This window comes from Arachis hypogaea, chromosome 12, assembly GCF_003086295.3.
Source record: "Arachis hypogaea cultivar Tifrunner chromosome 12, arahy.Tifrunner.gnm2.J5K5, whole genome shotgun sequence".
NCBI classification, from domain to species: domain Eukaryota; kingdom Viridiplantae; phylum Streptophyta; class Magnoliopsida; order Fabales; family Fabaceae; genus Arachis; species Arachis hypogaea.
Window position 1 is genome coordinate 5,019,182 of NC_092047.1, and position 123,524 is coordinate 5,142,705.

At 33.5% G+C, this 123,524-nt stretch overlaps 8 protein-coding genes and 3 long non-coding RNA genes across 12 annotated transcripts; 7 read left to right on the plus strand and 4 right to left on the minus strand.

The window, feature by feature from the left end:
- Nucleotides 1-4,054: 4,054 nt before the first annotated feature.
- Nucleotides 4,055-5,297, plus strand: LOC112729546 (uncharacterized). The gene is made up of 3 exons (XM_025779720.1): nt 4,055-4,487; nt 4,582-5,009; nt 5,277-5,297. The coding sequence occupies exons 1-3, from the start codon at nt 4,055-4,057 to the stop codon at nt 5,295-5,297; spliced, it is 882 nt and encodes a 293-aa protein (XP_025635505.1).
- Nucleotides 5,298-36,899: 31,602 nt separating this feature from the next.
- LOC112726523 (uncharacterized) lies at nt 36,900-38,450 on the minus strand. The gene is made up of 2 exons (XM_025775938.3): nt 38,173-38,450; nt 36,900-37,904 (listed from the first exon to the last, which is right to left on the minus strand). The coding sequence occupies exons 1-2, from the start codon at nt 38,303-38,305 to the stop codon at nt 37,072-37,074; spliced, it is 966 nt and encodes a 321-aa protein (XP_025631723.1). The 5' UTR covers nt 38,306-38,450; the 3' UTR covers nt 36,900-37,071.
- Nucleotides 38,451-60,158: 21,708 nt separating this feature from the next.
- LOC140176581 (uncharacterized mitochondrial protein AtMg00810-like) lies at nt 60,159-62,047 on the plus strand. Its single transcript, XM_072208106.1, has 2 exons — nt 60,159-61,224; nt 61,827-62,047. The coding sequence occupies exons 1-2, from the start codon at nt 60,159-60,161 to the stop codon at nt 62,045-62,047; spliced, it is 1,287 nt and encodes a 428-aa protein (XP_072064207.1).
- Nucleotides 62,048-67,314: 5,267 nt separating this feature from the next.
- On the plus strand, nt 67,315-78,157 carry LOC140176582 (uncharacterized mitochondrial protein AtMg00810-like). The gene is made up of 2 exons (XM_072208107.1): nt 67,315-68,412; nt 77,996-78,157. Exons 1-2 carry the CDS (start codon nt 67,315-67,317, stop codon nt 78,155-78,157), a joined length of 1,260 nt encoding a protein of 419 aa, XP_072064208.1.
- Nucleotides 78,063-80,663, plus strand: LOC112729548 (uncharacterized). 2 transcript variants are annotated; one of them, XM_025779722.3, is made up of 3 exons: nt 78,063-78,876; nt 78,973-80,001; nt 80,099-80,663. In XM_025779722.3, the coding sequence occupies exons 1-3, from the start codon at nt 78,157-78,159 to the stop codon at nt 80,456-80,458; spliced, it is 2,109 nt and encodes a 702-aa protein (XP_025635507.1). In that variant the 5' UTR covers nt 78,063-78,156; the 3' UTR covers nt 80,459-80,663. The 2 variants fall into 2 exon arrangements, with proteins under 2 accessions (XP_025635507.1, XP_029146346.1); XM_029290513.2 differs by having other exon boundaries at nt 78,973-79,938.
- Nucleotides 80,664-84,305: 3,642 nt separating this feature from the next.
- Nucleotides 84,306-86,937, plus strand: LOC112726524 (uncharacterized). The gene is made up of 3 exons (XM_025775939.3): nt 84,306-85,158; nt 85,238-86,278; nt 86,376-86,937. The coding sequence occupies exons 1-3, from the start codon at nt 84,457-84,459 to the stop codon at nt 86,751-86,753; spliced, it is 2,121 nt and encodes a 706-aa protein (XP_025631724.1). The 5' UTR covers nt 84,306-84,456; the 3' UTR covers nt 86,754-86,937.
- A 1,161-nt stretch (nt 86,938-88,098) lies between these two features.
- Nucleotides 88,099-89,793, minus strand: LOC140176944 (uncharacterized). Its single transcript, XR_011868203.1, has 4 exons — nt 89,560-89,793; nt 88,892-89,034; nt 88,507-88,692; nt 88,099-88,419 (listed from the first exon to the last, which is right to left on the minus strand). It is a non-coding gene; the product is annotated as an uncharacterized lncRNA (long non-coding RNA).
- Nucleotides 89,794-90,346: 553 nt separating this feature from the next.
- On the minus strand, nt 90,347-93,074 carry LOC112726525 (uncharacterized). The gene is made up of 3 exons (XM_025775941.3): nt 92,161-93,074; nt 90,911-91,883; nt 90,347-90,823 (listed from the first exon to the last, which is right to left on the minus strand). Exons 1-3 carry the CDS (start codon nt 92,848-92,850, stop codon nt 90,795-90,797), a joined length of 1,692 nt encoding a protein of 563 aa, XP_025631726.2. The 5' UTR covers nt 92,851-93,074; the 3' UTR covers nt 90,347-90,794.
- Nucleotides 93,075-97,784: 4,710 nt separating this feature from the next.
- LOC112726527 (uncharacterized) lies at nt 97,785-100,170 on the minus strand. The gene is made up of 3 exons (XM_025775942.3): nt 99,502-100,170; nt 98,409-99,410; nt 97,785-98,312 (listed from the first exon to the last, which is right to left on the minus strand). The coding sequence occupies exons 1-3, from the start codon at nt 100,168-100,170 to the stop codon at nt 97,968-97,970; spliced, it is 2,016 nt and encodes a 671-aa protein (XP_025631727.1). The 3' UTR covers nt 97,785-97,967.
- A 13,374-nt stretch (nt 100,171-113,544) lies between these two features.
- On the plus strand, nt 113,545-116,411 carry LOC112726528 (uncharacterized). Its single transcript, XR_003165284.3, has 3 exons — nt 113,545-114,686; nt 115,544-115,780; nt 115,870-116,411. It is a non-coding gene; the product is annotated as an uncharacterized lncRNA (long non-coding RNA).
- A 3,368-nt stretch (nt 116,412-119,779) lies between these two features.
- Nucleotides 119,780-121,509, plus strand: LOC112726529 (uncharacterized). The gene is made up of 2 exons (XR_003165293.3): nt 119,780-120,804; nt 120,875-121,509. It is a non-coding gene; the product is annotated as an uncharacterized lncRNA (long non-coding RNA).
- The last annotated feature ends 2,015 nt before the right edge of the window (nt 121,510-123,524 follow it).

A 123,524-nucleotide genomic window follows, 5' to 3' on the forward strand; every position in this document is an offset into this window, starting at 1 on the left:
TTCTCTATGCATCTGCGGGCTTTCTCTTCGCCATCGTGGGGCCTAGGCTCTGGTTCCTCTCCCGTCACGCTATGTTCTGCTGCGCCGCCATCGCTAGAGTTTCAACCGCTCCGTCATCGCTATACAAGGGTTTTATTGCTCCCCCATTATTGCTGTACATCTGCTCTGTTTCTACTATTGTTGGCAAGGGTTTCGTTCTTCTTTTTTTATGTTTTTTTTTTAATTTTTGAAACATCATTTTTTTTCTAATTTTTTTTAATTTTAAATCTGAAATTACGATTGATGATTGCTGAATTGTTGTTTAATTTGAAATTTCTGTTAAATTTATTTTGTAATGTTAAATTGTTGCACACAAAATAAGGTTTAGGTGAAAATAAAAGGATTGAGGGTAGTGGATGGGTGGTAGTGATTTAAGACGATGAACTGGTAATAGAGAGAGAGGTGTGATAGTTATGGTGTCAGTGGTGATGGTTATGGTGGTAGTGGTGGTGGCCATAAAGAAAGGGAGAAAGAGATGCATAGCAATGGTAATGATGATGCAGAGGTTAGTGGTGAGGGTAGAAAAGGTTTTTCAATTTTTGCTTAAGGACAAAATTGTCTAAAAATTATTGTTTATGGATAAAAGGATGATTTTGTAACGTTTTGTAACGATGAGAATTATTTTAATAAAAAAAGGTCAAAGACGATTTTGATTTTGACCTAAGACGTTAAGGACGAAAAAAGTACTTAACCCTTATTATTAGAGTAAACACCCAACCCGGTCCCTGTCCATTTTTCATAAGGACAAAGCGATCCCTGTCCAAAAAAAAGGTACGTCCCGGCCCCTGTCTTTGCATTCCGTGAGACATGGCGGCCCTTCTGTGTCTTCCAGCGTTGAAAACAAACGGAATAAGCATACGTGTCACTTAACGGTGATGAGCTGGCTGCCAGGTGTCCTTGAAGTGCCAAGTTGTCAATTTAAAAATGGATAGGGGTCGATCTGTCCCTGCCTCCCAAATAAAAACGCTGTCGTTTTAGGTGGGGGATTGAAATGGTGTGTATAGTACATGCCTTGGGTTTCCATTTAACCCTTCTTCCCTTTCTCATAATTACAGAATACCCAAAATCTTTTCATGTTCTCTCTGAAGACTCTCTGAAGACGACAAAACGACAACGCTCTACCTGGCTGTGGAGCTGAGTAAGACGCTGACAGTGTTGCTAACAACGCTCCAAGTGAAGCTTCAAACAGCACCACTAACGGACTCCCTGACGATGTTGACAGAACTTTCTTGTGCAAGTCTTCAAGGTAAGTAACAGATTATTCAAATAAAATATTAGTTACATGGTGTATTGTTTAATTAGTTTTGGGTTTGTGAGTGTTTGTATTTTTGTTTTCTGGCTTGGTGTCGCATAACAAAGATAGAGTTTGGTTAGGCTCAATGTTGCTAATTTTGGGAAATTTTGCCATCAAGAGAGAAAGATGTTTTTCCTTCCTGCAATGTAATTCATATATAGAAAATAAGGTTCAATGAAATTCATATACAATTTGCAAGTGGATTCAAAATACATCGATTTGCTTGTATTAAAATCACAAACTCTATATATAACAACAAATCTTACAATATATTATCTTTATTCAAATTTTAATATATATAAACATTGTTATGATTAGTGTTTATAAAAGAGTTCACAGCAATTTTCTATTAAAGTTTAAGGCAAATATATACCTTAGCAAATGTTTATGTACTCTATTAAAATTTGATTTTTCCGTGAAACAAGAAACTAGTAAATATATACCTACATATTTTGATTATATTACATCATGCATAGCAGTGATGTTGAAATTTTTTTTTTGTGTCTCCATATATGTAATACTTTATTAGAATATATACATACTTTAACTACATGTACTCTATTAAAATATATATGTACTCAATTAAAATCACAATTATTTATGTAGAGGTTGTAATATAAAATATCATTTACTTTGTTTGTCTCAGATTGATGATTTTATGGTTGTTCCTGTATTTTATCATGGAAAAAGTTTCAAGAGAAATTCACATGGGTATTATGTTATGTTAATAGAAAAGTACATAAGTATCCATCTATGGATTCAGACTCTGTTAACTTTTTTATCTAAAAATTTTATTTAAGGAGTTAGGGTATACAACATATAAGGAGATGTATTGGTTTGAGCTGATGACATGGAAGTTGGGCTACATGTTATTAAAGGTGATGCTGAGATAAACGAACTGAGAAATGCTCAGAAGAGAAATAAGGGCAACAATGAATTTTATCTTTACTTTGATCACCTGATAGATGTTCGATGATGGTGTGGAGCGTGATAATGTTGTGCTGAGTGAATCATCATCATCTTCAGATGATGGATACGAGACCACAGAAGATGAGCCTTATAAGCCTCCTCCTTCTGGTTTTGAGGATACAGACAGCAATGATGAGAGTTTGGAAAAGAAAAAATATATTCAGAAGAAGAAGAGACTTTCACCTAAAAAGAAAGCTAGTCATGGCCTAAAAGTTTAAGATAGGGCTAGCCCAAATGTGGAGGTTGGGGCTGGTTCAGGTGGAAAGGATAGTATGGACACAGCTAAGAAAAATTCTATCCAAAAAAGGCCTTCTAAGAAGTATAAGGGCACTAGAAGAAAACATATTCTGAGAGATGGAAGATATAATGGAAGTAAGACTGACACTATAGGTGGTGGTTTAAATGGCATTGGAACTAGTTTGGGTGGCACATCCGGGAGTGTTGGGCCAACTATTGAGGAATTGGATTCGGATTATGACAAGTCATATGATTATGAAAGTGAAGCATTCAACAGCCCAATGTCATATGAGGATGAAGGGAGGACTGCATATGATGCCTTTAATGAAAAAACTGAGTACGGGGAGGTTGAATTTAAAGTTGGACAAACCTTCACTACAATGGAAGCATTCAAGAGTGCGCTGAAGGATTATTTCGTATATGAGGGTAAATATGTTATGTATCTAAAGAATGAGAAGCAGAGGGTCAGAGCAGCCTGTGCAAGTGAAAATTGTTCATGGCTAATATTGACATCATGGAATAGTGCACATGGATGTTTTCAAGTAAAAACTTTGTTCGATGAGCATAATTGTGGGAGGGATTTCAGCAGCAACCTTGCTGATAGGCAGTGGGTAACTTCAAAGTTAGTTAAGAGGCTTCTTACTCAGCCAGACATGAAGCCAAAGCAAGCTATGGAATACATGATCGAAGACTACAACATCCAACTGAGTGGTAAAATGATAAGCAGGGCACTTAAGGCAGCTAGGGAGGAGGTAATTGGCAACGAAGGAGCACAATATGGTAAGATTAGGGATTACCTTATGGAACTGCATAGGACAAACCCTGGTTCAACTACAAGATTAGACGTGATACCTCAGCCAGAGTTTCTCCCTTTGTTTGATAGACTATATATAAGTTTGGATGCTTGCAAGAAGGGCTTTATAGAAGGATGCAGGCCTTTCATTGGATTAGACGGTTGTTTTCTTAAGGGCTATTATAGCAGTCAGCTACTATCTGCAGTCGGTCAAGATGGCAATAACCATTTCTTTGTTATTGCATATGCAGTTGTGCCAAATGAGTATAAGGACACTTGAAAATGGTTCTTAACACAACTTTAGCATGACTTAGGTGATAGCACGGAAAGGGGCTGAAACTTTATATCGGACCAGCAAAAGATATTAAAAAATAGTTGTTTCATTTCATTCATTGTTGTTTATTGATATGCATTGTTGGTCTGAATTGTGAGAATCTCATACCTTATTATTTATTGATATGATTTGTTGGACTAAACTTGTTTAATGGCCTTTTTTATTTATTGATATGCATTGTTGGTCCAAATTGGGTTATTGGCCTGCATTGTTGGTTTTCTGGTAGGGATTGGCATTAGCCTTAAAGGACATATTTTCAAGGGCTTTTCATAGGAACTGCGTACTACACATTTGGAAGAATTTTATCAAGCAATTTAAGGACCAACAGACCAAGCAACTTGTATGGGATTGTGCACGTTGCACCACACAAATTGAGTTCAAGGCAGCTATGAAAAAGCTGAAACAGATCAGTGTTCCAGCTTGGGAATATCTTGATAGGTTTGATCCAGCTGCTTGGTCAAAGGCGTTTTTCAGTCCCGGACCCAAGGTTGACAATATCACCAATAATATGTGCGAAGTTTGGAACGCTAAGATAGTGGCATACAGGGGTAAGCCAATACTGACAATGTGCGAGGACTTAAGATGTTATCTAATGCGGAAGATGGCAGCACACAAAAAAAAGCTAGAGAAACATGTTAGTGCTTTAGCTCCAGTGCAGCAAAAAAGATTGGACGACTTCATTAAGCCAAAAAGCCAAAAATGGAAAGCTATCTGGGCTGGAGATAGTAAGAGAGTTCTTTTTGAAGTGCACTGTCGAAATCACAAGGTTGGGGTTAATCTTGAAGAAAGAACATGCACATGCAACCTATGGCAGCTAACTGGTAAACTTGTTTTCAATACTATTTTGTACTTGTAAAATTGTATATTTGTTATATAGGATTGATTGCATGTGGTAAATTGAATTCATGTCTATAGGTATGCCTTGTAGACATGCAGTGGCAGCTAGGTCTAAGATGGACCTTAGGCCTGAAGATTTTGTGCATAAGTGGCTGACAATGAAAGCAGTAAGAGCTACATACTCACATTGCATCAAACCGGTTAATAGTGAAGAGTACTGGGTACAATCGGATGCTCCTAAGACTCTTCCTCCTCCAATCAAAAGAGCTGCTCATAGGCCAAAGATGAAGAGAAGATCAGACCCGATTGAGAAAGAGATGAATCCAAACAAATGTAGAAAAACCTTTCAGGTCACTTGCTCAAAGTGTGGTCAGTTAGGACACTACTACAAGACTTGTACCAATGCACCTCAAGACCCGAATTGGAAACCTATGACAAAGAAAGAGAGAAGGACAAAGAAAGCGTCTTTGCAATTTGTAGAGTCAAGCCAAGCTAACACTCAGCAGGTATAATCCAACAAGTGATGACTCACTTTCAAAATATATTTAATATGCTAACTATCTTATAAATATATAGTTAAGGAATTAAGTGTCCTAATTAGTTGAGCCTTCTTGTGTTCCAATCTTGTGATTTGACAATTAAACAGGTTTAGCAAACAGGACAGAACAACTCAACTGCCAATGCTGAGGAAACTACATTAGATGCTGCTATGAGTTTATGCCAATTTAGGGTCTTTATTTGGCATAACACTAATTTATTTGTTATCTTAACAGTTACCATTTATGATAGACTAAGACAAAGAAGAAAAAAAAAAGAAGTTTCTCAAAACATCTGCAACAAGACAATCAGTGAACCATAGTCAACTAGTCTGCACCCCAAGCAGATGAGGTAAAAAATGGTCCTAAGTTAAATTAGTAATCTCTATTTAATTTAATTATGACCTTTGCTATGATCTTCTCTGAGGATAGCCTGCAACAAAATTCAACACCAACTCTGCACCATGCTTTAGGGAGAAGTAACCAATTGTGAGACCCACTGCTCCAACGAACCAAGGTGTATCAACAGGAGTATCAGTTGAGATCATGGCTGCAGCAACTTCAGGAACTGCGTCAAGACTTTTTAAGTTTATCCCCACTCCAGGGATTAGGCCTCCTAACAAGAATTGAGTAGTTGATCTAGTTTTAAAAGTTTGGAACTAGGAAGAATAGATAATTTAGACAATAACTTGTGGACACTGTGTCTATTTTGGTTATCAAATTACTTGCTACGACAACTATGTTGATTAGGGACCTTATGTTGCCCTTGCTTTTGTTATTATATAATTAGATGCTAAGACATGTAACCAATGATATAGTTGGTTGAATACTCTTTTGGATAACTATATTATTAAGGGCTGTTATGATGATTCCCTTATTCTATTATTATGGTATCATGTCTTAAGTTTCAATTTTCAACAGATGGCTTCTTACTTTGTTCAACAAATTCATAATGCCTTATTTATTACAAAATCATCTATACTACTGCAGTCTTTAAAATTGAATAAACGAACATATAAAAACAAAAATAGCTTAATTATATTTATATTCATTCATCAAAAGTGATCAATAGCAACAAATGCCATAGCCTAAACAACTTAACAACCAAGATCACCATGTTTCATAGTACTTCAGAAGCAATATTTGATCTCTCTAAACTACACCACTAAACAGGTTTCCAACTACAATTCCAACAACAAATGCCAACATAACACATCCAACACTACTGCATCTAATTTGACTAAAATTCAATCTCGCTTTCTTCAAATGAATTTCTAAGCCAACCAATCTTTCCTCTAACTCCCTAACTTTGTTATCATCTGCAGAAGAATGACCTTCTTTATGATTCTGATTCAGCTTCAAACCTCCGAACAAAAGAGTCTTCATAGCATCCTCATTGAATGATGCAACATAATCATCAAGCCAATAAAAGTATTTGCAATGAAGTGTTGGAGTCTACAAAATAATATTCTTTATTATGAATCTATTGAAAAATAGAGTGAACATAATTTTAATTCTTGATAAACATACCTTGAAGTATGAGCATCAATGAGAAACAAAGTGAACAAAATTTTAATTGTTAATAAACCTACTTTAAAATTTGGGCATCGAAAGAATAGTCTGTTTGGGTTCATATCGGTTCCAGACATGAACAAAATTGCATAAATTTCACAATTACACTCTGGGGCAACCCACTTCTTCTTCCACCTTGATCCCACATTCCCAGTAACCTTCAAACTCCAACTTGATTCGTTTTCAACTCTCCCACTTCGCTGATTTGATGTCGACCCACGTTCTTCACTATCAACCATGCTGTCCTAGGGTTTACAGTCGAACACAGTGATACATTTTCAGAGTATATAGTGAAACAGCGTAGCATTTGAACCTCCCATCCCACTTAAAACAACAGTGTTTTTCTTTGGGAGGCAGGGACAGATCGACCCTTGTCCATTTTTAAATTGACAGCTTGGCACTTCAAGGACACCTGGCAGCCAACTCATCTCCGTTAAGTGACACATATGTTTATTCCGGTTGTTGTCAACGCCGGAAGGCACAAAAGGACCGCCATGTCTCATGACTCGTTGAATGCAAAGACAGAAGTCGGGACGCACCTTTTTTTTGGATAGAGATCGCTTTGTCCTTTTTTTTGGACGTACCTTCATCATCATCATCATCATCATCATCATCATCATCATCATCATCATTCATCATCATCATCATCATTATTATTATTATTATTGTTCCAAGGGTTACCTGAAACTGTAGGTCGATCTCGGACGAGATCTTCTGTGCTGGTCGGAAATGACGTATCCGACTGTTGGGGGTGACCGGAGCTATCATGTCCGACTTGTGAGACTGGCTGCACTGCTGATCCTCCGTCACCGGAGGGTGGGGGTACCTGCAAGAGACTCCGATGCCTAAGTTAGCATGGGTATTAAGCAGGTTTTTAGTAGAATCAGAGTATGAGTTATACCTGGGTGCTCCAGTATATTTATAATGGTTGTGGGCTAACCTTCTTAGATAAGATAAGTTAGTTATCTTATCTTATCTTATCTTTGGGTGAGGTCAGCTTATCTTCAACGGAACCGCCTTTATCTCTATAGGCTTGGACTGCCTTTGGATTTAGGTCGTGTTCCTCTACTTGGGCCCTTTACTGGGCTTTCCTGTCGATTTGGCCGAGCTCTTTGAGAAGAGGTCGGATAGCCTGACCTGAAGAGGTCGGTCGCTTTGTTACTGAACATCCCGGGTCGGGTAGCTCGACCCAGGATATGAATAGTGCCCCTGCTCGAGCTCGGTCTTTCTTTTTGAGGTCGAGTCTCAGTCTTTAGGACTTCGATCCTTTCTCTGGTGAAGCCGAACTCGAGCATTTGTCGACTTTTTTCTTTGTAGAGTCTTCCTTTTTTGAATGTAGAACGTTTTCTTCTGAAAGCGCGCGCTTTCGTATTAGCGCTATGTTCTTGGGAACGTGCGAGGGTTTAATACATTCATTAATTGTTTTTTAATGCTCTGTTTCCCTTGGCCCATTTATTTTGAATTTTATACACACAAACGGTTTCCCTTCTTCGTTTTTCTTTGTAACTTCCCCCTTTACTCTCTCGCTTTCTTGGCGATTTCGTCTTTCCATCTTCAATCTCCTTCGAAGCTTCTTCCTTCGTTCAGGTTGGTTTTTCTTTCTTCGTGCTTCTTTCGTCGTTTTGCTTTTCGGCTTTTGATAGGGTTTCGATTTTTCTCTTGAAGTCTGAGTCTTTTCGTATCACTGTGCGCCTGCTTGTTTACTGTTTGGGGGTTTTCTCTTGCTTTTGAAATTGTCCCTTTGCTCACATTGCTTGTTTTCTCGAAAGATTGTTCCTTTTTGTCATGCTGATAGCTTTTGTTGATGAATTCTGTGAGAGATAACGACAATTTCTTCGTGTTATTTTTCTTATTTTGGGGGATTTTTATTTCTTTGAAAAAGGTGGCGACTTTGATGACTTCTTCTTGATATGTTTTGCTATTTTTCTTGCTGATAAGCTAAGACTGCGAATTTGGAAGGTAGCTATTTCGGTTTTGTCTGATTTGTAGCTTTCTAGGATGCTGCTTTCTTTTCACTTTAGAAAGGGTTTCGCTCTGCGTTAGTTTTGTAGGTTTTCCTAAATCCTTGTTTCCTGACTGCCTCCAAAAGATGCTCCTGGACCTTCTGTGTGGGTCCTGGGGTTTTCCTTTTGTTGTTTGTGCCATTTGAAGCATACTAGCCGAGTTGTTTTGTCCTTCGTCCGAGATGTTCTTTAGTAATCCAATCTTCTTTTCTTGTTGTAGGATTAGTTGACCTCATGTCTTCTCGCAAAAATATTGTTGAGACGTCTTTCCAAGTCCCTGAGGGCATGGCTGATTGGGTGGATTCTATGGTTCTTCTGTGTGTTTCATTGGTTGATTCTGAGTTCTGTCAGCAACTTAGGCAATTTCATAAGATCTGTGGTAATGTTGGTTATGAGGCGAACTATGAGCTTGTATCTCCGAGTTCTAAGGAGAGGGTCTGTTTCTCTACCCGAATTGCTGGGGAGCGCCCTTTTTTCTATGCCTACGACTTTTTTTTTAGTCAAATGAATATCACTCTTCCTTTTACCGATTTTGAGACCAACCTGTTATGGTCCTGTAATGTTGCTCCGTCCCAACTTCACCCCAATTCCTGGGGTTTCATAAAAATCTTTCAATTGTTGTGTCATGGATTCGGTATTCCTGCTTCACAATCCCTTTTCTTTTATCTCTTTGTTTTGACAAAGCCTGGAGTAGTTAAGAAGAAAGCCGCTTGGGTTTATTTCCGAGCTTCCCAAGGAAAAAAGGTTTTCTCCATGTTTGATGAATCTTTTTGTGACTTTAAAAATTACTTTTTTAAAGTCCAAGCTGTTGAAGGAGCTCAGCCCTTTTTTCTAGATGAAAATGACGAGCCCGCCTTTTCCTTGGAATGGCAAAAGGATGTGAGGATTTCTAGATATACATGGGAAATGTTGGATGAGGCTGAGCAAGCTTTCGTGACTGTTCTGGAAGAAAACTGGGGGCAGCCTCCCCATCTCGACACAAAGAAATTTTTAACCAACCTCTCTCTCCTCCAAACTGAGCTGGGTAGTGGTCAATTTTTTTATTTTCCTCTTTTGTCTACTCCCATACTTTTTGCAAGCTCTTTTCTGATTTGTGACTTGGTTCCTTACTGTTGTGTTTTGCTTGCAGAGATGATTGAAAATAATGAATCTATGAAGGCCTTCAAAAGGGCAAGGAAGGCTTCTGCAGCCCAAAATGTCTCGGCCAAGGCGGCCGGGGAGGGGTCGTCCCAGGTTCAGTCGAAGTCGGCCGTAACGAGCTCACCGAGGACGAGAAAGGTAATCCCTACTCCCCGGGTTCGTTTGGTCGATCCTCCACAAGCTTCTGTGGCTACTTCTGGTGCTCCTCCAAACAAAAAATAGAAGACAACTGAGCCTTTTAACCTCGACGCCCCTGATTTTGATGCAGTTGAGTTTGTTGATCGGCAGATTGGTCCTTATGGTACCATCCCTACTGACGACGTCTCTCTTCTTCGCCATTTAGACTTCATAACTCGGAGCAGCATAAAAATGGCACATATGGGAGCTGCTATGTACCGTACTGTCCAAGATCTTTCCCTTCATGCTACCAAGGCCTTTATGGAAGAGGCTAAGCGGGAGTTTGATAGAATGAAAGGTTTGAAGGAGGAGCTTCAAGTGAAGGTGGCCAAGCTGGAGAAGGAATTGTAGGGCGAGAAGGCAAGTTCTGTTGCTTTGGCGGCTTCTGTGAGGTTGGCTGAAGACACGGCATTGAGGCACAAGGACAGCTATGTCACATCCTACCGTGAGGTAATGCGTCTCAGGGAAGAGTTGGAGTCTGCCCGGGTTGACTATGCCGAGCTCCAGGGTCACCTTGTGGGCAGCGTAAATGCTGCTTATGAGAACCTGAAGGAGCAAGTTCAAGTTCTTGCTCCCGAGGTCGACCTTACTCTCTTTAGTCTGGACAGCGTAAATGCTACTTATTTTTTGTAAATGGTATTTTGCTGACTGTTGACACTCTCTTGGTTGCTTGTTTAGCAACTTTATTTTGAAAAACAAAGCAGTTTCTCGGCTTTTGGGGCTGATTTTGGTGGCCTCTGAAGCTTGCCGTTATTATGGCTAGCAGTTTTTATATCATGTCTGTCTGCACTCGTCTTGGCATCTTTCTAGTTTTTTGGGAGTGTTGGGACTTTGTCTGACCTCTTTGGGTTGGCTTGGTTTTTTTGCCTGATGTCATTTCCATCAATTCGTTTTGTTTGGACTTTGTTCAGGTCTTTTTTCTTTGTATAACGCCGAGGTCACCGGTTTCTTTATGTCGGTTTTGTCCGAGCTGTTTGTTGATAATCCTCTTTTTTGGACCCCTTTTTAGGTCTCTTTCAGGGATTATTTTTGTAGCTTTATGTTTTGGACCGACTTCTTCGCGTTGGGTCCTTCTAAGTTATTTTGTAATCCTCTTTCTTGGACCTTGTTCAGGTCTCTTTCAGGGATTACTTTTATAACTTTTATGTTTTGGGCCGACTTCGTCATGTCGGGCCCTTCTAAGTTATTTTTGTAATCCTCTTTCTTGGACCTTGTTCAGGTCTCTTTCAGGATTACTTTTATAACTTTTATGTTTTGGGCCGACTTCGTCATGTCGAGCCCTTCTAAGTTAAAGTAATCCTCTTTTATAGGGTTGGCCAGACCTCTTTCCAGGGTTTACTTATAACTTGGTTTGACTTGGTCCGACTTCTTAACGTCGGCCAGTCTTTAAGTTATTATTTAGCAATCCATTAAGACTTCGTCAGGTCTTTTCTCTGGATCACTTTCGATAACTTCTTGCATTATTCTGTTTTCATCTTTGCCGATTTGTAGAAGGTGAGTTCAATCCTTGTCTAATCGACCTTGAGATGAATTTGATTTTCATCTCTGCTGGTCTTTATCGTGATCGTGCAGTGAATTCGATTTTCACTTTCTGCCGATCTGTTGCTTTATAATCGGACGATGAATGTTTCAGATTAATGCGGCTTGAGAATTTGTAGAATATCTAAACATATTTTATTCAAAAGAAAATGCAAATATGTATATGTGGAGTTTTTATCCTTTTAAGTCGAATAATTTGTGGATCTCAACTTGGTGCCTCATTAAAAAACCTTTTCAGGAAAAAGAGTACACCCTATGCTGAGATCCCTTACCATTCCTAGCTATAGTACCTTCTTAGGTTGCAGGCGTGCCATGACCTGGGAAGCTCTCGCCCCTCGAGTTTGGACAGTCTGTAGTAGCCCTTCCCAAATACTTCTATGACTCGGTAGGGTCCTTTCCAGTTTGCTGCCAGCTTTCCTTCTCCAGGTCGAGTTGTTTCGATATCATTTCGGATTAGGATGAGATCATTCTCAGCGAAACCTCTTGGCACTACCTTTTGATTATATCTGGAAGCCATTCGACGTTTTAGTGCTTCTTCCCTGATCCGAGCTCTTTCTTGGATTTCAGGAAGTAGGTCGAGCTCTTCCCTTTGAAGTTGGGAGTTGGCTTCTTCATTGTAATGAACCACTCTAGGCGACCCTTCCTCGATCTCTACTGGGATCATTGCCTCCGTTCCGTATGCTAATCGGAAGGGTGATTCCTTTGTGGTGGAATGTAGCGTTGTTCGATATGCCCATAGGACTTGTGGGAGTTCTTCGGCCCAAGCTCCCTTTGCGTCTTATAATTTCCGTTTTAGCCCAGCCAATATGGCTTTGTTGGCAGCTTCGGCTTGTCCATTGGCTTGGGGATGTTCGACGGAAGTGAATTGGTGCTTTATGTTCAAATCGGCTACTAATTTTCTGAAGCCTGCATCTGTGAATTGGGTGCCATTGTCTGTGGTGATGGAGTATGGGACCCCAAACCTTGTGACAATGTTCCTATATAGGAATTTTCGACTTCTTTGAGCAGTGGCGTTAGCTAGGGGTTCTGTCTCGATCCACTTTGTGAAATAGTCTACCCCTACTATGAGAAATTTAACTTGTCCCGATCCCTGAGGAAAGGATCTGAGAAAGTCAAGTCCCCATTTTGCAAATGGCCAAGGTGAGGTTACGCTGATGAGCTCCTCTGGTGGGGTGATGTGAAGTTGGCATGTTTTTGACATGGTGGACATCTCTTTACAAACTCTGTGGCCTCCTTTTGTAGAGTTGGCCAATAAAATCCTGCCCGAAGTACTTTTTTGGTGAGTGCTTGTGCTCCGAGATGATTGCCACAGATGCCACTGTGTATTTCTTCTAGAACTTCTTTCGTATTGGAAGTCAATACACATTTTAACAATGGTATTGAGATTCCTCTTTTGTATAGAATATTATTTATGATAGTGTAGTATTGTGCCTTCCGTTTTAACCTTTTTTCCTCCTTCTCATCTATAGGAAGTGTTTCTGTTTTGAGGTAGTTAATTATAGGAGTCATCCATTCTTGATCTAGATATGTTATGGCTAGGACTTTTTCCTCTTCCGAGATTGACGGGTTTTGTAGTATTTCCTGGATGAGGCTTCTATTGTTGCCTCCTGGTTTGGTGTTGGCTAGTTTTGAGAGTGTGTCAGCTCGGGCATTCTGTTCGCGGGGTATGTGGTGGATCTCATATTCCCAGAGTGTTGATAATGAGTCTTTGAGCTCCGACCTCTTTAGCCAGCTTTAAACCAGCTAGTAGTGCCTCATATTCCGCCTGGTTGTTTGAGGCAGGGAACCCAAATTTGAGAGAGAGTTCGATTTGGGTTCCTTGATTACTTTCAATTATCATACCTGCGCCACTTCCAGTCTTATTCGAGGAACCATCCACGTAGAGATTCCATTCCATGGGGGTTTCTGGGGTATCTGTAAATTCTGCAATGAAGTCGGCTAAGTATTGTGATTTGATGGTTGTCCGAGCTTCGTATTGAAATTCGAATTCGGACAACTTGACTGCCCATTGTAAGATTCTGCCCGCTAGATCTGTTTTCTGCAATATCCCTTTTATGGGCTGGTTGGTCCGAACCTTAATGGTGTGAGCTTGGAAGTACAGGCGAAGTCGTCGAGATGTTAGTATGAGAGCATAGGCAAATTTTTCTATTTTTTGGTAGTTCAGCTCAGATCTTTACTGATGAAGTATACAGGTTGTTGCCCTCTGTCGTCTTCTCGAACTAGTGCTGAGGCTACTGCTCGACTTCCTACCGCGAGGTATAATATGAGTGGTTCTCCTTCTCGTGGCCGAGATAGGATAGGTGGCTATCCTAGGAATTCTTTTGAAATCTTGGAAGGCTTGTTCGCACTCCGTTATCCATTCAAACCTCCTTCCTTTCTTTAGAGTAGCATAGAAGGGAAGAGATCTTATCGCTGATCCCGCTAGGAATCTGGACAAGGCTGTCAATCTCTCATTGAGTTGTTGTACCTCTTTGACACAAGTTGGGCTCTTCATGTTGAGTATGGCCTGGCATTTATCCGGATTTGCCTCAATTCCTCTTTGTGTGAGCATAAAACCTAAGAACTTGCCAGCTTCTACTGCAAAGGTGCATTTTGCAGGATTGAGTCGCATGCCATGCTTCCTTATAGTGTCGAACACTTGGACCAGGTCGGACAATAATGTCTCTTCCCTTTGTGTCTTTATCAACATGTCGTCCACAGAGACTTCTATGACTTTCCCGATATGATCCGAAAAGACTTTATTCATTAGCCTTTGATAAGTAGCTCCCGCATTTTTGAGACCAAAAGGCATCACAATGTAGTAGTAGTTTGCTTTTGGTGTTAAGAACGAGGTTTTTTCTTGATCGGGTGGATACATTGGGATTTGATTGTATCCGGAATATGCATCCATAAACGAGAGGTATTTATATCCGGAGGAGGCATCTACCAGGGCGTCGATACTTGGAAGTGGATAAGGGTCTTTTGGGCAGGCTTTGTTGAGATCAGTATAGTCGGTACACATTCGCCACTTCCCGTTTGATTTTTTCACCAAGACGACGTTAGCTAACCATAGTGGGTACTTGACTTCTCTTATGAATCCTGCCTCCAGTAGAGCTTGTACCTGCTCTTTCACAGCTTGGGATCGTTCGGGTCCGAGCTTTCTATGCCTCTGTTGTACTGGCCGAGATCCAGGGTAGACTGCTAGCTTATGACACATTAACTCGGGGTCTATGCTTGGCATGTCTGTAGCCTTCCACGCAAAGAGGTCGGCGTTTTCTCGTAAGAATTGTACGAGTGATTCTTTTATGTCTCCTTTTAGAATCGTGCCAATGTTGGTTGTTTTGTCCGGGATGTCTCTGATCTGGACTTTCTCTACTTCATCTTCAGGTTGTGGACGGAGTTCTTCTCGCCTTTAAACTCCACCAAGTTCGATTGTGTGGAATTCTTCTCCTCTGCCTATGAGGTTTAGACTTTCATTATAACAGCGGCGCGCCATCTTCTGATCTGCTTTTATCGTAGCTATCCCTTCTACAGTTGGGAATTTCATGCATAGATGTGGAGTTGAGACTATTGCACCGAGTTGATTTAGTGTTGTCCGACTTATTAGGGCATTGTAGGCGGAACTCACGTCGACCACGATGTAGTCTATCTTGAGTGTTCTGGATTGGTTTCCTTTTCCAAAGGTTGTGTGTAATAGGACGTATCCCAGTGGTTGTACTGGAGTATCTCCCAGTCCGAACAGGCTGTTTGGATATGCTCTAAGTTCTTTATCTTCCAAGCCGAGCTTGTCGAAGGCAGTTTTAAATAAGATATCGGCGGAGCTCCCTTGATCTATCAATGTGCGGTGGAGATTTTCATTTGCTAGTATAATGGTGATGACCATGGGATCGTCATGTCCTAAGATGATACCGGATGCATCTTCTTTGGTAAATGTAATTGCAGGGATGTCGGGTGCTTCATCCTTTCCTTCGACATGATATACTTCTTTGAGATATCTTTTGCGAGATGATTTGGAGATTCCTCCTCCTACAAACCCTCCGTGAATCATGTGAACATGTCTTTCTGGTGTACGAGGTGATCGCTCGGTTCGTCCAACTTCCTCGTCCCTTCTCCTTTTTCTTTGCTCATCGTCCCGGGTGGCCATATACTGATCTAGTTTTCCTTCCTTCACTAATTTTTCTATGACATTTTTTAAGTCAAAGCATTCGTTGGTGGAGTGCCCACGGACTCGATGGTATTCACAATATTCGTTCCGGTTTCCTCCTCCCCTTTTGCCTTTGAGTGGTCGAGCTGGGGGTATTTTTTCTGTGTGGCAGACTTCTTTATAAACATCCACAAGGGACACCCGAAGAGGGGTGTAATTATGATATTTTTTAATTTTTTTCCCTTGTTGATCTTCCTTCTTTTTGGACTCTTTATCTTTGTCTCGGTAGGTGAATCCAGATTTTGAGATTTCTCCTAGTCGAGAATTTTCTTCCATATTGATGTATTTCTCCGCTCGTTCTTGCACTTCGTCCAGAGATGTGGGATACTTCTTTGATATAGATTGGCTAAAAGGTCCCTCTCGTAGGCCATTGATGAGGCCCATGATGGTGGCCTCTGTCGATAGGCTTTGTATGTCTAGGCATGTTTTGTTGAATCTTTCCATGTAGTTGCGAAGACTTTCCCGATCTCCTTGCTTGATTCCTAATAGACTGGGGGCGTGCTTAGCCTTATCTTTTTGGATGGAGAATCTGGCCAGGAACTTTTTGGCTAAGTCATCAAAGCTTGAGATGGACTTTGGAGGTAGGTTGTCGAACCATCTAATTGCTGTCTTTGTGAGAGTCGTTGGGAAAGCCTTGCAGCGAACTGTATCTGAGGCGTCAGTGAGGTACATTCTATTTCTGAAATTGCTAAGGTGATGGTTGGGATCTGTAGTGCCATCGTACAAAGCCATATCCGGAAGTTTGAAGTCTTTAGGGATTTTGGTTCTCATGATCTCCCTAGTGAATGGATCTTGATCCTTGCGAGAATTGTCCTCAGGAGTGGATCGAGTAGCTTTGGCTTTGAGATCGGTTTCGAGTTTTAGAAGTTTGTCTTCTAATTCTCGGCGTCGCCTTACCTCCTTTTGCAGATCTTTCCCAACTTCTCGTTGATGCTTATTTTCTTTTTCAAGTTGCTTTAAACGATCTTGAAGCACTTCTATCACTCCCGGATTTGATGAGTTTTTGTTCCCGTTAGATTCCGGGGTATCTTTCAGTGTATTGCCCTGCGTTTTTGTGCGGTGTTCTATCCTCTAGATCTGAATCGTGGTCGTTGTCATGGTCGTCCGCCATGGTGATGGGATGACTTCCAAGTTCCCCGGCAACGGCGCCAATGTTCTGGGGGTTACCTGAAACTGTAGGTCGATCTCGGACGAGATCTTCTGTACTGGTCGGAGATGACGTATCCGGCTGTTGGGGGCGACCGGAGCTGTCGTGTCCGACTTGTGAGACTGGCTGCACTGCTGATCCTTCGTCACCGGAGGGTGGGGGGTACTTGCAAGAGACTCCGATGCTTAAGTTAGCATGGGTATTAAGCAGATTTTTAGTAGAATCAGAGTATGAGTTATACCTGGGTGCTCCAGTGTATTTATAATGGTTGTGGACTGACCTTCTTAGATAAGATAAGTTAGTTATCTTATCTTATCTTATCTTATCTTTGGGTGAGGTCAGCTCATCTTCAAGGAAACCGCCTTTATCTCTATAGGCTTGGACTGCCTTTGGATTTGGGTCGTGTTCCTCTACTTGGGCCCTTTACTAGGCTTTCCTGTCGATTTGGCCGAACTCTTTGAGAAGAGGTCGAATAGCCTGACCTGAAGAGGTCGGTCGCTTTGTTACCGAACATCCCGGGTCGAGTAGCTCGACCCAGGATATGAACAATTATTATTATTATTATTATTATTATTATTATTATTATTATTATTATTATTATTATTATTATTATTAAATTGTATTGCTAAGAATTAATATGGTAAAATCTTAGTAATTTAAAACTTTAAAGGAATTTAAGGTTACCTTGAGAAAATTATAGAAAATATATAAAGTTTTTGTTTTTTAATATATTTTTTATTATCTCATTAAAATAAATTATTTAAAATCTTTTATTAAAAATAGTTTTAAGAGGAGATTAGCTAAATCTTTGTTGTTTAATTTTCATATACACTCAATTACTCGAACACACAAATTCTCTCTAATTAGATATTTGAGGATTTGTTAATTAGTAGTATAACACGAGATATATACTGGAGCCAATATATATGACTTAGGTAAATATGATTTTTTTATCTATTTTAATAAAAAAAATATGAATTTACTATTTTATATACATATAATTTCAACATATTTTTTATATATTTTTTAGAATTAAAATTAACATAGATACTAGTATAAATATAATTAATAAATTATATTGGTTGCTTGAGATTCAAATATCTGTAACTGATCAATGAAATAAAAATTGGATTTGTTAATGAATTTAAAGGGTAAAATAATAAAAAAATCTCTTTTCAAGTCTTGCTTGCATTTTTTAGGAATTTTAAAAGCACATTTTAATAGTATTATAAAAATAAATATTTGATTAAATTTTGTTTAAAAAATATTTTTATATTTTTAATATATTAAATACATAAAAAATTTAATAATTTATATAATTATATTCTTAATACATATTTTTAAGACAAATTTTAACTAAACACTATATTAATAGTTAGATTCAATTTTAGAATTATTACTATTTAGTTTTATTCGACGAATGTTCTATTGCAATTTAAGCATTATTTTTGTGTGTAGTCAACAATATTTATCTTTAAACATTCTTTATTATATTAGACAACTGTTAAGTTTTAACGAAAAATGAAACATGTAAGTGATGAAACAACTTTTTTTTTTTTAAATGAAATTAACAAAAAACTATTTATTTTAGTGGAACAAAATATTTTGAGAATACTTGTATTTATTTGTAGGAGAAAGGAAAACTTCTGGTTTTTGGTATTAGAAAACTTATTGTTTATTACTTTTAAAACATTTTATGGACATAGGTGTTTTTTCTTGGATAGCCACAAAAGGCCTAATAAAAGAAGTAATTACAGTACACCAAAAAAAAGTAATTACAAGTCCAAAAGAAATATATCGGGATCTTGCACCCTACTATAATAATTAATAAGATGATGTATGACCAAAAAGAAATTCAATAGTGTTTAGCAAGATCCAAGCCGAAAAAGTCAAGAGGAGAGGTCCAATTCTATGGACCACTTTCAAAAAAAAAAAAAAAAAAAAACTGGAAAAAAGACTTAGAGAGCACAAGGTAATGCTTCTGTTTAGGAAATTGTTCTTCGTCTCCGCTCCATCCGTTCCCGTTTAATTTCTCCCTGCGCACAGCGCACTACACCACATCCGACAGATAGCAGCGGTTATGTATAGGATTAGCAGCGGTTTTTAACCGCTGCCAAATGGATAGCAACGGTTGATAAATCCGCTGAAAGATAGTATTTTGCAGCGAAATTATTTTGCAGCGGTTTCATCCGCTACTAAATCGTGAAAATATGATTTAAGGGAGATTGCAGCGGTTGTCAACCGCTGCAAAATGCCATACGTTTACTAATCCTGTTATGAATATAGCAACGGATTTAAAACCGCTGCCAAATGTCGAGTAACACTTTTTTTTAAGAAAAAAACCAGAATTTATAATAGAATATGACAACTCTTTTATTCTTTATATGTTCATCCACTTAATTGCATTAACTTATTAAAATAACCAACAGCCAATCCAAAAATAATACACGAAACAAAACATAATTAATTTTGCAAAAGTGAATCATTATAACGATAATTTGCATCCAGTGCATCCATTACTGTAAACTACAAATAAAGTCAACAAAATAAAAAACTACAAATAAATATCTCAAAAGTCATTACGAAAGTAAATAATAAAAGAGTATTCCGATTCCAACACTGATAAGTCAAATCATTAGTGCCCACACATCATCTTGCATGGGATGAGATTGGTGCACTTCTCAAAGAATCCAAACCCGCAGCTATTTCAGGTGGCAAATTACCTCCTTATTGCTGGATTACGTATGTCAACAAATCTCCCATTGCCTGTATTTTTGCCTTCCCTTCAGCTGCCTCTGTCTCCATTCTCTGTCTCTTTGCCTTTTCCTCTGCTGCTACTGCCTTGAGTTATGCTGCCTCCGCCTTAACTTCTGCTGCCTCCGCCTTGAGTTTCACAATCTCCATCTGATACTCCTCAATCTGTACACCGTAGTCCGACTACTCTGGAATGTTACGAAAACACCGACTCGGACATGTACCAATACCGAGTCCACGAACTCTTCTTGGGCGCTCTTTTCCAAGCACTTGTGCAAGGGAATCATTCTGTGAAAATTCCTTGCTAGAGGGGTCTTGGCTCTCAATAAGTTCAATTGCTTCCTGCAAACATGTGAGGTCCGGATTTACACTAATCTAAATTCAATAATAGTAATTGCAAAGGAAAATTTGAAAAAGTAATGAACATGATTTACCCCAACCAAACGCGCTTCTTCATTCCTATATTTTCCATTCTTTTTTTTATGACTCATGTTCCATCCCTATCCTCTCCCAATAGGCCTTCCCTGTCATTGCTCCTATAACAATTATCAACACACATTTGAATTAAACACAATACTGTATTACCAGAAACACGTCAATATTCTTGAACTGAAGTTAAATTAATTACTTTTTCGTGTCTCTTTCTTGCCATCGTTTTAGAACCTCCGGTATGTGTGTATTGTTGCTTTGAACGATTAACAGCATTTTTTCTACACTTCTCCTACACATAAAACGAAGAAAAATAAATGTTATCGGGATAAATTACTACACTGTTAATAATTTTATAAATCAGCCTTGAGCGTACAACTTCAGGAAACAAAAAAAGTGATAAGGTGATGAACTTTTGGGTAGTAGTTTTTCCACTATCACAATAAATTCAGCATATTTAGTAGTAGTTCATTACCATTTAAAATCGCATACAATAAAATTTCAACTACATATTTGTTACCTTCGTGTCATCGTCCAACCAATATTGAAGAAACTTTTTCCAGTGATTTGCCTCTATTCCTACTGGCTTACGCTTGATATTTTCCTCAAAAGTTAGTTCTTCGTCATAAACCTTATGGAACAAATGATTTCTTGAATTCCTCCAGTAGCTTCTTATTCTTTGTAAAATTCCCCGCTTTATCCACCCTCTTTTATCGTCCTCATAGTGGAAGACTCGCTACAAGTAGTTCAGATCAAAAGACAACATATAATAATTAACCACCTCAAACAGACTTATGTATTATCAAAAGACATACTTTATGACATCAACAATTCTCGACAACAAAATTCACAGAAGTCAACTACAAGAAACCCAACATGCACTATCCTTCTCTAATTTACCAGACTAAAACAAATAAAATAGAAAACCAATTGTGTATCCACCTACTAACAGAGAGTTGCTGCACAAAAAAAACAGCATCCCCGTAGAAAGGAAACAATGAAATAATCTCTCAAGGAAAAATTAAAACCACATAAACATTCAAAATTTCAAAGTTAGGACGGTAACATAATCAACTTGTGCAGATGTGTTCCAATTTTATTTTCCTCAGGCATTTTCATCTAACCGAAAATCATAAATAATAGCTAGTCACTCTCTAATTAATAGCAATAGGAGCAGCTTTAACATTCTCATGAGGTTTATAAGTTTTATCATTATTGTTGTTATTACTATTACTACAATTATTAGTTACATTGCTATACACGAAGGATCAGATTAATTGGGGATTAAGCTGTATAATTATATAGTGCAATTTAAATTATACAAAAAATTCCTTAGAAATTTATTGAATATTCTATAAAAATCTGTATGGTCGATATCATGTGTGTGCGTCTTAATCTTTCCTTCTATTGTTCATTTAATATGTAAAAAAATAGCAATTTACACCGAGCATTGGTAGCGCCTTACTTTATCAAACAAAAGAGTAAACATTACCTTAACCTGGTCATACGCATGCTCCTTGGAAGCCTTGCTCATTGTCTTCCAACTCTTTGCACAAATTGGTAATTGTTGAAAATCAGACCCCAATGTCTCCAAGAACCCGCTCAATAAGCCCGCTGCCTGACCAACTTGTTGCAACTCTCTGTTATGGTGTAGAACTATCTTCTTTCCAGGAGGAAGTGCTAATGCCTCCTTAACAGTCAGCTACATAGAAGAGATCACACCATTTTCTAACAGCAATGAACAAACTTCATATGTTAGTTTACTAAGAGAATATAATGCACGGAGAAGAATCATTACATTTACTAAGAAGCAAGCATCAGAAGAATACCTATGACATCAACAACCCAATAATCAGTGTCCTTTTTTTTTGCTATTGGCATTGCCTTGACGTTCAACTTCATATGCGGCAAACATGTTATCTAGATGGTCATCGAATGACTCGATCTCATCCGCCTCCGGGTCATAGTCTTCATCTTCTGAATGGTCATCTACACCTTCATGTGAATCCGGTGGATGCTTTCTATTTGTCGCAGGAGCTCGAGCGTCCCCAATGTCACTTGACGAAGCCATCTGTGTTTCATTGCGAGGTGGTCGAAAGGGTACAGCATTAACACGGGATTGTCGAGCACCGTTGCCGGAACGTGGAGGTGGAGGGGCTCTTGCACGTCGCTGTGCACTTGAAGTTTCTGCTCCCGTATCATGCATTCCATCCGTTTCTAAAAACAAAGTAGTTAGAACATCAATTTATTTTATTCGATTTTTCCACAAATTATATTGAAGAAGTGTATACACTAAAAGGCAAATGAACATTCTAAAAAACTGGTGCATTAAATAACTCACCGGAGTAGCGTGGGTTTGACTATTAGGGCCAGCTACAAGTCCGGTTGCATTACTAACGGTGTACCGAGGTTTCCTTGGCATTTGATTATTCCTTAACACAACACAAGGTCATTAGAGAACCAGCAATAGAATGACAATGGAAAACCAAATAGTGCACAATGACTATACCAATTATATCAATCAAGTTTCAAACAACATCTAAGACATTATATAGCAATTTTGTTGCTGAATAATAATAAATAAATGAAATTAAATAATCATGACAAGTCTGTTATCAACTTTCAAAGGTGCTAATAAAGGAGACAAACTCTGTGGTGTTAAAGATGACATGGCAACAACTTTTCATCCCCAACAAATATTTGTCTAAGTAAGATGAGAAATTAATGTAACCTGAGCAAATCGAGCATTAGAGAAGTTGTTAAATAGAAACATTTGAGATGTAAATATCTATCGTATTAAATTTTCCCTAAATCAGTCATCCCGGTGTTGAGGCCGTAAACCAAAGATTGGGGGTAAGACTCATTAAAAATTGATACTTATTCAACCTATCTATAGCAACAACTTTTTCAGGTATCTTTAATTAATTTTGTAAATGTTGCAAAAGTCTGAATGGTACGTAACAGGTCTATTTTGCATGTAAAGAAGCAGATCATTCATAATCAAAGGGAGAAAAATTCAGTATCATAACATTTGGGTAGGGGTCGCCATGGTTTGGATTTTCAAAAATCCAAACAAGATCCACTTTAGAACCAATTTTATGGTTCATGATACCAAACTGGAACCGGATTAAAAAGAGACACTGGTTTAAAACGGGTTTGAAGAAACAAAAAACTATTTCATAGCGGGTTTAATATTTAAATCTGGTGTCATTTATTAACCTGATGTTAAATCCAGTTTTTTAATATCCAAATTAAAAATCTGGTTTTATTTTTAACATCCAATTTTAAAATCAGATTTTTTAACCAAAAATTCAGTTTTAATCAAAGTCTGATTTTTTTATCCCTCCTGTCCAAACCAAAGGAACAACCAAATCTAACAAAAGCACAACAAAGCTTCTACTTAGCTAATAATTTTCATATGGACAAAATTTAAAAAAAAAACAGATCAACATAAACAAAAAAGGACAGCAACATTTCAGATCTCGAGGTAAACAAAAAGCATCAAAGGACGTAAACAAAAAAATGAGCAGAAAAGAAACACAAAGAACAACAGAATCTTTGAGGCAATGGATGAATGAATAACAATAACAAAATCATATCTTGTTCCTACAGGTAAAAACACAATCACAATCAACGCAGATTAATGGTTGGAGAAAGAACTAAGTTTCAAAAACAGTTAATCAAAATGCAACTCAACCTCAGGAATCCCAGCAGCAATATGTGAACAATATATCAGATAAGCAAACAAACTGCAATTCAAACTCAAGAATAGCATGATAGTATGATGAACATAATTCTAAACAGCAATGTTTACGCACAATTCAATTGAATCGGTAAGCATATGGCAGCAAAATCAGATACATTATAGTGGATAAAAAGGATCACACAATCTCAATAATTACAGCAACAACCATAAGTCCATTTTCAATATATAGGTCCAAAATATGAACTTCTCATGTAACCTATTCAGTAGAGATAGAAAAGTACTGATCCATTTATAATAAGATTTTTTTTTTGGGTCTCATTTATTGAGTTCAAACAATACAATATAAAATTGAAAAGGGTTCGAATTTTGGGTTAGACTGAGGGAGAGTGTGTATGTTCTGTAAGACCAAAAAAAAAATAGAGAGAGACAAATAGACAAAAGACATTAATAGATAAAAATAAATAAATAAATAAATGGGGAATGAGAAATTGGGCCACAAAAGTGTTTGCCTCAAGTTAATTCGAAGATGAATGAAGCACTTTGAGAAGTTGGGCCCAAGTGTGTTCGCTCCAAAATCAAATAATTAACCAAATTAATCAAACTTAGTAAAATTAAACAGGAAAATGGACCAGAATCTGGAAGAATAGAACTATAACAGGGCAAAAAGAAAGGGGACGGGGGTGCTGCGGTGGATGGAGGACGCTGATACAGGCGGCAGGCGCCGGTGTGCTAGAACTGTGTCGGAACTCCAAAGAAGATAAAATAATTTTTGAAGGCACAATTTGGAGAATAAAAAATGATAACAACGTGACCCAGTGCTTATCTTTGTTGTTTGGAACTATGTTGCAGTAACAATAGAAAAATATTACGAAAAAGAGCTAATGCAAAAGACGAAAATCTGTTACATAGGAGAAATCATCATCAAACTATTCATGAATTGCAGAAAGATATAAACAATATAAATTAATTACATAAGAGTGAAAAAGGAACAATGATGGACAAATTTATTCACCTTAAGTGACTAGGCAGAAATTATACAACCAAAAATCACGGTTTCAGAATCACTTCAACCCTTTGGTTAAATTTAAGAGCCTTCTTCTCAATGATTAAAAGGACATGATTATTGTGCAGAGTAATAAGCTCAGTATTCATCTATCTGAAATAAGAAGTATAAAGTGGTTCGGGGTAAAGGAGGCGCAGAGTAGGTTATGAAGAGGGGAGAACAAATCTTGATCGAGGATCATAACTTGGTGAAAGTACTCTCTTTCTATAATAATACAAATTTGAATAATTAGTTGGTGCAAATTTAAATATTATACACATCATTAATTTATTTAAAAAAAAATTAAACAGATAGAGATTTAGAATTTTCCGTTAACTTGTGTGTTTATATATATATAAAGGATATTTTAGTAATTTTATACTAACGAAAATTTAGTGAGTTATCATGAGCGTATTTCAATTTTCATCTCTGTCCCCATTTATTCCAGAATTCCCATTTTATTCTCTGTGGCGGGTTTTTTTAGGGTTTCCACGGATTTGATTTTTTTTGTCATTTTTCCTTCTGAACGATCTTATTCTAATTTGTATTTAGTTTTTTTTTTTTCTACCTCAATCTTATTTCAAGATGAAAAACAAGGTGGTTCTTTTGAAGATATTTGAAAGAGGACAAGGTTACTCTCTTCACTTCAAGACTTGGTCTAGTGATACTTGTGTATGCCTTACTAGAGAGTTTATCAGGATTTAAATCTTAGTTATAAGTTATAACTAGAAAGTGGTTATATGAAAACCATAAAGAAAAAAAGCTTTGTGTATTAAGATGTATGACAAAAAAAAAAAGGATTAGCCTCTAGAAGTATAGAGCACTAAAACCTAGTCCAAACTCCAAACACACTTGTGAGTTGTGATGTGTCGGAATTTGGCCTGAGAACACACGGTTCGTCTCTTCCACTTAAAGTTTTTTTTAATTAAAAACAAAATGGAGAACAAATAAAGCCATAACATTAACAAGCTCAAAAAATCTCAAAAGGGGTGAGAAGGGTGTGTAAGAAAATGTTTAAATTTATTTGGCAAGGTACATTTTGTTTGAGTATTGAGTAACTCTGCTACATATGATAATTATGTAGTAGCAGTTAAGTAAAAACAACGGTAGTTTTGTGTTAAGTTCCAGTCTCATGCTTTTTTTATGACAATGTCAAAAATATGCTTAAAAGATATAAATAAATATAAAAATAACCTATTTTTCTAAACAATAAAAAAAATGTTCACACATGAATCACACGTTGATGTAAACTTTCATTATTTATTTATATATTTATTGACGAAAATAGATTTTTTTTAATCTTTTTAATTATTTTGTCAAATAACATTTGTTATTATATATATTTTAAGTGAGATCAAGAAAAAATGATAAAAATTATATTTAATAAAACAATTAAGGACTGATTTTAGCTTTTAATTTCGATTCATCGTGAAAATTATATATTTAACTAAGAAACTTTTCACTTTTTTTAATTTTTTGTATTTATAAAATTTTAGACTGCAATTTAGAACCACAAACTAGTATGTTATTTTTTTTGTTGCTCATGATATTTCCAACCTGATAAGTCAAGAATAATTAGTTCTAGCATGCACTTTATTAATTACAAACTTTTCTGATCGTACCATGATTCTGAAAATTAAATCAGACCAGCTAGTTTGACCGATTAGTTTGACCGGTTAATCGAGAATTAGTTTTCGATTGACAGGAATAACTACTTGGTAAAAAGTTGGAGGAATAACATTTGTTTAATTTGTTAATGTTATTTTTTTTAGTAGTAGAATATTATGTGTTTGTGTGTGTTTTGATTTTTTTTTTTAAGGGTAATATTAGGTAACCAATGACTTTTTTAAACAATATGAACAACGGATGTTCAATTTATTAGGAGTGCATATGATTATCTATATAATAAGATTTAGGTGAATAATTTAAGAATGTAATATATTTTTATTTTATTAAGTCTATTATTCACATTGTTCACAAAAATTATTATTTATCTATACTTTTTCTTTTTTTAATTATAAATTTTGATGTTTAAAATTGTTTGTAAATTTTTAATAATAAATTATAAAAATTTATTATGTAAAATTATAAAATTTTAAATTTTATTAAATTAAAAATTATTAAATTTAAATTTTTATAATTATATATTAAATTCCGATTAAACTTCAGTTAAACCACTGAATTATTAAATCAATTACCTTACCGGTTCATTACGGATTTGGTTCTTACAACCTTGCATCATAATCATTAAGGTGGAAACTCAGGTGAAGTCGACTTCACGTGAAGTTGATACTTAAGAGCCGTTAGATGATTTGACTGATTTGACTAAATTTTCATCCAACGACTCTCAGTATCAACTTCACATAAAGTCGACTTCACCTGAGTTTTCGCCGATCATTCCATTCTGACACCTATTTTAATTTCTATTTGGTTCAATAATTTTCACAAACAATAATAATGGATTCGATTTTATGCACATAAGAGGAGGAGCAACTTTAGCCATATGGTGCACGCATGCCCTTTTTTATTTTTATTTTAAGTTAATTAATATATTTATTCATTTGGTCAAAATAGGAAACTCAAACCAAAAGTAAAAGGTCTTGGTCTTGTGCTGTTTTTTATTTATTTATTTTTCTCATATTTCAACACCCCACTACTACTTCCATCTATCTTAAGCTTCAATCGTTTAATTTTTATTATTTTTAATTATCTTCCTTTTGAATAATTACCAGTGCTGAGTTTAGTCCAAATTATTTTGAATAAAAGAGGTTGACCTCGTTTCCGTCGTCTCTTATTTATTTATTTTTCGGTTGAATGGTTGCGAATATAATATATTTTTACAATTTTATCTGTGATAAATTTTGTTGAGCAAAAAATAGAAATACAATTTGTAAATAAATTTCATATGTAAATTTACATATTAGATTTATCTGTTAAATATTTTGCTGTAATGTTATCTCAAACAAAATAATATACCCTAATATAAATCTTAAAATTAAAGACAAATATAAATGATCTCAAGTCTCAAACCTACCTTGACCTTGTCCTGCATGCAATATGTTCTACTCTTTTATAAATTATTAGCTTATGAGGTTATCTTCATGGTTATATTTTTAATTTCAATCACATGTTACATACGTATATATAAAAATTCAGTTAGTAATTAATTATTGTATATAAAAATATGTTAATGTTGCAAGTGTGCGGAGTGCATGAAGTTAGTCCCACATCAAAGAAAGTAAGGAAGAGTGAGGAGTTTATAAGATAAGAAATCCATTAACTTGACATCTTAAGGTTTTGAGTTGGATATGGTGTCTCCTCATCTTATGTTCTCTCGCTTGATTCTTTTCCGAAATCTCTCCGATGGTCGAGAACTCTTCATGGTCCAACAAAATAAGTATTTAGTATTTTATAATTATTATTTATTTATTGTAATAAAATTTAATTATTTTATTATGTCAAATTTAATAATATTCGTAACTGATTATTTAATAAAAAAATATATAAATCAATACGTGTAAATAATTGGATGTTTTGCAATATTGTATTGAAATTTTTACATACATGGAAATTCCAAAAAACTCTTTAACTAGGATAATATAATTTTATTTATTTTTAGAATTTAAATATATCAGCACAACAAAAAGGCAAAACCCCAAGTGTATCACCTCTTCTGAAAACGTATTAAATTGTTAGCAAAAAAAGTAATTAATGAAAATTTTGTCCACCACTGATGACGTTAGAGAGATAAGCTTGTATAATTTTATTTATTGTGTCAATTTATCATTTACTATATATTATTATTTATTTTCTAGAGTCAACCGAATTTAAGAAGATCTAATCTTCTTGTGTCAAGTTATAATGATGTGAATTAAACATGAATAATATATACTTTCTAGCACTATAATGAAACAGTATTCTCTAAGTCAATAAGTACATTGTTAAATGCTAGTAGTTTAGACTTTAAAGCATATTCTAGTTACATGTTCCCATTATGAATTTTAGTTTTTTATTTATCTATCTAATTACTTTTTTTAAATTAATTAAAAATTTTGACTTAATTATTTAATATAAAGAATGAAATAATGATATGGTAAAAATAATAGTGTTAAATGTGTATGTAGCATTATTTCATATACATATATATGCTCATCATGCTAACGAGTAATAGCTCAAATGACATAATCTCTCCATACTCAATTAAAAGGTTGCAGGTTCGAGTCTCCTATCTTTATATATATGCTCATCTCCTTTATTTTCCTTTTTTCTAAGAAAATATTTTTACAATAGTTTTGTAGTAGCCAAATAATAATTGGTTCAAATGTTATTATACACTTGACATACTAATAAGTTAATTAAAATGTTGATGTATCACATCTTATTATATTAGTAATTAACATATCACATTAATCTTTAGTAAATTAAATTTGTATAATATACAAATAACAACAAAATTTTGTCTTACTAGATGGGGTTGACCACATGAATCAAATAACGTCATTGAACTCTGTCATGTATCATGTCTACAGCAAGACCGTTTATATATAAATTTCGTAAGACCACCTCATGGATGGTCTTCTTAGGTCTTCTTCTGCCTTATTTTCACCCCTTATTCATCCTCCAGCTCATTCACCCTCCTGACTGGGTGTTCTGTTGGTAGGGGTGGCAAAGCGGGCCGGCCCGCCAACTAAAATGGGTTCAAAATACTGACCTGCCTCACTTTATGGCGGATTGGCGGGTTGGCGGGCTAGCCCGCTTCTTTTTTTTTTTTTAAATAAAATTCATTAAAATTAACAAAAAATAATAATTAAAAAATCAAATACAAATAAAAAATAGTCAAATTATAATATAATTTTTTTACTAGTTTTTCTTAAATTTTTAACTTTAATAAAATTGTTCAAAATAATATTTGTCAATAGAATCATCTTTATTTTAAAAAATAAGTCACATAATTTGAACATATATACGAAATTGTAAAATAAAATAAATAAAGTTAATAACTAAAAGAAGAATAAAAATAAAAAATGAAAAAAAAGTGTTTAAAAATTCTATAATTATTAATTTTATAATAGTAATCACTCTTTTATTTAATAAAAAATAAAAAAATAAAAATCTTCGACCGACGGACCGGCCCGTCCTGCCCCGCCAAAACCCGCCAATTTGGCGGTGCGGGTTTTTTTAATTGGGTAGGCTCCAAATCTAGCCCGACTCGCCTTTTTAGCGGGATTAGCGGATCGGCCCGATGAGCTCGACCCGTTTTGCCACCCCTATCAGTTGGTCTTCTTCTCACATGTCTAAACTATCTGAGACGCGATTCTATCATTTTTTTCACAATGGGCGCTACTTCAACTCTCTCCCTTATATCTTCGTTTCTTATTTTATCCAATTGCGTATGACCACTCATTTATCTCAACATCTTCATCTCTGTTACACTTAGCTTTATGTTCGTGCTCCCTTACACATTTAAATTTGTATAATATATAAAGACTAAAATAGATAAATTTTAAATTTTAATAAATCAAATCAAAAAAATATTTTATAAGGACCAAAGTAAAATTATTAAAAAATATTCTACCCACTTATTTAGCATAAAAAAATCTTAATGAGATGGTATAGAAATCGTGTTAAATCACTAAATGTGTGTGGTCATCTTTTTTTCTTTTTTTTTTTTTAATAAAAGGAAAAATACTTTGTTCAAATGTAAACACACGTGACGTGTTCGTCTTTACAAGAATAAATAAATCCATATATATTATTGTTATTATTAGCTAATTAGTTAAATTAAATACCTTTGTATTTCAATTTACGGCACTATTTTTTTTACCAATAATACAAAACACCCATGGTCCATAACCATGCAATATTAAAGAATTGCTATACGTAGTTTTTAATTATTTTTCTAAGAAGATAGAGAGATATATATAAAGTATAAAGTATAAACCATCACATTTACTAAATTGGTGGAGGCGGGAAATAAAAATAATACGAATTATGTGCATGCTCATTTATTGACTTATTGATTAATTTGACCCATCACATTTTCACATTTTCACATTCATACGTCATAGTTTGATAATTGATACTCATATATATATATGTTTACGTTCATTGTTTCTTTGTAGAGAGGAAAAAATCATTTGAACAAAATAAAATATGAACACACATGTTTAGAAAATCATGCACCATTATGATCTCATGAGTTTCATTAACCCTTCATAGACGTGTACGTTTTCAGCATGTATATAACAATTCTAAACGTATAAAGTTATTATATATTATATAATTTTATATTTTTATTTAATTTAAAAAATAGCGTAAGTAATTGTTTTATATAAATAATTAAATTATTAATAAATTTAAAAGCAAGTAATAATTTTTAAATATAATTCAAAACCTAATTGAGGAGGGAGAAAATTTGAGGCATTGATCGAAATCCCTCTATTTATTAGGTTAGTTTGATTTAATTTTATAAATTTATTATGTTAATAGTCAATTAGAATTTTTAGGTGTGTGTTGAGATATCATTTAAAGTGGCATATTAGCAATTTTTGACACAATTAATAAAGACAATAACAAAAGGACTAACATGACTAGTTTAAAATCTTTAAAGAATGAATTTAATTAAAAAATCTTTCGATGATTACTAATTTAGAGATCAGAACGAGTAATTTTTCAGCGACTAATTTGATCATTTACCCATATTATTAAATATATAATATTATATTTGATTATACAATATTTTAATTCTTCTACCAAATTTTTGGATCCATTCCCAACTACATATGCCTTTTTTTTAATTAAAAACTAAATTTTTGACATGGGTATGCCCTTGTTGATTTTTTTTTTTAAAGCCATGACAATTAGGGATGTAAGTTACCAAACTGAACCAAAATTTACCGCAAAACTGAGCTAAAATTTACAACAACCGAATAAAAAACCAAAAAAATCGGTTTTTTTCGAATTAAACCGATCGGTTCGGTTCAATTTTCGGTTGATTCAGCATAAATCGAACCGAACCGAAGAAGTAGCTTAGTAATGCATTAAAATGAAAATTTTAAACTTAACAAATGTGTTTGTTTTATGTTTAGTTGTTGGAATGAGTTGAAATTGTGTTAAATTTAAATGTAATGTAATATTATTTCAATTTATTGATTGTTTTAAACATCATTTTATTGAGATTAATTTTTTATTAGTTAGAAATTAAAAATAAAAAAAAATCGACCGAACTAAACTATTTTTAATTTGGTTCGATTTGATTCGGTTGTTATACAATAAACCAATTGATTAATACTCTATAAAAATCGAACAGATTAGTTCAATTGATTTTTGGTTCAAAACCAAACCAAATCAAATCGATAACACCCTAATGACAATTGACACAATTGGTAAGATATAAGCTGTGTTGATATGAAAATATAAATTCCTTTTTAGTTTATTAATAGAAGGTCTGGTGACATTTTGATTAAAAAGTTGGTTGAACTTTAATTTAAGTCTATATAATTTATAATTTTATTATTAATATAAAGAAATAAGAATAAGTACAGAAGGGATCAGTTTTTAATTAGTTTAATATTAATCATTTATTTAATTTTTATAATTTTTTAACTCTTTTCTCTCAATATTTTAGATTTAGAATTTAAAATTTAAAATAAAAAATATAATTTAAAAAAAATAATTCTCTAAAAAACCCTCATAAAGAAAACAAATCCAACTAAAAAACAAACAAATCTAAAGATACGTAACATCACTTAATCTAATAAATTAAATATAATATATATTCTGATTTTATTATCTAAAAGAGACGACTCTTTTATATAGATAGATAGACTTCAAATTTTTTATTATAATTGTTTCTTGAGTCCTAAACTTTATGCTAGTCTTATATTATTACTTTACATATTTCATGTGGGCTATATCAGCTTATGATCTATAGTGTTGATTTCAGTGTAAATTATATATAGATATTTTTTTTTTAACTTTGACAAAGTTAATATTAAAAGGATATATGAATGACATTTTCCTAGCTCAACAAATTTTGTCATATTTATTCAAATTTATGCATATATTTTATTTTATTATATACCACGTGCTTCGGTCATTGCTAAGCAAAAAGAAACCCTTTAGTATTTAGTTAATTAAATAAATTAAATAAATATCACCAACTAATTTTGTCTTACATGCATATAGATGTGTATAATATATAGTGGGGCTCAAAATTTTCAACAATTTTATGCCACTATATGTTATTAGCCGTCATTCAACAAATAATAAAATAAACTTTTATAATATTTTTTGGTACAATACATGAAGAATAATGTACTTAGTTATTGAAAATATTATTTTAATATATATTATTATTTTGAATCGACTTTTAAATTGTAAAAAATTATGTGTTCACGACAAAATTAAATTTGATAAGAAAAATATTTTGTTTTCATTATTAGTAATTACTTTGTCACATCAATTCTAACAAAAACAGCAAATAAAAAAATTGTATCAAAATATTATTATTACATATTGGTCCACTAATAAAAATAATAATTAATCAAAGGTTGTGACAAGACTCCTACAAAATTAAGGAGGTGAAATATATTTTGACTTACAAAATTTATAAAAGATTGTGACAAGACTCCAAATGCATGATGCACAAGAAATATTAAAATAAAAAATTTAAAATTTAAAATAAAAAATTAAAATTAAAAATTAAATAAATATTAAAGCTATGTTTATATTTGTTTATAGAACATATGGCGTTTCTGTTCTCTTTAATTCTTTATTTATAGTTGTCGCAGATAATAGAACACTATTGTGGATTATTCCCATTTTTCAGATAAAAATAGAAATTAAAATTCATTTGTTCACTGATTAGTCAACAACAACCTAAAGTGGATTTTAATTTTCATTCCAGATTAGTTAGTCAACAAAAGAGGTTACCTTTTTAGCAAAAATCTTTATGTGCGATAAATATCATCGATGAATTATTTGACAAAGACCAAAATAAAGAAGAAAATTACCAAAAGACCATATTAAAATGTACGTATTTTATAGATAAAGGAATTTATTTAATTAGGCCATTCAAATAAGTGAATACCTCTAATAAATTAAGTATAGCATGTATTTTAGATTTTTTTGTAATGTACGGACACTTATACGGATATGGAACACGACATAACATAGAATAAGCGAATACACGAATTTTAAAATTTTATAAAAAATGGAGGCACGGCATATATATAAAATATAAAGTATCTTTTAGATAAATTACAATAAATTTTTGATATTTTATTGTTATTAAAATATAAAATAATTTTTTAACGATTTTTAATGTCTTCTTTTAATTATATAAAAGTATCTAAAATATTTTTTGTTTTAATAAATAATAATATATATTATTTCTAAATCTATTTCAACAATACATGTTTAGAATAAGGTTGGACACGCTGACACGTGATGGTATTTAAGTGTGTCCAAATACGTCCGAAATTTTTTTTTTATTAAAATACAGTTGGATACGTCAGATACGCATATCAGACAAATTCACAAATATCAATGAGTGTCGTATCTAAAATATATTTAACACACAAATACTATAACTTAACAAAGTATCTGTGCTTCATAGGATCTTTCACTACATTAAGAATATCACACTTAATTTGAACTCAATATCCTCGCTTTTAAGTCAAATTTCTATAACTTAATATATACTCATCCATTTAAAATATTTTTCCAAAAGAAAATTTAATTTCTTAAAATAAATGTATATTTTCCTAATATTATTAATTTAATTGTGATCATTATTAAACAATAAGTTAGATATATATATATATATATATATTTTGGATAATTTTATCTATATATAATTTTAATTATTACCAAAATTATTTTTTAATACATGTATTATTTTAAAACGGAGAGATAATATTATTATAACAAAATAAAGTACTATAAAAGATTGATCATCACTCTAAACAGTATGATTGGGTGGGTAGCAAGTCATAATATTATTAACATATATATTATATGTGGTTCCATCTTCTATAATTGTCACACATGTATGATATAATATTAATTTTATTTTAATAATTAAAAATTAAAACCATCATCAGTTAGCACTTGGCATGCATGCATGTTACTATATATATAAAATTTAATAAATAAACAAATAAATAATCTTCGATTTCTAATCTCCTCTCTTTTTTTGTATTTGATACTAATTAAAGCCTTAAATAAATAAATAAATAATTGAAGCCGACTTAGCAGGCCTTGATGGTTGGGAGAAAAAAAGAAAAGAAAAAAGAAAAAAGAAAAAGGCTTATTGGTTTAACTTTAACCAAATCTATTGTTTGTCTTCTGTGGGATCCGAATCTCTATACTTTGAACAATTAATATTAATATTAACAATAAAATATGGTTGGCGATATGCTATTATACTACTAATTAAATATTAGTGTCACTGGTTTAGAAACAGGATAACTACTGAACACATTTTAGAAGAGGATACTACTTTAATAAAAACATTAAAAATATATTATTTTAAAAATATTTATATATGTTATGTTATTATTAGATATTTTTATTAAATCGATTAATAATTTTTTTTAATAAATCAAAATAAAATCGGTTTATTATAGTAATAATAATAAATCAAATTGTCTGTATTATAATTATTAGATTTAGTTTGATTTGATCGAGTTACGTACACAATTTAAATTGAATATTTTTAAATTTTTTGATAAAAAGATAAATATATCTCTAATTTTTTGTTTTGCAGACATTTAAATCTTAAAATTTTAAAAATACAATTAAATCTTTAAAAAATTAGATTTATTGTTATTGTTATAAAAAAATTAATTTTATTGTAATTTACTAAAAAATTCAAAAATAATCAGTTTATTAATACGTCCAATAATAATAATACGACACGTAAGCGTCTTTATAAAAAAATATTTTTATGCGTCTTTATGAAAATATTCCCTTTAGAAGAAGGAAGCAATAATTGTAAAATAATTCTAAGTAAAAAAATATAAAAAATTGTAAAATAATTTTTTTTTTCTCTTATAATTGGACAAAAAATGTAGTATATTTATAAAACACTTTAAATAATATTACTCAAATTTTAATTTTTAGTACAGTTCCATTGTGGGTTAGCACTCAAAAACATATAGCTGTTGTCCCCTATTTTTCTCGCACGCCACTATTGAATTCTGACTTCTTTCAATTAGCTGAAATTCCGCTATATATGAACTTTTATGACAATAATATGACATGCTACTACAAAATCAATCCATTATAGATTTTTGGTTTCTTACAACATCTTTTAATTTAGGAAAACAAAAATTAATTCGTTACAAATTAAAATTTTATTTAAGAATTTTGATATTTATTTAAATGAATTAATAAATTAATTATTAGACTAATCTAACTTAACTACATCAATAAATTATATGATGTATATGTGTATATTAAGGGGGCAATGGCTCTTCCAAAATAAAAATTTTAAATGTATAAATTATAAAGGTTTTTAATTTTTATATTAGTCCCCTAATTTTAATATTATATATATAATATGATCTCCTAATTACAGGATATTCAAGTCACACTTAGCTAATTTACAATCGCTTTTGAAATTTTATAATGTTAAAAAAAAAAAAAAAACCTTGTAAAGTGATTAAAAAATATTATAATCATCCTTGGATTGTTTTGTAAGAATTACTAGTAATTATAGCTAGAGATAGTGATCCAATAATAATAATAATAATAATAATAATAATAATAATAATAATAAGTTTAGTTTAAAATATCCCAAAACTTATGGTTTGGGGGGATCAAATAAATTCATCATTAATTATACCCAAGAAGCGACAAAAGTTAGCACGTGAATAGCTAAGTTTCAAGACATTTCTCCTTCAATAGTAAAAGTTTTATGGTGAATGGTAAGGTGCCTAAAAAGTAGTGTTTATTTATTAAAAAATATTAAAAAATAATATTTAGTTTAAAAAATATAATAATAAATAATTTTTAAAAAATTAAAATTTATTATAAAAAATAAGTTAAGTAAAATTTAGACACCAATTCGTAGACATCATAAAATTGGCCAACTTTTATTTACCTTTTAGATGACAAAAGAGATAAATTAAATTAAAATTTATAAAAAAAAAAAAACAAAAGTTATGATGAAGATATGGGCCTCCTATTCACATGCTTCATTCTTAGCTGTATATTCAATTATTCTTTCTTTTTTTTTTAACCCTCTTCTCTCTCTTTTTTCTCTCTATACCTATCTTCTAGTTTACAACAACAAAATAATACAATAAAATATAATAGCTAGTAATTTTAATTTTTACACCATTAGAGACTCAGCAAAAGAATCCAACTCATACATGTTATCTTCCATATTCAAAACCTGCAAATACTCTTCATATAGCTTCTCTAATGTTCCATGATTATTATTAAGATGATCCTCCATTCCATAATAATTATAGGATTGACCCTCCATATCTGAATTATTATTATTGAGGACTAAGTCTTCATGGCCATCAAAATAGAATCCAAACCCATCATTTTCATCCACATTATTATTTTTCTTGTTCACACCAACCTCACCCAAAAACACCAAGTTGTTTGTTTCCTCCGTCCATACTTTCGTGACGTCGCCCTCGCCCTCGCCATTGTTATTGTTATTGTTATCTTCTTCTTTCTGACTCGTTGTTGCCGAATTGTTCGAATCAAAAGAAGTAAAGGAAGAACTATTTGTTCTACCCAAATTTGATGGCTTCACCCTAATAGGTTTTGGTAAATAAACTTGTGTTTTTGGTGATTCTTCTTTTGATCCTTTGTTTTTCTTCTTATTCTTCTCTCTCTTACTATTGTTCTTGTTCTTCCTTTTATTACCGTCGCTATTCTTCTTTTTAGCGACGGTTTCTCCTCCTTCTTTTTCCTCTTTCTCTTTCGAATCATTCATCTTCTTGCTTAGATGCGTGTTCCAATAATTCTTGATCTCGTTGTCAGTTCTTCCCGGCAATCTTCCAGCTATGAGGGACCATTTGTTTCCCAAGAGAGAATGCATTCTTATTATAAGATCATCTTCTTCAGGAGTTATGTTTCCACGCTTTATATCTGGTCTCAAATAATTCATCCATCTTAGTCTACAACTTTTCCCACATCTCAAAAGTCCTGCACCAACAACACATTTAATTAGAACAATTTTTATTAGTTTATTCTAATTACGATTTAATAATATCAAATATTTATATCAGATTAGACCGTCTATATTATATTTTTCGAATATCCACGAGTCGATTTTTTAAATACTAAATAATACAGGGTATAATTTAGATCGAATTGGATTTTTTCGTAATAATTTTAATATGGACTAATAATTTTTATTTTAATCAATATTATTATAGAAAATTATATATATATTAATAAAAAAAAATCTTACCAGCTTTTTTTGGTAGTGATTTCCATTGTCCTTCTCCATGAGCTTGAATATACTTAGTGAGGAGTGTGTCTTCTCTTGGAGTCCATGGACCTCTATGCAACCCTACTTTTGAACAACAAGGAGCTCTTCCCATTTTTTTTTTTCTTGAAACCCTAATTTTTGGTTTGCTAGCTCTCTCTCACTTGAATTAATCTCACAAGAGATTATTAATATTGAAGAGAAGATAGAAGATAGGGTTGTCTACCTCATTAGTTATAAGAGAAGCAGAGCAACTACTAAGAATCCCAACACCAAGATACCTATTTATATAAGTGTCAAGAAGAGACTGCTGAGTCTATGTTTTTTTTAATTTTATTTTAATATATTTATTATCTTTGATTAAATTAATGTTGATGGAAAACGACAAGTGGGAAGCCAACAGTGGCTGCTATTGTTTATTCAAATTCGTAGTTGTAGTAAACTAAAGGATGGTTTCTTGCTACTAGTGATTTTATTAATATACTTTAGTGTATATGAAAAAAGATATTTTAACTAATAGTTGACTGTTATAATAAAATAATACAAAATAATATATTAGAACTAATTAAAATTTATTATTCTTTTGAAAAATAAAATTGTTTGAAATGAAGTCATTAAATTGGTTCAATTCAAAATAAAAATTATTTGATAATAAATCAGTTGAAATAGAAAAAAAATTAATTAATAAAAATTGGTTAACCGATTGAATTAATACAATTTTTAATTATTAATTAATTTAAAATAATAAATCATAAAATTTTTTTTTTTAAAAATATATATTATTATATTTAATTTAATTTTAATTTAATGATCAACTGTAGTAGTAGTGATGACGACTTGCAATCAAATTATAAATCATTTTTTTTCTTGATATTAAGATATTTCCATGGTTGATTAATGGGGTTCGATTTTACAGATTTAATGTGATGATAATGTCTGAATTTTCCAAAGCACTATAAGAGATCATAAGGAGCTATACTCTAAAAGCATTTAATTTTTGTAGACTGACTGATCAAAATGTTGAACATTAAGTCCATGTTTTTAGACAAAATATAAACAAAAAAGTTCATCAAGTAACCTAATTAACTAAGTGCTATTTATTATGCTATATTTTGGAAGATCTTTTGTACAAATGTTAACTATACTTTTCCTTTTATCATTAGTTTGTGACTTAGTCTCAGTATTTCTCTTGATAATAATTGATTGAAGGGACACCTCTATAAAAATAAATAAATAAATAAATAACCCCTTAAACAATAGCATATATAATTCTAGTTTTATTTCTTTTGGATAAATTAGAATATAAATTAGGCTGGAAATTTTGATATGATTTACATTTATGTGAAATGCTAAAAAATGGATGTTGCGGGTGATTTTCTGGAATAATATAAGAGCTAAAAGAAATTTTTCATTTTTTTAAGATTTAATTCCTCTATCTTTATAGTTTTGTCAAATTTTTAATTAAGTCTCTATACTTTTTTTTTTTCAATTGAATTCTTATATTACTTTTAATTTTGTAATTAAATCATTTTCATATCAAACACGTTAAAATTAACAGAATATTTCTTCCAAAATACATACGATCAAAGATCTAGTTAGGTTTTTAATTATGAATGCTTTCAATTTGCGAAGAAATATTCAATTAATTTTAATATTTTTTATACTAGAGAGGACTTAATTATAAAATTAAAAGTAGTGTAAAGACCCAATTAAAAAAAGTATAAAGACTTAATTAAAAATTTAATAAAAGTATAAAAACTAACAGAATAATTAAACATTTTTTAAATATAGAATTCACTTAGGACGAATTTAGTATTTAATTGTTTATTTCTTAAATTAATAAATCTATTGGGGCAAGTTGTACTTTATCTATTTTACATATTTAATATTTAAAATCTATTAAGGGAATAATTGTCATTTTCAATATATAACAAATATTAAAACAAAGTTAATTAAAATTTAATTTATATAACTCTTTCTATCAGATTAAATTTTAAAAAAAATAATTTTATAATATAATATTAAAATTTTTATAACTAAAAGACCTAAATTTGAATTTTTATTGATGAAAAAAACAAATAAATAATAATATATTTGTTTTGCTTTATTTATATTAGTGATATAACTATATTTTCATATATCTTTTTCTATGGGTTTAAACTTTAGAAACAAATTTTATGACATCTTCCGTCAATCTAAGCACACTAATAAACTGCATTACACTGTACAAATGACGGCAAAATGTATAATTAAATTAAATAACATTAACCCTATATATATAATACGGACTTGTGCATTAAAATTCAACAACCTTTATATTTCATAGTTCTATGTTATTATTCGATGAAACTTTTTAAATTTTTTAAAGATCTTATTTAATTTTTATTGTATGGTGATTTTAACAGAAAAAAAAACTACTAATAATTTTGAAATCATATGAAAGTATGATAAATAAAAATAATTTGGATTTTTTATCTTATACATAAATATTAATAAAAAAGAAAATAGAAACTAATTTTGATTATTGTATTCTACCAAAAAAGAACAGGAAAATAATGAATTTCTTTTTTTATATATAATTTTTGGAATATACACGTCAATTTGGAAACTAATTAGTGAAATATTACGGCCACTGCCTTGTTAGAAAAAAAATGTTCACCAAATTTGAAATTTAACACATTGAGAATATTAAAAGATATTTATAACTTAAAAGGAGACAAATTCAGTGCATCAGCCTGTAGACTTGATATACTATGATCACCTAATTTTTTTTCCAAACACACAGCTCAGTGCTTTTTTGACTATCTCTATCGGTCTAACAATGAATTAATAAATTATTATATAAATAAAAAAACGAAAAAAAAATTCATCTCAATTACTACTGCACCTGATGGTGTTTGCCTAAAATTAAATTAAACTTGTTTCTAAGTTTGACTGCGAATATTTGCATGTTGTTTGGTTTTACCATAATAATAATGGAATAAAAGAAAGAAACAAAACAATGGAAAAAGTCTACCAAGTAGTATGTTTCTATATTATTATTATTATTATTATTATTATTATTATTATTATTATTATTATTATTATGGGATGCGAAATGGGAGCAGTTTTTAATTTTGATATTGAATTTATAGTAATATTTTTAATAGTGTGTAAAATTCAATGTATTTTTTTAATATAGAAATTACAAATCTAATTTTTTAATTTGTGAATTTTTTTTAATTTTTAAAACACAAAATTAATCCATAAATTAGTGAATTTCTATAAAACTGATCTTTCGAATTGTGAATTTTATTTTTTTAAAATTTTTAAAACATAAAATCAATGCTATGGTCTGACTTACACAAAATTAATCCTTTGATTTATAAATTTTAATTTTTTAAAATTTTTAACGGACTCTCGATTTATGATTACTTTCATACTAAATTAAAACACATCACTTTTTTATAACGGAAAATAATACAATAATAATTTTTATATAAAAAAATATCAGTCCGAAATGGGATGGCTGATCGTTAATATATTCATATAAAATGTGTGATGGATGGAAAGAGAGAGAGAGAGTCAGAGAGTATAAATCGGCGTTAATCAAAATGGGAAAAAGAAAAAGTTGATTAATCTTCAAAAGTAAAAAGTAATTAATTATAATATGGTTTCAAACTCTCTACGCTTATCTATATTTTCTATGGCCGTGACAAATAAGCATATAAGTTGATTAATCTTCAAAAGTAAAAGTAATTATAATAATATGGTTGAAACTCTTCGGATTATCTCCATTTTCTACGTACGGTTGTGACAAATAAACATATAAGTAACTATAATAAATATTATAATATCATATTATAAAATTATTTATATCAGAAGTTTAAACTTTTAGCACTACAAAAATTTAGCAAGATTAGCCACAGAAATTTTGCAAAGACTAATTTTTATCACGAATTCGTCACTATATAGTGAGAATGGTCACAAAATATCTAAACATAAAATAAGCAACAAATTAGTAAAAGATTTTCTCTAACAAGTTAATTTTTTTTTAAATTAAGTTTTGTAGCTAATAAAACAATAAAAGAAAAAAATTGTTTGGTTTATCACAAATAATTTAGCGACTAATATTTTTTTTGCAAATCCGTCGTTAATACTTCAACTGGATAAAAGTAAATTAGTGAAAATTTCTATTGCTAAGGGTAAGTTAAATATATTTTTTGTCTCTAACATTTTAAAAAAATTGTTAACAAATTTTACAAGAAAATAAACACAATCTTCGAAAGTATATATGCACCAATATAAAGTACACACATTTGGTCTTAATCAGGAAACCGTAGCATGAAGGTTATTGAAGGAGAAATTGCGTAGTTATCTGAATAAGATTAACCCAAGAATTTTTATTTGACTTCCAAATATAAATTTAGTTATTTAAAATAATATAAATTTTTTTATTTTTTTATGTTTAATATATTAAAAATATAAAAGTTATATTTTTAATAATTTTTAGTAAAATATTTTTTACAGTGTTCATAAAATATAATTTTAGGATACATTTTATATTGTATATGCAATAATTTATTAATAAAAGATAAATTTTTAAATAAAATTGAGATTCATAATAAGTTAGTTTTTTGACGTATTAAATAGAGGGATATTATAGGAAAAAAAAGATACATGTATTCAAAGTTTTTACACTACCCAATTTGCGTGTATTGATTTTGATTTTGATTTTGTGTACGTTATTCCCAAGTAATTTTTTTTTTTTTTTAAAGAGAGAAAAATATATTTACACTACCCAATTTCTATGTCCGTTTCTAATAATTCAGCATTATTCTACTAAGGTTGGAAAATTCAAATGACTAGTAAAAGGGTTGGATACTCTTTAATTTGTAAGATTTTTCGCATGGTTTGATATAATAATATTATTCACAAATGATTGATTCGTTTCTTCCAAGTGTAAATACCATTTTCTAAATTAATGATAGAAGCTATCACAAATGATGATCAGGTAAAATATGAAATGGTAATGTCCAATAATTCCATACTATACATTATTAAAATTGTATCTAAAAATTTATATTATTGATAAAAATAATTTTAAAAAATGTTAATAATAAATAAGTATCTGAAAGATTTTAAAATATTATAAAAAAATAGATATTAAATATATATTCTTAAAAAAACTTTAAATATTATATTTTGATATATTTTTTGTAAATATCATTAAAAATAAGACTTTTTTAATCTTAGTAATTTTATGTCAAGAATTTTTTTAAATTTTTTATTGTGAATAATCATATCTTTTTTAAAAAAATAAAAAAATAAAAAAAATAAAAAAATTTAAAAATTAAATTTTGTTTTAATTTTTTGTATTTTTTAAATATTTATTTAAATATTTTCACAAAAATTTAAGTTGATAAAAATGAACACTTAAACGATTATATCTCTAACATCGATATAATAAATTAACAAAATTAAAAGAGAAAAAAAATGGAGAAGAATGAAGAAAGGAATCCGTTTATTGTTCTATATTTTATGATGAAAATTCAGATGCAGTCGACTTCACGTAAAGTTGATACTTAAGAGCTGTTAGATGATTTAACTGATTTGACTAAATTTTCATCTAACGGCTCTCAAATATCAACTTCACATGAAGTCGACTTCATCTGAATTTTCACCATATTTTATTGATGCCCGTCAAACAACTAAGTCAATGGAATTGTTTTTAGATCGCCGGTTGCAGTTAGTAAAATATAATCAATAATGACACACTTACTTTATAATAAGGACAAATTAAATTTAAAATATTGTGAATGCCCTGCATGCGCACTATTCATTTTTTGATAATTTATTTGAATAGGTCTTATTGTATTTCTTTACACTCAATTGTAACTACTAAGTAAGAATCAATCTGTGATAATTCTTAAGGTAGGAGTTTAAATAATAAGGTTTGAGCGTGTCCTTTTTTTGAATGGGTGAATATCACATGGCTTATAAATTTAATAAAAATAGATGAAATGGTACATAATGGAAATAAGGATAAGAGAATATATAATTCTATATTGATGTTTTTTTTTGCATACAATAATATATATGGTGAAACTTATTTGCTTTATAGGCAAAAAATAAATATAAGTGCTATGACAAATTTATCTAATGTCAATCAAAATTTATATGATGGAGACATAAAAAATAATAAAGAATGGGTGAATATGAGATCCAAGAAGAAAATAATAATAACAATAATAATAATAATAATAAAATTATTTTTTTTTAAAATTAAATTAATAGAAGCAGACATATAAATTATTATATCTCTAATACATTTTTTCGTATAAGATTTTTTTTTTGAGTTTGTATGAATTTTTTGCATAGAAATTTTTTTTATCTTATACTAAATTTTTTTTCTTTTTGAATCAATAATGATCAAATTTTAGACTTTTAGATCATATAAAAATTTTTATACTATATCATGAAATTATTTTTTGGTTGAGAGAAGAAGGCAAATAATAATAATAATAATAATAATAATAATAATAATAATAATAATAATAATAATAATAATAATAATAATAATAATAATAATAATAATAATATAAAATGAGATGATGAGGGAAACCATAGCTAAAAATAAAAATATTCAAACAAAACAAAAAAATCAATCTAATTATATACCAGTCTAAATCCATTCAAATCAATACATCCATATATACACACTAGAATGCATTAATAATACCAACCTATACACATGCATGCATTTAATTAGAGACACAACAATTGCTAGGAAAGAGCATTAATATATATATTTCTTTAAACTTTATTAATTGATCACGAAACTAGGTTTGAAATAGTCATTTCTATATATATTTTTACATAAACTAAGTTACTATAACACCTGAAAGAATTATAATGAAGACTCTTTCTTTCGTATCAAAAACATATAAGCTAAGTGAGCATGAAATGTAGCTGTCACACGTACTATTATTATTATTATTATTAGTTCAACATACAATATTATAATTAATTATGTGATATGCATTTGAATAATTCAGAGTTTAATTGCCGTCTAATTATTAATTTTTCTTCAACAATATGCATGTAAAATTGATAAATAATTTAATTGGCAGATTATATGTGTCTGGATATTATTCTTAGAAGAGAAATCCTTCTAATATGGAACATAGCTTCCAAAGGTAGGTGAGATTTAAGAGAAGAAAAATAAAGTGATGTCATTTTTGTGGAATCTCAATCAAAGTTTAGTTGACTGAAACAATTCACTAAAATAGTGGAAGAAAATTGCTTCTATTGTCTGGACTTTTCTTCTTCTTTTTTTTTTCTTTTTTTTTTTTTAAGCCAACAATGGAACATTTCACCATTCATCTATTTAATTATTATTTCATACCCACAACGAAATCATGTTATTACTACTATATCTAATATTTTCGCTTAATGATGGTAGTTTTGCTTAATAAGGATATATAATTAAATATAATTTTGTGGTTGTAGTATACAAGAGAGGTTTTGCATGCCTCCTTTCCTGCATGCTTGGTCAATTGTTTCAACATATAATAATATAGTAATAATATTTTTAAAATATTTTTATTCCTAACCTAAAAGGTAAATATTATATTACTATATATGTCAATAGAATATAATTTAGCATCTAAATTTACTGTTATACCCTTCAAAAGTTTTAACTACCAGAAATATGTATCATAAACAAACGGGTTTATAATTATTTATGAAAATGCTAAAAATTACTAACGCTAAACAAATAAATTTTTTTCAATATTCTAATATAATATTTTAATTAATATAATTATTCTAGTCCTAGGAATATATTTTTTAATCTTGAATCCTAATATATATATATATATATATATATATATATATATATATATATATATATATATATATATATAGGAAGCTATAAGATAATTGAGAATAACACTTTTTTATTTAAATAAAAAATTCATTTTTTAAATAAGGATACATAAAATTTAGGAAAAGTATAGGTAGACAATGAAAATACTAAACAATGTGAACAATGGATATATCGAATGTTCATTTCACTAGGTGTGCGGATGGTTATTCTAATATTAAGATTTATGTGGGTAATTTGAAAGTGTAGTGTGTTTTGATTTAATTTGTGGTTGTTCATGTTGTTCAAGAAAGTTATTGATTACCTAACACTTTCCTAAAATTTATCAGTTTGTGCATTTTTCGATTCATTAAAATCGAAAATACTATTACATGTTTGGATATGTAGTCTGCGAAAACTATTATAAAAAATGCGTTTGATACCGTCAGATTTTGTATCGGACGATACCGATAGGTTTAGCGGCGGATTTTTTACGCTTAGGAGTGAAAATTAATAATTAATACTCTCTCGTTCTGTCATTCTCTTCTTCAATACTTTCTCTTTAACCCTCTCATCTCGCCTCTCCATCATCTCTGGCAATCTTCCGACGACACCATTTTACCATTTTATTGTCGTTGCTGCTGCAAATGCTGCTGCTGCAAACGCTTTTGCTGTCGCTTCTGCTCTTTTTCTTTTCGACACCAGCGTGAGGTTACAAGCTCCTGCTATTCTTACTTGTTATTAGTTATTATAAACTAGGGTTTGTATTGATTATTCATTCAAGTTTCTTAATGAAGTTTTCATTATATTTTTTTATTATTGTTAATTTGTTCTTATTCTTTTACTTGAAAATTATTTTTTGGTGCTTTAATTTTCTTTTTAAGTTGTTTGCTGCTTCAATTAGATGATAATTTAGAATTAATTCATAAAAATTGGTTTTACGATAAAAAATTTAAAATAAATTATATAGTTTAGGATTTATTTGTTTTACAAATTTAGAATGCTTTGAAAGTTTAGCAAATGTGCGCATTCGAGTTGCTTAGTAACAATGCTTAAAACCTTTTAATGGGTGTATTAGAATTTGAATCATTGTATGTTGTTGCCTTAATAATGATTGAAAAAATTAAAACAGAACAGAATTTAAAGTTACATAACTTTCTCATATGATGTTATATGAGTCTATACTTGTTTTAAATTCATCCGCTTAGTAACCCACTGTCTCGGTGATGCCGCCTCCATTGACGGATGCCGAGGTGTCTGAATCCTCTCATGGAAGCCAGCCAGCTGATGCCCCTCCACCACCTCCTATTGTATAGTTGACGATTTGGTCTGATGGCGGAATGGCATAAGTACTATTTTAAGTCTTTTATATGCTGAAAGTGTTTGATAACTCGTGATTAGTGATTCTTGATTCTTGATTCTAATTTTAGTGAATTTAGGATTGTATGTTCGAACTGCTGAAGTGTTTGATATACCGTGATTAGTGATTCTTGATAGTTGATTCTTGTTTTAGTGGATTTAGGGTTGTAGGTTTGAATTGCTGAAAGTGTTTGCTATATCCTGTTTATTGATTATGGATTCTAGTTTACTGGATTAATTAATTTTTCTTTGTGATTATTGACTGTTGTTCATTGATTGTTGATAACTGGTGCTATTTAAGTTAATTGTTGATGGATAAAGTTTGAGGCGCATTCTAGTTATAGATGAAATTCTACCAAAATTTCTAAAAAATTCTCTATATATTATGGTTATTTGCTTCTGAAATTTTAATTTATATTACCATATTTGTTTGTTGTGAATTGTTGACAGGTTTGTGCCAAACAATAATGCATGTACTCAGGAGACGACCAAAGTCATCAAGATGATGTACGACTATCCATGGCCGAACTACAAGAAGATTCTCTCTGAGACTAGAAAGCGATGGTTTCAGAAGTGGGCAATAAAAACTTAATCTAGTCAAACCTTCTTAGCTAGTTTATATCTTCTATTTTGTTTAATACGATATATTTTGATTAACAAATTTTAAAATTTCTTTGTGCAGCTGAACTTTATATAGGACAAGGAGTACGATCTTATCATCAGGAAGATATACGACCATCGTATGGGTATGCGACTACAACAGATGCTGGAGGATGTATATGAGAGGCGCAACCACCTCACTTCCTAGCTCCGTTCAAAAATCAAGAAGGCTTTGTACATTCATTGGGAGACCGATGAGGATCGCGTCTCACAAATAGAACTAGCAGGGCATCGGCCGGGTCGTCCAAGTATACATAGGGATGGCAACGGGTCTCCATGGGGTAGGGACATGCCCCCCCGCCCCCGCCTCCAAAACCTATCCCAGTCCCCGCCCCGTCCCCCTATAGGTAACGGGGACTCCGTATCCGCCGGGGACCGGGGTCTCCACGAATTTTCGTAAAAAACAATAAAAATCGAGAAAAAATAAAAAAATAGAAAAAATTTAAAAAATAAAGATAATCCTCCATTGTCATCACAAACATAATTTTCATAGTCCTCAAAGATTTAAATAAGAATAACCAATAAATATTTAATACCAAATTACATTAAAAAACAACCAAACATAATAGCATAACCATAAACAACCAAACATATTCATAATCCATAAACAACCAAACATAATTTATCATATTGTAAATACATAATTCTCAAGCCTTCTTTCATCCTGTAATGATAATGATGCTAGATTCTAATTTAATTGAATCCTAAGATTACAAAAATCACAAATATAAGTCATGCAAATCAGAATCAGTATCAAAAACATAAATCATAATTAACCTAACTCAAAAAAATTATAACACAAACACATAAATGATATAAATCAGAATCAGAATAAAAAAATGCAACATAAACACATAAAATTACGTAAATCACATAATTCACAAAGCATCACATAAATCATAAATCAGAATAAAAACATAAATTATAGTAAACCTAACTCAAATCAAAGTAAAAAAAGTAAAATTTATGATGCTTCAACGACAAACTAAAAATAAAAATCAGAATCACAAACTAAAAATTTCTAATGCTTCAAATCAAAATCAGAATAACAAATGCTTCAAATCAAAGTAAAAAAAAAATTCAAAGTTCACAGAAGCTACTTACCGGAAGGAAGAATAGAGGCTCAGAGATCGGCGACGGTTGAGAAGTGGTGCATAGTTTCGGACGCTTCGATGGCGAAGACGGCGAAGAATGAGAAGCAGCGTAGAGGTTCAGACACTTCAATGGCAAAGACGACGAAGACTGAGAAGCGGCGCAGAGGCTCGGACGCTCCGACAGCAAAGATGGCGACGACTCACTGCTGCTGTGACGTCGAGACTGAGAGGAGAGGATCTTAGCGTTGTCGGTGAAGGACTGAGGGGGTAGCAGGTGGCGGTCGGCAGTGATGAATCTGTGAGAGGAGTCAGTTTAAGAGTGATAGAGTCGAAGAGAGGAGAGGATAGAAGAGAGGAGTGTGACACAGTGTGAGTGACGGCTAGCTAGGGTTTGCTCTCAACTCACATGTCTTATATATATAATAGGAACATTTTAGTATTTTCACATAAACAGGGATTAAACGAATCTCCATCGGGTGGGTACCACTATCCCCGCCCCATATAATAAATGGATCCCCGTCCCTGCGGGTACAGAAAGCCCTCCATATCTGCACCTCGGCGGGTAAATTCCCGCAGCTACCCACCCCGCCGGAGATTTTTGCCATCCCTAAGTATACCGGCGGCTCAGCGACCTTCATGAAGACTAAGTCCTGGCCGGTATATTCTTTGACATATTATTGGTAGGCATACTAACATATTATTTCAATGCAACATGTGTAGTCAAAATCGTTGGATCGCGATACGACATTGGCGGAGACTTTCAAGATACCCATACTTTGAAAGAGAACAAAGAGAGATTTGTTGATCATTGGTCTGTGGATCATTATGTGATTAAACATCTGATCTTGTGATATAAAATTTTCAATTAACTGTATAGCTGTTGTCCTAATCATAATAACATGTGTTATACAGGAGTCCTACATGCAGAGACTAGAGACTACAACTCAGCAATCTCAGCAAAGTGGGGAGGACACCAGTGGTTCTGCTGCTTCAGTCGTCGATCCCGATGCGGTTTGGCACGAGGCGTTCTCAACGCCTTACAAGAATTGCGTATATGGGCTGGGGTCGTTCTTCCCTAGCAACCTCCGCACCTCCACATCCGCCTCTGCCACCAGTCGAGTCATCGATCCCGAGAAAGACATTGATTTGAGGCTACAGGTGCATGAGCTTACTCGGAGCCTTCACGAACAGGCTTTGGAGCTGAACGAGACTCGGGAGAGGTATCAGGAGATCCTCACATGCATGACGAACATAGATGCTTAGGTTGGAGTGGAGGGAGCAGCTAGAGCAGCTTCAGCGGATGGAGTAGCAGATGACGGTGTACCAAGCTCAGAAGCGCGCCAGTGGTAGCGGCGCTGTTGGTGGCAGCGGCACTGTTGGTGACAGCAGTGCTGTTGGTCGGACACAGACATCACCGCCTCCTTCGCCACCTCAGTAGGATCACGAGAATGACGACGACGACTACTACTTGGATCTTTAGGGTTTAAGGCTTTATTTTACTGTTTCATTGTATTTGATTTATTTGACTTTTAATTTATTTGAACATTTGATATTTAATAATATTTTGTAATTAATTTCTATTATTTATAATTTGACTACTAATTGTGTGAAAAATAAATTTAAATAAAAATTAAAATTAAAAAGAATTTTTTTTAAGAAAATTGCATCACAATAATTTTTTTTTAAAAAAATTGACATTATCGTTGGATTTACTGAGGACATAGTCCGACGGTAATGGTGCAAAAAACAGTATATTGTGGCGCCAACGTTACTGTCGAAAAAATCCGTCAATAACCAAAAGGTTTTTCGGACAAGTAATTTACTGTAGAATCCGACGGTAATTACCATCGAACGAAAAAATCTAACGATAATTAATTACCGACGAGGTTTATACCGTCGAATTACTTTTGACAGTAAATTTGTCGATAATTAACTTACTATGAAATTTTATTCATTTTTTAACAGAAATTTCATCGGTACTTATTATTTTTTTTTGTAGTGCAAAATGGAGAAGAAAAACTTGTTTCATTATTTTTGTTGGTACAATCATAAAAAATTTACAATTTTTTTAGTTAATGACTGTAAAAATAAGACTAAACACATAAATTAATTATTTTTTATATTTAATTTAAATGTATAAATAATATTTTTTTATTTAAATAAAAAAATCTTGAGAATAGTCTATATATTTTTACAACAATAAAATTAGGTAATAAATGAAACTAAACTCTTATTCAATCAATAATCATTAAAACCAATTTAGATGAATGAAAAAAAAAGGAACACATCATCGTAAATTTTTCTCCAATTTAAAGTTTTTCCAACGTAAGTCCTAAGTATTCTCTATTACTATGATTAATTTTTAATAGAAAAAGTTCGTTTTCCAAGAAATTAAAATAAAGTGATGTCTTCTACGCAAGTGATTTTGCATAGATTAAAAATGCCACATCATATCGTCATTAGTATGACTTCAAGCTTCCAAATAGAAACAGATTTAATGCAATGCAATGACACATTCTGTTCTTTGAAAATCAAAATAGGTGGCTCTATTTTGTACATTAAATAAATTATTATTATATGGTTACATGTTTGACTTAATAGTACCATCAATGCTTCATCAAATCAAAATGCATATTTTCTTCTCACTATGCTATGACCAAGACTACAGTTAGTCATAATCCATTTATATATATTTGCTCTCTTTTTTTTTTTTTCTTTCCTCCTTAGGATCTTACGTATTTATTAACTTCCGGGGTCAAAATTAATTGTCTTTTTTTTCTTTTCATCTTAATTCTATACATGGACCAAAAAAATAATTTAGATATATTATATAAAATTAGATTAATATTTATATACAGTTATTTTTATGTAAAGTTAATAGTAAAAAATTATATATTAAATAATTTGATAAATTTAATTAAATTATAATTTAACGATATTTATTATTAATTTTAAATAAATTAAAGAGAACTATATACAATTGCACGTGAATTTCTATCCTAAAATTAACAACGGTTTATTTTTTTTATTTTTCCCTAATAAAAAAATTAATAACTACCCTTCTGTAGACTAACACTTATCTCATTGGGTATATATTATATAAATTTATAAATAGATAATTATTTATGAAATACCATCATTTTCAACTAAGATTATTGCTATTTCAGACAGATATACCAGGTATATATAATGTCTTTAGTAATATTTTTTTCCGTTATATTTATATTTTTATCGGTACTAACAGCAAATTAGCACGTTAGTTTTTTTAATAGAAAATAAGGAAAAAAAATAAAAAATAAAAGGGTGCTAATTGAATCTGGTACTTGTGTTTGCATAAATTATTAGTATAATAGACTTTGCAAGTCAAGAAATTGAATAGAAGTAATCAATATAAATAAAATATCGTGGCACACACAATGGCTTTAATACCACTCTAATCACACATTACTTAAGTGCTTTGTGATTATGATGTTGAAAAGCACGTACCAGGGTTTGCAATATTTCACACGAGATTAGGGATTAAATTTAGAAAAAAGAAAAAACTGAATAAAGATTTTTTTTTAAAATAGAGAAAAATACCAAATTCATTGATACTGTTAGAATATAATTAGGATCAATTAGTATTATTTAGTATATCTAAATATTTATTATAAGAGATTATGTATTTATTATTACGATTTTCTTAGTACCTATAAATACTCTTTTATATTGTATCATTCCAAACAATTTGAATAGACAACTTGAATACACTCAATAATATATACAAATCCTTTCCCTAGTTTAGTCTCTTGTTTCTAACATGGTATCGGAGCCATGGTATTATCCTTAAAGAGGATAGGTTGTTTTCCTTGCGGTGAAATAACCGTAGTTTTTGTATTTTTTTTCTATGCCATTCTTCTTTCCCTTTTGTCACTCCTTTGATGCTTTTTCACCTCACCGACTAGCCTATTTTGAGTTGAATGATCAAACACCATTGTCATCTGCTGCTTACCTATTCTCATGAAAAAATCATATAGTTTTCGCTCTCTTTCGGCAGTTCCGTCTACGTTCTCTCGTGGCAATTCCGTTTGCGTTCTCTCGTGGCAGTTCCATCTGCGTTCTCTCGTGGCAGTTCCGTCTGCATTCTCTCGTGGCAGTTCCGTCTGTGTTTCGTCTGTGTTTCCTTGTGGCAATTTCGTCTACATTTCTTTTCAGCAATTCCGTCTGCACTTCTTTCAGATAGTGGCAGTTTCGTCTGCGCTTCCTTCAGACAAGCGGCAGTTCCGTCTGCGCTTCCTTCAGACTAGCGGCAATTCCGTCTGCGCTTTCTTCAGACTAGCGGCAGTTCCGTCTACGCTTCCTTCAGACAAGCGGCAGTTCCATCTGTGCTTCCTTCCGGTAGTTTCGTCTGCACCCGTTTTATCAGTTTAAGCAGTTTTTTTCTCTTTATTTCGTTGTTTTAAATAAGTTCCAAACTCAAGTTGTCACTTGAGTTTGAGGGGGATGTTAGAATATAATTAGGATCAATTAGGATCAATTAGTATTATTTAGTATATCTGAATATTTATTATAGGAGATTACGTCTTTATTATTACGATTCTCTTAGTACCTATAAATACCCTTTTATATTGTATCATTCCAGACAATTTGAATATACAACTTGAATACACTCAATAATATATCATCCTTCTCCAATTAAGTCTCTTGTTTCTAACATATACAAACGGACAATTTGACAAACGGACAATTTGACAAAAGATTCTACATTTGACTTATATTATTGGAGAGCATTCGATTTCGTCACAATGAGAAATGAGTTTGTGACAAACCTTCGATTAATTTGACCACAAAGATGCAAGTCGTTGTAATTCATTTACTACAAGGGACACGCTAAATAGCGGTGGTTTTTTTGGAGAATTACGACAATTTTAGGAAGCAAATGTTGAGAGTGGGGGCATCATGGGTATGGAGGAGTCTTATTCAGGGCAGGGATTTATTGAGAAGGAATAGGAGATGGAGTATTGAAAAGGGATCAGAAATAAAGATATGGAAGGATAATTAGGTTATGAGTATGGGTAAAATTCTTATGAACAGAGATCTCTCAGTAGACAGAGTTAAGGAGCTGATCATTGAAGGAGAATGGTGGAAACAAGAGAAAGTAGGAGCCTCATTTCCAAGGAACATAGGAGCTGAGGTTGTACGATGCTTTTTACGAGCCAACATTTACGACTGAAGAAAACATTGAGCAACGTCTGCCTGGAATTGATCGAGAGTATTGGAGATGGTTCCTTAACTATCGTACCGAAGAGGAGACAAAGGTAATCTAGTAACTCATTGGTACACAACATTACAAATTATTTAGCATTGAGTCTTTTTAAATCAGTTTCTAATTACCCTCTGTCTCTGATGGACCAAGAGGAGAAGTGCAGGAAAAACGCGGCTAATCGATCAAAGCAACTATATACCCACACTGGTGGTTCGAAAAGCTTTGCACGACGGATAGAAGAAGAGGTACTTTACTTTTTTATTCACTCACCTTAAAACTATTTCTATGACTTAAGTTCACTTGATTGTGTGGAATAATATGGTGATAGTATAAACTTTGTTGATACAGTCGAAAGAACAAGGGAGAAGAGTCGGTAGAGGAGAGTTATGGATCAAAGTGCACAAAAAAAATGATGGCTCCTATATCAATGATGAAGCAAGAGTAATTGGTGTAAGTACTACCAATTTTTTCATTTATAGTTGTGTGATATTTTAATGATTGTATTTGCTAATTTGTGTCTGTAGGAAAGAATTGAGGAGATTAAGCAACAAGATGAGTCTTCTAGATTGTTGTCTCAAAATGATTTCATTGCTCAGGTTTTCATAAAAGAGAAACCTGGCAGAGTACGTGGTATGGACCGACTCCTAGTCAACTATTTGGTCCGAATTCACGTTCGTCGGTCAACGGAGTCCAAGTAGAGGAGACCCAGAGGAAGCTGCTAGAACTGCAAGCAGAGCTGGAACGCGAGAAGTTGAAGAGGAAGGCGATGGAGGATGCTTTGATTTATCTGCAACGGCAGGGTGAGGAGCTCCCACCAAACATCGCTGTAGGGATGAGTTCCGTGGAATGATAGAGTGGAGAATAATGTATTAGGATTGGAATTATTTTGGTTTGAAGCAAACTTTTTTTGAATTAGACTATACAACTCTTTGTAGAGATTTGTTTTCTTCGTACTTTAATGAATATATTATTTTGTTTTGCAGATAATTTTTTTTGTTTTTATACAAGTTTGGATTCTGAGGTTGAAAATATTAACTCTTAAAATAATAAAAAATTAAAAACGCCAAAAAAAATAGTTCTATAGTATTTTAAAAAAACTTTACGATTTATTTAAAAAATCCAAATTTTTTTTTATTTAGCGGCGGTTTTAAACCGCCGAAGAGTGTGACTTTATCTGATTGGTATTGCGGCGGTTTATAGCCGCCGGTAACTGTGCCGGAAAGCTTATTTCCGTTTTGGGCAATTTTGAAATCGCCGCAAAACACACATCCACTCGAAAACAACAAAAAAAATAGCGGCGGTTTTAGAACCGCCGGTAAATATGACGGAAATCATGTCACTCGCATATGCCGGCGGTTTGTTGCACGACGGCTGCGAAATTTTGATTTAGTGGCGGTTATACCGACGGTTGTTAAAAACCGCCACCAAACCTAGTGCCGGTGATAAACCGCCGGTAATTGATTTCGTGACCGTTTAAAACCGTCGCTAATAAAAAAACCGCCGCTAATAAAAAAATGCCGTCATTACGCACCTCCCTTGTAGTGGACTTTAAGAATGACTGTAAAATAATTGTTCATATACCTATTTTCTTTCAGGTTGTTTTAGGTTGAGTTTTTTTTCTGTATTTTAAAAATAACAATAATCGAATTCTAACATTTTTTATAAAAATTTTAAATTGCCTCACGACATAGTATCAACGAGATTAAAATTAGAAATTTAGTATGATTTAATCTTTTTTTTTTAAGTTAGAAGTGAGACTCGAACCCGAAATTTTTAGGTGAGGATAAAAAAATATGGCATTTAAATTATAATTTATTGACTTAGTAGGATCTAATCCTTATTATTATCTTAAATAAATTAAAAACCAAAAAAAAAAAAGAAAAAGAATAAACTTTTTATATATACAAAATCATCCTCCAAGTTTTAAAAAAAATTTTGTATAAAAATATGTATATTAAAAATATAATTATTCATATATCTCGTTTTATCGATTTAATCTTTTGGATAAATAGTTTTGCAATAAATAGAGTGTAACTTCGACACAATATTTTACTATATCTTGAGTAATTTAATTAGTATTATTTAAACTTCTTATTCGTACTGACTAAGCAAGCCAGTCATAGTACTCTCTATTTTAATATTTTTTCTTCCGACTAGTATTACGTACGCAATATTAATTTCGATCACTTTCACACTTATCCAGTATTGAAGATTATTGATTGGCTTCATAATTTTCAAGTGTATGTGTTATATATGAAAATGAAGGTACATAATATTTCCTTAGTGATTTTGGTGATGTTTATATTCGCCTGATGTTAGTGTTTCTTACAAGTATAAACTAGTACTACTTTATATTTGATAAATAATTAAAAATTTATATAAATATTGTGTTTTTGGATTTTAAAAATTAAAAGTGTTTTTAAAAGTATTTACATATACTTTTAAGAGTTTTTTGAATTTTTCAAATTAAAAAATATAATTATATATATTAAGATAAATATTAAAATTTAAAAAATATTTGAAAAACCAAGAGAATAACTATTTTTAAAAATATAATTGTTAGAGAATTATTAGAATCAATTTAGATCAATTAGTATCGTCTATATTTATATAGTATATCTGTACATTAATTATAGGATTCTATGTCTTTATTACTTTGATTCATTTAGCACCTATAAATACTCCTTGTATATTGTACCTTTGATCACAACTTAATAATACACTTTTCAGATTACTCTCTCAGTCTCTTTTTTCTAACATGGTATCAAGATCTTAGGTCTTTTTTTTTTTTTTTCTATGAATATTAGTTCACAGCCCTTTTGTTTTTTTCCTTTTCGGCAGTGTTCTTTGGCCTCTTTTTTCGTTCTCTTTTCGACGCTTTGGTTCGTCACCTCCATAACCCTCTTGTTCGTCTTGTCGCCGTGATTCCAACGCAACCAAAATCGCCGCCATCCGCCGCCAGACGCGCCTCCACGCGCCGCCGAAAGACGCTGCCACGACCAGGTTGATCTTCCTTCCAGATTCCACCCGTGCCTCTTTGCTCGCATTTTTCGATCTGTTTCTGATGCTTTGGTTCGTCACCTCCGGCATCATTGTGATCCTCGCTTCGTCAGCTTTCCAACGCCGCCGAGATCGCCACCAGAAACCCCCGGACGCACCGCCACTCACCGCTGGAAGTTCGCTATCCACCTCCATTGTTCCTCCTCCAGAAGCTTCAGCAGCCGTTAGATCTCAGCGCTGATCGGACGTTCCACCTGCTGCCACGTGTCGCCAGAAGCTACTTGTTTGACCTGCGCGCACCGGCCCGACCCGCGCGCGACCCGGACTGACCCGAATTTGACCCGCGTCCAGCTCCTGCCAGCGTGTCTCTCCTGCTCCTCTCTGGTGCCGCCACGTGTCTCCACTTCTCTGACGTGGCGCTGACGTCACTGCTGACGTGGCGCTGACGTGGCGGACAAGTGGGACCTTCCCTAAGGTTTTTTGGTGAGCTCTTTCCGATTCTGCACTCCGATTACTCATTTTTTGCTCCGAAATTGCCGTTTTCTCTCCTCTCTTTGATCTTTGTGACTGCTATCATGGAAAAGTCAGATATTTTTGCTGCCACCGACAGAAAGGGTACATTTTGTCGAAACTGTAACCGTTCTGGGCACCTCTTCCCCAACTGTCCTTCTGTTGAATGTCGCACATGCCACCAGAAAGGTCATCTTAGCTACCATTGTTCATAGCTGTTCTGCCGTTACTGCAAGCTCTCGGGACATTTAATTACTGCCTGTCCTACTCGTCCACCACGTCCTAGTCCACTCAACTCGTCTCCTGTCTCTCTTTCTGATATTGCATCTCTTCTTCAGCGTCTTCTCTCTGTTTCTGGTAATACCCCTGCTGCTTTTTCCACCTCTCCAGGTAATTCTAAATGGTACTTTGACTCGGGTTGTTTTAATCACATGTCTCCGTTGCGTAATATTTTCTCGTCCATGTCTACCACTACAAATGGACCTTCTGTCAATACTGCAAATGGCTCCCTCTTGCACGCAACACACAAGGGTTATGTATCCCAGTCAACTATTCATCTTCCTGATACTTATTATATTCCCAAATTAAATTTCAATCTTATTTCTGTTGGTCAACTTGTTGATCTGGGTTTTGAAGTCACTTTTTCTGTTTCTGGTTGTCGTGTACAGGATCCTCAGACGAGACAAATCATCGGGACTGGATGTAAGGTCGGAAGGTTTTTTGAACTCGAGAATCTTCATATTCCTCCTGTACCAAATCTCTGTGCTGCTTCTTCTCCCTCTACCCTCCACTTATGGCATCAACGTCTTGCCCACACCTCCCTAGGAAAACTGCGTCCTCTTGTCTCTCAGGGTGTTTTAGGTCAAGTTCCAAATGAATCTTTTGATTTCATTTCTTGTCAAACTGCCAAACAACCTGCTTTATCTTTTCATAATAATTCATCTCTTGCTTGCTCTCCTTTTGATCTCATTCACTCTGATGTTTGGGGCCCAGCTCCCACTCCCTCTATGGGCGGAGCTCGATACTTTGTCGTTTTCATTAACGATTATTCCCATTTTACTTGTGTTTATTTGATGACTAATCGCCATGAGTTACCTCATATCTATATCAACTTTGCTACTATGATTAAAACTCAATTTTCCAAGGTCATTAAGGTTTTTCGACGTGATAATGCTATGGAATACCGTGATTCTAAACTCTTAGCCTTTCTTGCAGAACAGGGTACTTTGTCTGAGTTTTCTTGTCCTGGTACATCTCAACAAAATGGTAGAGCTGAACGCAAACACCGTCACATTCTTGACTCTGTCCGTGCAATGCTTCTTCTTCTTTGTGTCAGGAGCGTACTTGGGGTGAAGCTGTTCTTACTGCTGTTCATGTTATCAATAGACTCCCTTCTTCTGTTCTTGGTAATGTTACTCCCTTTGAGCGTCTTTATCATACCTCCCCAAATTATAGTTCTCTTCGAGTTTTTGGTTGTGTATGTTTTGTTCTTCTGCAGCCTCATGAACATAGTAAACTTAAACCTCGGGCTCGTATGTGTTGTTTTCTTGGTTATGGCACTGAACACAAGGGTTATCGTTGTTGGGATCCTCTCTCTAAACGTATTCGTATATCTCGTCATGTTGTCTTCTGGGAGCACCACATGTTTTCTCGATTCTCATCCTTTGAGTCGATTCCTACTACTCAGTCACCTTTGTTTACTAACTCCAATGTTGATCTTTTTCCTAGTGATGATTCTACAGATTCTATCTCGAGTGACCCTCCACAGCCTGATGTTCTTCCGCCTTCCCCATCTCCCGATGATTCCAAATCGGACGATGATCCTGCTCCTACCGTCATGCCTCCTCCTCCCGCTCGTTCTTCTAGGGTAAGGAATCCACCTCCTCATCTTCTTGATTACCATTGCTTTTCTACTATTCTTCATCAACATGAACCTAAGACATTCAGAGAAGCCTCCTCAAATCCAAATTGGCAACAAGCAATGCAAGAAGAATTACAAGCACTTGAAAAAGCACACACTTGGGATCTGGTTGATTCTCCTTCTGATCAGGAAGTTGTGGGCAGTAGATGGGTATACAAGATCAAGACTCGCTCTGATGGCTCTATTGACCGTTATAAGGCCCGCTTGGTTGCTCAAGGTTGTACGCAAGAGTATGGTATTGATTATGAAGAGACTTTTGCCCCTGTCGCTCGTCTTACGTCTGTTAGAGCTCTTCTTGCCATTGCCGCGGTTAAAAAATGGTCGCTCAGTCAGATGGATGTGAAGAATGCATTTCTTAATGGGGATTTGAAAAAGAAAGTCTATATGAAACCACCTCCGGGATATCCTTGTCCTTCTAATAAGGTTTGTCTCCTTCGCAAGACACTTTATGGACTTAAGCAAGCTCCTCGTGAATGGTTTGACAAGTTCAGCACTACCATATGCAGTCTTGGTTTTACTTCTAGCCCTCATGAGAATGCGCTCTTCATTCGTAAAAGTGAACGTGGAGTTGTTCTTCTACTTTTGTATGTTGATGACATGATCATTACTGTGGATGATGTTGAGGGTATCTCTGATCTCAAGGCCTCACTTCACCGTACCTTTGAGATGAAAGATCTTGGTTCTCTCAGCTATTTTCTTGGTCTCGAGGTCATCTCCACCGATGATGGCATCTATCTCTCTCAGGCTAAGTATGCTTCAGATCTTCTTACTCGCGCTGGGATTACAGATAGTCGCACTGAGTCTACTCCTCTTGAGCCTAATGTTCGATTTACCCCTATGGATGGCACTGTTTTGGATAATCCGACTCTCTATCGACAGTTAGTTGGCGGTCTCGTCTACTTGACTGTCACCCGACCAGACATCACCTATCCGGTTCATGTACTTAGCCAGTTCTTGTCATCTCCTCGTACTACTCACTATGCGGCAGTTCTACGTATTCTTCGCTACATCAAAGGCACTCTATTCCATGGCCTTTATTTTTCTGCCCATTCCTCTTTGTCTCTTCAGGCTTACTCCGATGCTGATTGGGCTGGTGATCCCACTGATCGTCGTTCTACTACTGGTTACTGTTTGTTTCTTGGCGACGCTCTCATTTCTTGGCGTGCTAAGAAGCAAACGTTCACTTCTCGCTCAAGCACAGAAGCTGAGTACCGTGCCCTCGCTGACACCACTGCTGAAGTTATCTCGGTTCGTTGGCTTCTCGAAGATTTGGGTGCTCCTCAGTCGTCCCCTACTGATGTTTTTTGTGATAACCGCAGTGCTATTCAAATCGCCCATAATGATGTGTTTCATGAACGCACCAAATACATTGAGATTGATTGTCACTTTGTTCGACAACGTATCCTTATTGATGTTGTTCGTCTCATTGCTGTTGGAACACTAGATCAGACTGCTGATATCTTCACGAAAGCTCATCACCCGACTCGTTTTCGGACTTTGTTATCCAAACTCAAGTTGGTATCCTTAGCTCCCACTTGAGTTTTAGGGGGGATGTTAGAGAATTATTAGAATCAATTTAGATCAATTAGTATCGTCTATATTTATATAGTATATATGTACATTAATTATAGGATTCTATGTCTTTATTACTTTGATTCATTTAGCACCTATAAATACCCCTTGTATATTGTACCTTTGATCACAACTCAATAATACACTTTTCAGATTACTCTCTCAGTCTCTTGTTTCTAACATGGTATCAAGAGCTTAGGTCCTTTTTTTTTTCTATGAATATTAGTTCATAGCCCTTTTGTTTTTTTCCTTTTCGGCAGTGTTCTTTGGCCTCTTTTTTCGTTCTCTTTTCGACGCTTTGGTTCGTCACCTCCATAACCCTCTTGTTCGTCTTGTCGCCGTGATTCCAACGCAACCAAAATCGCCGCCAGACGCGCCTCCACGCGCCGCCGAAAGACGCTGCCACGACCAGGTTGATCTTCCTTCCAGATTCCACCCGTGCCTCTTTGCTCGCATTTTTCGATCTGTTTCTGACGCTTTGGTTCGTCACCTCCGGCATCATTGTGATCCTCGCTTCGTCAGCTTTCCAACGCCGCCGAGATCGCCACCAGAAACCCCCGGACGCGCCGCCACTCACCGCTGGAAGTTCGCTATCCACCTCCATTGTTCCTCCTCCAGAAGCTTCAGCAGCCGTTAGATCTCAGCGCTGATCGGACGTTCCACCTGCTGCCACGTGTCGCCAGAAGCTACTTGTTTGACCTGCGCGCACCGGCCCGACCCGCGCGCGACCCGGACTGACCCGAATTTGACCCGCGTCCAGCTCCTGCCAGCGTGTCTCTCCTGCTCCTCTCTGGTGCCGCCACGTGTCTCCACTTCTCTGACGTGGCGCTGTTGTCACTGCTGACGTAGCGGACAAGTGGGACCTTCCCTAAGGTTTTTTGGTGAGCTCTTTCCGATTCTGCACTCCGATTACTCATTTTTTGCTCCGAAATTGCCGTTTTCTCTCCTCTCTTTGATCTTTGTGACTGCTATCATGGAAAAGTCAGATATTTTTGCTGCCACCGACAGAAAGGGTACATTTTGTCGAAATTGTAACCGTTCTGGGCACCTCTTCCCCAACTGTCCTTCTGTTGAATGTCGCACATGCCACCAGAAAGGTCATCTTAGCTACCATTGTTCACAGCTGTTCTGCCGTTACTGCAAGCTCTCGGGACATTTAATTACTGCCTGTCCTACTCGTCCACCACGTCCTAGTCCACTCAACTCGTCTCCTGTCTCTCTTTCTGATATTGCATCTCTTCTTCAGCGTCTTCTCTCTGTTTCTGGTAATACCCCTGCTGCTTTTTCCACCTCTCCAGGTAATTCTAAATGGTACTTTGACTCGGGTTGTTTTAATCACATGTGTAACACCCTAAGTTCTTATACTATCGTGGGGGTTTTTTAGAATAAGGTGCCACACTTGAGCCAAGAAAAAAGAATGATTTAATCGTTACGCGTGGCAGGAGTAAAAAATGTTGGAATTTGAATTAAAGGGAAATAAACATCCTAACCGTGAGTACGTTTCAAAATAAAATTACTTATAGGAAACTGAAATAGGAAAAGAAGCTAACTACGTCCTAAACTAATCTCGTTGAAGAGGCTCCCCTACTTGCATCCTATCCTATCCTTGATTAGGAGTCTTTATTCACGAATCGAGGTACCAGGGGTCTCCCTCCAACACCCTTTCGCGCAGTGAAGACCTGGTTCCATTGCGTGGGATGGACCAAAACTCGACGGGGTGCCGAAGTGGGGGAATAGGGTACGTATTCCACCTTTGGACTTCCATAAGGGTTCAACTCCTCCTCTGGATCCTCCTCCATGGTGTCTTCCTTCTGGCCAGGGTCATCGGGCCCCTCTTCCTCGGCTTCGGAGTCGGACTCGAGGTGTACCACCTTAGGTGACTGCTTTCGAGATGTTGAAGCATTCCTGTCTAGGAAAGTTATGACGGGCAGCTGGGGTTCTTCTTCCACGGGATCTCGACCTAAGTAGATAGTCTGAAGCACGGTAGTAGTGGTCGCAACTACCCACGCGTGCTTTGAGGGGTCATACTCAGAAGCTACCCTCGGGGGGCACTGCGTCGTCTCTATCCGCTGTGCCATGTTCCTCTGGAGACAGTATGGGAAAAGAAAGGGAGTGAGAACCTAGTGTCTCAGTAGGAGTGCTATGCAACACCTCCATATCCATCTCCAGCCCACGTGCGGGATTTTAAAAACAAGCGTGTATAACATGGCATGTAATATGCATCTTCTTTTTTGTAAAACATGTGTGTAGAAGAAAGGGAAAACATATAGGAAAATAGAAGGATAATCATCAACATAATCATAATTAAATCTAAGGAAAACATGGAACTTAAGCTTTCATTCGTGCCTTCTTTCTTTCTTAATTTATAACTTATATGGAAGGTATTGAGCTCAAACCGGTATAAGTGGGAGTCCCCTTCCCTTACCGAAGGTTCTTATCCCAAACGTTTTGGCGATCACCTTCCCTTACCGAAGGATCATCTCGATCGATCACCTTCCCTTACCGAAGGATCATATCGATATCTTGTCTTTGGGGGTCACCTTCCCTTACCGAAGGATCATTCCCTCAGTTTAATTTACAATCAAGGTTATTTAGACATACACAAGAAGAGAGTCATATAAAAAGATATCTTATTATATAAAATTGATGGGATAGTCCCCTTCCCTTACCGAAGGTTCTTATCCCAAACGTTTTTCGATCACCTTCCCTTACCGAAGGATCATCTCGATCGATCACCTTCCCTTACCGAAGGATCATATCGATATCTTGTCTTTGGGGGTCACCTTCCCTTACCGAAGGATCATTCCCTCAGTTCTTTAACAAGTACGGTTATTTAGGCATATACAGAGAGGAGAGGCATATATCATGATAAAGTAAGCATGTTTGAATAAGATTTTATAAGAAAGTAGGTACTCTCGTCCCTAGAGGAGTATAAAATAAATGTACATTATAAAAAAATAGGATATTAATTAGCTGAATAAAATAATTATAAGAAAACACGTACTCTTGATCCTAAGAAGATATTAATGATATAATGTAAAAAGTATAATCTAAGTGCATATAGTAAGAAAGTGAATATTTGAAATACTTGGATTAGATATTTATAAAAAGGTATGTACCCTTGATCTTTAAAATAAAGGAGCAATAATGATCTAAGGGGTCATTTAGTTGCATATAATAAAATGGGGTTCCTTGAACAAGATATAAAAAGGAGCATGTACTCTCAATATTAAAGGAATAATAATAATGTAACGGTATCAAAGGTCATGTAAGGGCACATAGTAAAATTAGGAAATGTTAAATAATTTAATAAAACGTTATAAAGGGGCATATATTCTCAACATAAAAGGAATAATAATAATGTAACGGTATCAAAGGTCATGTAAGGGCACATAGTAAAATTAGGAAATGTTAAATAATTTAATAAACTGTTATAAAGGGGCATGTACTCTCAACATAAAAGGAATAATAATAAGGTAACGGTATCAAAGGTCATATAAGGGCACATAGTAAAATTAGGGAATGTTAAATAATTTAATAAAACGTTATAAAGGGGCATGTACTCTCAACATAAAAGGAGTAATAATTAAAGGGTCATGTAAATACACATAGAAAAGATATGGGATACATATTAATGGATTTCAAGAGGGTATAATTGACGAAATAGATAATCATGCTCAATGTAGATGCAAAGAATAATTCATGCCATAAAATACATGAAAGGTGATAGCCATGCATGGATGGAAGAAAACAAAGTAAAACATACTACATGCCAACATAAGTAAGAAAGGCATAATTCCCTACTCTTTTTCCTAACGCTTCTTCGAGCCTGCCTCTTGTGTGTGCACACAGAATATTATTTCTTTGTAGAGAGAGAAGGGAGAGGATTGATATTGAGAGGAGTGATTTTCTACCTATGGGTGCTCCCCTATTTATATACGTCTGGGGATGGGGTGGTTGGGATATTTTAAATTTCAAACTGAGGGCGGTTACTAGGTTCCTATCCAAAATTTCAAAATTCTAATCTTATCTCCTAACCGATTTTCAAACTTTGAAATTTAAATTTTGTTTCTAGAAGGGCGGTTGTTACAACATGTCTCCGTTGCGTAATATTTTCTCGTCCATGTCTACCACTACAAATGGACATTCTGTCAATACTGCAAATGGCTCCCTCTTGCACGCAACACACAAGGGTTATGTATCCCAGTCAACTATTCATCTTCCTGATACTTATTATATTCCCAAATTAAATTTCAATCTTATTTCTGTTGGTCAACTTGTTGATCTGGGTTTTGAAGTCACTTTTTCTGTTTCTGGTTGTCGTGTACAGGATCCTCAGACGGGACAAATCATCGGGACTGGATGTAAGGTCGGAAGGTTGTTTGAACTCGAGAATCTTCATATTCCTCCTGTACCAAATCTCTGTGCTGCTTCTTCTCCCTCTACCCTCCACTTATGGCATCAACGTCTTGCCCACACCTCCCTAGGAAAACTGCGTCCTCTTGTCTCTCAGGGTGTTTTAGGTCAGGTTCCAAATGAATCTTTTGATTTCATTTCTTGTCAAACTGCCAAACAACCTGCTTTATCTTTTCATAATAATTCATCTCTTGCTTGCTCTCCTTTTGATCTCATTCACTCTGATGTTTGAGGCCCAGCTCCCACTCCCTCTATGGGCGGAGCTCGATACTTTGTCGTTTTCATTGATGATTATTCCCGTTTTACTTGGGTTTATTTGATGACTAATCGCCATGAGTTACCTCATATCTATATCAACTTTGCTACTATGATTAAAACTCAATTTTCCAAGGTCATTAAGGTTTTTCGACGTGATAATGCTATGGAATACCGTGATTCTAAACTCTTAGCCTTTCTTGCAGAACAGGGTACTTTGTCTGAGTTTTCTTGTCCTGGTACATCTCAACAAAATGGTAGAGCTGAACGCAAACACCGTCACATTCTTGACTCTATCCGTGCAATGATCCTTTCTTCTTTGTGTCCTGAGCGTACTTGGGGTGAAGCTATTCTTACTGCTGTTCATGTTATCAATAGACTCCCTTCTTCTGTTCTTGGTAATGTTACTCCCTTTGAGCGTCTTTATCATACCTCCCCAAATTATAGTTCTCTTCGAGTTTTCGGTTGTGTATGTTTTGTTCTTCTTCAGCCTCATGAACATAGTAAACTTGAACCTCGGGCTCGTATGTGTTGTTTTCTTGGTTATGGCACTGAACACAAGGGTTATCGTTGTTGGGATCCTCTCTCTAAACGTATTCATATATCTCGTCATGTTGTCTTCTGGGAGCACCACATGTTTTCTCGATTCTCATCCTTTGAGTCGATTCCTACTACTCAGTCACCTTTGTTTACTAACCCCAATGTTGATCTTTTTCCTAGTGATGATTCTACAGATTCTATCTCGAGTGACCCTCCACAGCCTGATGTTCTTCCGCCTTCCCCATCTCCCGATGATTCCAAACCGGACGATGATCCTGCTCCTACCGTCATGCCTCCTCCTCCCGCTCGTTCTTCTAGGGTAAGGAATCCACCTCCTCATCTTCTTGATTACCATTGCTTTTCTACTATTCTTCATCAACATGAACCTAAGACATTCAGAGAAGCCTCCTCAAATCCAAATTGGCAACAAGTAATGCAAGAAGAATTACAGGCACTTGAAAAAGCACACACTTGGGATCTGGTTGATCCTCCTTCTGATCAGGAAGTTGTGGGCAGTAGATGGGTATACAAGATCAAGACTCGCTCTGATGGCTCTATTGACCGTTATAAGGCCCGCTTGGTTGCTCAAGGTTGTACGCAAGAGTATGGTATTGATTATGAAGAGACTTTTGCCCCTGTCGCTCGTCTTACGTCTGTTAGAGCTCTTCTTGCCATTGCCGCGGTTAAAAAATGGTCGCTCAGTCAGATGGATGTGAAGAATGCATTTCTTAATGGGGATTTGAAAAAGAAAGTCTATATGAAACCACCTCCGGGATATCCTTGTCCTTCTAATAAGGTTTGTCTCCTTTGCAAGACACTTTATGGACTTAAGCAAGCTCCTCGTGAATGGTTTGACAAGTTCAGCACTACCATATGCAATCTTGGTTTTACTTCTAGCCCTCATGAGAATGCGCTCTTCATTCGTAAAAGCGAACGTGGAGTTGTTCTTCTACTTTTGTATGTTGATGACATGATCATTACTGTGGATGATGTTGAGGGTATCTCTGATCTCAAGGCCTCACTTCACCGTACCTTTGAGATGAAAGATCTTGGTTCTCTCAGCTATTTTCTTGGTCTCGAGGTCATCTCCACCGATGATGGCATCTATCTCTCTCAGGCTAAGTATGCTTCAGATCTTCTTACTCGCGCTGGGATTACAGATAGTCGCACTGAGTCTACTCCTCTTGAGCCTAATGTTCGATTTACCCCTATGGATGGCACTGTTTTGGATAATCCGACTCTCTATCGACAGTTAGTTGGCGGTCTCGTCTACTTGACTGTCACCCGACCAGACATCGCCTATCCGGTTCATGTACTTAGCCAGTTCTTGTCATCTCCTCGTACTACTCACTATGCGGCAGTTCTACGTATTCTTCGCTACATCAAAGGCACTCTATTCCATGGCCTTTATTTTTCTGCCCATTCCTCTTTGTCTCTTCAGGCTTACTCCGATGCTGATTGGGCTGGTGATCCCACTGATCGTCGTTCTACTACTGGTTACTGTTTGTTTCTTGGCGACGCTCTCATTTCTTGGCGTGCTAAGAAGCAAACGTTCACTTCTCGCTCAAGCACAGAAGCTGAGTACCGTACCCTCGCTGACACCACTGCTGAAGTTATCTCGGTTCGTTGGCTTCTCGAAGATTTGGGTGCTCCTCAGTCGTCCCCTACTGATGTTTTTTGTGATAACCGCAGTGCTATTCAGATCGCCCATAATGATGTGTTTCATGAACGCACCAAACACATTGAGATTGATTGTCACTTTGTTCGACAATGTATCCTTATTGATGCTGTTCGTCTCATTGCTGTTGGAATACTAGATCAGACTGCTGATATTTTCACGAAAGCTCATCACCCGACTCGTTTCCGGACTTTGTTATCCAAACTCAAGTTGGTATCCTTAGCTCCCACTTGAGTTTGAGGGGGGATGTTAGAGAATTATTAGAATCAATTTAGATCAATTAGTATCGTCTATATTTATATAGTATATATGTACATTAATTATAGGATTCTATGTCTTTATTACTTTGATTCATTTAGCACCTATAAATACCCCTTGTATATTGTACCTTTGATCACAATTCAATAATACACTTTTCAGATTACTCTCTCAGTCTCTTGTTTCTAACAATAATAAAAACCTATTTAATTTTATGCATGTGCATGTTTTTGTCAAACCCAACGTATTTATGATAACATTAATATTATGCACATGTTGATATCACGTGCTACTATTATTCACCGCTAATCAAACTCGTGACTTTTGAATATGTTATGTGGTCACATAGTTGACAAAAAATATATATTTTTTCTTTATGTATGATGAAAATTTTCGTGACAAAAATGCAATACATTTCATCTGTCATATTGTGCTATTAATTATGGAATCATTATTTCATATAAAAGATAAGAGAACAATCAAATCAATCAAATCTAAAAATAATCATTCATGTTATCTAGTCTTTAATTTTAATTAATTTGTCCGACACATGGAATTTCTAAATTCTATAACTTATTTTAGCAATTCCAAAAGATAAGGCAATTACCAATTAACCTTACACATGGCTTTGTTTGGACAACTATATGTATCTCAAAACTTCTAAATTCAAACCTAGATTCCACATAAGGCAATAAGCAATTAATTTTCCCAAATGGCTTCATTTGGAAAATATATATACACACACTTCACTCCACAACTAATATAATTTAGCATGGAAATGGGTTCTCTCCATTTTTTTTAATTGTAGAGAATAAAATATGATCTCTCACTTTTAATTCTATAAATAGGATCAAAAATTAATAAGAGATAGAACAATAAATGATAAGATCAAACACTATACACTATTCAATTTTTTTCCACTAAAAAAGATCCATTCCCATTAAAATAAAGATAGATTACACTAACTAGTTAATAATAATTACAGAAATCATGTTTTTATTTGACTAGTAAATGTTATGAAATTTTATTTTATTTTATTTTGTTGTTTTTGTCTATTTTATGGACTAAATACATATGTTTAAATAAATTTAATTATATATTTTGTATTTAATTTTATGTATAATAATCTCATTATTAGTTTATATAATAAAAAAATAAATCAAGATTATTTATTAATTTAAATCTTAATAAAAATAAAACTAAATATACTATTTTATTTTACCTAGATTCTTAATGTTTAATAAGAATCGATAACCAAGCATAAACAAAATTTCAAGATTTTGGTCCCAATAATATATTAAAGTTACTTAATTAAATTTATCTATTAAAAAATTGTTATTAATTTATTAGAGATATAACTATTTATTTTGTTTTTTTTATTAATTTAAATTTTTAAAATAAGTAATATCATAATATAGTATCAGAACTTTATCTATAAAAGATTTAGAATTCAATCTTTAATAAACTCTAAAAATAAAAAAAATAACATAAAATAAATAAAAGCAAAAAAAACTTTATACCAAAAAATAAAACAAATTTAAAAAAAATTCTTACTTGATAGAATATTAGAAAAATATAATAATTTATGTTATTTTTTTCTACCAGTTTAAATTTTTATAATAAGTGTTATTATACAGTCTAATAAAAATATATTTAATGAATTTTGATTGAGAAATATCAAAAAGTTATCCATTAACATCATGAATAACAAATTAAGATAATGATGAAGAATTATATCAAGATCAAGAATTAAAGTTTTTCAAATATGCTTATGAACCAAATATTCTTCCGTTCTTAGATATTTTTCTTAATAATTTAAAATGTATGGTACTAGAGTTAATGAATCTAAGAATTTTCATAGTATATAGTCATCTTTTTTTATTGGGTCATTGAATTGAAATGACGTTAAAAGTACATTGTAATAAAAGGCCATTTTTAATTTCGCAATTTCTCGAAGACGTGTACAGATAGAAGAATAATCACAGTTTTTTTTTTTTTATATACATATAAAGGGTATTTTATTCATTTCGATTGAATATACAGCAAACAACAATAAAAAGTATTAATACACACATGACCAACGTATATATTAGTTTATATTAATACAAAAATTTAAGTATATTGTTTAAAAATACAGTTGGAAAAATAATACAGAGATGTTTGTAGTTTTTATAAATATAAAGAAGTGTAAGTATATATAATTTATAGTGTTAGGAGGTCAGTATATTTTGTGATTTATAGTTATTACTTAGTTATTATTAGTATTTTTAATAGAGTAAAATTATATCTAATGATGTAAAATTATACATTCTTTTCTGACTAGTTAAATACTGACTAAATTTTAATAAAAGTGTTAGTCCCTTAAACTTTTTCTTAATAAAAATACTAGATGTTTAAATATTTTTAAATTAAATTTTTAATCAAATTCTCACGTGCTTCTTCTTTTTTGTATGTAGGCGAGCATTTTCTCTTTCTCTTTCTCTTTTTTTATTATTGTCGTTGTCGTCATCTTCTTCTTCTTTTACGCGCTTTTTTTAACATTGTTGTCGTCGTTAGTGCCGTCACCATTGTCGTCTTGTTTAATTTCATCTTCTCTTTTTCCCTCCTCATTTTTTTTATTATTATCGTCATTGTGGTCCTCGTTTCATCTTCATCTTCCCCTTTTTCTACAAATATTCAGAAAACTAGAGTACATAAAATTTTGATACACAACACATAAATTTTAGTGCATAACACAAATTTTAATATATAACTATATGTTTAAAATATTGACTCACCTAACTAATAAAATATATGACAACAAAATTCGTGTTCTATATACAAAAATTTGTATATTATATCGATAAATTTATGTTACTTATAAAATTTTTTGTGTTATATTTCGAAAATTTATATATTATATCAATAAGTATATGTATTTTCTAACAAAAATTTATATACCCTAAAAAACACAAAAAAAGAAAAATGGTGATGTATATGTGTTTTGTTTTTTTGGTTAAATTTTACACCACCAATTTAATTAGATATGGATAAAAAATGTTTGTACATGCAACGTCATTCGTTAATTAATAGTTGGAATTGAACTGAACTTTCTTGTAAGCTTCAAAGTTATTGTTTTGGGTTAATTATGCATGTAAACCGCCAAAGTAGGTTTCTTATATATTTTCATTCATTTGGTCCAAATAATATTAGACCTTATCTTTGTTTTAAGGTACGTATGAATTTGAAAATTTTATTTGAATAAAAAAACTATCAACATTATGTTGTGGCAGTCATTAATGTTTGCTTTTGATAATTTACATTGACCGGCAACATACTAGTCACTAACATTGTTTAGGATATTATTGTGTGTCTTTAGTATTTCTCGAATTGACTTGATAGGTACTTCATTACACTAAAAATAATAAGAGATTTAAATACGAAAAGATATTATGTGGAGTATTTTTGTATATTTTTATTTTTAGTATTAAAATTTAAAAGTTATTGATAAATAATAAAAAAAGTAAAAAGTTATCTTTATATTATAAAAAGAAAATATAAAAAATACAAAAAAAAAAAACAACGCAAATAAAATAACATTTCTTATATAAAATACACTGGGAAATTGTTATGTCATATAGCTATAAATTTGGAAAATGCACTACAAGAAAAGAGAATTATTTTAATACGTTTTTTCTAACAGCCATAGTTAAGTATAAAAATTAATATATATTTTTGACAAATATCATAAATGTCAATTTTTTTATATTTTCTTGATGAATAATTTGACTGTAGAAAATGACTCTTTAATTTTGATACTCATTATTTGTTTTCAACTTACTCCACTATTCCTCTTCTTCGTTGAACTCCGTCAATTTTGGTATCACATTGCTCTCAGTTTATGATCATACTACTCATTCTTCATCTACAAAATCTCAGTTTATTCTTCAGTTTTAAGATCTCATCTCATTCTTTGTTGAAAATTTTTGTTGAGAATTTTTTATGATCAATAAGTGTCAAAACAATAGTATTTTTGACGGTCAAGAAATATCACAAAAAATATATTCTCAATTTTTTCTAACAAATTATTTTTGACGGCCAATATTTATCAAAATAAGATATAAGTTTTTTTTATAATTACTTATATGTTAAAAATACTATTTTTGACAAACTTTTATTAACATATTTTAATAGTTAAAATAATGTCAAAATTTATTTTTTTAACGAATTTTAATTTTTTTTTTACACATATAATCCTAAAAAATAGTCTATATTGTTGTAATGACGAGAGTCGTTCCTACTTTGAAATTTCCATAGAAGGATATAGATAAAAAAAATTTCTTAAATAAATTAAAAATATCAGTATTTCTCAAAACAAATAAAATATCACTAAATAATTAATACCAAAATCAACTTTTTAGTAAATAAGAACCTGTTTTAGATTTCAAACGTGGACAAAGAAATCTAGATTCTTTGCTTATAGAAATTTGATAATATTAGGAAGATAATTATCTAAAAATTTAATTTAATATTTATAATTTATGTAATAAAATCTTCTCTTAGAAAATTAAGAGGATAGATAATATGCTCCTTTACAAAATAATCTTTTTTATAATTTTTTATTTATCTTATACTATTTTTTTATTAGAATTTATCAAGGATTTAATTATAGATTTTTTTTATTACAGAAACTGATACTATGCTATGAAATTACTTTTTCTAATAAAACTTAAATTAATAAAAAAATACATAAATATTTATATCTCTTTAATAATTTTATATATGTAATATCTATACTAACATACTCATATATCTAATATTATTATGTACTCAACTGACGCTCTAATGTCTCTCAAACACTATTAACAAAAACTACTCTTTTACGTATTATGTAATGAATCATATTTTATAAATACTTAAACAATAATTTGATAAGAACACATAAATAATCTTAATATCTAACAATTTTTATATATATTGGTCACTGTTTTAATTAATTATATATTTTGTTTAGTCCATCTGCCTTTTGTTTCAAGGTTCCTATGTAGCAATATTCAATATATATAAATGTATAGACATAGTAAGTATAGCAGCCCATGATTATTAAGAATATAAATATGCATGGCTGCTACGATCCTAATATTATTGGGGAGGGGGATGCGGTTTTTTTCATTATTTTTTATTGAAAAAGTATATGGAACCTAGAGGTGATCAGCTAAAAAGTAAACAACTTAACTAATTTATAATTATATTTAATTAATTTTATTTGTTTTTAATTTATAATATTTGATATTAATTGCTTCTCACCCCAAATTAAAATTCTGAATGATACGTTAGAGAAATAGGGCGGAGATCACGGAACTTCCAACAATCCCGATTCTTAGTATATAAAAAAAGTTATAAAATATATAAAAGAACATCCATTTAGTATGAAAAAGAAACATTGATACTTGGTAGAAGAAACATCCTAATGTCTAACATAAACACCATTTACGTAGAAGTTTTGGATTCACCTAGAGGCATTTGGCTGGTTTTTAGCTGATACCCTCTTGATTCCTAGCATTGTTGTTTTTTATTTGGCAGTTGTGATTTTAATTTTGAAAGCTACTCCGTACATTACAAAGTTTATTTTGAAAGAATGTGGAGAAAAATTATTATTTTAGGAGAGCAAGTACAGTTTTAGTTAATTAGGTTGAAGATACATTAATTAGGCTGCTTCAACACAAATATTGATTAATTAGGATTAATTAGGATTCAACAGCAGCCCAAAATGTAATGGTTTAATAAAGACCGTAGATACACAATAAAAAAGCATGGTAATAGAGCTGCCAGACACACATATATAGTAGTTGTGGGTGAGTTGCCAACCTTATGATTTGGTGAATTTTTTTTTTTTTTACTATTTATAAAAAAAAATTATAAGATATTTATTAGTAGATGACACAAAAATTATATTTCTAACACATTTCTCTATACGCAAAAATTTCTTTTGAATTGAAACATGAATTTCGCATAAATTATTCTCTCTCTCTCTCTTCTTCTAATAATGCTCAATTTTTTTCTTTTGGAAGTAACAAAAATCAAATTATAAATTTTTTTTATTATAAAAATTTTGATAATATATCATAAAATTACTTATTTCAAAAATTTAATACGTTAAATAGGAATATATATAAAGAGTTATATATCTAATATTTTTCACGTGCTTATTATATATTGACGAATAATTTTGTTTAATATTCTAAAAAAAAGAGATCAATTTATTAAATTTTTATGTTTGTTAAGAATCAATTCGAGACATTACTCTAAAATAATATGCAACTATATGTATGTGTATAGCATATTATATTACCAATATAATAAGAACCTTTTTATATTTAGGGAAAATTCCACTCTTTTTTTTTTAGAGATGTTAAAATGACACTCTCCTCATTTTTATTTGTAAAATGTACATTTTCTCCCTTTATAACTTTTAAAAAACCTCCTCTTTAATCTACTTTAAATTTTTGTGTTAACTAATGTTAACTTTATCTATTTTTCAAAAAAATTATTTTTTACAAAAATACCCTTTAGCGAAAAATTTTATTTTTTTTTCATTAAATTTTGCTTACCAAAACATCCTTTAATAAAATTTTTTTATTGATTAAATCGTATTTTTACCAAAATATTTTTAAAAAAATTTAATAATTAAATTATTTTTTTAAGATACCCTTCAATAATTTTTTAATTATTAAATTGTAATTTTACCAAAATTTTTCTTAACAATTATTTTTATATTTTATTATTAATTTTTAGATATTAATATATATTATTTTAACATTAAATAAAAAAATTTTGCCACTCTTAATATGTATAATAATTAATATATATATTGATATCGAAAAATAATCTTTAGAAAAAAATTTAATTATTATTTTTTAAAAATATTTTGGTAAAAATACAATTTAGTCAATAAAAAAAATTATTAAAGAGTATTTTAGTAAACAAAATTTAATAATAAAAAAATAAATTTTTTTTAAAAAGTATTTTTGTAAAAAAAATAATTTAATTTTTTTAAAAAATTGATAAAATTAACATTAGTTAATAAATTTTTTTTTAAAATAAATTAAAAAAACGATTTTTTAAAAGTTATAGAAAAAGAAAATGTACATTTTACAAATAGAGAGAATGAAAATGTCATTTAGCATCTCTCAAAAAAAGAGAATGAAATTTTCTCTTATATTGACTTTTGAATTCGTAACATATATATACATGCTAGATTATACTACTAGCGTTTATTATAGGTTGTGACTTCGAAATTCTCTATTTTCGGTAAAAAAAAAAATCTTTTCTAATAAATTCCACTATAAAAATAATAGATTATGTCATTATTTGAATTCTTCTTTCTATTCGTACTAGGCTACCCGAAAATAAACAAATATTATTCCATGTATAAGTTGGAACGTATACGTATACGCTTATACCTATATCAATTTTGTTTGATAGCTAGTATGAACAAATTAAAGTCAGTAGTCTCTCATTCACAATTGATCACTGCGTAGTAATAGTAATAATAAGCTTATTACGCTAAAAAAAAATATAGATAAATAATTCTTAATCGACTAACTTTAAACAATTATAATTAATATTAATTGATTTTATATTTTTAAAAAAATAAAATTTAAATAATTACTAATTAATGATAATTTAAAAATCAGAATTACTAATTAATAACAAGTTGACTGCTAATTAGTTGATTGGGCGTTAGTTATCAAGCAATTCTTATGCTAATTATATATGCATGTGTAACATCTTTTTGGCTGATTACATATTGAAAATGAAATTGTTTCTCACTATAATGTACGGACACTGACACGGACACGGGACACAATACAACACAGAATACGCAGACACACGAATTTGAAAATCTTACAAGATACGTGAACACAGCATATATATAGAATATAAAGTATTTTTTAGATAAATTATAATAAATTTTTGATATTTTATTGCTGTTAAAATATAAAATAATTTTTTAACTATTTTTTATGTCTTTTTTTAATTATATAAAAGTATCTAAAATATTTTTTGTTTTAATAAATAATAATATATATTATTTCTAAATTCATTTCAACAATATAAGTTAAAAATAAGGCTGGACACGCAGACACGTGATGGTATTTAGGTGTGTCCAAGTGTGTCTGGAAAATTTTTTTTTATTTTTTATTAAGATACGATTGAACACGGCAGACACACGTGTCGGACGAGTATCGCGTCCGAAATGTGTCCGACACGCGGATACGGCAACTCAACGAAGTGTCCGTACTTCATAGATTTCTCATTAGGTGGTTATCAAGTGGATTTGAGAATCAATCTTCAATGTAATCATGTTCATATTTATTTCATTCTTTTTAGGGTTTAGCATCGATATTCAAATTTTATTATAAAGAAATTAATTAATTCAATCCGAATAAGTATCCCATTATATGTATAAATGACTTGGTGAATAGATAGAATGACTTGATCATTAGATAGAATAAGTTATTTAATTTGATTCATATTTTTTGCCTTTTGGTTATAAATAACCTTTTTGGATGAATATGAGTAAAGGTTTGAAAATCGAATCCGTTATTAAATTAGTAGAGTTAGAGATTCAAAAAGTAAATAAAAATATAACTAGGATTAAATCGAATATAATGAAATGATATATTTATGTATAAAATTATATTTTTTAAAAATTGTGTGTAATTTATTATTTTAATTAGATTAACCGCTAAAAAATCATACCGGTTCAATCGATTAATTGTTTTTTTGGTTTTTGACTGATTTATTGCTAAACGATTTATACCTTAAAATAAACTAATCTTTTAACTTAAAATAAACTAATCTGTTAACTGAATTAAACCAGTTAATTCAGTCTGATTTTCAGAATTATATTAATAATAAAATGTTCTCATTTTTTCTTTATTTTTCTTTTATTTTCGTTAATACGTAATTACTTAAAAAATTCTGAAAATAAAGAGAAAAGTAAAATAAATTATGGCTTTCAAGTTTCATGTGAACATTTGTGGTCTGAACTGAAACTCTGAACTCAGGAGAACTCAAGAGCGATACCCTTTTTTTTAGTCAACTTCAAAGCTTCATTTTTGGTCTTGGTCAACGTCAAATTAATAAACTCAGATACAAACAAATGTTCTTTTTGGGCCTGACAAGATCCATGTAAGAAACTATTATGAAAGGTCCACCTAAGCATTATTGGACCATGCTACTCTTTTTAAAATTTAGACCAAAGCTATTACCAAAAAAAAAATGAGGACCAAAGCTGAAAAATAACATAAGAAAATAATCTAAAAGAATGATTATCCAATCAACGGTGCGTCTTTAGGCCCGTTCTATTAAACAGACAGAAATAAGTTGTTGTTGGACAACTTAGAAAGACGAAAAAGGGTATTTTATTGGTCTATTGCTCTGATTATTGATGACGGTTATAAAGGGTATTTTAGACGTTTCGCCTGTCCCACGTGCAATTCAAGGCAATCAAGTTCAGTTACAATTGGAGTCGTCTTTCTCGCGCAGTTGCCACTTGCCTGATTCCCCTCAAGTCTGCAGAATTTACAAATCCAATTCCCATTTTCATCCGTTTTCTGATTCCTAATGAGCAACAATAATCAGAGGTTGTTGAACCCGAACTCGAACCCGAATCCGAATCCGAATCCGGAAAGGGTGCTGGCAATCCCAGTGAAGAAGACTGATCCGGTGGAGCTGTACCGACCGTTACGCGAGTTGGTAGCGAGAAAATACTCAGAGAGCGATGCAGAGAAAGTTGAAAGCGTTCTGGAAACCCTAAACAAATGCCGCAGCGACATGGTGGAGCGGGGGGACCTCTCCCTTCCCATGCAACGTGACTGCCTCATCCACTACTTCAAATGCCTCTGCATGGTTGAGCCACTCTTCATCGCTATCTCCTCCGACGCCGATTCCGAACTTATCAACTTTGTCTGGTACGACGCCTTCTACTCTGAGCATAATAATGGAGTCAGCTCGCAGCACAACAGCATCCAATTGGAGATGGCTGCTGTTGTCTTCAACATTGGCGCCGTATGCAGCCAGATTGGGGCCTCTTCCGACCGCACCACGGCCCTTGGCCGTCACCTTGCAATGGACGCCTTCAATGCCGCCGCCATATTCTTCTTGAAACTCTGGAAGGATCTCGTCAAGGACGTCTCCGCCACCCTCGACTTGACTCTCCTCTTCGCCGAGAGTCTTCACTGCCTCTTCTCCGCTCAGGCTTTGGAGCTCAAATCACAGCAACAACTCAAAGACAACAGCAGTTCGGCTTTCGAAAAATATAGATGTGCCGTTTCGTTTCAATCGGTCAGTTTTGCCCCTAGACTGATTTTACATTTTATTTTATTTTTTTTATTTTAGATTTTCAATATTATGATGATGATGATGATGATGATGATGTAGGCTTCTGAGCATTATCAGAGAGCGTATGATCTGATAGTAGGTGATTCGGTTGCAACCGAGCATGTCCACAAATTTGACCAAACCTGGATAACTCATCTTCATCAGAAGAAGGAATTCTTTCAAGTGGAGGCACGTCAGAGGCTATCATCCGTCCAACCCATATCCCAGCCACTTAGATCATTCTCATCTATCTGTGCTCTTGATCATGATGCAGAATCTGTCAATGAAAAATTAGTTAGAGCGATTTGCTGGCGTGTGGACCAGTGGATGCCCAAGCTAGAAGGAGTATACCTTGACCTCGTCCTTTCCGAGGACAGCCCTTTCAAGATTATGGATGGTGGAAAGCTGGTAGCTAACCCATGGGACATGCCTCCTCCTTATCCAACGAATTTTGCAATCCCCTCGTCTTCGTCTTCGTCTTCATCACATATTCTGGCATTGCCTTTGAAGAAGAGTGAGCCGTTGGACCTCTATGAGTCCTTGCGCAATTACTTTGTCCTCAAATACTCTGAGAGTGTGGCAAAGAGTGTAGAAGGCCTTCTCGAATTGCTAAACAAATTGCGTAGTGAAATGCTGCGTGATGACCTCTCTCTACCCTTGCGCCGTGACTGCCTCATCCGCTATTTCAAATGCCTTTGCATGATTGAGCCTTTGTTCCCCATGACTACCTCACCCAACCCACCTATCTTTGTTTGGTACAATGCCTTCAACCCACAAGAGAACTCTTCTCAGCACAACATCCATTTGGAGAAGGCCTCTGTTCTCTTCAACCTGGGAGCCCTCGGCTCCCACATTGCTCTCTCCTGCGATCTCACCACCATCCAAGGCCAGCGCATTGCCATAGACGCCTTACATGATGCTTCATATTGGTTCTTAATACTAACGCATGAGGCTGAGAAGGCATCTGCCACCATTGACTTGTCAATAAGCTGCACCCAGATGCTGCACGAGATAATAAGCGCGCAGGTTGCTGACTTGGAATGCAATTTTCCTCATCCCCGTTATGCATCAGTTTCTGCTGGATGTCCTGTATGAATCGTCATCTACCTTTTCGGTTGATCTTTTCTTAGCGCATTTTATTTTTGTCAATCTTGATTTCTTGAATTGTTTGATTGGGATAATGTAGGTTTTTGTGCTTTATCGGAAAGCTTTTGACATGTCGACATTGGGGCCTTTAGCTGAGACTCGTGTTCAATCCTTGATAGCTCAACATCTTCTGTCGATTATGAGAACCTGCTTTATTGAATTTGCTCCTAGTGATGTCACTGAACAATTTCTTATAGGGTATTGTAAGGCTGCACAATTTCTTACAGGGTATCGTATTCCAGTGGGATGTCAACCACCATGCTTGGACCTTCTCTCCAAGGCTGGCCCTGTCATGATTAAGGATGAAAATCTTGTGGCCAACCTTAGTGGCAGTGACATTCGCATTGGAGGAGATGAGCTCCCAGGAGACCACAGTAACATGGCCATAGACCAAAACTGAACAAGCTTTAGGAATTACCTGTTTATTTTCATTTTTAAATTGGATATTGGAATTTTGTTTGTTGATGCTAGAAGCCTAGAACTAAATTTGTGAATATATTATCCTCATAATTTTGTTTGATGATGTGTGAATATTTGTTTGTTGACGTGTGAATACTGAATATATTCCTTCTTATTTCTCATTAATTTGTAGTGATTTGTATGCCTCTGATCTTGTAGCCTTTATTAGTTATTGTTGTATATTGGCAGATAGAAGGTATCATATTGTTTTCTTTTGTTTTAGAGATATAACAGAGAGAACAATGTATATATTTTGCTTGGTTCTCCACAAATTTTGAATCAAATATTTTTGTCCTAATAAATTTTTATTATTTCAAAATTTTTTACAAATATTATTGTCAGACAAATTGATCTTCCCATTACTTTTAATAAAGTTTTTGAAGACTAAAGTGTTTCCTTTGAACCAAAATTTGGTTGATTACTCTTTCCTAAATATGCAAGCATTTCCATCTGGTTGGCCATGAAAGCTTTCATTTTCTTTCTAGTATCATTGTGAATGATCTTGGAAATAAAACAGTTGTGAAATTACTGAGAACAGTGACAAGGAATAGTCTCTCACTCTTTCTCTAATTTATTTTCTATTTTTCCCTTTGGAAAATAATAGATTAGGTATTTCCTTTGCTTGGAATGTGGAAGAGAGTACATCTTTGTGTCGTTTTATTCTTTATTATAACAAATTTCCTCGTGTTCTTTTCTTGTTTGAGAATTGAGATTAATTAATCACTCTGGTTCAAAACTATTGCTTCTATTGTTATTCAAATCCTTCAAAATTTATTGTTTGTATCTACACAATTTTCATGATGTGCTGCTACTAGATCCATTGATGAGTTCTGCACTGTTCATTGCGGTTTTCTTACCTAACAAGGTTGAAGGGTCACTGCTCATTTTGTATTGTTGGTAAACTAGTCATGATTAAATTTGTTTGTTGTCATCTGGTAGAGTAATTTCTTTTCTAATGATATCTGTTTATAGGAGAAAGGGTAGTCCCAAATTCAAAGTAAAAAAACAAAAAAGAAAGGAATTTCTTCTCTGATATTAAATAATTTTCTTGTCAGTTCTTTTTATATGTATAAAATCCAATCTTATTGTGTGTGGATGCACATAATTTCTTCTACTTTTTGGGATTCCCCACTTAGTCTTTCCCATTGTATTTTGTAAAGCAAAACTCTGCCAGTATCAACAATTGTATTAACCTTATTGATTTATTGCTTCCGTTGTCTCTCATTCAAGAGTGAAAGAAATATATATTTTCTTTATTTCCTTGATCTGATTCTAGAATATGTTGCAATGATTACTTATTTTAACAATTTATATGTATATATGGCCATTTGTAACTATTTAGTTGGGCCATGCTGGGGTAGCTATAGCATTTGGATATCTTAAATGCTAGCTTGCCTACTTGTGTTATCTTCTCTCTTTTTTTTTTTTGGGAACATCATAACATCAAGAGTATCTTTTGATTTGCACTTCCCATCATTTGGTTATGACCTGCGTTTGGGCTATGTCTTGGTCACCATATTCTTCTGATGATTAAAGCTGAATGCTTTCCTAATAGGCTTCTGTATGATCTATGAAAGCATTGAAGATAGTCTATAAACAAAATAAAGTATATGCTAATGCCTTTCATGTTACTCAAGAATGAATTTTGCTCTCTGCCCTTTTTGCTCTTTGCGGTGGTTGAATTGTTAGAATTGATCAAACAAACAAACATGCAGTTACTAAGCTCTGTAAAGCACAAAATATCTTCTCAAAGGTGATCATCTATTGTAGCTGGGATTCAAACATGAGGACAAGATTATTTTTACTTTGTTGATGCATGTCTTGCAGCAGTAGCACAATCTTTTTATTATTATTATTTTATTTGTAGAATAATCAATTTTGTGGTTGGATAGAAAATATTAAACTTACATTTGAATTTGAATTTGAATTTTTGTGAGATGATGACGAAGAAGAGAAAACACAGAGGACTGGGGTGAAAGAAATGCTGAAGGGGAGGGCTACAACAAGGAGAAAATCCATATAGAAGATGATTTTACTGATCCGGAGCCTGATTATGAGGAAAGCAAAGCAGAAACGGACTCAACAATTGGGTATGTTAAGGTAAAGCCATTTTCCAAATGGACCACGAATAAATTTTCTTCAGTGCCATTTTCTTTTTAATGGGTAGAGCCACAAGGTGGTTGAAGAAATTTTAGATATGTGATGAAGTGAGTTACCTCTGTGTGCTTTGTCTTCCTTAGAACCTACTACCAACATTTGTAACATTTTTTGTGTTCCCTGTGTTTCTTGAATTTATTGCTTGGTGAGTCTATGGTATGCTCCTATGTGTCCTTGAGTTCTTTGTTGCTTCTTTCTAGCATTCATTACTTCAATCTTCCATACTTGCTTCTTTGTCTTCCTATGTAGATTTTTTTTTTCTCCTTTTCAATCTCGGCCATGCATGTTATTGTCAAGCTTAGGAATCATGTTTCCCGGTAAGCAATTCTTCGATTTCGGATTGATGTCTTAACTCTTGCCCATTTTTTCTTTCTATTTTTTGTTCGATATAAACATTGAGTTGATTGTGACATCTACAAATTTTAATTTCTTTCATCTTCTCATTCTTAGATTTAAGGGTAAATGACAAATAAACTTACACTTAATTTTTTAACCAAAATTTGTTATGCATAATTTTCTGACTATTGAAGCTATGAGATACATAATTCTCTCCGTCAAGTAACTCTTTAAATATTTTTCTATTTGTATAAGACTGAGATGATTGTGATTTCTACAAATTTTAATTTCTTCTGTCTTCTCATTCTTAAATTTAAGAATATAGAACAAATAGGCCAACTATTTTCTTTGTAGCATATAGGTTTTTAACTAAAATTAATTATGCATAAGTTTCTTACTATTAAAAATATGAGCTGCATAATTCTCTTGGCTCATTATTTATGACTCGTTAACATTTATGGTCTGAAAGACTCAAACTCTCAACTCAGTAGAACTCAAGAGTGATACCTGATTACCTGGTCTTTTGTTTTTGGTCAACTTCAAAGCTTCATTTTTGGTCTTGATCAACGTCAAAGTAATAAAACTCAGATACAAACACGTTTTCTTTTTGGGCCTGACAAGATCCATATAAGCAACTAAGTAAAAGGTCAACCTAAACATTATTGGACCATGGAACTGTTTCAAAATTTGGACCAAAGCTGAAAAGTAAAATAATAAAAGAATCTACAGAAAATGATTACCCAATCGATGGTGCGTCTTTAGGGCCGTTTTGTTAAACACGGGGAAATAGTTTGTTGTGGACAATTAGAAAGACGGAAAAGGACGAAGAAACACTCTTGTTAAGTAGATATAAGCCGGCCGATATTTTTTTTTTTCGAAAGATAGAAAGATATTGGAAAAACACCTTTGTTTTTGAACCACTTCAAAATATCATTTTTTTTCTTTCAATGCTTATTTTGGCAAAAATAGAATCTTTAGGGATCAAAATAATAATTTACTTATAAAAATTGGATTAACAAAAATTTTGAAGATATGGTTTAATTGAATAGTGGGATAAGTAGTCTGATTTTGCATAAGCGTTTTGGTATGTGGAGATAGCCTAGAAGATTTTGTGGTTAATTACTGAAAGAATAGTTATAATCAACGCATTGGTCTGTTGCTCTGAATTGGCAAGTTTATAGAATATAGACAGTTAGACACACCTCACCTCCTATAAAAGTTAAAACTAAGGGTGGTTATAAAGGGTATTTTAGACGTTTCACCCGTCCCACGTGCAATTCAAAGCAGGAATGTTACAATTCGAGTAGTGTTTCTCGCGCGGTTGCTCTGGGAATGTGAAAGAGAGTACAGAATTTACAAATCCAGTTGCGATGTCCATCCATTTTCTGATTCCTAATCTATTCTATTCTGATTCCTAATCCTACCCTATCCTGATTCGCCGCCGCCATGAGCAACAAGAAGCAGAGGTTGTTGAACCCGAATACGAATCCGGAAGAGGTGCTGGCAGTCCCCGTGAAGCAGAGTGATCCGGTGGAGCTGTACCGGCCGTTACGCAATTTGGTAACGAGAATATACTCAGAGAGCAATGCAGAGAAAGTTGAAAGCGTTCTGGAAACCCTAAACAAATGCCGCAGCGACATGGTGGAGCGAGGGGACCTCTCCCTTCCCATGCAACGTGACTGCCTCATCCACTACTTCAAATGCCTCTGCATGGTTGAGCCACTCTTCTCCGATGCGGACTCCGATGCGGACTCCGACGCCATCGTCTTTGTCTGGTACGACGCCTTCTACTCTGAGCATGAGGGAGGGGTCTCCTCCCAGCGCAACAGCATCCAATTGGAGATGGCTGCTGTTCTCTTCAACCTTGGCGCCATATGCAGCCAGATTGGGGCCTCTTTCGACCGCACCACCGCCCTTGGCCGTCACCTTGCAATGGACGCCTTCATTGCCGCCGCCAGATTCTTCATGAAACTTTGGGAGGTTCACGCCAAGGAGGTCTCCGCCACCCTCGACTTGAGTCCCCTCTTCGCTGAGAGTCTTCACTGCCTCTTCTACGCTCAGGCTTTGGAGCTCAAATTACAGCAACAACAAAACAACAACAGCAGTTCGGCTCTTGAAAAAAATCGATGTGCCTTTTTGTTTGAATCGGTCAGTCTTGCCCCAAGATTGATTTTACATTTTTATCTTTTTATTTTAGATTTTTAATACGATGATGATGATGATGTAGGTTTCTGCGCATTATGAGAGAGCGTATAATCTGATACTGGGTGATTCGGCTGCAATCGACCATGTCCTCGCATTTGACCCAACCTGGATAACTCATCTTCTGAAGAAGGGCAAATTCTTTCGGGAGGAGGCACGTCAGAGGCGATCATCCATCCTACCCAAATCCCTGACACATGAACCACCATTCTCGTCTAGGTTATCTTGTGCTATTCTTGATCATGATGCAGAATCTGTCACTGAAAAATTAGTTAGAGGGACTTGCAGGCGATTGGACCTGTGGATACCCAAGCTAGAAGGATGGTACCTTGACGTCGTCCTTTCCGAGGACACCCCTTTCAAGATTATCGATGGTAGAAAGCTGGTGGCTAACCCATGGGACATGCCTCCTCCTTATCCAACAAATTACGCAATCCTCTCGTCTTCCTCTTCGTCTTCGTCACATATTCTGGCATTGCCTTTGAAGAAGAGTGAGCCCTTGGACCTCTACGAGTCCTTGCGCAATTACTTTGTTGTCAATTACTCTGAGAGTGTGGCAAAGAGAGTAGAAGGCGTTTTCGAAATGGTAAACAAATTGCGTAGTGAAATGCTGCGTGATGACCTCCCTGTACTCATGCGCCGTGACTGCCTCATCCGCTATTTCAAATGCCTTTGCATGATTGAGCCTTTGTTCCCCATGACTACCTCACCCAACCCACCTATCTTTGTTTGGTACAATGCCTTCAACCCACAAGAGAACTCTTCTCAGCACAACATCCATTTGGAGAAGGCCTCTGTTCTCTTCAACCTGGGAGCCCTCGGCTCCCACATTGCTCTCTCCTGCGATATCACCACCCTCCAAGGCCAGCGCATTGCCATAAACGCCTTACAAGATGCTGCATATTGGTTCTTAATACTAACGCATGAGGCTGAGAAGGCATCTGCCACCATTGACTTGTCAATAAGCTGCACCCAGATGCTGCGCGAGATAATAACCGCTCAGATTGCTGACTTGGAATGCAGGTTTCCTCAACCTCGTTTTGTATCAGATTCTGTTGGATGTCCTGTATGAATCGTCATCTACCTTTTCAGTTGATCTTTTCTTAGCACATTTGATTTTTGTCAATCTTGATTTGTTAAATTGTTTGATTGGGATGATGTAGGTTTCTCTGCTTTACCGGAAAGCTTTTGAACTGTCGGCATTGGGGCCTTTAGCTGAGACTCGTCCTGTCAAATCCTTGATACCTAAGTATCTTGGGTCTAATTTGATAACCTGCCATAATGAATTTGCACCTGTTGATGTCACTGAAGAATTTATTACAGGGTATTGTAAGGCTGTACGATTTCTTTCAGGGCATTGTGGGGCTCAACACGAGTTTCCAGCGGGATGTCAACCACCATGCTTGGACCTTCTCTCCGAGGCTGGCCCTGTCATGATTAAGGATGAAAATCTTGTGGCCAACCTTAGAGGCAGTAATATTAGCATTGGAGGAAATGAGCTCCCAGGAGACCACAGTAACATGACCACAGACATAATCTAAACAAGCTTTAGGAATTAACTTTTCATTTTCTTTTTTAAATTGGATATTGGAATTTTGTTTGTAAATGTTATAGAAGCCCAAAACTATTTTTGTGAATATATTATCCTCGTAATTTTGTTTGTTGATGTGTGAATATATTCCTTCTTAGTCCTCACTAATTTGTAGTGATTTGTATGCCTCTGAACTCGTAGCCTTTATTAGTTATTGTTAGTTATTGTTGCATATTGATAGATAGAAGGTATCAAGTTTTGTGACGTGGTAGTACAATATTGGTAGATAGAAGGTATCAAGTTTTGTGACGTGGTAGTAAAGAGAGTGATTTATTCGTTTCTTCTACTTTAGACATATAACAGATAGAACAATGTATATATTTTACTTGGTTCTCCACAAATTTTGAATCAAACACTCTGGTCCTAATAAATTTTTTTATAGTTATTCTTGTCAGACAAATTGATCTTCCGATTACTTTTAATGAAGTTTTTGAAAACCAAAGTGTTTCCTTTGAACCAAAATTTGGTTGATTGCTCTTTCCTAAATATGCAAGCAATTCCGTCTGGTTGGCTGGTTGGCAATAGTGACAAGGAATAGTCTCTTGCTCTTTCTCTAATTTATTTTCTATTTTTTCCTTTGGAAAATAGCAGATTAGGTATTTCCTTTGATTGCTATGTGAAAGTTTTATTCTTTATGATAACAAATTTCCTGTGTTCTTTTCTTATTCAAATCCTTCAAAATTTAGTGTTTGTATCTACACAATTTTCCTGATGTGCTGCTTACTAGATCCATTGATGAGTTCTGCATTGTATCTACACAATATCTCCATTGCTTTCATAGATCATACAAAAGCCTATTAGGAAAGTATTCAGCTTTAATCATTAGAAGAATATGGTGACGAAGACATAGCCCATAAGGCAGGTCATAACCAAGTGATGGGAAGTGCAAATCCAAAAGATACTCTTGATAACACAAGTAGGCAAGCTAGCATTTACAAAGATATCCAAATGCTATAGCTACCCCAGCATGGCCCTACTAAATAATTCTAGAATCAGATCAAGGAACTAAAGAAAAAATATATTTCTTACACTCATGAATGAGAGAACGGAAGCAATACATCAATAAGGTTAAGCTTAAACTCTTGCAATCGTACGTTAGCAAGGGTGTAAAGCTTTCAAGGACAATATATATTTAGGTGTAGATGTTAATTCTTTATTATAATTGTTATAATACTAATTAAGACCATTAAACTTGGTCAAAGTGGTGGTTATATGATATTTGTAGGTTATCCTAAATAATAGGATGCTTTGTCTTTAGATAATCGGGCCAGTTTAGAGCAAGTGCAAACTGCATATATCATAATAGAACAGCTGGCATTAGAAGTTAAAATAACCAGACCAAAAGAAAATAGTCAAAATCCAAAGCTAACCATATCTAAGTAAATATATTAATCGTTTAAATTCTACTGGTCAAAAAACATTACCACCCCTGAACATGTTAAAACCTGCCCTAAGTAATGCAAAATTTGCATTCACTTTACATTGTTGTGTGGTTGCTGATGATCAAGTTAATTTGAATAACATGCAGCATGTGGTTTCAAACAAAAGGGATCCTTGCTTTCCTTTTCCATTTAAGGCTCCTTCATATAAAAGAAGTATGTCTAGATTTCCAGATACTGTGTCAAAAAATGCTGTTGTTGTTTCAACATTATATATCTAAAAGGACAGAAATAAAATAAAATAGGAGACATTTGTGCAATTACCGTTGTGCAATCTTTGCGTGCTCCATTTGAAACACAAGATCCTTCACCAGCAGAGCAACAAGGAGGCTGGATGATAAACTTAGACTACTACATTGAAATCTTATCCTTCATGTACGCCTTTTCCTCTCAATTATCAATAAAGCAAACTATCATCCTCCAGTAGTGATCCATCCCTTTTTTTTGCTACTAAACAATATAAAGTAATCAAAATGAAAGTTTAGGTCCACTATGTTGAGTACATTCCCCCTGGTCATGAAAAATTCTATACAATGAAGTTATCGTAACTACCACGTTTCAAGCATCCTAACAGAACATAATAAAAAATATCTTTTTGACAAAATTGGATTGGAGAAAAGAAGTTCAATAAATATCATGTACACCAGACCTGATCATCAGAAGGGCAATAACGCCCATTTGTGAACTCAACCTGCTAGAAAGATCACAAAAATTGGAGAACCAGATCAGAGTCCCCATTGCTAGTCACTTCATGTTCCTGTGCTGATTTATGACAGAGTGGAATCTTGGATTCTAATTGAACTCCAAAGAAAAAATCAAAATAGTAATTCATAGGGACTCATAATAGTAAATAGTTAAAATAAATACAACATTTGACATAAACTAAGTTCATAAATCCCTGCAGAAAGACTAAAATAAAACAACACAACTATTACAAATACAGATATACAACGAAAGCAAGTCATTTAAGTCATTGTTCTCATATTCTTCATCTGCAATAAAATATCCATAACCTTCATTAGCTTCTCCACCACAGCCTTCATTGGCTACCCCTCATATTTTAATTTGATCATATTAATTTACAAAATTTGAAGGGAAAAAAAAGTCAATTTAAGAAAGGGCAAGGAAGCATCAGAAGCATGAAATTGCCAAAAATAAACAAAAGCAAATTATTAGATGATAAGAATTTATATGATGCAAGTCAGGAAAATCACAAAAAAACTAAAAAATAAATAAAAAAAAGCAACAGCCAATCCCAAATCAAAGCCAAAAGCAAAACCAAATCAACAGAGTCAATGATGCAAAGAGGATGCCTACCTTTGTCGGCAGCAGCAAGAAGGTTGGGGACTGGCAGAAGAAAGACCTTGACGAACAGAATGAAACATTCTAAGAAGAGAAGGAATAAAATAAAAAATACAAAGGAAATGTCTTCTTTCATGAGTCAACTTGTATCTTTTATAAGCTGCAACATCAAATTATCCATTCGAGATGCACAAAATTCAAGAAGAAATAAAAGACTGAAAGGGAACAAATAAAATGATACAAACAAGCAAGTATGTAATTTTAATTCAGCAGAATAAGTAAGCATATAAACTTTGAATAAAAGTAAACAGTAAAGCTAACTTTAGAAAAACAAAAGATACTATACTTTACAAAGAGCTCTGTATTCCTTCTGAAGGCAATTGATTCATGACTTTTCCGCCATCCAACAGCTTCAAGCAATATAAAGAGCAAGGCCTTACACAGTACTTTGTCTCTTTATTATCCAAAGTAAGTATGTTCCTGCTAAGCATTGATAAAGAAATATAAATCAATAAATTGAACATGAAATAGTATAGAAATGGGAACAAAAATCGATTCCATAATGTCGTCATACCTAATCTGCAATTTTCCTTGTCACTGTTTCAGTCAGTTTACAGTTTACAACCGTTTTATTTCGCATTTTAGCAAAACATATGCATATTAGTTGCTCCATCCGTCATATTCTAACATAAAAGAAAAGTGTAAACCACTCTCCTTAGCACCATATCTCACAATTTGAAACGTTCTATCAACCAATACGCAACAAAAACTAACAATGGCTACAAGATCAAAGGCATACAAATTGGTGAGGAATATGAAGGAATACATTCACACAAAAACAAAGAGTATAATATATTCACAAATAAGTTCCAGTATCAACGAACAAAATTCCAACATCCATCTTAAAAAGGAAAATAAAAAGTTCATTCATTCCTAAACTTGTTTAGTTTTCCTCTATGGGCGTATTCTCTGACAAGTTCATCCCCTCTAATGCCAATGCTAATGCCTCTAAAATTGGCCACAATATTCCATAAGTAATCTTGCAAGGGCCATCCTCGAAGAGAAGGTCAGAGCATGATGTTTGACATCCCTGTCGAAGCAGCGATTGAACTGCACAATACCCTGAAAGAAATAGCTCAGTGACATCAATAGGACCAGTTTGAACATGGCAGGTTTTCATCTTCGACTCAACAAATTGAGGTATCGAGGATTGAGCAAGATTCTCAGCCAAAGGCCCAAATGTTGTCAGATCATAAAGTTTGCGATAAAGCCGAGAAACCTACATCATCCCAATCACACAATTTAACAAATCAATATTGACATCATCAAGAAAAAATCAACTGAAAAGCTAGATGATGATACATACAGGATATTGAGGTAATGATGATCCATGGGAATGAGGAAAATCGCAGCATCTGGGCGGAGCTTATTGACAAGTCAGTAGTGGCAGATGCCTTCTCAGCCTCATGCGTTAGTATTAAGAACCAATATGAAGCATCTTGTAAGGCGTCTATGGCAATGCGCCGGCCTTGGATGGTGGTGACATCGCAGAAGTGAGCAATGTGGGAGCCGAGGGCTCCCAGGTTGAAGAGAACAGAGGCCTTCTCCAAATGGATGTTGTGCTGAGAAGAGTTCCTATGTGGGTAGAAGGCATCGTACCAAACAAAGATAGGTGGGTTGGATGAGGAAGTCATGGGGAACAAAGGCTCAATCATGCAAAGGCATTTGTAATAGCGGATGAGGCAGTCACGGCGCAAGGGTAGAGAGAGGTCATCACGCAGCATTTCACTACGCAATTTGTTTAGCATTTCGAGAAGGCCTTCTACTCTGTTTGCCACACTCTCAGAGTATTTGAGGACAAAGTAATTGCGCAAGGACTCGTAGAGGTCCAAGGGCTCACTCTTCTTCAAAGGCAATGCCAGAATATGTTGTGAATACCAAGACCAAGTTGAGGGGATTGCAAAATTTGTTGGATAAGGAGGCATGCCGTATGGGTTAGACACCAGCTTTCCACCATCGATAATCTCGAAAGGGCTGTACTCGGAAAGGATGAGGTCAAGGTATATTCCTTCTGGCTTGGGTATCCACTGGTACGTGCGCCTGCAAATCCCTTTAACTAATTTTTCAGTGAGAGATTCTGCATCATGATCAAATGAGAATGTTTTAGGTAGTTGGGATTCGGGTAGCATGGATGATCGCCTCTGAAGAGCCTCCTCCTCAAAGAATTTCACCTTCTGGTAAAGATGAGTTAGCCAGCTTTGGTCAAATGAGGAGACATGCTGGGTTGCAGCCGAATCACTTTGTATCAGATCATATGCTCTCTGATAAAGCTTAGAAACCTACATCATCATCATCAATTCATCATCATATTGAAAATCTAAAGAGGAAGTATAGGGAGCCAATGGAAATTTTGTACAATGTATACAATAGACGTTTAGGAAGTATTAGAGGAATAACCATTGGTGTTACATTTTACTATCAGGCTAAGCTTTTGGGATGAGCGGTTTTATTACATGGTATCAGAATTCTAAATCCAAAAGTTCGAGAGTTCAATCCTTAGTGAACCTCAATATAAAATCTAAAATATAAAATCAAGAGTCAAGAGTCAAGACTGACCGATTTAAACGAAACAGCACATAGATGATTTTGGAGAGCCGAACTGTTGCTGTTGTTGCCGAGTTGTTGCTGTAAATTGAGCTCCAAAGCCTGAGCGGAGAAGAGGCAGTGAAGACTCTCGGCGAGGAGGAGAGTCAAGTCGAGGGTGGCGGAGAGGTCCGTGGAAAAGACCTTCCAGAGTTTCAAGAAGAAATTGGCAGCGTCATTGAAGGCATCCATTGCAAGGTTACGGCCAAGAGCGGTGGTGCGGTCGCAAGAGGCTCCAATCTGGCTGCATAAGGCGCCAAGGTTGAAGACAACAGCAGCCTTCTCCAATTGGATGCTGTTGCGCTGAGAGGAGACCCCACCCTCACGCTCAGAGTAGAAGGCGTCGTACCAGACCAAGACGATGGGGTCGGAGTCGGCGTCGGCGTCGGAGGAGATAGTGGTGAAGAGTGGTTCAACCATGCAGAGGCATTTGAAATAGTGGTTGAGGCATTCACGTTGCATGACAAGGGAGAGGTCCCCTCGCTCCACCATGTCCCTGCGGCAGTTGTTTAGGGTTTCGAGAACGCTTTCAACTTTCTCTGCATCGCTCTCTGAGTATTTTCTCGCTACCAAGTTGCGTAACGGCCGGTGCAGATCCACCGGATCAGTCTTCTTCACCGGGATTGCCAGCATCCTTTCGGGATTCGGATTATCGTTGTTCATGGTGACGGCGAAGCATGATAGGATTAGGGAGAGAATTGCGGTCGAGAAGGTGTAGCGAGCCTCTCCACAAGCTCAACTAATGGAGATCAGTTGCTTATATTTTTTCATGGTGGAGATGTGCAGTTGTGCACCCTTTTTTATTTTTTCTTTGTAGAATTTATTTAATTTAATTTAATTCGAACCCTTTTTTTCCATTCCTGTGGAGATCATATTCAACTGTTCGCGCATTGGCTAAGATTTAAACTTGAGTATAGCATATTAAGAGGCATATAATTTTAGCAATGAACTAAATTTCAGCGGCAAAGTTTTGGTTTAAATTAAAAATTGATAAAACTACCAAAGATCTTTAATCAATGTCTAAAATCAATCAATGTTATGAAAGAGGAGTATTGATAGATTTTATAAATATTGAATATATTAGTATATACATACGTAAATATATTTTAATACAGAATATTTTAAAAATGACAAATATAATTTTTTATGAGAAATGTTAGGGGCCAGTAGTTTTGGTGTTTTGTAACTATCAATTGGTCATCAATAGTATTTTTAATAGTGTGAGATTACATTTAATAATAAAAAATCACTCATTTTTATTTTGATAGTTAAATACTGGCCAAAAAACACAAAAATTACTGGCCTCTAGACTTTTTCATTTTTTATTTTAAAATAAATATAAAACATATAAATACATACAAAAATATTTTTTATTTATTAAGATTAATTATTATACAGTACTATTTTTAATTATTTTATATTATTTAAAAATAATTAAATTATTTTATATTATTAAAAATATTTATTAATAGTTAACTTTATTAAAAATATATTATTATATAACATAATTTTTATTTAAATATTTGTAAATATACGTTTTATTCAAAATAGTATATATAATATTATTTTAATAAAATTAATTATTATATAATATTTAATAAAACGTGTGATGGTTCTATGTATTATATATAATTAAAAAAATATTTTGACAAAATTAATTTTAAAAATATTAAACGTGTAATATTTTTATGTATTATATATCACAATAAACGTGTAATATCACCATAAAAATTTGAAAAAATAAAAAAATTAATATTTTTATGTATTATATATAATATTTTAAATAAATTTTTTTATAAATATTTTGATAAAAAAATATATTATATAATAATATATTTAATAAAATAATTAATTAATAAATTTTAAATATAATAATTTAATTATTTGTCAAGTAATATAAAATAAATTTTAATTATTTTATATTTTTATGTTGTAGTTTAAAATATTATTTTAATATAATTTTTTAATGTTATAAAAATTTTCTTGCTTAATAATTAATCCTAACGAATAAAAAGTACTTATATTTTTTGAAACAAACAAGTTTCACTTTTATATAATAAAATATGTGATAAACTTCTTTATATATATAAAGCAAATAGAAAGAGTTGACCATGATTTAGTTTCTAATTCTTTTGGATTATATTTATCCTTTAACAAATCATTTCATAAAATAAATTATAAAGACAAAATAGTCATAAAATTTATTTTGAAAAATCCAATAACCTCCCACTAAAATAAAAAAATTTTGTTACTCCTATAGCTACGATAACACATCTCTTAACAAAAAAAACACAAAGTTTTTATCATCTTTATGTTTTATTTAATTCTATATTAGTTTTAATTTATATCCTTTTATTTTGAATAAGTTGTACTCTTATCAATAGTTTAGTTTCATTCTAATTATTCTATTAAAGTTTTTTTTATCTTGCCGAATTCAAATGTTTTGAAATCTTGCCAAATTCAAATGTATTAAAATTCTAGAGATGAAGTTTTGCTTTTAAGCCCTTTTTGAATTATCATTTGTCAATTGTCACGTTGTTTCTATTTTTGGTTAATTAACTTCCAATACCAATTTGAATTTATTATTATTTGTTGTTGTGGGTCGTCTTTACAACTATTATTGTTAATTTGTTGTTAAAGGTTGGAAAAATTGTGGAAGAGGAAGTATGAAAGTAGAAAATTTTATTATTGAAATATCACATTTGTGATATCATAAATCAGAGACAGTATCATATCAGTATCATGTAAACTAAAACTATTTTTTTTTTCCTTGTATATATATACACTATCTATTAATTTTCTTATATATTAAATAATTATAATAATATAATAACATTGAAATCAAATAACATATTAAATTTGTTACATTAAAACTAAAAAATTATATATTTTACTATTGGATTTAACAAAATATATTTTTAATAAATTATATATGATGAAAAATATTTTGTGAAAGATATTTGTACACAAATTTCTCATATATATATATATATATATATATATATATATATATATATATATATATATATATATATAAATCTTGTCGTTAGAGAATAAAAAATTTAACTAGAAAAAAAAATATTTAAAAATAATAAAAAATAAAAAATAATCTTATTATAAATATATAATTATAAATATTATATATATAAAAATAAAACTATAAATATTAAATTTAAAAAGTAATTTTAAATTATTATCTGCTTAATATTACAACAAAATAAATATAAATAAAAAAGACTAGAAGAGAGGGTCATGAGATGGCATATATATTAGAGAGTTTAAAGAATAAAAGAATATATATTAATTCTATCAGTTACTATTACATACACATATACGATACATATACGTAGTTGATACACATTATTTATTTAGCTTTTCTAAAAAACAATAAAAAAATAATATTTTCACGTATTATATATACTATTTTAAATAAACTATATTTAGACAAATATTTGATAAAAAAAATTATATTATATAATAATATTTTTAACAAAAATAGTTAGTTAAGTATTGAATATAATAATCTAATTATTTATCAAGTAATATAAAATAAAATTTAATTATTTTAAATTTTTAGGTTGCAATTTAAAATATTATTTTAATATAATATTTTAATATTATAAAAAATTTTTGCATAATAATTAATTTTAACGAATAAAAAATATTTATATGTTTTATATTTTTAATTACATAAGTTTTATTAGTTTAGGCCTTACTAATATAAGTAAATATATAATATGATAGGCATGTATTTAGAATTATATTATTTATTCTATTTTTTAAAAAAAATTAGAAAAAATAAAAAAGTTAATATTTTCATGTATTATATATAATATTTTAAATAAATTATATTTTAAAATATTTTGATAAAAAATTATATTATATAATAATATCTTTAACAAAAATAGTTAGTTATTAAATTTTAAATATAATAATTTAATTATTTATCAAGTAACATAAAATAAATTTAAAATTATTTTATATTTTTATGTTATAGTTTAAAATATCATTTTAATATAATTTTTTGATATTACAAAATTTTTTTGCACAATAATTAATCTTAATAAATAAAAAATACTCATATATTTTGTATTTATATATTTTATATTTAATTATTTAAAAATGCAAGATTCTGTTGCTATTTAAAAATGTGTATTAAAGTATTATCATTTAAAGTATTTAATTATGTACTAGAATATTTTGTATTTATTCGAGTCCATCAATATTCTTTTTTTATATTAACTTTTAATTTTTATCTAATATAATCTAATAATTTATATAAATGTAACATATCCAATAAACACATAATTATTGTGCTCATTTTAGACATGACCAAAAATAAGTTTTTTTTTTAAATCATAGTTCATTGTTTCTCTTGAGCTCATACTTCCTCTTTTTTGTTGGGTTTTTGCTGGATTTCAAACTACCAAGGAGCAAAAAGGCCCAAAAAATTAAGGGCTAACAGTTTCTTCAATTTTTATTGTATTTTTGTAAGTTACTCTTTGTTAAATTTAAATTATAGAAGATATAATTTTAACATATTTCAGTCCAAGATGCTAGCATCAAACTGCCATTGTTTTTCATATTTGGGTGATACCTACAATAGGGCTAACAAGAAACAACAAAAACCAACCTATCAAGGCCTGGATATGTGCATGGCCCAATAAGAAAAGTTAGGGAGAAAAGAGAGCAAATTACATGTTATGCCATCAACTTTCACCATCAAGAATATATACATAATACAATGATGAGTGTCATTACTCATTAGAAATTTTCTCATAGCATAAAAATAAGTTATCTTTAGAATTCTATGAAAAGAAAGACAAATAAAACTTATACTCATTCTTTCTCTTACACAATTGTATACATAAAATGTACTCAAACATTTTTTTTTTAATATTGGGTATCTAATGTTGATAAAGTACAAATCATGCTTTCCGAGTCTCTGATATTCATATAACAAGAAGAATGCTTCGATTTGTACGAGGTATAGAAGTTTGGAACCATTTTAAGTATAACATGGCCTTGCTTTACATTTTTTGATAAGATGTGATTTATGACAGAGTGAAATCTTAGATTCTAATTGAACTCCACAGAAAGAATCAAAGTAGTAATTCATAGGGACTCATAATGGTAAATAGTTAAAATAAATCACAACATTTTGACATAAACTAAGTTCATAAATCCCTGCAGAAAGACTAAAATAAAACAACACAACTATTACCAATACAAATATACAAGGAAAGCAAGTAATTTAAGTCATTGTTCTCATTTTCTTCATCTGCAATAAAATATCCATAACCTTCATTAGCTTCTCCACCACAACCTTCATTAGCTACTCCTCATATTCAGCAGAGATGCAAATATCCATAACGCGAAAATGACTGAGCTTTACATGTGTGTATAGGGTACAAATAAAGAAATGCCATGTCAATTTTTGATAAGTGCAACACAGCATGCTACAGACAGACATTCTAAGACTAGAAGGAATAAAATGAAAAATATACAAAGGAAATGTCTTCTTTCATGAGTCAACTTATCCATTCGAGATCCACAAAATTCAAGAAGAAATAAAAGTCTGAAAGGGAACAAATGAATGATACAAACATGCAAGTATATAGTTTTAATTCAGCACAATAAGTAAACATATAAACTTTGAATAAAAGAAAACAGTAAAGCTAATTTTAGAAAAAACAAAAGATGCTATACTTTACAAAGAGCTCTGTATTCCTTCTCAAGGCACTTGATGCATGACTTCAAGCAGTATAAAGAGCAAGCCCTTACACAGTTCTTTGTCTCTTTATTACAGTGTCCTCTGACAAGTTCATCTCCTTCAATGCCGACGTTACTACCTCTAAAATTGGCAACAATATTCCATCCATAATCTTGTAATGGCCAACCTCGGAGAGAAAGTCCAAGTATGGTGTTTGACATCCTTCTCCAAGCAGGGATTGAGCCTCACAATACCCTGAAAGAAATAGTTCAGTGACATCAAAAGGACCAGTTTGAACATGGCAGGTTTTCATCTTCGACTCAATAAATTGAGGTATCGAGGACTGAACAAGCTTCTCAGCTAAAGGTCCAAATGTCATCAGATCATAAATTTTCCGATAAAGCAGAGAGACCTACATCATCCCAATCACACAATTTAACAAATCAATATTGACATCATCAATTGCGCTAAAAAAAAATCAACTGAGAAGCTAGATGATGATACATACAGGATAATTAGGTAATGATGATCCACCACGATGGGAATGGGAATGAGGAAACTCGCATTCCAAGTAAGCAATCTGAGCGGTTATTAGCTGGCGCAGTATCTGGGCGGAGCTTATTGACAAGTCAGTGGCAGATGCCTTCTCAGCCTCATGCGTTAGTATTAAGAACCAATATGAAGCATCATGTAAGGCGTCTATGGCAATGCGCCGACCTTGGATGGTGGTGACATCGCAGGAGTGAGCAATGTGGGAGCCAAGGGCTCCCAGGTTGAAGAGAACAGAGGCCTTCTCCAAATGGATGTTGTGCTGAGAAGATTTGATTTTTGGGAAGAAGGCATTGTACCAAACAAAGATAGGTGGGTTGGGTGAGGTTGTCATAGGGAAGAAAGGCTCAATCATGCAAAGCCATTTCAAATAGCGGATGAGGCAGTCACGCCGCATGGGTAGAGAGAGGTCATCACGCAGCATTTCACTACGCAATTTGTTTAGCATTTCCAGAAAGCGTTCTGCTCTGTTTGCCACGCTCTCAGAGTATTTGAGGACAAAGAAATTGCGCAGGGACTCGTACAGGTTCAAGGGCTTACTCTTCTTGAAAGGAAATGCCAGAATATGTGTGGAAGACGAAGATGAGGGGATTGCAAAATTTGTTGGATAAGGAGGAGGCATGTCCCATGGGTTAGCCACCATCTTTCCACCTTCCATAATCTTGAAAGGGCTGTACTCGGAAAGGATGAGGTCAAGGTATATTCCTTCTCGCTTGGGTATCCACTGGTACATGCGCCTGCAAATCCCGTTTACTAATTTTCCAGTGACAGATTCTGCATCATCATCAAATGAGAATGTTTTAGGTAGCTGGGATTTGGGTAGGATGGATGATGCCCTCTGAAGAGCCTCCTCCTCAAAGAATTTCACCTTCTGGTAAAGATGATCTATCCAGGTTCGGTCAAATGAGGAGACCGAATCACGTTGTATCAGATCATACGCTCTCCGATAATGCTCAGAGACCTAATTCATCATCGTCATCAATTCATCATCTTCTCATCCTATTGAAAATCTAAAATGTAAAATCAATCAAGAGTCAAGAGGCAAGACTGACCGATTTAAACGAAACGGCACATCGATGTTTTTGGAGTGCCGAACTGTTGTTGTTGTTGTGGAGGTGTTGCTGTAAATTGAGCTCCAGAGCCTGAGCGGAGAAGAGGCAGTGAAGACTCTCGGCGAAGAGGTTGGCGGAGACGTCCTTGGCAAAAACCTTCCAGAGTTTGAAGAAATTGGCGGCGGCATTGAAGGTTTCGATTGCAAGGTGACGGCCAAGGGCGGTGCGGTCGCAAGAGGCTCCAATCTGGCTGCATACGGCGCCAAGGTTGAAGAGAACAGCAGCCTTCTCCAATTGGATACTGTTGCGCTGGGAGGAGACTCCATCCACACGTATATAGTCAGGGTCGACGGCGTCGTACCAGAAAAACATGATGGCGTCGGAGTCGGCGTCGGAGGAGATAGCGGTGAAGAGTGGCTCAACCATGCAAAGACATTTGAAGTAGTGAATGAGGCAGCCACGTTGCATGGGAAGGGAGAGGTCCCCTCGCTCCACCATGTCACTGCGGCATTTGTTTAGGGTTTCGAGAACGCTTTCAACTTTCTGTGCATCGGTCTCTGAGTATTTTCTCGCTACCAAGTCGCGTAACGGTCGGTACAGATCCACCGGATAAGTCTTCTTCACCGGGATTGTCAGCATCCTTTCGGGATTCGGATTATCGTTGCTCATGGCGACGGCGAAGCAGGATAAGATTAGGGAGAGAATTGCGGTGGAGAAGGTGTAGCAAGCTACTCCACAAGCTCAACTAATGGAGATCAGTTACTGTTTCATGCTTATATTTTCATGTTGGAGATGTGCATTTGTGCACCCAGTTTTTTTTTTTTTTTTTAATTTATTTAATTTAATTTCTTTTTTATTTTTATTTTTATCATAGGATACACATTTATTTAAAAGACTGATATAGGTAAATTATAATTATAATACATATAATTGAAGGGTTTTTTTTCTGAAATAAAATAAAAAAAATTATTTTTTTAAATCCATCATTCCAACTTTAATTTTTTAAATACGTATTTTGTTGAGATTTAGCCATTTAGGGCAAGTTCGTCCCACTCCGGCGAACTCTATAATTTATATGAAGTTTGCCGGAAACTTCAAGGTGAGTTTGGCACATTATATAGTGTGTATTTGGATTTCAGTTTGTAAATGGGAATTTGCATAAAATTGATTTTGCAAACTTGATTTTGATGAAAAATAAGTTTGTGTTAAAGTGATTTATATTTGGTAATCTTTATATCAAAATTGATTATAGTAAAATAAATATTGTTTGGATTACACTACTCAAAATTACTTTTATATAAAAAATTACTAAAATAGACATCAAGTTAAATAAATTTTTGAGAAAATTTCACTCCCCTCCCCTGCAAAATGCTAAAATGACACTTCTCTCCCCTCAATTTTATAAATGTACATTCTCCTCCCTTTTAACTTTTAAAAAGCCTCAACTTTAATCCATTTTAAATTTTTTGTGTTAACTAATATTAATTTTATCCATTTTTTAAGAAAAAATAAATTATTTTTTAAAAAAATATCCATTACCAAATATTTTATTTTTTATCATTAAATTTTGCTTATCAAAATACCCTTTTAATAAATTATTTTTTCTAAGATACCTACCCTTCAATAATTTTTTAATTATTAAATTGTGATTTCACCAAAATTTTTTTAACAATTATTTTTATACTTTATTATTAATTTTTATATTAATATATATTATTTTAACATTAAATAAAAAATCTTATCACTGTTAATATATATAACCATTAATATATATTGATATTACAAAATAATCTTATTAAAATTTTTTATTTAATATAAGATTGAGTTTCGATTATTATATGTTGCGATTAGAGTTGTTGTGATTGCTGCGAAAATGGGTTGGAATTGAGGATGCGGCTGCCCCGTTGCAGGCCAAGAGAAATCAGAGTTTTGTCACGTAATTGAGTCGCAAACGAGGTAGGAATGCTTTTCTTAAGCTCATTTTATTTCAAAAATTATTATAAATCGATATTAATGCAATATATATTTTTGTGATTTTCGTAAGTCTTATGGATTGATTTGAGTTGCTTTGGACGATTGTAATTGTTTGTTATTGAATTATTGATTATTTGAGAAGATTGAATACTTTAGGTTATTGAATGATTTTTATTAAATTGGTGGTTGTCGAATTGATTTTTTGAGATTTGGAAATAGTTTGATATTGAAAATGAGTATGAGTTATTAAAAAGGGTTTGAGACATTGGATTTGGATTGTTGATTTATCGGAAATGATTTTTGAGGATTGAAATTGATTTGAGATATTGGAATTGGTGTGATTTAGAAATGATTTAAAGGAGTTTGAGGAATATTTGGATGGGATCCGAAAAGAATGGCAAAGTCCAAATTTTAGGGGAGGTACTACCAAAATTTCTATAAAATTTGGGACTTGTTTGCAATTTTGTTCAGAAAATTATGAATTTAAGAATTATATTATTTTACTTGAATTATTTTAAGAAAAGGATAAAGTACTAAATTGGTCTCCTATATTTGGGCATAATCCTGTTTTGGTCCTTAAAGTTTAAAGTGTGCTATTTGAATCCAAAAAAGTTTCATTTAGCTTCAATGTAGTCCCACCGTGATGTTAAAGTTAAAAAATTAACAGAATGTCCTACATGCAGCAGTACAAGAACAAAATCGATAATCTGGAGAACAAGTACAAGTTCCAAACCCACAAAATCAACAGCGGATGCATCAATATATGTATTTATCATTCTCCTTAGTTCTATAGAAAATATTTCATTTAAATTGTAAGAAAAATAATAAATAAATGTATTGATGCATCCACGGATGATTTTGTACCTTTGGAGCTTGTACTTGTTCTTTAGATTATCGACCTTGTTCTTGTACTGCTGTCATGTAGGACATTCCGTTAATTATTTAATTTTGACCTCACGGTGGGACTACATTGAAACTAAATAAAACTTTTTTGGATTCAAATAGGACACTTTAAACGTTAAAGACTAAAATAGGATTACGCCTAAACATAACGGACTGATTTAGTACTTTACTCTTAAGAAAATAATGAATTATGTTTTGAATAGAATTATTGGGAAGAGAATTATGATTGAGATTTGATAATAATGATGATTGAATTTGAAAAGGATGATGAGGATTGATTTTAAAGTATGATTTGTGAATGAATGTATGTTTGTGATACTTGGGCAGTAGCAAGGATTGTGGTTCATCCCGCTTGCTCTGGGTCAATGTTTGAGATACTTGGACAGTAGCAAGGATTGTAGTTTGTCTCGCTTGTTTCAGGTTGAGCTTATAAACACCTACTTAGGTAGTAGCAACAGTAGTGATTATTCCACTTGTTTTGGATTGAAAGGGTAGTAGCAAAAGGGGTTGTGGCTCAGCCCCACTTGCTCCGCGAAGGGTGTTTCTATCCAAGGTTAGCTACCAGGATATGTCGGAATTGGCTATATAACCGACAAATGATATTGTCAGCCATAGGACAGGCATACATCATATGCATTTGTATGCTTTGGTTGAGTTTAATTTTTTTTTTTGGTTTGCCTAATTGTTAAACTGTTATTAACTGCTATCTGAGCTATATGCTGTAACTGCTATCTATACCTGTGCTCTTTTTATTTGTTTTGTCTGTGTTTGTTCTGATGCGATACTTTTGAGATTATTGATGATGAGATGATGATTGTGTTCATTGAGTATGAAATGGGCTGAAGACTGTGATTGGTTTCTGATTGACCAACCTATTCCAAGTATACTTGGAATAGGTTGGTCATTCATATAGTCAAGGAAACTGATTGTGATTTTTCTTACAAGAAAAGAAGGGTTTTGGATTTTTAAAAAATTAAATATTGTTTCTTTGAAAAGGTTTTGGATGATTAACAATTGGTTTTAAAAAGATTCATAAGACGAGCGATAATCAGTGCAATCGAAAAACAGTTTTATTTTAAATATCATCTTATAATAATTCTTAAATCCTCTACTGAGAATCTTTTTGAGGACGATGTTCTCACTCCCCTACAGAAATTCTTTTTCAGTGATAGGTTCAGAAAGCTTTAGCGCGAAGCCACGATCGACTACAGAGCTTTAATGTATATATGTGTTTTCATTTTTTGTATTTAGTTTAGTCCTAGAATTTAATTTCCCCTCGACATTTATTGTTTGGTTATTAGAAGGGTAGGATTTGTGATTGAAGAATTATAAATAAGTCTATGTATTTATTTTTATGTGAATATGATATATAACTATGTGATTTTAAAGTATAGACTTTTCGTGTTAATAATTAAAGACTTGGTTCATATTTATGAAGGCTCGATATTAAATAAATATAGTAACAAATTAAAGGATTAGAGGTAAGTAACACCTAAACTTTTAGTACGATCATGAGGTGTTAAAATTAAGGGTATTACACCCTTTGCACGTCTTATTTAAATTTAAAATTTAATTTGTATCTTGGTTTTATAAGGAGATTTATAATTAGAGAAGAAAACAATAAAATCTTTAATAATAATAATAATAAAGAAAAAGAAATGAATCTCGTATTAAAGAATGGTAGAAAAAAATAATAAAGTTCGTAGTAATAATAATAATAATAATAATAATAATAATAATAATAATAATAATAATAATAATAATAAGAATAAGGAATGATGTTGCTACTTTAGGCTTCTAACCTCCGCTTTTAGCCATCGTTTTTTTCTTTTTCTTGCTTTTTTATTTAAATTATCAAGTCATAAAAAAAAGTAAAAATTTAAGAAAACAAAAACAGCAAGTTCAATAGTAACTATATAAATCAAAATACAAAAGAGAAAACAAACTATTATATGATAGAATTAACATGAGTATATTTCATCATTAAATAAACAAAGTTAACGCAAAACAAAAATACATGTAAAGAGAAAAAAAGAGTTAAAAAATTCAAAGTGATAAAAAGATTATTTTTACAATTTTATTCTGTCATATATATAACAAATGAATTTTTAATTAAATTAAATTGTATTTATTATTATTAGAAAGGGTAAGAGAGAGAGCATTAGAAAAAAAAGTTTGTATATTCAAGTTGTGTAGAATGATACAATATAAAAGTGGATTTATAGGTGCTAAGAGAATCGAAATAATAAAGACGTAATATCTTATAATAAATATTCAAATATGTTAAATAATGCTAATTGATCTAATTGATCCTAATTATATCTAACATCCCTCCTAAAACTCAAGTGACAACTTGAGTTTGAAACTTATTTGAAACAACTAAATAAAAAAAATGCTTAAATTGATAGAACGAATGCAGATGAAACTGCTTGAAGAAAGCGCAGACAGAACTGTCAGAAGGAAGCGCAGACGAACTGCCGGAAGGAAGCGCATACAGAATTGCCACAAGGAAGCACAGACGGAATTGTCGGAAGGAAACGCAGACAGAACTGTCGGAAGAGAACGTAGACGGAACTGCCGCAAAAGTGGCCAACTGCAGAAAAACTGTTGAAAAGTGACAAAGTGCTAAGAGATGACAAACTATCGGAAGGTGACGAAAAACATATACTTTCTCCATGAGAATAAGTAAGTAGTGGATGAGCTAATCGGTGAGATCAGAAAAGTATCAAAGCATTGACAAAAGAAAAGGAAAAAAATGGCACGGAAGAAAAGTATGAAAAGTATGGTGATTTCGCCAAAAAAAAAATCAACTTATCCTCCTCAAGGAGGATATAATGACTCTGATACCATGTTAAAAAGGAGAGATGGATCAATAAGAAAAATGTTTGTGAGTATTCAAGTTGTGTAGAATGATACAATATAAAAGGGTATTTATAAGTGATAAGAGAATCAAAATAATAAAGACGTAATACCCTATAATAAATATTCAGATATGTTGAATAATGCTAATTGATCTAATTGATTCTAATTATACTCTAATAATTATATTCAATTCATTGATATACATAATATTAAATTGTGTAATACTTAAATATCTAACCAAATCAATTAGTTGATATAATTAAGTCATCGTAATGAATTGTATTTAATGAATTAAAAGAAATAAATTAGAAAATACCATCAAAAGCATGCTACGTCAACTTTATCATTAATTACAAAAATCCGATTTTTATATAATAGAATAGATAGAATAGGTTTTTTCTTAATCTATACCTAGTTAAATTACATTTTATCTTTATTAATTAGTTATTCATAGTAGTTGGTATATATATATATATATATATATATATATATATATATATATATATATATATATATATATATATATATATATATATATATATATATATTAGTTTACAATTCACACCCACACATAGGAAGTGACAAATGGGTCTAAACATGTCGGCTTGGCTTGTGTAACCATAAAAAATGGCGGGTCGGATTGAAAAATTGAGACGATTACATAACAATAGTCCATCTAATCTATACCGCTTAAACTACAGAGTTTGACAGGACGGGACAGATTTTCTGACAAACGAAATGTATTTTTGATAAGGAGGTATTTTTGTAATTTTGGCCAAAATCCAACTTTCTCCCAACCCGACCCAACCCAAATAACCTATGAAACCCTACCCGCCATAAATTCCTGATTGACAGCCTCCTTACCACTCGTTTACTGGCTTACTCCCTCGATCTCACTCCATCCCACTCACAAGCGCTTCTTCTTTTTTGTGTGTGAGAGAGAAGAGTGTTTCACAGGATGATGTGAGAAGAGAAGTGTTTGACATTGCTATGGGAGCTACAAATCGGTGCCTCCGATTTGTTTTATTTTTTAAACAAACAATCACAAATTCGACGGTCCGATTTGTGATTTCGAAAATAAAAAAATTTAATGCTGAAATCGGACCATCCGATCTTTATTTTAAAAATAAAAAAAATATCAAATACAAATCGGATCTTTCGATTTGTAGTTTAATTTTTTTTTCAAACAGATCGGACCCTCCGATTTGTAGTTTATTTTTTTTTAAACAAATCGGACCGTCCGATTTAAATAAAACACCATATAAAAAAAACACCAAATCTTCCAATAACAATATTTTGGCTTGGAATGTAAGAGGTGCAGCCAGCTCAGGTTTCAGGCGCACCTTAAGAGAGATCTGCAATCAAAATAAACCAGATATTGTGATTCTTCTTGAAACAAAAGTTAGTGGTGACAGGGCTAAAACTGTTATCCGAAATCTTGGTTTCAACAATTCGATTATTGAAGAGGCACATGGGTTCTCAGGAGGCATATGGATCTGCTGGAATGATAATAATCTCAATATTACTCCCATGGAAACTGACCAACAGTACATACACACAAAAATCGAAACCCCTGGAAAAGAAGCTTGGTTTATGACAGCTGTGTACGCCAGCCCCCAACCCCAAAATAGAAGTTCACTATGGACGAAGCTGTTAAACATTGCCAACAGAACTCATAGCCCTTGGATTGTCACAGGGGATTTCAACGAGATAAAAGACGCCACAGAAAAAAAGGGAGGTAGTACTATTGATAATAGAGCTTGCAATCGTTTTGCTAACTGGATCAATGACAGTGGTCTTATTGATCTAGGTTTCAGTGGAAGTAGATTCACCTGGAAGGGTCCTCTTTGGAATGGTCATGAGAGAGTCTTCAAGAGACTAGATCGTGCCCTCTCTAACTCTTCTTGGAGACTTCTCCATCATGAGGCAGTGGTCAAGGTCTTGCCGAGAACCAACTCGGACCACCACCCTCTCCTCATTACAGAAAATGATGGCGGAAACCTTAACCACAACAGACCCTTTAGATTTGAGTTAATGTGGACACATCACCCAGAATTTGATACTTTCCTATCTCAAACGTGGAACAACAACATCAACAATAGCCTCCTGAGCTCTCTCCCCAATATTAAACAAGAATTGATCACTTGGAACAAACATATTTTTGGCAACATCTTTAAAGCAAAGAGAAGGATCATGAACAGATTGGGAGGCATACAAAGATGTAATAGCTATGGCCAAAACCCTTTTCTGGACCAGCTCGAAGTCAACCTTAATAAGGAGCTCAATGAAATTCTTGACAAAGAAGAAACGTTCTGGCTTCAGAAATCCAGAGAACAATGGATAGTTGAGGGAGATAGAAACACACGTTTCTACCACACCAAAACTATCATCAGAAGGAGGAAGAACAAAATCTTAAAGCTGAGAAACCTTAATGGTGAATGGATAGAGGATGATCAAAGCTTAAAAAATCACATAACCAGTTTCTTCCAAAACCTTTATAAAGAAGAGGTAAGCAACTGTCCTTGGGTATTTGAGTCTATTACTCTACCTAACTTGGATCCCCTTTTTTGCAGGCGTATGGAAGCCCCTCCCACAGTCACAGAAATAAAAAAAGCCCTCTTTAGCATTGGGTCCACCAAAGCTCCCGGAGAAGATGGATTTCCAGCAGCCTTTTTCAAACACAACTGGAATCTTATGAAGAACAAGATTGTGGAGTTCACACAAACCTGTTGGGCAGAACCCACTATCATAAAAGAAACCAATGCAACTCTCCTAGCCCTCATACCCAAAACACATCACCCAGAGTTCATAAATCAATTTAGACCCATCGCACTCTGCAATGTGAAATATAAGATACTTGCTAAAGTTATTGTTCAGAGAATCAAACCCCTCCTGAATGATAGAATATCCCCCCACCAATCTAGTTTCATACCGGGACGGAAGATCCATGACAACATCATCATAGCTAAAGAAGTGATGCATTCAATGAGGAGGATGAGAGGGAAAAAAGGATACATGGCGATAAAAATCGACTTTGAGAAAGCTTATGATAGGATCAATTGGAACTTCATCCAGCAGAGACTCATAGAATTTGGAATTCCTAACAAACTCAGCAGCATAATTATGGAAGGAGTGAGATCAGTTAACTACAATGTGCTTTGGAATGGGAACAAAACTGAGACGTTTTATCCAACAAGGGGAATAAGGCAAGGGGATCCTTTATCCCCATACCTCTTTGTCATCTGTATGGATAAGCTCTCTCAGTACATTGAACAGGGAGTAGATGAGGGGTTTTGGTCCCCATTTATATTTAGAAAAAATGGTATTAACCTGTCCCATTTAATGTTTGCTGACGATTTGTTACTTTTTGCAGAAGCAACAAACGAACAAATAGAGAACATCACAGAAACCATGGAAGCATTTTGCAAAGTGACGAACTTGAAAATCAACACAGCAAAATCTTCTATAGTTTTTTCAAAAAACACTGATCCAACCACCAGAAGAAATATTTTAAGCCAGACAGAATTCAGAGAAAGCAAAACTCTTGGAAAATACCTTGGAGCCATGTTAAACAACAAGAGGAAGGGAAAGGAAAATTTCAAAACAATGTTAGAAAGAGTGCAAGGAAAATTAAAAGGGTGGAAGAGCAAATGCCTCTCCATAGCTGGGCGGATAACCCTTGCACAATCAGTCATCAGCCCAAGTGTGAATTTTGATATGCAACATGGGAAAGTCCCCAAGGCGGTGTGCAATGAGATAGAAAAACTACAAAGAAATTTCGTGTGGGGAGACACAGACAACAAAAGAGGTCTTCATGCAGTGAATTGGAAAACTTTGTGCCTCCCAAAGCATGAAGGAGGGTTAGGGTTCAGGAAATTGGAACTTATGAATGAGGCTTTTTTGCTAAAGATCATTTGGCAGCTACAAGAACAACCTAATACTCTATGGGCAAAAATTTTACTTCAAAAATACAATAGCAGCATTAGTAACAGCCCCACAACTCATCAGATTACCAGAAAATCAGATTCTGACCTATGGAAAGAATTAATGAAGACCTGGCCAACCTTTTTGAAGCATGCTATTTCTTTCATTGGAGATGGGCGCTCAACTTTCTTCTGGACAGACAATTGGGTGGAAGATGGAGGGACCCTGGAAAATTTTGCAACTCACACTAATTTAGACATTCACAGCAAAGTAGGAGAATGGGCAGATGATAATAGAGGATGGAATTTAACCAAATTGAGCAGAGCATTACCTGAGGAGACGGTGCAGAAAATCATAGCTCAACCACCTCCAAGAAGCAATGGCAACGAAGACAAGAGGGGCTGGAAGCTATCAGAGGACGGCGACTTCTCTATAGCAGCAACATATAGAGCCCTGGCAAACTGGACAACCCCTTCAAAAACCAAATGGACAATGATATGGAATTGGAAGGGGCCCCAAAAGGCGAAAATCCTAATCTGGAAATTGATGCATGATCGGGTTTTCACAAATCAAAGAAGGAGTAGAATATTTGGGGGAAGTGGAGATTGCCCCATCTGCGAAAACCAAATGGAGAGTGCAATTCATACCTTTAGGGATTGCGCGAAGGCTGCCACAATATGGAATCAACTCATCGACCCGAACGCATTGCAAAGCTTCTTCACAACAAATCGGGACCAATGGCTGGAGCTGAACCTCAGGTTTCGACTGAGCAAACATGAAACCCAAGCATGGCTAGACTACTTCATTGTCACTTGCTGGAAGCTTTGGGATTGGAGAAACAGGGAAGTTCATGACCAAGGATACACTAGGCCGCCTAATCCCCACCGAGAAATTGAGAAGAAAGTGAAGGAAATTCGAGAGGCTTTTGATAGGAGAATGAAAGAGAGAATTATCAAACAAAAGGAGGAAAGGCAAATTAAATGGAACCCACCTCCACAAGGCTGGATAACTCTAAATACAGATGGGTCCAGACAGAATAACAAAGCTGGATGTGGTGGAATTTTAAGAAATGAAGATGGCAAATGGGTAGGAGGATTCTCATACTACATAGGAGATTGTACAGCTTACAGAGCAGAACTGTGGGGAATAGACCAAGGTTTGAAGATTGCTTGGACTTTGGGGCTAAAGAATATTATTGTGGAATGTGATTCCAAAGCAGTCATAGCCACCCTTAACAGCAACAAAAACCTGGCAAATCACCCAAATGCACTAATCAGAAACATCCACAATTGGAGAGAAAAAGAGTGGAACATATATTTTGTAAATATCTACAGAGAAGGCAACAGATGTGCTGATTGCTTAGCGCGTAAAAGTCTATCCTTAGAATTGGGGTTACACTTTTGGGATATACCTCCTCGAGAGGTTGTTCACATCCTTTTTGATGATAAAAAAGGGGTCTCTTTACCCCGAATAGTTTGTAGTTAGTTCTCTTTAGGGCTTTTAGCCCCGTTTCAATACCAAAAAAAAAAAAAAACAATATATTACACATATATTTAATCAATATAAAAAAAATTAGCCCACTCACAAGTCACAACACAAAGCTTCTCGACCCATAGTCACTCACACCTCACACTCACAAGTCACAACAGCCGCCGCTGACCGCTCCCAACCGTGCTGCGTCCGGCGCCGTCGCAGTCTCGCACAGACGGCCAAGTCGCACCCAGCAGTCGCGGCGCTCCTCGTCACCGTCGCTCCTCGGTCCTCCTGGGTCCTAGTCACCGCCGCTGCTCCATCTAGCCGTCGTCGCCGCTGCTCCGTCTAGCCGTCGTCGCCGCTGATCGTCGGTCCTGGGCTCCTGGGTCCTGGCCATCGGTGCTGCTCGCCTGTCCTCTCGCTCTCTGGGTCTGCTCGTCTGTCCTCATCGCTGCTGCTCCTCGCTTCCTCTGTCCTGTTCGTCGGCTCGTCGCTGCTGTTATTCTGGATTTCTGGTATGTTAGTTTTCTGACTTAGGTTTTAGATCAGAGATTTAGGTTTGTTTGCTGTGTTTTGTTTTATTTGATAATGGTTGAGTTTTGATTAAATCAGATTTGTTGATACTTGTTTTAAAATGGTTTTGAGTTTTGATTAATATGATGCAGATTCATATGTTGTTTGCTGTTTTTTGTTTTGTTTGATAATGGTTGAGTTTTGATTAAATCAGAATTGTTGATAATTGTTTTAAAATGGTTTTGAGTTTTGATTAAACCTGATGCAGATTCATATATGGTTTGCTGTTTTTTGTTTTGTTTGAGTTTTGATTCATATGCAGATTCATATAATGGTTGAGTTTTGATTAAATCAGAATTGTTGATACTTGTCTTAAAATGGTTTTGAGTGTTGATTAAATCTAATGCAGATTTGCTGTGTTTTGTTTTGTTTGATAATGGTTGAGTTTTGATTAAATCAGAATTGTTGATACTTGGTATAAAATATTTTACACAGTTGCTCCATTATATCTGCTCATTGTCACACACTCAACTCTCTCCGTCTCTCGTCTTCAGGACCAAAAGCACGTTGCCCTCCCACAATGGCCAACACATCAAGATCGGCCAGAAAGGACTTTGATCGGCAGGGGCCAGGGCGGCTTAGTCAACGGCGGCGCAGGGCTGGATTGTCATCAACCGCGTGGCGGGTGTTAGGGGCCGGCGGTGGCGTAGCCAACGGCGATGCGGGGACTGGGTTGATATCAACGGCGGAGCAGGTGGCAGAGGGAGGTGGAGGTGGAGGAAGAGTCAACCGCGGCCGGGTGTCTTATGGGGTGTCTTATATCGGCTGCTGTTTGGTTCAATTTTTTCAAAAAAGAATTATACAAACCAATTATTTGTAAAATTTTCGATTTGGCTTGGTTTCTTGGGCTTTACGTTAATTTAAAAACCGACAACTCTAGTGCCATCGCCTCCCCATAAGACCCCTGATTCCACCTTCACCTCCGCCACCTGCACCGCTGTTGATGCCAACCCAGCCCCCGCGCTGCCGTTGACGCCGCCCCGGCTCCTACCACCCGCGACGCCACAGATGCCAATCCAGCCCCCGCGCCGGCGTTGACTACGCTGGCCCCGGCCCCTGCCATTGTCTTTATTGTTGCTTAGGAGAGCCTTGCAAGTTTGTTTGAAGGTACACTTAGCATTCCGAAAATCGCACAAAGGTATGTCTTATGTTGGACCTGTTACTACTACGGATTATCTTATATTATATCAGCCCAACAAAAGTAAATATACATAGCTGTTAGCCATATTTTTCAGCTTAGGGACCATTATAAGAGTGCTAAACTTGCTTCCAAACTGAATTCCTCATGGAATTAACAAAAGTGGTCTTTGGGTATTATTGTTATTTATTATAATATGAATTATTAATCACATTAGAAAGACCAAATTAAATAAAAAAACTAACTATAAAAGTCATATTAGAGTCATAAGTAGTGGAAAATTGTAGTCAAAGAGTACTAAAAATATCTACTGGAAAAGGGTATTTTTCTCTCTAATTTGTTTTCTATTTTTCCTCTTTCAAAATAGTAGATTAGGTATTTTCTTTGACTGGAATGTGGAAGAAAGTACATCTTTTTGTGGTTATGTTCTTTCATTCTAACAAATGCCCTCGTTTTCTTTCCTTGTTTGAGATCAATTAATTGTTCTTGTTTAAAACTATTGCTTCTGTTGTTACTCAAATCTTTCTAAATTCGTTGTTTGTATTTGCACAATTTTCCTGATGTGTTGCTGCATCCATTGATGAGTTCTGTGTTCTTCATTGCAGTTTTGGAAGGTAGACCCTTGTTAGAGGTTATGTTTTCTCCTCTTTTGCCTAGTTAGTTTTGCTCAAATATTTTGGCAAATATTAATGGGATCCATGTAATCACATAAATTCTCAACATGGTTGTTCCTGGAATCAAAGGACTCATATATAGTTCTTTAAAATTGGGTAATTTAATATCATTCTTAATTGAGTTTGCCTCTTTATTAATTCTTTTTCTTCCAATTTTCCATTTCTGGTTTTGTTGACTAAATTTTACATATCATCTGATCATGTGGTTTTCTTACCTAACCTGGTTGAAGGTTTACTTCTCGTTTTGTATTGTTGATTGATGACTATTCATGATTAAATGAGTTTGATGCCATCTAGTAGAGTAATTTTTCTTCTGATGTCACTTTACTTGTTAGTTATTCAAATTTAATCAAAGCAATTTGTTTGAATGCATTTTTTTGTTCTTGAAATTGCTTACCTCATTCTTCCATCAATTGATTAGGATTTGGATCCTCTAAAGTTTGAATTTCACTTTAGAGAGTAAAGTGTGATCTCTTACCCTTGAATAATTTCTCTTTCATATTTATTCTTGGTCCCACCTATGAAATCAATGGTGAGAAATCACACTTTACTCTCTAAAGTGAAATTCAAACTTTAGAGGATCCAAATCCAATTGATTATTACTTCACATGTTTATATCATATATATGTATCATTTGCATTTTTTTTTCTTGGGTATCAGATTTAGGTATTATCGATAGGTGAGTCATGTGATCATTGACATACTTATAAGATACGAGTGCGTTTGTTTCACTCTTTCTTTTATATTATAACCCATTATTTGCAGGCCTATGATAAACAGATTCAGAGATCAATTAGCTGTGGGAGAAGTTTATAAGATGATTTTTTTTCTTTTTTTTTTCCGTCATGAATCATGGCTCTTATAGGGTAACTAGCATGATTTCATGTTGATTTTCCAGTTTAAGACCACTGGTAACCCCTGCAACTTCTGATTTTATACCGAAACTTGGATTGAAAATTACTCCATTTGTTGAGTTTTAACAAATTACTCAGGATTCTGATTACTTAGTGGGTATGCTTTATCCTTTTTCCCCTAATGTTTTCTTTATTTGTTTCTCTCGGATTTCTGTTAATATTTCTTATACTTTTGTTTCTTGAATATCATTTTTTAATAGCTGTTATGGGTTTCCTTATATCAGATGTTGAGGAACAAGAGAGTTTTGAGGTTTAAAGTTTATATTTTCTTTCCTTATCTAAATGTCTAAATTATTTGCTGTTTTGGGTTGAGGATTCAGTGTGCTGAGTATGTGGATCAACTTAATGTATTTGATATCATTTAATGAGACATTTGAGAGAGCACTTACTTTCCTGTTCATCTCTGTGGTCCTATGCAATGCTTGCACCGCAAATTTCGTCAGCTTTTTGGTTTATTTTTTGTCTAAGGTAACAGTTTCAGGATTCAACATTTTGATGTGCTGGTGAAATACTGGTCCCATTTTATTTTGTTGCCTTTTATATTCAATGAGAATCTCCCTATTGCCTCTACAGAAGGGATCTTAAAACTTAAAGTCTATTTTTTGTACGGTTTAGTTTAAAGTGTATTTGTGCTAATTTTTCAAAATTTTTTTACTCCAAAGCCACCCTAAATTCAGCAAGAAGCCTCCTCTGCTTCTCTGACTGTGTGTTGCCACTTGTCACAAGATCAGTTCACGACTCTCTTTCAAGGTGAATCTCACTGAATGGCTTTATGCTATAATTACATAAAATTTTCATTGAGCAATGTTATATGAGCAACAAAATTTATCACTTTTGACCAACATTTTGCCAATTCTAGACACTATAGACTAATTCTAAACCTTAAACACTAAACTCTAAATTCTAATAGTTAAAAATACGGTGTTGGCCCAAAGTGTTGGTTAATATTGATAAAAATTGTTGGATCTCTAACATTTCTCATCCATTTTTCTTTTCTAATTTCTTATGGTTTTGTGCTATATCTTTTTTCACTGTATTAATGTTACTTGGTTGTGATTAATGTTCTATGGTTTTGGTTGAATGAGAACTACCAACTTCACTAGTTTTAGTCTTTTAGATGGCTCTGGTTTTTTATCTTTAACTATCGTATTTTTTGCATTCTACTTTAGGTAAGTTAGTCATGCTCGTTAGATTATTTTTAGTTCAATTCTTAGTTCTTTGGTGTATTTAAATTCTAATCTCATGAATGACATGGATGTAATTTTTTAAGATGGGTAATTCTTTAATTGTAGCTATGAAATAAAAAATGGCATTGAGTTATAAAATTGAGAAAAAGAAGCATTTCTGTGAAAATTTAATATATAATGGACAATTTTTGGTTGGTGCTACATAAGTAACCTAAACACACTCAGTCTTGGTTGGATATGGAATTCTATGATTGTTAGAAGCAAATTTGGTGTAGCCTATGTTGATATTCCTTTTTAAGTTTTATCTTTATAGCATGCAAGAAATGAAAAGGGTATTTCATAATAGAATGTTTTCCTGGTAATATGATTTCATAATATCTTTACTCCTAAAAATGAATTCTTCTGCTTCCACACGGATAGACACTGTTTCACCCTTTGAGATCGACCTCAGCATCAAATTCCAAGAAACCAACAAATAGCTCCAATCGCCACCCACATCATCCCAAGAGTGTCAAGCACTTCCAAGTTCTGCAATCTCCAAACTGCGCCACCATTGACTTGTTAATAAACTTCGCCCAGATGCTGCGAGATAATAACAACTTGAAATGGAATTGTCCTTATTCCCATTCTGATGGATCATCATTAGCTGGATATCTTGTATGTAACATCATCTAGCTTTTCAGTTGATATTTTTTCTTAGCGCAATTGATTGATGTCAATCTTGATTTGTGAAATTCTTTGATTAGGCTGATGTAGGTTACTCTAATCTTGTTCAATCCTCGATGTCTCAATTTCTCGAGTTGAAGATGTAAACCTGCCATGTTCAAACTGGTCCTAGTGATGTCACTGAACAATTTCTTTCAGGGGTATTGGGAGGCTCAATCCTTGCTTCAAGATTGCGGATGGAAATATTGTGGCCAACTTTAGAGGCAGTAACGTTTGCATCGGAAGAGACAAGCTCACTGGAAACCACCATAGAGAAAAACTAAACAAGTTTAAGAATGTTGGAATTTTGTTCGTTGAAAATTCGTTGATGCTAGAACTCTTTGTGAATATAGTATCCTCTTAATTTTGTTTGTTGATGTGTGAATATATTCGTTCTTATTCCTCACCAATTTGTATGCCTCCGATCTCGTAGCCGTTGTTAGTTTTTGTTGCATATTGGTAGATAGGCCCTAGTTATGTTTTCTCCTCCATGATATCTCATAAATTATCAACGTGATTGCTCCTGGCATGGAAGGATTTGTATATAGTTCTTTAAAATTGGATAATTTAATATCATTCTTAACCTGGTTTGCCTCTTTGTTAATTCTTTTTCTTTCAATTTTTCGTTTCTTACCTAACCTGGTTGAAGGTTTATATCTCATTTTGTATTGTTGTTCATTTTGTATTGTTGTTGATGTCTATTCATGATTAAATGAGTTTAATTCATCTGGTAGAGGAATTTCTTTTCTGATGGCTCTTTACTTGTTATTCAAATTTAAACAAAGTAATTTGGTTGAATGCATTTTTTTTTCATGAAATTGCCGACGTCATCAGTGTTTTAAAATATCGGTTATGGCGGCGCCATGGCGGTATGGCATGGCAGAATTTGGCCTCACCACCATATAGAGGCCACAGCAACTTGGTTTTCACGGTGGGTGAAAAGGCGGCCGCAATTGTGGTGGTGCCATAGCGGAATGCCATTGAAATGGTGGAAATGGCAGGGGTTTTCGTATTTTTTGAAAAAAATTGGGGATAATTGGGTAATTTAGGAAACCCTAAGTGATATCTGTAATCCTAATTAATCTCTGTTATTAAAAACTTCTTTTCCTCTCTTATTCACGTCAAAAACGGCTCTCTGTCTCTGTCCTCTCTTCTCTGTGCCTGCCGTCGGCGCCGATCTTCACCGCCGCTCATCACCACAGTTCCCTCTCTTTCTGTTTCGTAGTTACATACATTTCCTTTTTTTTTTCCTTCGTTGTTTGTTCAGTTCATCGTCTCCTCTTCCTTCAATTTTTTTTCTGTTCAGTTCAGTTCACTATGTTAACTTCCAGACCAGCCCCTGATTCTAATACCCTTACACCTATCCCTGCCTCTGCTGGTCATGCTGCTGGCATTGCTCCTGCTCATCCTGCAACTGTTGTCCGTTCCAGTAGAATTGAAGCAATGGAGGGAAATGAGCCTACGACAAATATTAGAAGAAAACAAAATAGAAAAAGGAAACAACTTGCAGCTCTGAAGGGTGGACCAAGTTGATGAGAGCTAGAATTTAGATGGTTTATTTCATCATTCTTTAGTTTAAAGACATGATGAGACAATGGCTATGGTCTTTCTTTTAAGTTTTTAATTTTTATGTTCTATGTTTTATGTTTATTTGCTGAATTTCCTATTATATTTGCTGTATTAATTGGATGTCTTATGACTAAAAAAATGATTATATAGATTAGATTTTATAATTTATTATATTTGTAATTTTTCTGCATGTTTTTTTGTACATATATATGTTTTTTTTTTAAGTAATCCGCTATTTCCGCCATTTTTTGCAATACCATCCGCCATTATTTTATGGCGGATTTTTGGCTCACCGCCATGAGCCATCATCCGTAATAAAAAACTATGGACGTCATTCCATCAATCAATTATTACTTTACATATCTATACCATATTCATGTATCATTTGCATTGTTTTGTTTTCTTGGATATCAAACTTAGGCATTCTTTATGTAAGTCATATGATCATTGACATACTTATAAGCTATGGGTGTGTTTGTTCCACTCTTTTATATTTAGATATTGTGTGTCCTTTATGGATGTTTACTCAAGACACACTAGCATATACTTGTTAACAATTAAATCTCAAGTATTTTCCGTTTTTAAACAATTTAAAACAATTATAGAAAATCAACTTAACTGTAAAATAAAAACATTACAAACAGATAATGGAGGTGAGTATTTGTCTACTGCATTCAAAGAATTCTTAGTCAATGAAGATATTATTTACAATTATCTTGCCCCCTCAGCAAAATGAGATTGAGAAATAGAACCATCTGATTTGATTCGTTCTCAATAGCCACGAGATGATCATCTTAGGGTGATCCTTTTGTCGACAGAATCATTCTCAACGAGTCCATAAGAAGTGATCCCATCTTTTTCATCAGGTCCGGGTAGAGACCAAAGGTCTTGAGCGACCGATCCGGAAAATGTGGATTATGATACGAAATCTACTATAGTGAAACTCCATGGCGGGCTATTGTTTCTGATCGTGATAAAGCTTTCACAAGTGCTTAGCTGAGAGGAAACAAAAATGCCCGAGGAAATAAAAATGCTATAAATCAACTAAAAATGCCTGAGTTATAAGTTATAACAGCCATATTATAATTCCTAAGCTTGGCCTGTTGATATTTTAATAAAACAGGTTGAGCTTTTTAAAAGATGAGTTATAACTCAGCGAGTGTTATGGGTATAGAGACCCAGTTTAACAACAACAACAACAACAAAACTTTGTCCTACTAGGTGGGGTCGGTTACATGAATCAAACGATGTTATTGAGCTTTGTCATGTATCATGTTTACAGAGAGACCGTTTACATGTAGATCTCGTTTGACCACCTCATGGATGGTCTTCTTAGGCCTTCCTCTGCCTTTCACCCCTTGTCCATCTTCCATCTCATCCACCCTCTTAACTGGGTGTTCTGTCTGTCTTCTTCTCACATGTCCAAACCACCTGAGAGGCGATTCTACCTCTTTTCCATAATGGATTCTACTCCAACTCTCTCCCTTATATCTTCGTTTCTTATTTTATCCAATCGCGTACAACCACTCATCCATCTCAATATCTTCATCTTTGCCACACTTAGCTTATATTCATGCTTCCCTTTGGCCGCCCAACACTCCGTACCATAAAGCATAGCCGGTCTTATAGCAGTGCGATAGAATTTACCTTTAAGTTTTAAATGCACTTTTTTGTCGCATATAAAACCAGATGCACTCCGCCATTTTGACCAACCTGCTTGGATCCTATGATTTACATCCTGTTCAATCTCTCCATTATCCTGTATGATGCACCCAAGATACTTAAAACTTTTAACTTTTTGTATGATGTTTTCTCCAATCTTCACCTCTATATTAGGGTTTTTCCTTCTCAGACTGAACTTACATTCCATATATTCCATCTTGCTACGGCTTATGCGCAGACTATACACTTCTAGAGCTTATCTTCATAAGTCCAACTTCTTATTTAGGTCTTTCCTTGACTCTCCCAAAAGGACGATATCATCGGCAAAAAGCATGCACCATGGCACAGGCTCTTGCATGTGCTTTGGGAGTACTTCCAAGACTAATGTGAAAAGATATGGACTTAAGGATGATCCCTGGTGTAATACTATACCAATAGAAGTCAATAAATAATTAATGAATTAAATGAATAGTGAGAGAAAATTAATGACATCATTAAATAGTGTGTTTTATCTTTCTCACTTACCAATGCTATCTCGACCATCTCTTGTGGTAGGATGTAATGGTGGTGATTTTTGAGATGGAACTCAAATAGTTTTTAACTTGCATGTAATATTTATTTTGAAATCCAAATAGTTTTCATAGATTTTACTTTCCCTTTTATCAAAACATGTTGGAAAGAGCACTGATAAAGACAAGAGTAAAAGGGGTAAGTGCTTTCGTCTATCTTGTTTGCTTTGTTTTGTTTGCTTCTTCTACCCTTTTTTTCTGCCTGAGATTAAGATGGGTAATGAAAATGGAAAAAAGGTGCAGCAGTTAGTAGAAGATGGTACGTGAGTGGATTAGTAAGGATGTGAAGATACAGGGGGTCACTATTTGTAGAAAGGAGGTTGGGTTAACTTAAATAGTACACCTGGATTTTCTGTCTTTAAATTGTATAAATCTTCATTCAAAGATTTCAAAGAAATATTTTTAAAGGTGAAGAGTGCCAAGGATGTGTTTTTGTTTTATTTGGATGAAGATCTGGCTGAAAAATTTCCCTTGTTTTAGTGTTCCCAACTCCAGCACATTTTGGATCCTGAGAAAGTTAATGTGTTCCCAACCCCAGCACATTCTAGGTCCTGAGAAAATTAGTGTGAGGAATAGTGTATAATTGAATATTTGGTTGAAGTTGTGGATAGGACAAATTTGATATCGGTATCTAATTTGCTTCCTTGGGAAGACAATAAACAATCTGTAATAGATTATTTGGGTAAGAATTTATAAAAATACAAGTAGTTAGGGATCATGTATTCTGGTAATTTCTTGATTTTGCTTTGTGTATTTTTGTCAAGTGGAAAGTATCCAAGAATCTCGGCTGCGAGCCTTAAAACTCGGTTTAAGAGTAAGAATTTGGAAAAGGAGGGTTCATCATCAAATCCTGATAAGGGAGGTGTAGAGGGTGAGGTGAACTAACCTCGTCAAAGACGGTGAAGGATTATTTTTAAGAAAAGAAAGTCAAACTTTATCGATGTTGACGTATCCAACGATGTGTCTGAGAAAGGTAAAGATATACCACCGGAAAAAATTACTGCTTTTGTGGATAATCAAAAGAGGCTTTATGGGTTTGCCGAGGATATTGATGGTTCTTCGATTTGGGGTAAGAATTTCCCTTTTTTGGTCGTTACGGATGAGGTAAGCCAGTCGTCGGCGGATGTGACCTTGGCTAATGAAGTTGGAGACATAGTCATTGATCAGTATATGCAGGTATGGATTTGTGATGTTTTGAATTTAGTGAAATGATGGTGCCTAATTGGTTTGTTTTTTTTTTTTTTAGGTGATCGGTTTGCATTTAGCCAGTTTAGGTCGGAGTCAGGAAGTAAAGCATAAGAAATTGTTGGGCCTAGCCGAAGAGCCAAACAAACTAAAGGAAAAGTTGAATCTGAAGAAGAATCTAATTGTGGAGTTAGAAGCTAAACTTGTAGAAAAAAAAGAAAGAGTTAGAGGTTGTGAAGAGTAATTATGAAAAGGAGTGCGAGTTGCTGAAGAAAAAAGATGGTGATTTGTCTAGCATGAAGGATCAGGTTATCGAGGTTAATATGAAATTGAAGGATTTGGAAAAAAGTAAGCAAGCTAAAATTTTGGATGCTTTCGCAGAGGATTTTGAGCATGCTGTTATGCAATCCAAGTTTTTAGTACTGGACCGAGACCTTTCTCAAATGGAGCCTAGAAAAATAGTTTGTGATAGAGCTTTGATTGATGATAAAGAGGGAGTCGAGGAAGGACACGAAAATTTGGGACAAGATGTATGACTTTTCTTATTATGTGAATTTTGGGTTTTGAATGTTGGGTTTTGGATTTGAACTTGTTTATCATCAGTTTAAGGATGATAAGGACTATTTATATTGTGCCAAGTTTGATTGGCCTTTTGCTAACTGTTTTGGTTATATGAATTTTGTACATATTTGGATTGTTTGCTTTTTTGAAATTTGAATTAATCAGCAATGTTGGTGGTGCGAGGAACATTGCGCGGGTATTCGCGTGTTCCTGATAGATTAGTAGGTATATGATTGATTGATTGATAATTATCGTTGATGATAGTAGAAGATTGATTCTAAAAATGTTGCCATTAATGGAGTAGTTTAAAATGTGCATTTAGCATTGATTTGTGATAAGATTTGTATGACTTAAGTCATTATTTGTTTTTTTATTGTTAAATTTCGAAAGATATAGATCGGTATAGAGAGGGAAATCATAAATTGAGAAAGCAAATATGATGATATTATTATTGATCTTTGTTTACAAAGGTGCAGGTAGACTAGCCTCGAAACCTCTCTGAGTAAAACCCTTTTCAGAAAAAATCTTATGAGTAGGAAAAAGAGTATCAGTCTGGCATTGACTTTTAACTATAATAAAGCTTTAAAGATGAGATATTCCATTTATTAGATAGAGTGATACCATTTAAAGATTGCAAACAGTATGCACTATTTCCTAAGATTTCAACAATTCGAAAAGGACCTTCCCAATTTGCGGCTAACTTTTCATGTGCTGGTGGTTGCCTTGCTTGTTCAGTTTTCCTGAGCACCAAATTGTTTACTTGAAAAGATTGGTGTTTGACCTTTTGGTTATATCGCTGAGCTATATGTTGTTATATAGCTCGGTGATATAGGGTTGCTATACTTCGGATTTCTTTGATAGTGTCCAAATTAATTTGCTGAGCAGTATCTTGTAACTGATGATCGATGAATTGAGTTCGAAGGGATGACTGAGAGATCTCCAGAGGGATCATGACTTTAGATCTATACACCAATCAGAAAGGTGTTTCCTTGGTTGTTGAGCGAATGGTAGTGTTGTAGCCCCAATTTCTGGTATTAGCTCGGCCCATAATCCTTTAGCATCGTCTAGATTTTTCCGTAAAGCATGTAAAATGACCTTGTTTGTTGTTTTTGCTAAGCCATTTGTTTGTGGGTGTTCCACTGAAAAAAATGTTGTATTATTTAAATTCTGCAAAAAAGTGAAATTTTTATCGGCAAACCGGTGACCATTGTCAGTGATAATGTGTCGAGGTATGCCAAATCTACATATGATATACTTCCAGACATAAGAGATTATTTGTTGAGATGTTATCTTGGCTAAGGGTTGAGCTTCAATCCATTTTGAAAAATAATCGATAGCGACTATTCAAAATTTTACCTATCCTGGTGCCAAAGAAAAAGGGCCGAGGATATCAAGCCTCCATTAATAAAATGACCAACTTACTTCAGAAAAATGTAATACCTCGGCTGGAATATGCGTAATCGAAGAGTGCTTTTGACAATTAGGACAAGCTTTCACTTTGGCATTGCAATCTTACTGTAATGTTGGCCAGAAGAATGCGGCATGGAGTATTTTGGAAGATAAGCTCCAAGCTCCGACATGTGTTCCACAAATATCTTCATGAGATTCTGCTATAGCTAGGTTGGCTTCTGGCATGGAAAGACATTTTAACAAAAGACGAGTTTTTCGTCTATATAGAGAGTTTTTGAATAATGCAAAAAAAGATGTTTGACATCGGAATTTCCAAGCATTATTAACACTTTGTGGGATGTTTCCAGTTTTGAGATACTGGAGATAGGACCACCGCCAATCTTCCTCCTGAGTTACACTCAAAACTTCTATTAGATTGATGCTTGATTTGAGCAATGTAGATTGATAAAGAGAAGTATATGATTGTGTGCTTGCGAGCTTGGATAAAATATCAGCTTGGTAATTATTTTCTCTAGGTATGCGGTGGATTTCAAACTTTGAAAAATTGGAGATAAAAAATTTTATAATAGCCAAGTATTTTGCTAATTTAGGATCTTTGACTTGAAAGAGATTATTTACCTCTTTCCCGGACTTGATAAATTAAAAATTTTAAAGCAATAGCCAAATTCTTAAAAAAAAATATATAGTAAGCACCTTAAATATATCGAACTTCTTAAAGAAAAATATCAAATATGTTAATC

Coding starts and splice junctions, on each gene's coding strand:
- LOC112726524 (XM_025775939.3), top strand. CDS start 84,457: ATGAGCAACAAGAAGCAGAGGTTGTTGAACCCGAATACGAATCCGGAA. Junction 85,159..85,237: donor GTGCCTTTTTGTTTGAATCG/GTCAGTCTTGCC, acceptor ATGATGATGTAG/GTTTCTGCGCATTATGAGAG. Junction 86,279..86,375: donor CAGATTCTGTTGGATGTCCT/GTATGAATCGTC, acceptor GGGATGATGTAG/GTTTCTCTGCTTTACCGGAA.
- LOC112726527 (XM_025775942.3), bottom strand. CDS start 100,170: ATGAGCAACGATAATCCGAATCCCGAAAGGATGCTGACAATCCCGGTG. Junction 99,411..99,501: donor GTGCCGTTTCGTTTAAATCG/GTCAGTCTTGCC, acceptor ATGATGAATTAG/GTCTCTGAGCATTATCGGAG. Junction 98,313..98,408: donor CATCATTACCTAATTATCCT/GTATGTATCATC, acceptor GGGATGATGTAG/GTCTCTCTGCTTTATCGGAA.
- LOC140176582 (XM_072208107.1), top strand. CDS start 67,315: ATGGATGTGAAGAATGCATTTCTTAATGGGGATTTGAAAAAGAAAGTC. Junction 68,413..77,995: donor ATGCTGTTCGTCTCATTGCT/GTTGGAATACTA, acceptor ACGGTTATAAAG/GGTATTTTAGACGTTTCGCC.
- LOC112729548 (XM_025779722.3), top strand. CDS start 78,157: ATGAGCAACAATAATCAGAGGTTGTTGAACCCGAACTCGAACCCGAAT. Junction 78,877..78,972: donor GTGCCGTTTCGTTTCAATCG/GTCAGTTTTGCC, acceptor ATGATGATGTAG/GCTTCTGAGCATTATCAGAG. Junction 80,002..80,098: donor CAGTTTCTGCTGGATGTCCT/GTATGAATCGTC, acceptor GGGATAATGTAG/GTTTTTGTGCTTTATCGGAA.
- LOC112729546 (XM_025779720.1), top strand. CDS start 4,055: ATGAAAAAGCTGAAACAGATCAGTGTTCCAGCTTGGGAATATCTTGAT. Junction 4,488..4,581: donor CAACCTATGGCAGCTAACTG/GTAAACTTGTTT, acceptor TCATGTCTATAG/GTATGCCTTGTAGACATGCA. Junction 5,010..5,276: donor GCCAAGCTAACACTCAGCAG/GTATAATCCAAC, acceptor TTATCTTAACAG/TTACCATTTATGATAGACTA.
- LOC140176581 (XM_072208106.1), top strand. CDS start 60,159: ATGGATGTGAAGAATGCATTTCTTAATGGGGATTTGAAAAAGAAAGTC. Junction 61,225..61,826: donor TTGTCACTTTGTTCGACAAC/GTATCCTTATTG, acceptor TCTTCCTTCCAG/ATTCCACCCGTGCCTCTTTG.
- LOC112726523 (XM_025775938.3), bottom strand. CDS start 38,305: ATGGGAAGAGCTCCTTGTTGTTCAAAAGTAGGGTTGCATAGAGGTCCA. Junction 37,905..38,172: donor ATCACTACCAAAAAAAGCTG/GTAAGATTTTTT, acceptor TTGTTGGTGCAG/GACTTTTGAGATGTGGGAAA.
- LOC112726525 (XM_025775941.3), bottom strand. CDS start 92,850: ATGAACAACGATAATCCGAATCCCGAAAGGATGCTGGCAATCCCGGTG. Junction 91,884..92,160: donor GTGCTGTTTCGTTTAAATCG/GTCAGTCTTGAC, acceptor ATGATGATGTAG/GTTTCTAAGCTTTATCAGAG. Junction 90,824..90,910: donor CATCATTACCTCAATATCCT/GTATGTATCATC, acceptor GGGATGATGTAG/GTTTCTCGGCTTTATCGCAA.